Source organism: Neopelma chrysocephalum, unplaced genomic scaffold, assembly GCF_003984885.1.
Source record: "Neopelma chrysocephalum unplaced genomic scaffold, ASM398488v2 Primary Assembly neopelma1_22b, whole genome shotgun sequence".
Lineage (NCBI taxonomy): Eukaryota > Metazoa > Chordata > Aves > Passeriformes > Pipridae > Neopelma > Neopelma chrysocephalum.
Window position 1 is genome coordinate 20,586,673 of NW_020897690.1, and position 144,179 is coordinate 20,730,851.

The window sequence follows — 144,179 nt, forward strand, 5'->3', positions numbered from 1 at the left end:
GCTCCCACATAATGCTTGCCTTGAGAGCAAACATATAAACAAAGTCCCTAATTATCAACTTGGAGGAACACCAGTACTTGAGATTCACCATACGGATTTTGACCTACTGCATAGGTAAATATATTATAGCAAAACATACATATGAGTGTGTGTGCCATGTGTATATAAGTATATATACATATAGACACATATGATTATGTGTATCTCTATATAAAAAATTTCATTGAGCTATGTGTAGTAACGTGATATACCATGGTATCCTGCATATGTTATGTTTGTTTTTTTTTTAATATAGAGGCACCAGAAATAAGTATATAGAGCAAATCAACCTTTAAAAAATAAAGTTAGATCAGTGGACAAGAACTTTGGTAAAGCTTATCAATATTTATTTTTGTTTAATTTAAATACAGTTATAGTTTATCAGTTGCCATCACCCTCTTCAGAAGAGGATAGTGCATGTTTTTTTTGCCTAAAGAAAATTATATGTAAGGTGGGGCTTAATGATTCAAGAAAATTCTGAATTAAATGTTTACATTTTTCAAAAGATTACTATCTTTCTGCTGGAATGAAAGCTAAATAGAGTTCTTGTCCTGTGTGTATTTTATTTATCATACACATACATACATATATAAATATATATGTATGTACGTCTCTGTTTATGTACCTGTGTGTGTATATATACATCCACACACTTTTAATATGAGAGAGGAACCTGTTTTTCTCGACTTTGTATGTAGAGACTTACATGTTCCTCCCTGACTTTTACCCTGTGCAGTATAAGCTCTAGTGACGAGGCCAAACAAAAAGATATAGTTCACCATAGTATTAGTTTATGTAGCAAAGTCATTTTCAAGCAAGTAAAATAAAGCTCTGTATTCCAACTTCTTTTCCTTTACATTTCTCATGAAGAAAAGGAAGGAAAAGGAAAGAGGGGAGGGACAAGGATTATGGCAGTAGCATTGAGCCAGTGGCACGTGCCAGTGTGCACGTGTGAGCGTGCAAGTGCATGCCCACACACACGCACACACACACGTGCACAGAGAGCAGGGCTTTGGCTGACAAATGCAGATTGTCCAGAGAAGGTAGATGCATAAGTAAGGAAGACTCTACAGTGATGCAATTGTATCTTTTATGTTTGCATGGAGTGAGAAAACAAATTCAATTGGAAAAAAAAAAAAGAAGCAAAGACCTCTTTTTAGGTCCCTCATCAGTGAGAGCATACTCAGTATGCTAGAGAATTTATCTGAAACCTTTTAAATCAAGGCCTCTTTATTACAAAAATAAAAATGAACAAACAAAAAAGTATGAGAGACGACAAGATGCTGAAGTGTCACTCCAATCGTCCCTGCAGAGAACAATTGCATCCCATTTATTATTCATTCTCTTCTCTCATTTCCACGATGTCTGTCATTTCCTCCGTGTGAGGCATGTCGGTCATTGCAGAGTCTTCACCTTCTACAGCTGTCTCATTCTCATTCCTCTTCTTTTTCTAGATTGAAACAGGCATTCAGACACCTATCAGTAAGTTGTGCGTGAACACACTCCAATGAACTTCCTCCACCTGGGAGTAGTGAGGTGGGAACCTGGTTTGTTTAGAGTATTTTCGTAAAAACTAAAATATTTGTGTCATATTTGTGGCTTGTCACTAATAACTTGGATTAACTTAGAAGATTTTCATAACCTTTCTGGGGCTCAGCTTTCTTCTTTCTAACATAAATCTAATCATAGAAGCATTTCTTATGCTAAGCAACATCCAAGACAGGCTTCAGCCATGACTGGAGGGAAGAGAGCATCTGGAATCTTTTACATCACAGTCTTTTTATTTAAAAAAAACAAACAAACAAACAAAAAAAAACCCAAACCAACAAAATATGGGAGAACAAAAGCTGCTCTAGGGAATGAAACAGAGGTGGCAACCTAATTTCTCAAATGTCAAACTTCAGGCATTTTACAAGATGCGAACATTCTGGCTTTTCTTGGTACTGCGAGTCCACTGTGATCCCCCACCCAACCAAGGCCAAGCAATATTAGAGTATTTTTGGCTAGCAGGAGCAGGAGGTCATTCAAGAGTCCTATGATTCATCCAGGATGTCCTGGATTAGCAAAGCTAAGAAGTGTTCAACCCCCTACAAAACAAGTTGAAGCATCTGTTCCTTATTACCCATTTCTCAGCAGGCTGACTAGTTTTACAGAAAACAATTGGACAGCTGACAAAATATCCCCCCCACAGGTATTATTGATTCAGCTGAGCTGGGCATATCAGAGTTTCAAAATTTCAGAGGTGTCTACAAAACACTTGATTTGCAGCTCTCAAACTGTAGGTGAAAGCAACTTGGTGCATAGAGCTACTGCAACTTGGTGCATAGTGGCTCTGCCACTGCCACACTGAATAAAGAATAAATTAGGTTGGCACAGTTATTACTACTACGGTAGCAGTAGCACTCACCACTGCAAAAAATGAAGCACCTGGCCAGAAACACTCTATGAACTATGACTGTAACAAACAAGCAATGAGGACATTAGTCCAATTTTGTGAAACCACAGGCCAAGAACAGGCCTTTTCAGAGTCTACAGGTTTTACTCTTTGGTTTTCAAGAAAAACATGACAGACTAATCATGACAGAGATCATGATTCTTCTACTGTCTCATGAACCTTGCACATTTTGTGATCTGTTGCCATGGCCTGCACTGTTAATACATATCAAGATCAATTTTATGTTGTTCCAATATAAGGCTTTTAAATATTCCATCTTCTGTACTTTTTTTCAAAACCAGAAGTGGTGGATATCTCCATTTGGCACTTCATAAGATGTCTAATTAAAAAAGAAACAGTCACTGCATAGATTACATTTTCTGCTTCCACCCACAGAGGTGTACTATGCAATGATGTACACAACCATGCTGTTTCTGCCCAGAGTCAGACCTGGTGCCCTACATAGTGCCTTGAATACGTAACTGGAAGGACACAACATGCAGGCACCGTGATGTACCCAGTCACCCAGACAATACTTATCCTGTGTTTGAACGTAATTTAGTGGAATATTCTTTGAAATCCATGTATCACTACTACTCTGTACATGCAGGGTTGTAGTGTGTGAAAAATATAACAATATGCCAGGGAGAAAACCTCCCCTGTTTAATTATTTATAAGCTGTTATTATCAACTGCTGCAGGAGTATATCTTGTTCTAAGCTACTTCTCTAGATGGCAAAAATGCATAAGCAACTGTACTTTTTGTTCATTTTCAGCAGAGCTGTTTTTATAATGAAATAGAAGTATACATAGAGATATATTCTATGTATACACCACGTAACACGTCCCATGGCAGGGGAGTTAGAACCAGTTGGAACTTTAAGGTCCCTTCCAATCCAAAGCATTCTATCATTCTGTGATTCTGTGATTCTATGATTCTATATACATATATATACAAATATAATAAGAAGTTTGGATGAGTGGTTTCCATGTCTACATAAAAATGCTATGTTGTACTGTAGTAGTAGACATACAGTGCAAAACAGTGGTGGTAAGGACATGCTATCCATGGTACATGTGTTTTGAGGAACAAGAGGATCACATCAGACCAGCATGTCCCATGGCCTGAATGCTCACTAGCAGCTGGAGGGCACCTTTTCGTTTTATTTCAACCCAAAGAATTTCCAAGTTGCACACTCCTGAGACCACACAGGGAAGCAAACCAAATTCAGTAAGTAGGGACACCAGGGAGTTACATTTCAAAAGTGTACTTCTAATCTGAACTAAAATCCAATATATTCATCAACTGCTTTCACCAGATCCTGTAGAGCCAAATTCTTACCTGTTTCCGATAGACATAACAGGCTGCTATTGCAACCATGGTGGATTCTCCTACAAAACCAGCTAGAAGGGATCCTACTCCAAGAGTGGCTCCATGAACTCTGTAGGTGGCATAAAAAGAAAGCAGTCATGGTAGTGTTAGAATACATGATTTGTAATTATATTTTCACTGGCACATAGAACCAGTCTGTTGTTAGAAATATTTTCTTCAAAGACATAATACATTGGCAAAGAGAATAACTGGCATTTTAAAGGACTTGTTTGTTTCTTAATGGCTACACTGTTTAGTACTAGAAGCACGCTGAATCAAATTATGGACTAAGAATTTAAAGTCTTGTACGGAGCGCTGTAGAATAGATTATTTAACTTATAAACAAGATATTCTTCCATTAGTTTTCTTAACAATGCATTTAACAACATGGACATAAATTCCCCTTAGGATACATTTTTGCCTCTGATATTTACGTATTTTTTTCAAATGGGACATAAGTACTGTGCCTGCCCAGAGCAGTCACACTTGTAAATTTGTAAAGCTTCCTTTTTCAGATATTGACACTTTAGCCTTTATATCATGGTTAGTACTTGGGGAAAAAAGTCTGAGCTATGCAAATTCAGCTATAAAGTGACAGGGAACAGGAATGAAGAGGAAAACAAACCCATCAGTTTTGTGAAAAATAATGATTTACCCTAAGTAAGGCAGCACGATGAGACTAGTGATGAGGACGATAATCCGCAGCACTGAGCTGGGTGCCAACACAAATGTCTTCTTCAGAGTCATCAGCCAACCAGTCAAGTGCGCTCTGACAGTCACTGTTCAGAAACAGGGGAAGGGGAGGAGATGAGGAGAAAAGGAGGCAAGAGTAGTAAAAAAAAAATAAAGTCATCTCATATGCAACTCTTTCATGCAGAGAGCATGAAAATTCAAATCAGAAATAACCACTGTGAAACTTGTTGCTGGTAACTTTGCACACTGGGAAACCCTATTAGAAAGGAAGTAGATCTTGTATCCAAATTGCTTTAATATACTGATTTGGGGAAAACAAAGAAACAAACAAAAAAGCCACTTATGGACAGCAATCCTTCCTAAGAGCTGCTCTCTTACAATCAATTTAATAAATGGTCCATTCTGTTTTCTTCATTTAAAAAAAAACTATCCCCTTCCCTAAAGAGAAGTCACACCAAGGAAAATTTTCCATCTGTTGTGGTACATCGTGTAACAGTCAGGCACAAAAAAAGATATCTACATGTACCTATTCTTATATTTGTAGCTTACCTTTATTAAAAAACTGTCTTGTCATATAAGCAGAAAACAACACATGATGTCACACAATTACAGAGCTAGAAATTTTTTGAGGAGAAACATTTCAATTATTGCTGTCAAGCTTGTTTTGCTCTCTGATAAGAGTATTAACTTTTATTATATATTGTTTATGCTCTGTGTCTGAAAAAGCCACTGGGTCTGGCAGCAGAAGTGGAGACTAATGGAGATGATGTTAATGTGGAGGTGGTCCTAGGTGCTATTCAAAACAGCATCTCAGTCTTGGCTGTCATGTATCGCTACTGCCATTCACATGTTTGTTCCTGGTCAACTACAACAGAAAGAATTCAAGCTTTACTTTTGACAGTCAGAAATCTGCCAAATGATTGATGCTCTTACTGCAAGATTTGTATCTTGACTACTGATGTAAACAGCCTAGGTCTCCACCACCTTCAATACAAACAGCTTCAATACTTATGCTAGGCATGCATTTAGCCACACTTGTATGTGCAGCCATGACAGATTCTATAACCATACCTCACTGTTGGTTTGGTTTTGAGGTTACAAAATTTTTTTTTCTTTTTTTTTTTACCTGGAACTGGAAAGAAGGAGAAGATGCGCAAAGGAACGACACACAGCTCTGCAAAAGCGAAGTCTACTCCAATTATGTCAACTAAAATCTTCTCTGACACATTTGGCGTCCAAAACATCACAAAACAGAGCTAGGAAAAATAAAATTAAGAAATGTTTATGTTTCAGAAGGGAAGCATAGCAAAAGATTGTTCCTCCTGGACTAACTTACTGATGAGTAGATTACTCTACTAATCATAAATATACTTACTGTATATTTATATTTAGCTTGCATTCAAATACAGATATATGTAAGAGAGAGACATGTTAACTTCAGAAGCAATTCCTACCCTTCATGTCCCTCACATACCAAGACTGATGCATATAGAAAGAATTTTTATGATTCCTGCAAATAGTTGTACTTGAATGGTCTAACTATTATAAAAACAGTAAGGAACTTCATTTTTACAGCACTTGTTCTGGTTAAGACACTCATATTCCTAAACAGATTATCAAATGTTTTAGTAACTAAAGATTTGAAGTCCTGAAAGACCCAGAAATCTGATCTAAATCTAAGACTAGGGGTTTAGATGTGCTGCTGATGCCTGCACTCTCAATATGCAATATGCCTGATAGCAAGGCAAAGGTGTTAGCACAGTCCTGCAGACACAGTGCCCTCAGGCCACAAATCCACGAAGTCTTATTATTTTCGTTTAAGAGTGTGCTGTTTAGTCCACACACGAAAAGAAAACTTCCATGAAAAACTCATTACAAATGGTACAGCAGTAGTACATACTGTTTAATTTTTTTGTCAATACTGAGGCAGAACTTCTGAGCTGAGGGGGCTGTTGGCGGCTGGCAGGTCTGGCTTCAGTTCACTCACTGAAGAGCAGTGCTGATAGCCCTTACAGGACTTTCCCCATAAGAAGGGGTACCTGGCAACCCTTCAAGTATAACTACTTTGTTATTTAATTTGGTTTTCTGATTTTAAAATTATTTCTTCCTGTTATTCTTGTAGTAAAGTGGATGTTAAGGAAGCGAGCTGACTGAATGGTGCAAAACTTGGGACCTTAAATGCTCTGGCACTCCTCTTGTCAAGTTACAAACCAGTGTACCAGGTAAAATACACACATTGGCTGTACAACACAGTCTGTAAAACGCTGTAACCACTCTGTTATAATTTAGCCTACAACCTAGTATCCTAGTATCTAGCTCTTCTGTTTTTATCCAGTTGTCACACCCCTGTATGTTCAGATGGCTTTTAAACCTAGTCTTTGAAGTCCTACCATCTCCAAGACAGCAGGGATTTTACTCTCATTCTTTGGTTATGTGCCAGAAATTGTCCTTTCTGTTTAGCCTACAAGCACCCAGACCGCATTAGTTTCCCAAGGCCTGTCACCGAGTGGCCTGTGGGAGGTCTTGGATTCTGACCACTTGTGTGGTGAACAAAACATTTCACCTTCCTGCAAAGAGGCTCATCTTCAGTTTTTCCACTTCTTAGGGTATGAACCGCTATTTATTTTTCAAAATTGAATGTTTTACTTGACTAATCTGATGCTGTCTTGCAGTCTATCTTCATTATCTATACAGAGAACAGTAAGTGGAGGAAGGTAAGAGCAGAAGATGAACTGAGCGCTGCTCTCTCCCTACCAACCTACTTGTACAGGGTACAATTGAAGCAGAGGGGACAATCTAGAGCAGAGGAGGTCGTGTGCTTGAGAATTCAGTTATTAAAAAGTAACTGTACAACAACAGAGTGAATTCTTTCATTGTTGGAGGCACCATTAGGCAGAGTGCAGTGATTTGTACTCTTCCTGCAAATGACCTGTAAAGCAGTAGTACAGGGAATATTTTGTCAAATCTTTCTTCAAAGTCCAATAAACAAAATAAGATACAAAGATGTCCACTCTTCAACTATAATTTGCTCTTTTCATGAAAGCAAAGACCTTCATACTACTTAATCATACTGCGCAATGCCATTAGTGTCCTACTGAGCAATATAGTTACTCGTATTGCAAGATTCCATACATGTGTGCTAAGAGCAGTCTGCCCACTGCTAGCAAAAGGCAAATAAAGCAGCCTTTCCTTCTTCAACAGCTGTTTGAAAGAGTATTGAACATGGTTAGACAGGCAAGCAAATAAGTGACTAAAGCAATTGTCCTCAATCCTGCTCTCTGTGAAGTTAAGGTTTGCTTCTGGTCTTAATAAGAACAGAGTTAATCTCCACCCAGCTCCCCTGGGAGGAAGGTCAGTTAGCCAGTGAGAGGTAATGACTTATACCTAGGTGGTATGCGGTCATTCCTCCTCAGCTGTTGCTACAGTATTCTCCGCCCACCCCCCCAGTCAGCAGAGAGTTGCTGCTGATAAATGACTTCAAAGAGCACTTCTTACATAGCAGCTGGTAGGAAAAGACAGCAGTGACTGCTAAGCTCAAGCATAAGCAGTTTGAGGAGGTGAGGCATAGCAGCATAAGGACCTTCTATTTCTGTCTCAGCATGCTCCCACCTTTTAGTTGCAAAATTGATAACTGGTTTCATTTTGTTCAGAGATTCCTCCATGTCCTCTTATGAGCAGCTACTCACAGGACACACAGCCTCAGAAAAACAAATTAATGCTTTGCATTATGCAAGCCCTCTGCAATTTAAATTCTAGATGCTTGCAACTTGGGAAGCTTCCATACTATTTCAAAGACAAATTTAAAATGTAGTGGAAAAAAAAACAGGCTCTACTTCAGGAAAAGAGTAACACTAAACATGTAAAGGAGGGAAGGTATTTCATCTGCTGATTTTATTACAGATGAGATTTATTGAAAATGGGATGAAGTCAGTTTTTTTGTGATTCTGAGTGGTCTATATGATGTTTGGCATTACCTTGGTAAAAGGTGAAGCCTGATACGAGACCAGAGAAGATGGTAACAGATGAAATAATGCAAGCAGTCCAGGAAAACTGGGAGTGTGGCACAGACAATTAGAGATACGTTCTGCTAACTTCCTGCAACTCAGATCAGGAAAAATTTAAAGAAATAGATTTACCTATAGCATGCTTCCTATCTTTTAATTTAACACTGTTTTCTTCTCCCCCTTGTGTTTCTCTGCATGTCTGCAAGGTTAAAAATAGATGGCTTGGGTAGGGTTACAGCTGTACCTTCATTTAATATAATCAAGAGATGAAGCCTAAGCAGTGAAAGCTTCTGCAGAAGCCAGCAACGCGCATGCATAGTGGCACTGCAGCTCCAGGCTGCAACTGCAGTTGGCTGTTGAGTATTGTACCTGGCAACGCTGCTGAGGCTGAAGCATGTTGATGCTTTGAGAGTAAGAAATTTTCTTGTGGAGTTCTAGCAACAGAGTTGATTGAATTTCTGTTTTATGGTATGAGTGCAGCATGATATTAAGGGATAGTTTTGTTAAAGCCTTTGATCATTTAACCAGAACTTCAACTGAACTGTGATGAGTGCTTTAAAAATACAGGAAAAACTGAAGGTATAAACTGGAGAGCGGAATGCTACCAAGAATAAGCAGGCCTGTAAAAAGACAGTAGTATTTATTATAGTGATGTTATCTCTATATCAACACCAATAAGCTAAGAATTTCTGAAGGTGTTTTAATAATTCGAACTGATCTTAAGTATTATGATATTGGTAATTGTTCTACGCTAGTAAAATTTGAAAAAATTTACTAAATATGTCAATAACTCACAGCACCATAAGAAAACCAGTACAGCTGTACTAGAGTAGATCAAAGCTCCAGCTAGATTAGTACTGTCTCCCTGCTAAAGGTCATTGGGAATTGCTGAAGGGAAGGGCACAAAAAGCGTAGCAGGAGATGCCTTTTTCCTGTCTGCATGGAATGAGCTGCTGGCAGTTATGCCTTCAGGAGTTCAGTAATTGTGATGCACCTTCATCCCATGCAGCATTATGTTGTACATGCAACATATCTAATATTAGTGTTTTTTTCCATCCAGCTGTGCATTAAAGTAAGTAAAAAACCCTCTCACTTGTGCCTTAGATATTATCCTCAAGGAGCTGTGCTTACTTTTATGTGGAACCTGGCTATTCTCAGCTAACAAGTTCAGTGTCTAAGCGTATTAAAAAGCCAAAATTAAAAACTTCTCCTGTCGCCAAGCCTGAGAGAATGAACCAAACCTTTGTTTCAGTATGGAAAGTATGGAACTGCTAGTGCTCAGTTCAACTTCTCTTTAATCTCTTAAGTACACTTCAGGCATTTGACTTCCACAAATGATTGTGATGAAAGATTGTTCATGAGATTTTGTTTCAGAGGCTGCAGGTATGAGTTTGAATGCTTCTAGTTTTTGAAAACTAAGTCTTTTCATAGGCTCTGCATCTCCTGGAAGCTATTTCCATTTATTCTGGTTGCTGACAGGGATTACTAAACCTCAGAGACTCGCTATATAATGTATTATAACATATTATGCTAATAAAGGCTATTGTCATGTGTATAGTAACCTGGAGTGTGCTAGACTGATTTGCTTTTTGGCACTTTTGGAAAGCTGCTTGTCTTTTGGGACATTCATTGATAAATATAAGGCACGAAAGAGTATTCCAGTGAGCTATGAACAACAGTACAGATTTTCTAGACTTCAGTGCAGTCTTCAGTTAGAAGAAAAATTGTCAGACGACAGAGATACGGTATGGCTCTATGTTCCTCAGAAAGAAGCTATGGAATCCAAAATAGATGTTTTTAAAAACAGATTAGACATGGACTCATGGAATGAGTCTCAAATAATAGATTTTACCATGGAAAATGGTTAACCTGTTTAAGGTTATTCTGTGATGAAATGCAGTTCATATTTTGCTCCTGCGAAAAAACTCTCAGCAGACATTTCATATAATTTGTTGAATTTATTATATTTGCAGAAGTATGGCTATCCAAGAGAGGTGTTTTACCTTCAAAACATTGTTCTATGTATGTACTGAGGATTGTATTTTAACTAATTTAATGTACACCTTGTTCATGACCTCTCTATTCTCATTTATGCTACATCATGCCCAGTGAGGCCAGAGGAAATCTACTTTACATCTTATTACACATCTCAGGTTTGAATTGCACCTCAGATCTTTGGGATAGTATCAGTTAAATTTATCACTCCTATTAATATGAATATAAGTAATATGATTTTGCCTTTTGAACTGTGCAATAAACAAATCGAAAAGTAGCCTGAGCTTCATACGGTCAGATCTCCTGATTTGACAGATATCTCCGTGGCCCCCTTCTTTCTCACACAGACAGAACTTCCATAATTCTGTCTCCTTTCAGAGCTTGTATCATACAATATAAACTGATCTCAAAGATACGTTTTTGAAGTCAAGAGAACAGCTTGTTCTAACTTGCATCAGTGTAAAATGATGAATTTGCCTCCTCTGTACAACATCTTATTTTGCAAGATGCTGGAAAAAATTGTTTAATTAGTTAGTGCTGTTTTATGGCTATTTCAAATCCATACTTTCATAGACCTTGAAAATTTAGTTCTTGTAGTGGTTTGAGCCAGGTTTTCCCCCTGAAACTAGGAAAGTGGTAACCCCCAGGGGGTGGTGACCCTTGGGGCTTGACCCAATCAGTGCTCCTGCAAAATATAAACATATCTCTCTGGACCGGAAAAGAAGCAGTGGTACTTGTTGTAAGAAGAAGAGGTGGCCATGTTGCGGTGAGCCACGAGGAGCTGGGGCCCTTAGGGGGCTCTGCCCCCCCAGCCCCCGGTTGGGGGGCTGCAGGGACTCAGAACTGAACTAAATACCTGTGTCTGAGATGCCGAAGGAGTTTTCTCCACTGCGAGTGGGTGATGGAGCAGCAGGGACAGCAGCGTCCGAAGAGCAGTGGCAAAGAGCCAACTGATAAGGACCAGAAAGAGGAACATAAACCAGTATGCTGCATGGAAGACACAGAGATGTCTGAGGAGAAAGGAAAGCAGAAAAGCAGCACCTGAAAGAGGACTCAGCCAGCAGCAGGAACAGAGTTTCGGGGTAAGAACTGGATAACCCAAACCCCCAAACTCACTGGAGATTCCTCTGAGAGAGAGGAGGATGATTAGACTCACTTGGAAGAATCTTGGAGTGCAGTATGCACTACAGAGAGGAGCAAGAAGCTCAGACTGTCCTGAGAGCTAAAGCCAGGACGGCCAAAGGAATGTGTGTGGAGGGGGTGACCTTGGGCTTCCCCCCCCCCCCCTTGCTGCAGCTTCAGAGAAGCTGGCAGCCATCTTTGAGTCAGAGCATGGGAGCTCTGTGAAGGGGCTTGATTTCCCCTGAGGATACCAGACCGTCACGAAGACCCCCATGCTTCGTGATATGACCATGGTGTAGCGGCCGTGTCTGGGGTTACGCAGCCCATGGAAAGACCCCCGTTTTGAGGACGGAGGGCCGAGGGGCTTGGAGACCCCCTCGTGTGTGCTGGCAGAGAGCCAGCAACTACTACTGCTGCCTGGAAGAGAAGAAGAGAGCCTGCTGCCTAGAGAGAGCCTGCTGCTGAGAGACTGGAAGGGGTCTTTTCTTCTTCTTCTCTCCTGGACTTTTATTTGGAGGGAGAAGAGATTTGGCCCATTGTAAATATTATTGTCATGGTAGAAATAGATATAGAGTTAAGATTGTATGCAGTGTATCACAGTATTTATTTATGTGTATAGTCTTTGTAATATATTCCTTTCCCCCCATATTGAGTCTCGTGTTTTTGTCTGGAAAACCCATCTCACATGGGGTTGAGATGTGGGAGGGGGGCTAGGAATCAGAATTGGATTTTGGGCCTTTTCAAACCATGACAGTTCTTTAAATGACTATATAAGTTCTGGGGCTTGTCACTCCAAAACTTTCTCCAGTAACTTACTGTTGGAGGAAACTGCACTTTGTATGTTTATGAAGAATAGAAGTAACAATGATTTTTACCTGTTAACTACTTACTAGTACTGAAACAACAGAAATAGTTAATAGTTAAGCCCCTTTTCAGACTACGGTTGAGACGAGTTTCTGTGTTGAATTTAGGTGTGCAACAGAACACAAAGTCCTAATACCTCCTGAAGAAAGCATGCCACTATGGAGTCTCTCAGGTAGTTGAACAACATGTAAAGTGTTCAGCAGGGTTCTTATGAAGGAAGGCAATGCAGCTACTCATCAGTTTACACAAATAAAGGATTAGTGTGTTATTGTGGACCAAGAAATCAAAAAGTCTAGGTTGTATCATAAAGGCATTATTCCCTGTTGACAGGAAATCAGTTTACCATGAAAATAACCAATTAAAAAACTTCTTGCCTTTAAAGACTCAAGGAAGACTCATGCAGAATCATATGGTATCTTTGGTGTAAATCATGTCAGAGAGCAGTCTTTGCAAAGCCATCTCAGTTTTGGCACTTTTGAGGAATTTTTGATACACAGCAAAAAAACTAAATTCATCATCCCAAATTGTTTGAGGCTTTGAGGCGTTAAAGGTTGCTGCAGTGTGATGCTCTGTTGAGATACATTATGAGGTGTGCTCATGTTCCCTGTAACTCGGAAGAAGGTCCTTTTCTTGTGTGGGAAATATAAGGTTTTCAGGAACAGACTGTCCAAAGCCCCAGGGAACATGTCCTGACCTCACAACAAACAGTGCTTTGAGCCAAAGGCTGGACCTGATAAAACTCCTGAGGCCTTTCCAACCTGAACAATTCTGTGATCCCATGAAGCAAAAAGCCCTGGATCTGAGAGCAGATGTCAGACCGCAGACATATTTGAAAGCGATTTAGCATAATACTGATGACTTGAATCACAAGGACATTCTCTTATAATGATCATCCCTCAGGCACATGCAAGTCAGTATAGATTTCTGTGAACTTTGTGTTCTGCGAAAGGGGTGTAAAGCTGAAATAAGCCATCATAAAATTTATCAAGCAGAGAGGGAGCAAAAGGAACCAGAACCTGCCTGTGGAAACACTCCCTAACTTCTTATCTCCTCCTGAAACAATTGGTTTATACATATCTAAGTCTCCCCCGCCTTCCCTAACTTTTCTTACAGTTTGGAGTGATGGAGCACTATGTTTTCAGAAATAAAACTACAGCAAGCAGCTGCACAATTCACTGACACTCCAACAGCATTAACACGATGCCACATCTGCTTTCCCCCCAGCTGCTGCTTAAAGTAATTAGGTGGTATTTTTCAGGCTGGGTTGGGTCACTAAATTGTTTAAGGTAGTCATTATATCTCCCCACTGAATTTTGCTGCTTAAGTGTTTTACAGAAAGCAGGATATTTTACTGGGTAGAGCTTCACTTCTAAAAAGCTCAAATAAACCAAAGCTGGCAGATTCCTGAGCCCTCTCTGAAAATTGTTGATGTAACAACTTACTAATTTTCTTCTGTCCTGAGTTTTCTGCAGCCCTTGTTGCTTCTTATTGCAATTATGGAGTATGAGCAGAAACGTGCTGCAGTGACAATTTTTGATGCTTCCTTTTCTGCTTGCTCCAGCCACTCACACAGAATAGACCCTTTGTGTGAAACCTGAACAATCACGAAGGAGACATCAATCTCCACCTCACTGGAGCAAACAGAAAACCCTTGTTCCAGGGACAAAGGCTCAGTGCAGTACCATGGATGGGACAAGGTCCTGATGAGGATTTCATAAAGTCTGCCTCTGGTGGTCCAGCGTCTTCCTGAGCAGGCAGGAATGGTTCCAGTCGTGTCTGAAATAATTTTTACTGAAGTGGGAACTAAACCTGCCCTTGAAAAGGTAAAGAGCTGCTTGAGCTAATGTCTACCAATATGCTGTTTTCAAATTGTTATTTCTGTGCCAGCAGCCTGAAGATAAAAAAAAACAACCTGGGAGTTCAGAGATGGGCAAAATCAAAGCAGTGAAAACAAATTCAGCCGTTGGATGAGTGGTATTATTCTAAAAGCTGTCCTTGGCATCCATATAGTGTATGACAGTAAAATCAAAATAAAGTGGATTTAGTCTTAAAAGTTAACATTGCTTTTTTAAAATATGAATATCCAAGATATGACTTGTGAAATCTCTTTAATACAACGAGGCTGTAATGAAACCATTGGTGAAATAAGATTTGAGAGTGTGGAGAAAATCTGCACCTCTTTTTTATGTTCTCTCTTTGTATACTCACAAGAGATAAGGACACTGAACTCTGTCACACAGGGAATTTCAGATACCAGCATGGTCGGCAGCTGGGGTTGTGTCCTCTGAGAGGGACTAGTTTCCTGTTGTGGCATTTATTGCTGTGGATTTTACTGTCTTTAGTCAAGCCCAGTTGTAACCTTTGATAATAAAGCAACGCAGAGATGCAAAATAAAAACAGCCAATAAAAGACTGGAAAAAAATGAATGAACCTTGTACACAAATCTAGCAGCCTCTTCAAGGGTTTGAGCATTCAGTGACTTCTGACACTGAATGTCACAGGTATATACAGTGGCAGCAAAACATAGTTCCTGTACATATTTCCTTTCATTTATCTTTAAAATTGGGTGGAAAAACTACATAGAAGGCTAAATAATGCTATACAGTACTTCAGTTCTGAAGAAAATGCAGTTTGTACTGTTTCTTAAAGCCAATTGCTAGCCATGACTAAGCTCTTCTTTGTTATAAAAAGGTATTCCTGAAAGCAAGCAACAAATATCAGAAATGAAGATATGCTGCAGTAGCTACTCTCAGCCGGAAGATCTTCAGAGGGAATTAATTATTCTCACAAGCAGAAAAGGAGACATTCAGGAAAACTTCCTGTTGAGGAGAGCTGTAAGCATGAACTTGGACAGGGGAGGATCTACTACTGTTTTAACCTGGATGAACTGGACAATATACTATATGAAGTATGATTGCTTTAAATTATGTGGAAGGGGAATGAGGATAGGCAGTATTAATCTGCAGTTTGATATTGTGTGATGCCTTGAAAAAATTCAGTTATTATTCAAATTCTAAAGTTCCACAGTCAGACTAACTTCCTTAAAAAACTAATAACTTCCCCTCCCCAAAAAATCATATAACCTTGGTCAACTTTAGAAAACAGCAAAGGTTCAACACAGTTAATGCAGTAACACAAGCCACTTTAAGAAAGTTGGCTCTTCAGTAATCTTCCATTTATAAATTCCAGTGCAGTGGCTGGTAACTGATCTATTGGACCTACAATGCTGTGAAACTCTAGCTCATGTCCCAGACCATGTTTGTTAAAACACAAGTGTGTCAAAAACTGAAAAGCATTATTGCCATCAGAAGTCATGTTACCTTTCTGATCCAGAATTCAAATTTGTGATTTCTACAGAGTAACTCAGTCTGCTCAATGTTACAGTTTGAACACTGATAAACTCACAGGTTTCCTCATTTACACGAAAGAAATCATCATGAGGAATCCTGTTTTCCATAGTGTGGCACAGCTGTTTCTTCTAGTAAGGGAGAAATGATACAGTATCCAAAGCCTCACGACAGAACAGATTAATGAGGTTTATAACTGGATGTCATATTGCATTCCCCTTTTCAAGGAAAGATGTCGAGTACCTGAAACGCCAAGGAAGTTAAAGTATGGCTTGTCCTTTTCAGACCCTGATGCTATTCCCTCAACCATGAGTCAAAAATTCATGAAAAAATAAGGCTTTGTTAACTTCAGTCCATTTGTACCTACTTGTTCAGCTGCTGTGCTCTTCTGCACCATCTGTGTAAGAGTTGAGATGGGCAAGTGGGAAGGTTTCAGCATTGCATGCAGGTTAGATGTAAAGCACAGACAAGAATGCCTAAAAGGATCTCAGAAATCACCACTTTGTTCTGATTTCAGCTTGTGAACTAAGAACCAGCTTTAGCAGCCCAGAATGTATATAGCTATCAAAGCTATATAATTTGCAATAACTGGGTGATTTTCTTTGGTAGCAACCCTCTCAAATACACTGAGGAAAACTGTGGCATTAGTCACAAAGAAACAGAAACAGTTATTTTTTTATTTTTGATTGTTCCCCTTTCCAGCATCTGAATCACTTGAAAACATGGAGATAAGGGAGCAGGTATTTGGCTAAAAGCCTTGTAAGTGAGAGTGGAAGAGAAATAATGAAATAAAAGCCCCGGCAGTTTCTTGTAGTGATCAGAATTGCAAATCGCTTTGCTCCACTCTAGGCTGATCTTTGCCAAACTTAATCAAATGAACACACAGAACTCTTCTCTTCTGTTTGCTCAAATGCATTAAGGTGAAGGGATAAATTCTAGTATTTCTATGTTTTCTTGCTATCTGACAGTCTAATACTGATTTCACAGTAGTAGTGGTAACTGACCTTATTTTCTTTAGGAAACAAGAAAAACACTAACCATGTTTTTGTGAAACTATGTTCGTACTGCTTGCAGCAAACCCTGTTTTAAAATATTCCTTTGTACATCCTCTGGCTACAGCAAAGCTACCTAAGACATCTAAAAATTAATCTCAGGCCCTGAATGCAATTTACTGTCTCTTGGCCTTGAAATAAGACCCTTCAGGTATTTCATCTCTAAAGTTGGAAAGAAACTTAAGTGTATGATACTTCTGTAGCTATTGCAACTCAGTAAGTGCATTCATGGTGACTAAATGGCAGTCTGCATGGGACTCCTGACACCAATCAACTGACACCCAGGGATCTGCCATGCAGTTACTTCACACTGTGGACACTCCTTTTCTGCCTTCCAGAGGTTTCAGTGAAACCGGAACATGTTCCTTGGCATTTTTCAAGCCTAATTCAGTATTAGCCTGAATACAAGCTAAGGATACCTACCAAGCCAGCAGTCAGTCTTGCTGCAGAGATGCAAAGAATTCTTTAACTTCTCTCCTTTAACTTCTCTCAACAGTTGCTTTTTGTATCATTGTTTAGCAGACAGCGTAGTTGAAAACATCAAATACATCAGTGTCTTCTGTACATAAGAGCTTTACACTGGATAGTTTATCATGTGGAAAATGAACTTATTTGTAAGTGCAGAGAGGAATATGAAATGGTATATTTATTAGACTAGAGACTGAATATTTGAGAGGAAATGGGCCTGTGAAAACTGTACAGTCTTTGGTGTCCCTCATGGGAAAAATCAGCTGACAGACTGAAGGCTAGGAAATATGATTTGCTGAGTTCAACTGGAAATTAAACAACTATTGAGTATAAAATGTTTGCACAGCATGAGGGAGTAAGTCAATAAGGCAATGCTATTGCAATAATACACTGAGTTGATATGAATATTCTGTCTTCACTCATGCAGGCTCCAGTTTGATCTGCCAGTGCTACATTCATTTCACTGGCTGGTGGAGCCTTGCTGATCACCTGGACAGGAAGGTCAGCAGCTGGTATACGCTTGGCAGTTCCTACTTTGGCATAACCAAATCCAAAACAGAGAGCAAAAGCTTGGGCATCTGGAGCTGGCTTTAAACAGACAGGGCTTCTCAGCCTGAATGAAACACAGCTGCTTCTCTACCAGTGGCTGACTCTCTCTCTTACAGAATTAAGTAGGAAGCAGCAACTACTGAGTGCTGTCTTCTGTATTTCTAATTTTTTCATAAAGGGAATTTTCCCTGTTACACTGGCTACCTTGTTCTTGATCAGGGTTTTCTTCTTATCTCCTAGGTGCTTGATGATTAATTATAGAACATAACCAAGCAGTTGATGACTGAGAATTAGAAAAATGATGGGATGGCTTGCAGTAAACTGTGGAGAAATGGAATAAAGACTTTCCTCCTCCTCTCTTCATGCTGAAACTGATCCCATCACAGACACCTAGCAAGAGAAACCCTGTGACTCTGGAGCTCTCCCTGCTGTTTTCACACTGAGATGGGGTCCATCTGTTGAATCTTGCAAGTCTATGGTTCCCAGCATCTGTCCCTTCTTTGCCCATGGGTGGGGGAAATAAAAGATGCACAAATGAACACGATAAATGCTGCATCTTAATACTTCTGATTGTTATAATATAGTATAAAACCCCTCACTTGGAACGGCACTCTGAATATGATTATATGCTTATCAGATACATATATTATACATTAATATATGAGATGAATATAACTGCCAAGTGATGATAGTTTATGCTGCTGTGCTACAAGGTAAAATCACTGGAGAGCTGACAAAATGTCAGCTGACAAACTATCCCAGCTGCTCTTCCTAAAGGACTGATAACTTACAGCAAATGAAAGAAACAACACTTGCCAATAGTAATTCCTTAACCTGCAGATGCTCATCAGCAGGAGCCCTTAGAAATCAGCACTTTTTCCCCTCCATCAAAAGAGTAAGTTATGAATCTAAATATTACATTCTATTGACAAAAATATGTAGTATTTTATTTATAGCATGTAAGAGATTACCTAACAAATAATATAGAAAATAATACTGCAAGAATTAAAAACATTTTACAGTTATAATTAGACTTCTCAATTATAAGCAATATAATTGAGGAGTCAATAAACAAAACCTGACTGTAAGTAGGTGACATTTTGAAATGTATTGACATACATAAATTCAACTCTCAGGGTTAAGCACGTAAGCCAGTAAACTGACCAGCTGTCTGCTCCTAAGTAAGCTAAATTTAAACTTTCACTAAGATTTAAATCTAATGCAGATGACCTGGCATTTGAATTTGTTTACCACAACACAGTGCATATCAATCTGTTTACCTTAAGGGCCTGAACCTTACTTTAGTTGAAACTTCATGGCAATGTTGTTTTTTTTTTAAAGGGATTTAAAGCTTTTACTAGTTTGTTTGTAACAAGTATATCCGAAATTTGTAAATCTTGCATAAATCACATACACATATATGAGTGTAAATGTGAAAGCTTTCTCTCCATTCTATCTTTCAGTCTTTTGGAACAGAAAGGAATGAAAAATGACAGGGCATATCCGAACATCTGGATTTAGTTTCTTAAGCGGTGTCCACTAATTAAATAAAAGACTGCATTCTACACAATTCGCTTCTCCCCTTAATTGGTCTGTTCATTAGTGAAAACTACTACCTTCCCCATTTGTCCCTAACCATGTATTCATTAAAAAAAAAAACAAAGCAGCATTGAAATTCCTTTTAAATAGCACTTGTGCTGTTGTACTTAAAGCTGGAAACAGCTTTGAGCTGTTTCTAATAGAACATGTTAAAAGTGAGAAGTACTGTGGAGATCTCTTGCTGTACATTAACTTGGTGACAGACAGATGAACACAGTGTGGTGTGCTCAGCATGTCACCCTGGCACCTTGAGCCTGTCTTATTGGTAAGGGAAAACCTGTTGTAATACACAGAACACTCAAGAATATGAAGATATAACTGGCCATGTGTCTTGATGACATTTTAGCTAAGAGGAAAAATGCAGCTAACAGGACCTGGTGTTTGGAAACGCATTCCAAAACCATTGTGGTCTGTCCCAGCTGAGGCTGCTTGAAGAGAAAGCTGAACCAATTTGCATAGCTCTCTAACTACTGCTGTAAGGACTGATTGCTCCTTTCCTGGTATAAACAAACAAGTAAGTACAGATTATTCTGGTTCATTTTTAGCGAAGGTCAGCTAGGGAGCTTTCACAGTGCTCTCTCAGAAATCTGTGTTCTCTGATCAGCATCCTGTATGTTCCTCATGCAGTGGTCTCATGTCAGCTGCACTGAGCCAGCCATGCTTTTACCCCAGTGTTTGCGCCTCATGTTAAGGAAGACATGTCTTGCCTTCTAACAGGACTCTGAGACATAAACAGATGTATATACTGCCAGTCCCCTCAGAGAGTTAAATGTCCCACTTTCCCCACTTTCCCTAATGCTTCCTGTTGATGGCTGGCTTTCAACTCAGGGCACACAACTTCACCAACCTGCACAGGGTTTGCACACAGACGTGTGCATGAGGGGATGGCTGTGACCACAGAGAGTAGGCTGCAGCGGGTGCAGAGAAGAAGCTTGAGCCTTCAAAAAGGAGACCTCTATTACTTCCATATAGCAGGGACTAACAAGTGACATGAAATCAGCCTGAAAAGCCTTGCAGTTTAGAGGCAGGTGACCAAATACTAATCCTGTGGCTGCCAGCAGCTAACATTAGCGGAGGAAGAGGATCTGAACTGACTGCAACTTCTGTGTCATCACATAAGACTTAAATAAGAGCTCAGCTGGGAAATGGAGAGAGAAAGGTAATTTCGCAGTATCTGTGCTGCACCACAGGCTGCCTTGGAAAACCCCTGAATTCTGCACCATGGTGTCCGAGCTCAGAGACACTACCACTAATCTAAGAAAAACCCTTGCTAAGGCACAGCCTGTTTGCTATTACTCCTGCTGGGTATGGTAGGGTTCCTTCGAGTAGCTTGCTCCTTGCACAGCCTGACCATCTACACACAGTTCATGAGTAAGGGAGTGCTCCCCCTGACAGAGCAAACCTTTGCTGCAATGGAGAAATGCAGTAATTTAGCACCCAGACAAATTATTTTGGGATTTCTGCACTGGACTGAGGCTGACACATCCCACAGCCAAAGGGATGTGTGCTACAAATGCACCACTTTCCTCTCACGAGTCTGTGTCTTCACATAGTTTACAACTGTGCAACATTATCAGGGCTGATCTGTAGGGTCATCTAAACAGGTCTAGCATTGAACCAAAATCTTTAGTTCTTCAACTAAACATTCTTCAACAAGCCTGATCCACAATGGCAGCAACACTGGCATTTGGAGCAGTATCTCTACTTACACAAGGAAAGAAGCATTTTTCCCATAGTGCCAATATCAGTGAAGTAACATATAATGGCAAACAGCACTATGCACACTCTTTAAGCTGCAAGTAAATTACCAAGCATGCCTTATTTTCTAAAATCAGAACAGTCCATTAACTATAGAGGGCAAAATTCTACAGCTGACTCCCTTCTGTCTGCTATACAAATTTTACATTCAGTTACACAGTCACAAAACAGGGTTGTTGGAAGGAATCACTGCTTACCTACAACCAAAACCACATCAATATGAGTAATCACATCAGCTGTCTTAAATGTTGGGGGTCTAATGGCTTCTACTTATAGCCTTTAAATAAAACAGCTTGTCTACATAATTTTCACTCAGCAATACAACTAATTCCCATTTTTTGAAGAAGCAGCTTTAATACCCCCCTGATGCTTAAAATCCATGAGACAATACTTATGATCATACTTCACAGAACACATCTGCATGCTGCCCAGTTACCCTGGGAAGGCACAAGTGTAGCCTTTCAGATCCCATGGAGATTGAAACAAACCACAAAGTTATGTTTCTTAACAAAAATATGTATTTTTTTCTACTCTGACCCAACAGTGTCACCATCAACAACGGTGAAAAAGTGCTTTCTGTTGCAGCAGTAGGTTTGCAGGCATGACTGGTCTGTGGAAGGAGGTAGAACATTTTTTTTTTCTGCCAATTCTATGAAAAAAGTATGTCTTTAGTGATCGGAAGGTTTCTGAGGGTTTTACATTGGGAAGATACTTCCCTGCATGTTTGCTGCTTGTACATAAAGCTTCACTGTTATTTTTTTCCAGTGGTTAATGGACTTCCTTTACATCTTCTGGAATCCTTCTATAGATCATCCCCTGGAAAATGTATTCACATGACATGTCTAAGTACTTGATTTGGTTTGTGTTATCAGTCTGGGAGCTTGTTCCCCACTTTCTCTCTGATTTGAAAGAACAAGATGTCAAGCCACTAGTCTGACTGCCCTTGGTTGAAGTAGAGCCCCTGAATAAAAACACAGCTATCACCGATGGCCATGGGAGCTCACCTGGCAACAACAGAGGCAAATTTGAAGTCTAGTTCCTTAGAACCTGTGGCACATACTAACTTCAGTCATACCAACACCTACTGAGTTTGTGTGCTGAAGCATTTGCAGGCTCAGGCCTTTGAATCAAACTGAATCTTTAGAGCTCATGTGTCTATTTTTCCCTTCTGTCTGTTGACAAGCAATCCTAAGAATCTGTCACTAGCAGGTAAAAATAGAAACAGGACAGGAAAAGCTATGGACCTCAAAAGTGTTTCTGGAATTTCAGTGTGGATAAATCTCTCATGATGAGCTTATGAAAGAACTGCCCTTGAAAGTACTGTGGAGAACTTTCGGGAAAAAAAATCCCATAAAGACACAAACCAAAAGCTTACTGCAGTAATTAAAAATTACTCTGCAGAGGATGGTGATGGTAATGTGAAAAGCTTGTGATCTATCAGAACTCGAGCAAACTGATAAATACCATGAGGGATTAAGAATATTGTCAGTTCAGAGAAATCTCTGAGATTTAAATAGTATTCTCAGAACAATTTATAACAAGGAAAGCTTTGCCCTTTGTGGGTCTGTAACAGCACTGACAGACTTCAAGGAAGGCTCCAACTGTAGAGAACATAAACTTGGCTTGGCACAGGACACAAGAGAAAAACTTGTCTTCAGAGAATGGCCAATTCAGTGGCAACAAACATCTGTCATTGTTTCATGGCATAGGAAATACAAGTTAGAGCAAGAGCTGTTGGTCTCTAAGTCACATGAAGAGTTCAAGCTTAAGGAAATTAAAAGACAGAAGAGATGTCACACTGGCTCATGCAGTTCTGTCTTTAATGGTGGCCAGTTGTAGCTGTTTAGGGAAAAAGTATAGGAAACAAAGAGCAGAAGAAATATAATTCAGCTACAGATGAATTGAGTAACTTCATTTTCAACTGTGAAATAAGACACAGAGTACTATATTCCACATTCCCAGGTTGTGGCAAGGGAGTGGGTTGCAAATACTTCAGGCTTGTGTACTGTAAGGTTGCCTTTGACATAAATTAGTTTCTCTTCACACATAAGCCACGTGCAACTCAGTCAAAAAGGTTCTACACTAAAATGAAAAGGAGAGAGAAATTCTGCCATCACTCCGTTACTCAACAGTAAATATATGAATGTAGGGAGAAGGGAGTTACAAAGCAGCCAGCTACCCCATGGAAATATGGAACTCTGGGGATAAAGAGAAAACCTGTTTGGGATATGAACAAATTCAATCGTAGGACTCTGAGCATTGGATCCTAAAACAATTGCTGCATTTCCCAACTACTTTTCTAGTGTTACAAAGTACTTTTTCTGTGAAAAATCTGTTTTCTAGGTTCTCCTTTGTTTTTGTTCTGCTACTGCAGGTACTGAGGAGAGACGATGTCATGGCCCCAAGAGCTAATATAAATCCATCCTATCTAGAGAAATAGACATTGGATTTACCCTGGTCATCTGCTCCATTATTTGCTATGATCCCCACCAGCTCTAAGAGTTTTCTTCCAAAATTGTTTGTTTGTTGCTAAGAAGACTTGTCCAGAAACAGTGTTCTTGGAGAAGATGCACTGTATGTATGTGTGCAAGCTGGTAGTTTTGGAACACTGTAGGTTCAGCAAAATTTCTCCCTGAATGTCATCCCCATGCACTGCTTCCCAGTGTGAACAAGGCTTTAGATCCTTCCATCAGTGTCAGCACCATCTATGAGACTGCCCTTTTTACTTAATTTTGAGAGCAAACAGAATCAACACCCATGGAAGTACCACCACATGAAAAAACAGTGCCATGAGAGGCAGCATGGAAAAGCTCCTGCAGGTTCAACCTGTGCTGCCCTTCCTACCATTCACAGTAAATGAAGGACACCCAGGGATAGGCTGCCATCCCACTGCATGTGACACAAATGCATTCTTTTGTTTTCCTGACATGCTAGTTACCAGAACTTTTGTTCATTTAAAGAAATAAAACCAAAAGAGATGAAAAGAAAAGCAGATCTCTGATATCTTCTTGCACGTGGAGGTTGATTTGAAATGAAAAGTAGTGAAAATAAAGTAAGTCCAGCCTTTTAGATATCTGGCGTGAATTAATGACAGCTGATTTTCTCAGTACTCCAATACTATGACCACACTCACTTGTCCAGATAAAAGCAACAGATCCTCACAAGAAAAGACAACTCACCTTTCTTGAACTGCTAGTGCTTTTAGCATTAGGTAGAGGAGTCAGTTTTCTGGTTGAGATGAAAATCAGAGAGTTGAACAAAGGTTTCTTACCGTTAAGGACAAAGCCATGCAAACGAAAGTGAACTTCTTGATATGTGTTGCTGTGACGATGCTGTTCGTGTTCACCAATTTATTGCTGGGGTTATTCTAGGGTAAGAGAAAGAGATAGTGAGCATTAGCTTGGCTCCAGACTACCGGGAGGCTGACAGCACCAGGGTCATGTGCTGGACCTGACTGTCTGTGCCTGTCCGTGTCTGACTTTGCTTGTTTGCTTTATAACCTAGAGCTTTCTGAGTACTTTGTACTACTACAGAACATTTTCCGCTTAAACTGACACCAACTGCTGTTATAGTCACTGAAGGGCTGTAATCTCCCTATTTTTCTAAAGAATAAGTCCTATTTAATAAATTCAGCTTTAAAAAGGGATGATAGCTCTTTCTAAGGAAACTCCACATGCTTTTTTTTAACCTTAGTGTGAAGTTTGTAGCATGTTTTTTTAGGAAAAACAAGATTTCATTCCCTTTCACCACAAATTGGTACCAAATCACCAATGCAAGCATCCTTACTGATCCAATTAGACAAGTAGGTAATATAAACAAAGCTCCTGGAACAGTCAGCTCCGTTAATGCAGTTTAATGAACAGAACATAATTAGGACTATTAGATGTTCCACCTTGAACACGGGCTCTGTAATCACATGGCAGCGAAGTTTTATTTAAAACAACAACAGCCTTCTTCCAAATATCTAATGTAGCAAATGAAGCTGAAGATTTAAAATTGCCCTTGGGGAACACATAAAAACAATCTAAATGGTCTGTGAAAGAAGAGGATGGGATATCAAAGCGGGGCACTATTAGGAGCCCTGTAGCAAGAGGCTGTTGGGTCATCTATTGCATTTACCCTGGGGCTGTTTGAGATACACAAGTTTGTGCACCCGCTGATAAAACCTGTACCATGAGACATAGTACTACATTTATACATCCTTGATGCAACTCAGGTAGAACAGCAGCATCTGTCACATGGTCAGCCTCCTTTACTGAAGTTACTCATAAGAGAAATAGAATCGTTGCAAACACGTCTTGGGAGGTGACAAACCAAACGTAAGCTCTGTGATTTCACACACATTCAAGTTGTTGATGGAATTTTGCAATTTAAGGCTTTTGTTCTGATCAGTGCAGCAACTGCACCTAGACAGCCCCACACTCCTGCCTAAATACCTGCTTGGAAGTCTGGGCTAGGCAGCCCAGACCCTGAAGCAGGAAGCCGCTCCCAAAGGTGACCTTTTTTGAGAATAGGTTAGGAAAACTCTCTGTAAACACTTTTTCACTCATCTATTCCTATTAATTGTGTTTCTGAAGAAATACTTTGCTATGGTTAGTTTTTATATATGTGAAGATAGGCCTTGCTTACATCACTTACTAGGGTTTAAAGGAACTTTTTGCCGAATGGCTTAACTTTCTAACAAGGCTAAAATGACAAAGAGGGAGGAAAAAAAAAACAAATCAAACCATCCAAAAGGAATGGTAAGAAAAGTTGTCATTCATTCCTACCTCATCGCTGCTATCTCTGCCTTTGTCCTACTCCACCCTTTGCTCTAACTCTTGACCATATACTCTTTCTTCCTAACTCTTGTATCCTACTTAGTTCTCAGAACAAAACACTATGCAGATCCCAGAGCAAAAAGAATATCCATTCCCATCTAGTAATCAGATAAATAGCATTTGCAAGTCTTCTCACAGTTGCTCTGAGTCAGGTTGCATAGTCCATTAAGAGTAATGGCATTATCACCACATAAACCAGCATACAGAGTAGAGAACTAGTATATCAGTAGTAACCCTTAGTCTGAATCTAACTACTAGGCCATGAGGTTGCTCTGGACACAGTCTCATAAAAGACTGAACTAGGACTCTGCATCTCTCTTAAAAATGTGAAGAGAGGTAATCATTTCCCTGTGAAGACAATCATCTGGCTTCTCAAGTAGAGCCACTGAAGAGGGGCATACTATCAGGATCCAAATCCCATCAGTCAGTGTGCTTCTGATGGCAATCAGCATTGCCAACTTTCCGAGTAATTGACAAAAGAAAATGGGAGTTTGAATGCATACACACTCTTTTGGCATCTGAAAATCACAATGAAGGCTTTACAGGGTCCAGAAATAAAAAGTGTTTCTATCCAGACTCTTCTGAGAAAGCCTTAGCTTAAGGAAAAAAAGCTTTTGAAAAGCACGGTGACACACAGAATATGTGGGACTGAGGGAAAAGTAATTCTCACAGCAATCTAAAAAAACCCCAAACCACTGTGGGTTTCAGGTTTCATATTTATTATCTGAAATGTATGGTGGAGGTATTTACACACGCAGTTGCAAGGATATATACTGCTGCTACCTCACTTTGCACATTTTATTCCAAATTGCTCTTAAAACATGGAACTAAAATTCCCATTAGTTTTTCAGCAATTAGATGAACTATAGCCATCTGTACCCTACCCTAGCATTTTCTTCCTCACATTGTTCCCCAAGAGCCCTATGAGCAACCTTTAAACTGAAATAAATGAATTGACAAATCATAGTCTAATCCTGTCACCACTACAGTTGTCAGCACATCTTCCACCAGCTAAATGAGAACTGAATTTAGGAGTCTTAATTGCTGTTACTATAGCTTGGTAATAGTGCATTTGATTGTGGCTCGGATCAAATGAGGTTAGCAGCCCCTGAGTTTCCTGTCCCAAACTATTTTTATCTTGAAGTTTATTGGGTTTGCATCTGCAGTTCCTTTTCAGCAGCATGACCTCTGAGAAAGCGTGCATGCGGTATTTTATCTGACAGGTCAATTTAGCTGTATAGAGGCAGGTTAGGAGGTTATGACAGATTTGACTTTGTTTTGGTTTTGAATTTTCCTTGGAAATACAGTGGATGATATCAAACAGGGCTTGCTCCAGTTAAACACATCAGAGCAAGCAAGCATATTTTTCATGAGTATTTGGAACCAGAAAGTTCAATTACTAATTGGTAAATAAAGGAAAAAAGAGGATCTGGCATTCGAATTCTAGAGTCACAGGACAGGACTATTCTTCACGCAACATATGGACTAGTGAGTACCAGTCCTTAATCAGAGGAAAAAAAAAGAGACTAAACAAAATTAATTTTTGTTATATATTTACTCTGCGCTCAGTTCCAGAAGCAGTCCTTGCATTCTTACAAAATTACATCACATACCAACAAAAATCTTCATAGCCTTGGTCAGCTAAACCAGTGCAACTAAAAGAATGTATGTTATCTCTGTTACTGTCAGTCTATGAAACACCCTTTGCTAAACATTAACATAAGCAAATGAACCCAAACCCACTTAAGAGATACCACAAAATACGGGAGCAGCGATGTGAGCTTGCTCACTCACTGATGTCACTTTGGGAAAAATAACTTCATTACCTAAGTAGCTACATCATAGTGAGGACTTTTTTTAATCCTTAAAAATACAGCACCTATCTGTTCAAAAGGCAGCTTAATACCTTGTAACACAGAGCTAAGGTTAAAATCATAAATCAGACAACAGCTTGAAGCCACCCAAAGCCAATTAATTTTAACAAGGATTTTAAAAAAACCCATCAGTGGAACAGCAAACAGAGAGAACAAGGAGGACCACACATGCAAAACCACACAAAAGGTATTTATCACACCCCTAACAGGGACACTCACCTTGTCAAAAGCAGGGTACACTGCTCTGATCTCTGTCAGCCAGCCATATGGCATGTGTCCCACAGGATATGTAGCTGTCAGAATTGCCACTGCCTACAAATGGAGACAGAGAGACATGAACTTCAAATCTTCAAACACAACAGTTAAACTAACATACAATGACATTTTCCACCAATATCACCACATTGACCTTGACACAATGAGAAACCAGAGAAGCAACTGAAAGCTCTTTGTTTCAGGAAGGCCATCAGAATGGCCACCATTTGGCCTGGCACTTTAAGCTTATGAAATCTTTTGTGCCACAAAGCTATATAAGTTTTGTCATTTCACCATCACTCTGGTGCTTTGGGATAACAGTTAACTTGAGCTGTGGTGCACCCCTCAGCCAGACAAACAGCTCCTCACACATTGCTCCTGAGTGATTTTACTTACAGGTAGCTGAGTAGCAGAATGCCTTACAGCTCATGGTAGCTTTGGATCATATTGCATAATTTTAATTTATATACATTTTATTTGGTATTCTTATGTATAAAACAGCTTTAAGCAAAACAGAGAGATGACAAATCAGTGGGCCTCAGTGGCTGACTGACATCAATCTGACTACACTGGGGCAGGAGGCACTTACGAGACAAAAAACTCCACCTCTCCCAGTGAACAACAAATAAAAATAATTCCAGATGAATATTTTCATCTTGAGAAACAACTGTCTGCCTGAAATTTAAAACTACACCCTTTTACACTTTCACAAGTACAGTCCAAGAGGTGCATAAAAGACAAGCTCCCCTACATAGTAATGTATGAAAGATTTTGGTGATGTTTCTGATTGCTGAAGAAAAAGTCTAAATATATGTACTTCATGTCTTTGATGTAGAAAGGGTGCTTCAGAGCTCTTCGTGAGGCTGCTTGTAAATCTACTGTCACTCCAAGTTTTCTAGTACTCAGAGCTAAAGGATGCATCTGTACTGAGAACTGCATGACTATCTCAATTCTTAGAAATCAAAGTGCTTGACTGCCTTTTGACTGCAGGTTCAGATCTGCTACCATCCACCTAAATTCTTATTCATTTTACATCTGGTAATGGTAGCTTCAGGAAAGACCTTTTTAACTACTGCTGTCTCTGTTTCAGTGCTAAACTTTTGATGTACATTTTCTTGGTTATCTGAGCCCGATTTCCCATTATAAATGTAACTTCTGTCTTTGCTTGGTTAAAAGAACTATGCCAGCAAATGACCATGTAGCAAGCTAATTTGTTTCCTGTGCTGTTTAAAAAGAAGGGGAAACATAGTGATATCCACAGAGAGGAAGAAAGTGGGATAGATCCTTCCCTGCTAATAATAGCTTTAATAATGTTTAATGTACCTTGAAAAAGTAATTGGTTCAAATAAAACAAACTGGAATTTTAAGACAGTACCCTTTTTAATTGCACACCTTCCCATTATTGTATTTTTAGCAGAATTTCCATCTGAAATGAAACCTAACTAGGTTAAATCAAACAAGGAATATAAAAGATATTTTGCTTATTTTCATCATGAAGTCCTAAAAGACTGTAAAGACACAGTACCTGTAAAGAAAACAGTATTTCACTACCACATTTTGTATGCTAGATTCCACTTGGATTAAAATATTTAAGTTTTTAGCAGTGATTTTTTCCCAGTATTTTTCCTCAGTTGGTGTGATCTCAAAATATATGCATGTAAGCTTTTCTAAATGCCTAGAATCTGTATTTGACAGGTGAAAAAGACCTCCATCAAATCCAACACCAAAGAAGTAGCCCAATAACCATAACTGTGCTGGCAGTCCAAACAAAAGCAGTGGGAGTTGGACAATGCAAGAGGATTGCGGTCCTCATGAATGTGTTACAGCCTGGTCCTTCATGGGGACATCCTGCCCACACTGAAAGTTGCTGATATTATTGAACAGGGGACCTATAAAACCGTGGATACTGATGCTCCAGACACTGATGTTATCTGTATTTCCAGAACCTCCCTTTTCAGAGGCAATTATTCAGAGAAAGTTGAAATGTGACCATTACTGTTAATGTAAAACTGCCAGCAAACCACCAGCTATGACAAATAATTGGAGTCATCCTAATAGCAACAAAATGTAACTGGCTAGCCATGAAATGTGATGCACCTGAAATCAAAAGTCACCAAGAAATGCTAACCCACTTTGGCTCCCCTTGTACCAAAGCTGATATTAATGCATAGAATGATCCCTGATTTACATATGTAAAAGCGTGAAGTTTCCTAAGTTCTCTCCACAGCTGTTCATTTGCAGTCTCTGGCAACTCCTTAGAGTGAAATACACAGTATCACATATGACAAATTAGCAATAGCTCTCTGAATTTTCCTTTCCATTTAGTATCTTAGAGCTTTGCTTTTCCTGTAGAAAAAAAAACATGAGAGATTTGTTAATAACTACGTGCATCTAGACATCCTCCCACTGCAACTGGCAGCAAAGGTCCCCTAGACTTCTTAAGAGAATAGGTCAGCTCATGGTGAGTACTGGTGAAGGCTCTATGTTACAATCAGAAGTCTGGCTCCCAACAGGTTTATGAGACTTATTGGAGTAATCTGAAATTCCTCAAGAAAAAGAAAAATAGGGTGAATTTCACACCCCAACCAGGAGACAGATTTTTTTTAAATGCTTTCTTATGCCTCTACACTGCTCTGTGTGATGCACTGACTGCTAACAGTAGTTTCACATCAGTTTGCATAGCCATAAAATACACATGACAGGTAAGAGCAGAACATGGGACTACTGATGACTGTCCTAAAACCTCTGGGATACGAATGCTCCGGGGGATATATACCTTATATGTAGAGCATGAAAACTTGGGACACAGGCACTGTTCAGTGACAAAATTCTACAGGTCTTGTTGAGGGTGAGGTCCCACTAGACCTGGCAGAAAGACTCATGGTAAGAGTCCAAGCAGTTTTCTTTTCAAGCATAAAAAGAGCACTAAACAGAAATGTACTTAAGACAATCTTCTCTTGTCAGCATGGCTGAGAAGAGAAACACAGATCTAATACCATGTTAATGATCATTTGCAGTATGCAGAGCACTGACTTTCTTACCTCTGTGGCTGCAGAACTGCCACCTAGGTCGCGGGAGACAAAAAGGTTGACAATGGGCCTACTTATTCGCTGAGTTGCCAAAATTAATGCCAAAGGCCACCAGAAACTCAGCATCTTCCTTATCGTAGCTTCTCCCTGCAAGACAGAGTAAAAAAAATAAAGTGTGTTTGGAAAAAAACACATAGCACAGGACCAAAAGCACAGAAAAAGGTTTTTTGCTTTTCCCACCCATTGTCAGTTTGGTACATTCATTTCAGTAATTTTCAACATGAAGAGCCTAAAATATTATCACTCATGTTATTAATACTGATTCCAAAGAAGATGTGTCATGGATCCCAATAAATAATGCATAAGGTATCTATCTGCATAATTTGTTCTGACTGCCAGACAAAGCTACATGAAAATCAACAAGACATTTGAGGAAAAAGAGAAATTTTGAGATCTTCTTCCATGTGAACTAAGGTGATCACTTAGTTCATGCTGTGCTGTCTTACAACTCAGTACAGAGGTGGTCAGTAGACAGTACATCCATACCGTGGAAGGCACTGTCTCATGTGCACTGTTGCCAGAATAGTTTCTACCATGCCTCTTTAAGTGAGAATGCTTTTCCTGCAGGACAGAGAGAAGGCCCTTTGTGCACAGTAGTTTAATAGAGTATTATAACACAACCCCCCCCCCAAGGTCAAAATTATTGAGTTTGAAAAAGCACAAGTATTAAGACATACCCCCATTTCAGGCCCACTCCTGTCAGGAATAGCATCATGTATGTTCCTGTAGTATCCGAGGCATAACGTGGTACATCGCACAAGTGCTCCCATGTATAACGACAAGATTGGGATCAAGAGAGGCTCCCTGCACTCCAAGTGACTGTGAAGCAAAATGGCTACAAAAACAACCTGCAGAGCAAACAAATAAATTATTAATAATTTGTCTGTGTGTTTCTTTAGGGCCAACATATCTCCCGTCTTGATTCCTAGCTAGTCCACCTGAACCAACAACCATGCATGACTACAGTATCTATCTGATTTCGAGTTTATGGTATTAAAAGGGGGATGAGGATCCCCCAGCATTTGGTCATACACATGAGAAGAACAAGAGTTAACTTCATACTCTATTGAACAGTACTTGAAGGTTGGGCAGGTGTCAAACTACGAGCCATAAATAGCAGAAGGGTAGCATGAAAGTCTGGCAAGGTCTGACAGCAAGCATGTGGCTGAGTGTTACTCTTTCCAGGAGAATGTGCTATTCTGATAGACACTGAGGCTGAAGACATGCTTCTACAGTCAGTTTTTAAGCCCTACTATTTTATTTTTTTTTTGTTAGGGGGAGGCTACTGGCAATTAAAAAGTCAGATGTTTTAACGCATTCACTTCAGCATTTAGGAGAAGGAAGTCTTATGTCAACCTAATTTTCTACTTTTTTGAATTAAATTTCAGTATTTCATTATTTGCTCTTCAGCTGAGTGCCACATTGATGTAAATGCAATGGAAACTTTTGGGCTAATGAACACCTCATAAGACAGCCACTTAAGACTAAGTGTTCAATCCATAAAATGCAAAGGAATTGATTAATATGATATTATTCTCTTTGTTAAGTACAGAGTGCTTACATGCCTGCTAAATTCCAAATGATTTTGGATGGGGAGCACAACTGGAAAGCCAACTGTGTTTGGTGCTGTGAAGAGCAGAATACCTGCTAGGACATGCTGGCATTCGATTGAATCACAAGAAATACAACACACATTGTTCAGGCGCAGGTTCTCTCCTTCCTGGTTAGAGCTCAAGAAGTAGTTAAATAAAAACACACTCTGCAAATATTTCTGAGGCAGGCCACAGGGCTTATGAAGGTTTGCAAAACTGCTCTTTTGAAAACTACAAAAACATTGTTTTTCAGAAAACAGAAGCAAAGTCAGTCACGAAGAGTGTGCATATGAAGCTATCCAAGGAGAACTGGCTACTGCCTGCACACCTATTGCCTGTGTAGAGAACTGATGTAGCTGTAGAGAGTTCTGGGGTAGGGACAGTCTCAACTTTTTGTCTTCTGGACTTGCTCTTGCTCTGTGTAATATTTTGCTGAGAGAAGATGACAGGTGTCTTACACTTCACAACCCTGGGCACCCCACTCACCAATCGCTGTGGAAAGGGCATGGCCAAAATAAGAATTTGTTTCCATATTTAGCTGTGTATGACCTGACATGCACCTAAGGCCAACAAACTTTGTAGATCACATCAGAACAAGAGCAGACCATGAGGGTTAAAGTAATTTACAGTAATTGGTATTATCTTCAGGGATTTAGTGCAGTACTGTAGTGCGGCAGACCTGTCAAACATAAGTAGCCACTGACTGATGGAGAAACAGCCACAGAATAGTACAAAAGATTACTTCTTCTGGTATCTTGCTCACAGAGGAGAGAGAAGTCACAGAGAAACTATCTGTACAAGAGAGTTCCTGGTTAGGAAAGCATCTGGTCCATAATACAAGGGGAACAGTGACTTCTAGGAGGAGCCTTTACCTGAGCTATGACATCTGAGATGGAGGCACATCCCACCAGGAAACTGTACTTGTGTTTCAGCAGAATCCCAGCATGGGTCCATGCCTGAAAAAAGCCAGAGAAAAGTTTGGGAACTGAATATGATGTTGTGAATGATTTCAAGTCCCAGAATACTATTTTCTGGTTGTTACATTGTACACAAACAACCTGCAAAGCTCTTTTCCACCAGCAGTACCTGGTCTGAACCTGTGCAAACGTTAAGCCATTAATGCAGAGAAAGCACTGTTGCATTCAGTTCATCATTGCCAGGGCTGACAGGGAGAATGGGAAAAATTTTATAGACTGTATAGAAATTTCTGAGTGAACTAATAAGAAACCACCCCTTCATAAATGAGATGCTGCATAGGATGGATTATCATAATAAATAATCCAATGTATTCTCATTCACCAGCTGGATGCACCTCTTAACTGTAATATTCATTGGTCCACTGAGTTATACTGTGTCCTGCCTGGAAGAGAAAATTTAACGATCCAACTTATTTTTATTGTCAGCTACTGTTTCAAGCAGATAAAGTGGTAGAGAAAGTGGTGGAGGCATTGCCATGAGGTTCTCCTTTACCAGTTTTACACAGCAGAAGCATTAAAGGGAGGTGCCATGTTTTTATGTTGGCAGGCCATGAGCAGTAAGCCTAGTGATCTAGGAAGCAGCAGTGCACCCCATGTGGCTCTCTTGCACAATCATTTGAGATATACTGAACTTAGCTGTGCTTGCAAAAACGGATGGTAAGGAAATATCTTTCCAACAAATTTGTTTTGAGAAGATATTGACCTTATTCATTACAAGCTCTGCAAGGGATCTGGGAATGCATGGCAAATCTAAATCTTCCACTACTAATGGGAACGAGAAGTCTCATACAGAAAACCAGTGTAGCTCATCACAAGATAACCAGTGCTTTCCAACATGCACGTACAGTAGCTCTGACAAGGCAGCTGAGGTTTTTGACATCTGTCATGACCTCTGGATGTTTAAAGTCCACCCAAATGGTTTTTCCATGTTGCAGGAGATGATGAGTTCAGGTATATCCAGAGTTATGGCTTGAAAAGGACATATCTTGTTTCTGCACACCTTCAGTTTCCCATCAGGTAACAGACTTTGTGAACTAAGGCCATAAAAAATGTTACATTAATATTAAAATTCAGTTCTGAATCAGGCACTCACCATGGCATCCATAAAAGGGAAGGCAGCAAGATAAAGGAAGGCCCTCCGAGTTTTACTTCCCACTGATTCATCCACATGGTGCAGCTTATTAATAATATAATACCCCAAATCGCTATATGCTGTAGAGACACAAGAATACGAATGAAAAATAAAGATTACATATGAGCTCTGGGTGAGATATGCAGAAGTACCTGAAGGACTGTGATGCCTTGGAGCTCAGACACCCATCCACTTAGCAAACAGCTGCAAGGGCTTCAGCTTTCACCAGCTGCTGTTTATGACTAAGAAGTGCCCTCATGGTTCTTTTTAAAGTAACCTTTGGCAGAGGAGCAATAACAAATGACTGGTTTGGAAGATGGGTATAGTAAGTGCCACATCTGTTCGCTAAACGAACACACTGGTACTCCAGAAAATCTACTGCTCCTTCATTAAATCAAGGCTCTTTGTTAGAAAAGCTGTTTTCACCAGGCATTGTGTATTTCATGAGATATAGTGCCTTACAAACGCTGAAACCATCTATTATCACTGCATTCTCTTGACACTACCTGTAAACCTGCCCAAAGCTGTAAAAGGATACTATGATTTGTGAAAGCATGCAACAAATCACACTCATTATGCCTCTCCTTTACTCTGTCTAATGACCACCTCTGCTGGGACCTGTCAGGGCACTGTGTGCTTTGCTGTCCAGTCCCTAGGCAGCCTTGACCAGCCTTAGTTTCTTTCCTTATCGACAGCCAACACCTCAGGAGCCATGAGCCAGAAAAGGGCATCTCTGGAAATCAGGGAGTTCCCACTTCTGATTGCCAGTATATTATTTCGCTGTCCTATTTCAAACCAAGACAAAAACTTTTAGTGTTGGGCAACACACCTCTTTCAAGGTCTTTCTTTCCAAGGTATTGGGTTGAAGATAGCACAGATGAAGGGACTTGCCACACAGCTCTCTAAAGAACTGTTTACAGTTCCGTCAGCATCCATGTTATCCAGCTGTTTTAATAACCTCCAAGTCCTCCCCATAGCAAGGAATAATGAAGAGCTAGCTGTGACTGGAGTCTCTCAACTATACAGACATATATAATATGCAGATTAAATAATCCAAATAGTTTTTAACCTTTTATAGACTATGTTCTAGACCTGCATATCATTACTTAATTTCCCTATACACTTGTAATAGCTGTTAAAAGAATGATTTGGCTGTAAAGTCAACCTCCCAAGACAAGTAATGGCAGAATTACTTGTGCCTGAGGAACCTTACCTCAGTTCTCTCCCACTTGTGTCTTTTCTAAGACAACTATTTCTAATGTGAACACTATATGGTTTTTCATCTATAACAATTCTATTATCTTCGTACAGGTCTTCAAATAGGGTATTTCAGGAAAGTTACCCTTTTCATGCATCAGGTCTCATAACTGGATTGACAAATGCCAGCACTAGTCATTCAATTCAATCTTCTTAGACTGTCTCTCATAACTCATAAACAGTATTTGGAAGGAATTGAGGAGTTTCAGTCATCATTGTTTTGCAATGGCTTGGGGATACAGCAGTTAAATGATTAACAGAACTGAAAGGACTATTTAAGTCCAAACAAGACAGTGTAAACAACATAGTAGAATAGAAGGAGGTGGTATGATAGCATTGGGAGCTGGCACAAGCCTCATTCCAGACAACCAGGCCTATATGTCTTCCACCTGAACTATGACTGTTACACCCACAGGCTCCGAGTTCACACAGTAAATCCCAAGTTGCTTAGCCATCTTCCTGGGGTACTCCCAGCCTTGTTTCCTTTTGAAGGAGGTTGAGGAAGAACTTTAAACCAAAACTCCAACCTTTCCTCAGTTCAGGAAGGCCAGTTTAGCTCCTTAAAGTGTTCAGGTGCTTGTTGCACTTCAGTCAAACATAAAGCACAGTCTCTTTTTATTTTTGCATGAGTACCCATGCACCAATCTTTGCTCAGTGTTTGGAAAAAAAGTGTTTGGATTTTTGTGTGGTAAGTCCTTGTTGAAAGCTGCTTTTATGGCAGGGCAGTACGTGGACATTTCTGAATCGACTTATTTCAATGAAGGAGAGAAATCTGGAAGGTGTGTGAGACAAGCCATATGTGAGGGTCAGATTCATTGAGTTGTCTCTTAGGTTCCATTAAAGTTGCTTTACACTTCTGCACAAAACCTTAAAAACTGCTATAGGAAACACACCATCTTCTCCTCCACATAGGGACTGACAGAATGAGAGTCCAGGTGCTGAGAAACCTGCTTCTGTGGAGAAGCCTCCTCCAGCAGTGCCATGCTAGAAGCACAGTATGCTGCAGAAGTCATCCTCCATCCTCTCCATGAACTCTGCCTGTTTTACATGAGACTTGTAAAATGTTTAGAAAGTGAGCAATAAGTAACTTTTTTGGCTCTAAAAGCCATTGCGATGTTTAAATTTATTTTTTTTTAAGTTTACTATCACAGAAAACTACTCTCACTTCTAGGAACAAACAGTTCACCATAGGGTTGTAGTTTATTGACAAGGCACTCTCAATGGGACTTATACCATCACAGCCCACAGTACCACATTTTTAAAATTTCTAGGGATATCAGCGCTGAGCTCTGTAAGCTTTAGTATTTTTTTCTCCCTCCATCAAAAAAAAGTCTAACTGCACTTTTTAATGTGAATTTGGTTTCAAAACCGTAATGGTTAAGCTTAAAATGTTATTTTCAAAATGGCCAACTATTTCATATGTCAGTGAAAGCAAACAGTTACTTTTGCTGGTGTCCATGAATGTTTCCATCCTCAGAAAGAAGGACTCAGCAAGCTGAGTTTTACTAACAAATATACAGGCATGTGTAACTGAGCTGTGAATCAAGCAATTGCTGATGCAATTAGAACTTAACCTTGGCCAACCTTACAAACTTATTATATAGAACAGTGCGAAATTAAAAACATAGACCACAGAGCCAAGGAGTATTACATGAATCTGAAGCAGATGGTGCTTCCCATTTCTCACATAATTTCAACCAAAAGAGAGAAGTCCAACTCCAAGACAAGCTGCCTGTTTGTTGTCCTCTAATACCTAATTTATTTTGCTATGTGGATCAATTTTGCTGCAGAAGTTAAGCAGGAATTCTTGCTTTTGGTTTTTCCAGTTGAGTTTTAAGACCTAGAAACTTAAGAAATGACATTGAAAACTATATACCTAATTGGATCTCCTCTTTCCTACACCAATTTCTCTAACAAGCCAATCACTACCACATAAACTTCAGATATTCTTAAAACAACTGAACACACTCTTAATGATGCCAGCAGTCTCAGACAAATAGCTGTACTATAGTTATTTTGGAGCTGACTACTACTGAACATGTTATACTTCAATCATAAGGAAAAAAAAAAGAAACTCTCATAGGAAGTGATACCATTTTCTTCCAGGCATGGAGCTACATGTCAGTACTAGCTTTACCACAGGAAAAAAAAATTTAAGAAGTGTTTTTGGGTTAAAATGTGTTCTAGACACATTCCATTTTCATACTTTGCTGCCAGTTTTAAAAATTAAGTTGGAGACTTCAGAAGTAAAAAAATCTATTCTGCTGCTTGTCAGAAAGATGGCTCACATGTGCTGATCAGCAAAACTGGTGCTGATCAGGAGTTTCTCATTCATAATCACAGAATATTCTGAGTTGGAAGGGACCTACAGGCACCATCAAGTTCAGCTCTTAAGAGAATGGCCCATATGGGGATCAAGCCCATGACCTTGGTGGTATTAGCACCATGCTCTAACCTGAGCTAATTTGTTCAGCTAAGTGATTTGGGCAGATAGGAGAACATCAACACGAAAAAATAAAACTAAATAGCAAATCTTCATTTGGAGATGGCATAGGGTATATAGATTCCTTTATGTCTTTGATTACCCTGATCTAAAACAGAAGAAAAGCCTGTGTCCCCCTTGTGAAAGCCCAGATGATCAGAGCGTCTAAGGCTTTGTGTTTGGTTGGGGGTTTTTTTGCTTATTTTTACATGAATTAGAAAAAAACCAAAACAGTTTAGGAGCACCTCAATACAGACTGATTACTGCAATCACCTTTTTCCATGCTCAGCTCTAGTTCCAAAATTGCATTAGTTGATTTTCCCAAATCTATCAATGACAGTTGGTATCTGAAATATCTTCAGATAAGCCAACATCTCATGAGTGTCAAAATTTGGCTGTTTTAAATAAAACACAGTCATTGTTATCCAAAAGTGCTTCGGTTATAGGCTTTCTTCCTTTACCCTGAGTACCTTCCTGAGAAGAAACTGCCCCTGTTGTGGAAGAAGGGTTGGGGTGTGGCAGCAGCCAGGGAAGCATGTTACTGCTTTAACAATGGCCATGTGAAGATGCTGAAGCAGGACAAATTTTTAATGAATAACATTTTAATTTTATTTGGTGGGGGGGAAAGGCAAACCTGGATTATATTCTGATTTGTGTTCCTGTCATTTTTTTCCAGGGCAAAATGTTCAGTATGAGCAGTACAGTGGGCACATCTGAACAAGACTGACTGGAAAAAAACCCTCAGCTTGTCATAACCCACTCTGTAACTCCTAGCCTCTGGAAAATTCCAGTAGTCTTACACAGGAATTGGTGGGATTACACCTATGTCTCACTTTTTATGCAGATCTTTCATGTACATGCAGTGACTATGCATGTGGGAAGTTCAAAAGGATCAGTGGGATTACTAGAAACTGCTAAATTTTCCCCTATGCAATCTATGCTGGAGTGGCCGATGCCCACTAGTCTATTAGTAATAAATGGGCACAAAATAAATCACTCATATGTCTTGTCCATCCAATCTGCTATAGATTACTAAAGTTACCTTATACTAAAGTTTACTGGTTAGTGAATTTCCAACCATTTTCTCCTGGTGATGACCATGATCTCTCATGTAGTTTTCAGTCAGATGTAGTGGGCACCAATTAAGGATGTCTGCTTAAGCAAAGAGGATGTTTGCTCTAAATAACTTCTGCCTTGTCATTTCCAGAACCTCAGAGAGTTATTCAAGAGGAAATAAAATTTCTCAGTATACTATTTCTCAGTAAAATAGTGAAAAGTTGAACGATGCTGTTTTATTGCCAAAGAAAATGTGCATGTCCTTCATGACACTGGTATTAAAAGGACTCACTTATTTTGAAGGGCTTGCCAGCAACACTAAGAAATGCATTATGTTAGCATAATGTTATATAAATTACTTTTCTCCTCTGTCAAGCTGGCAATTTAGTAAGATATCAAAAATATGCAAAGACAGTCTTAGCATCTTGAATCCCTTCTCTTACAGCCACCAAAACACCAATCTCCGAAATAATGAGACACTTTAGACTCTGGCTACAGAGTTCTCACCAGGAAACACTAAATGGAGCAGTATCTACCCCCAAAATAGCTCAATGGAAGGAAGGCAGCATACTATCTTCTATTTCCAGACCGCACCTGAAACAGCAAATCCAGGAATACTGTACTGACCAAGGTTTGCAGCAGCATTATAAGTGGGACAAGAATATAGTTTCAAATCCCTTCAGTCAACTTGGTTCTCGGTTCTTACTGATACCTGTACAGGGAAGTGATAGGAACTGTTGGTGAGGACTTTGCAGATGTTCATAGGAATGTGGTGGGGACCCAGAGCTTGCAACTGTGAGTTCGAGTGGTTTAGCTCAGACAGTCACTCCCACAGAGGATTGTGTGAGGCCCAGTGGGGAAGCAGTAGTGGGGAGCTGGTGCTGAAGCAATGAAGCATGAGTCAGGTGGGTGAGACAGTCTGTTTTGATATTTTAAATGAGTAGAGGTTGCTGTTTGTGAGGAGCTGTGTGTGTAGACTGCAAATAGTCTCTATCGCAGTTGGAAATGTGGTGATTCATTGTGGTCAATGTGTTTCTACCACCACTTGTTTTCTTCCTTCTGACTTTTGGTACTCTGTATTTCATCAGGCTTTTTGTTTCCTGTTTCTTCCTGGGCTTTGACAGTCCACAGCAGATAGTCATGTTATCTTCCTTAGCCCTATATTCATGGCATGTAGAAGAAATTCAGTCCCCTGAGTGTTGTTTGTTTCTCTTTTTCATCCGCTGAGCATCAGTACCCTGTATTTGTGTCTCCTGTAGATTAGCCTGTGATAGGCTTGTAGCTGCTGGGGAGTAGTTGCAGGTCCTAGGAGGCTGCCTGTCACTGAACTCCTTCTCTTCCTCCTGCTAGGCAGGCTGTGCATCTGTGGGTCAGAGCAGAATAATCAGGATTTGAAACAGGTTCAAAGGAAACTTGGAACGTAAAACTTGGCAACGTCGCCCAGGCAATTGGTGCTAGAATCTGACTAACTCCATTCTCTCGGGCGCTCTGCCAGTCTCTGCTGTGGCCTTTGCATATTTTCAGGCATAGGCAAGTTAAAATACTAAAAAATATTTTGCAGTCTGTCACCATAAGCAGCTGAAAGATTGTGTGCAGCCCTTTAACTCAGGACTTTAAAGCATGGCAAGCACAGCCTCCTTTTTTTCCCCCAGTATCTGCAGAGGGCATTTCAGAAGTTCTGAACTTCCAGGCAAAGGCAAGAAACTTATCTGGTAGATTTTCCAACCGTTGTTCCAAACATCTCCTTTCAATAAGAAGTCCCACATGGAAAATCCAGTTATATCTTTCACCTGGAAATTTGACAGTTATACTTTAAATTTTGTTAAAATCTATCCTAGCTTAAAATAAAATACTGAATGACTAGAAAATAATTTTTTATCCAGCTGGCAAAGCCAAAAATTTTGACCAGCACTGGCAGGAAAGCAAGTGAGCAACTACAAGAGCAGCTCTGGGGGCTGAAGAAACATTCCAAGCAAAGAAACATGAGAGCCAAATGTACAAATGGCCCAAAGTTTATAATACTGACTCAATAAAGCAGTCTCAAATATCAACATATTGAGGAAGCGACCAATCGCTATCAGTGAATTAAATTAACTTGAATGCAGGTATTCAGCTTATAAAATTAGCATGAGCTTATCCCTGGTATAGAGTTGCCATGCCTAGTGAGCCATTACTGTAAGCATTTATTGTGACCATAACATGGAGCAAAGGCAAATAGCACAGGGCTGTTTTATCAGTGGTGGAATAAGAGATGTGATAGTCAACAAACTGTAGTGCTTGGGAGGCACATAAAGCTGGTGACTATAGCTGACAGCCTGTTAAAGGATAAGAGCAGGAGGCATGTGAATTTACCAGATTTACCTACTCAGGCAGGAACTGAAATAGTCCTATTCTATTCTATTCTAGTCTACTCTAGTCTAGTCTCTTTAACACTATAGGCTGAACAGCAACACATGTTGCTCTTGAGATACTAATAGACTGATAATGAATGCTGCCTGACTTCCAGGCCACTCTGTGATTTCATAGCAATTCAGGATATTGCCATTACACTTGCATTTCCCATTTTTCTGTGATGGAATGGCTCCCTACTGCTGGTCATCCAATTCAACACTACTGCTTGTCAAACAGCACGAGGCTCCATAGGCTGTCACATTACTTCCTCCCTCCCACCCCTTAGAACTCTCAGCTTTTGGGATTTTACCTGCTCAATGCAATGCCCTTTCTGCTTCTTCCTCCAGCATCTCCTGCTCCTCCTTGCTGAGGTCCAGAGATTTCGGCTCTGTAGACTGGGCCAGAAGGTGCAGAGAATCCAGTGCAGTTTTTGGAGAGGATGAAGTTAAAAGTCTTCCAAGTCACATGGCTTTTTATTGCTGCGGCTGATGCTTGAGCTGATATCCCATTTCTCCAGGCTCTCAGAAACTGGCAAATCCTGTGGCTGCCTTACTTTTTACGTTCCGTTCATGTCTGCTTGTGTATTTTCTTTGTTTCAGAGCTGGCCTCAGTTTGGTATAAAGTGCTCTTAGTAACTACTTCCTCCCTTACAGATTAATTATTCAACAGAAGTGGACGATGACTAGCAGTAGTAGAGAGTAATACCTGATATTTTAATGAGCATGCTGGCACTTATTTGCTTCGAGTTTTGTACTGTGAGGTAAGTAGCAAAGGGATAGGTACAGAGGGAGTACACTGACAATGCTACCAAGAACTGACAGACAGCCCTACCAAGCACACCTTAAAACCCTGCCAAACCCATTCCACTAGATATTGCTAGTTGATCATCATTACCTAACAGTAATACTGAGCTATCAGCTTCAGGCAACCTGTCAACCTAGCCAAAGATTTGCTCACACACCTGATTGAAAGAGATCAGCAGCATGTTTAGCTGGCCAGGCAGGAGAGCCCTGTGGGTGGAATCTGATCCTTAACAATTTGTTTAAAAGGTAATAAAAATCGTGTGGACGGGCATGATACCAGCCCAAGAGATTTCATCTCTTTTACATCTCCTGTTGCACTTACAAATGAAATATTAAGCCTACAGATTAATCAGTTTGAAGAACAGGCAAGGGAAGCAAATGAAATGGCACAACTACATGTGAAGTGACCTTACCTATTAAGGTATGAAATATAGCAGCTACAGCGCCAGCCACAACCATGCACAAAACTGCTTTGGTCCTGTCTCGCTTGCTGTTCACAAACACCAGACCTACATTTTTGAAGTCACTCATCGGACCCGTGAAGAACTTCATCAGAGAGTATGCCAGCCCATAGCTGGCCAACATTTCCACAGCATCTTCCTTGACAGCAGCGATGCCCCTATTCAAGGCCTGTGGAAACACAGAAAGAGCAAATAATGTAGCACATGTGGAAGTATACCAAACACAATTTTCTGCATCTGGTTTCTGAAGTAACAAGCAAGTACAGCTGTCATTGTTTTCACCCCAAGCAGGGGTGGATTCAGCTTGTGACCTGTTACACAGGCAAAATAATTTAATATAGACTAAATTCAAGTCAAGTAGACTTGAAGATAAGGTAAGTATCTGTCTCTAAAGTATACAACAGAACTCCTGCTATACCAGAAGTCAGTCTCTTCCCTTTTTAGAATAATTTTATGACCTACTAATAATCACGGATGATACAAGATCACTGAAATACCGCTTTGAGGCCTCAGCCCTGATTTGAACAAAGCACAGTCCTTGCAGATTATCTTTAAAGGTAAAAACTGACATTATTAACTGCTCAAAGTTCAGGAGCTCAAAAGTTGTTTTCAGTGTAAAAAGCTTTTCATAAGAGCACATGTAATTGTTCTTAATAGCTGATATTAGTTTATGATTTTTATTACGAAATGAGGCCAAATATGCCCATGATTAAACATTACTGATATCCTTTCATCTATTTTACAAGGTTCTGATACTATATTCATTTACATCTCCTTGTAGCATATTTAGAAAGAAATACAGCACATATCTTTTAAGACATTTTCAGGTACAACTAACATACTAATTTATTCTAGGTCTGTATTTAGGAAATGTCTGCCAATGAATCAGAGAGAATTAGATGGATTATTTTTATAACTAAGGTGAACCATATTAAAAATGTGTAACATTCCTTCAGATTCCATCTTGAACCAAAATGCTTCTCAAATATTGAATAAAAATGACAGAATGATAGATTTTATCTGCAGTGTGACAGCATCAATCATCTGGTACACCCAGCAAACTGTTAAAACAAGATTAGATTCAAAAAGCATGAAGGATGAAATATGACTTGTTTTAACAAGTATTTAGCTCCTATGGGTTACAGTTCATGTATGCTGACAGGGCCATGACAATGAGGCCAATCAGGAACATCTTGCCAACCCACCTCAGTCTATCCACTTACAGAGCCATCCTATTACCACTTTATCTGAATGAACAAACCAGGTAGAGTATCATCACATAACTGTGATAAAGTCCTTCCATTTCAAATGTAAGCATAGCCTTTTTATTGCAGTCTTTTGACTTCTTTTTCCCTTCCAAAGATCATACAAGCAAGCAACTCCTATTGACTTCAAAAGAAACTGCATCCCTGAAGCAGAAATGAGCATTTTTCCTACTGTTCTTTTCCACTCTTCCTGTGAGACATGATCAATATTTGAAACTAAAGCTGCACTGTCAAAATAGCAAAAAAGCCGTAGAAAATACCACCTTCTCTATCCTTGATGCCTGCCAAATCTCCCTCCTGTAATACACTCTGACCTGAATGCCTGAGGGTCCAAATGTTTTCATCTGTCTTGCTTCAGTTTGTTCCTTCCTGAAAACACCATGTGTTAGATATGGAATATCTGCAGCTCCTATATGTAACCTCTCCTGGGATATAGATAATTCCATCTACTGCACTGGTATCAATTCAAATTATATTTAATCTGCAGACGCCAAAACCACTAGTGGGTTCACAAAACTGCATTCAAACAATTTGTGGAAGACTGTGGCCTCTGAAGTGAATAGTCAAGTTTAGCTGGATGATGTCATAATTGGTATCAAGGTGTATACAGAGTTACAATTTTTTAATTTAAACTTCCTAGAGATGCTGAATCTCCCAGTTGTTGTTGCCAGTAACAGGCAAATAGCCTTAGATTATGACAAATAAAAGGTTCCTTCATCATGGTTCTTCCCTTCTCTTTTCTTCTGTCAAAAGCGAAATCTTTCTGGCAGCTTCAACTTAAAGAGAAACAGCTAACCAATTTCAGGCAGTCTAATTTAAAAACTTCTTGTCACATGTAAACAGCTGAATTATTTCCAGCACAGTTTCAAAAGCACAAGTGCTTCCTTCCTGCTTTGTACAACTACAGAATACCAGAGTCTGTGGAGGATGGTAATCTACTTCTGACAAGGCCATGGGATAAACATGGCTTTAAGAAATAACATTCTGTCAAGAGGCATGGCACTATGATGCCTGTGCAGAGAGACAAATCTTTGCCTAGCACAGACCTCATGCCAGTGAAAACAGTTCCATATGAATTTGGCCTGGGATAACTAAGTTTTTCCACATAAGCAGGACAGACAGGAGGACTTGAACATTCCTTTTTCTCTCCCTCTCTGGTTTTACGGATCTTTTTTGTATGAACAAACGACAGCCAAGTAGGTAACTTTCTGAGTAATCTTCCCTTGAGACACCCTGTGTACTAGGTAAGGTAAACTGGCAAAACACAAAAGGGACTACTCTAAGAGGAATGTTGCCATTAATTTATACTCCTGTGGAATGCCTGGCTGACATGACAAAATACTCTAGAGGCTAGCGCTGAAAAAGCAATCCTCCTAAGTGCTTCTATGGAAAGATCCTTAGGAAATGAACAGTCAATAGGCCTGTGTACAGATGGTTTAGCTTCAGTAGCCTTTTCCTTTTTCACTTTTAGATGACAACGTAAAAGGCTCTTCATCCTCAACTTTCAAACACTATAAGAAAACTTGTGTAGCTTTTCTACCCCATGTACCTTTGAATATTTTTGCTGCTGAAGCTGCTGATGTCATATTTAATATCCTTAAACCCACAAGAAATCCCAGATAATCGATAAAGCTGCTTTGGGGTGCAATATGAAAGATGCAGGCACTTGATCTTTCATGGCATGCCACCCATGCAGTTGGTAATCTTCCAGTCCAATTTCCTGTTAGATTTCCAATTAAATCTGTCATAAAGGAAGACAATATAAACTAGGGCAAGGTCTTCACTTTTTAATCTGACTCTATTTTGTATGCTTTTTGTATGAACAAAAAATCAATAACAAAGGCTCATCACTAGCATCTGTATTCACAAGAGAGCATAACTTTACAAAGATCTGTGTAGCTTGTCAATGAAATCACACAGAACTAGGTAGCAATAATACTAATGACAATATTTAATACAACCATGTAGCTTGATCATACATATTTCAGATGTCATCCTATTTTGAGATGGATTATTCATACCAAAATTGATGGGATAACTAGGAAATCCAGATGTTGGAAGACAGACTATTGTTGACATCACCTTCTCCTGAGTTCTTAATGAATTACTGAACATAATACAGTACTAGGTGAAAGTGTCACAGTAAAGTGTAATTCTTCAAATGTGATTAAAACAAAGCCACAGATATTGGTGACCCTTCTTTTAGAAATAAAAGAAAAAAAACATAGAACACTTTCAGGCAGAGCACAGTCTGGACAAGTTAGGCACATGGACAAGTTAGTTGAAATAAGTCATATTCCTAAAATACTTCTCAAAAAGGCAGACACCAAGATCTACAGCTACTTCTATACAATGTCTTTCTATAACACGTTACATTACCACTGGAAAGACGAAATCTTTACTAGAGGACATGGTAACAACCCTTTGAGCCTTTTTTTAATGAATAATTGTGTGCTGTCTTTAATGTTCACTAAAATCAGAGAGGACTAGCATTTTTAAATTCCTATCCAAAAGATTCAAGTCAGAGGAATACCGAATAATACACTTAACGACATTTGAAGTCATCTTAACAATTGAGTACTGCAGCTGGCTTTATCCTCTTACAAGGAACATATGAGACCTCTACCAAACTTCTAGGACATGCACAATGGATGAATCCAACAAACTTTTGCAGGCAAAGGCAGCAATTTAAAAAGCAACAGTTGTGAGAAAAATGTCAAAGGTCTAACTTGTCCTATTTTGCATGAGCTTTTAGCAGTATTCACTAATGTTGGTAGAAAAGGTTTGGTTTCAATCTACGGCTACACACCTCTGTTGCCAAAAATTCAAAGTCTGTCTCTTGAACTGGTTCTATAGAGTTTAACCATTACTCACGTGATCCTCTCCTCCCAGAGACTACTGGATGACTGATGTTTTACTTTGTATTGGTTTAGACATATAAAAATATTTTTAAAATACACTGAGAAAGCAATACGTATTGTATAGGTTTTCTTCTGATTTTAAAACTGTTTTACATACTGCAAAGAATTTCAATACTCTATATCTGACTAGAAGGGCACATTTTCTACTTCATTTGAAGTTAAGTATTAACTGTGCAGTTCGAAGCTGGGATCTTGGCTGAGATGTTTTCAAGTCCGCTCAGGCTATTTATCTACCCAAGAGTGACATCAAAAAATCTGCTCAATTTGGCAGTATCTTGGCCAAATGTATGTTCAGTTCAGCAAACGTTTTTAATGGTTACCCTTCTCCCTACATCTTCTTACCTGCTCTCTCCCAAGAAAATGGAAGAGTGCCAACACATCCAGGTAAAGAGCAGGCTGATGTAGAGAACAGTCTTTCCCCTGCGTCACATAATCTCTCCTGATGATTGTTGGCTGAGTTTTCATTTACTAAGTCCTGTCATGCTACAATCTTCAGCATCAAATGTACCAGCTGGCTCTGGTTGTTCTGCATCCTGCTGTCACCACTGCCAGAAGGACACCTGACACATCTGATGCTCTGTAAGCACGGCATAATCAGACCACTGTGTAGGTGACAACCTGAGCATTATCACATCTGCATCTCTGCTTCTGGTAAAAGCATAAAGGCAGAAACCCCTGATAGGCAATTTAACATAAACAGCTAGTGCTCTGACACAGGTTTCTGTAAGACTTCCACAGACATGGGCATAGAAGTGGGAGAAAACTGGGCAAAAATAACATGCACACATTTATTCTGGCTCAAGCAGATTGCCCAAACATACCATATGAAGAGAGAGCCCTGTAGGGGTAGAGGGACTCAGACCTTGTATCTTGAAAATTATGACTGAGGAGTGTTCATTGTTTTAGGTCTTTTGTTTGGGGGTTTGTTTTGTTTGGTTCTGCAAGGCTTTCACCCTAATTCAGTATATCTAAATTTGGGTCAGCATCTGTTGTAGCTCATGCATCAGATGACTGAAATGCCATCTGAGGTCAATTGCTATTAGCCCACTACTAAATAACTTTACTTCCCCCTGTTCTGTTACTAAAGCTGGCTGTGAGATAACAGCCAGTTACCCCTGCCCACAGCACTGCAAATGCTAACACTGGTTCAACCCACAGAAATAATCCCAGTCCACAGTAAGAGACCAGAGTTCTGAACCCCCATCTGAAGGAACCCAAGATGCTTGTCCTGAGAGAGGAACACCTAGACATCCCTAGGCTATGTGGCCTATCTATGGAGAGGCTGTCCTTGAGCATCAGGACTGCCCCAAAAATGAGAGCTGAAGTTCTTCTGCTACTTGCTTCTTTGTAATTCAAAGTGCAGGGCAACTGTCACATTTTATCTTTAAAAAAAGTTAGTCAACAAAAAATTTCAATCTAATTTACTCTGTCCGCTTAAGTAAAGAGAATATAGCCTAGAAGAAAGCCCATATAGAAAACAAAAAATAATAAAAAAAAAGACAAAAGCCATGAAATGCAATTAGTAGCAATTTTTTCCCCATTCACATTCCTGAGCAGCAATGAAAAGCAAGAATTAATATTTTGCAAGGTTCTTTAACAGAAATGCCTGTTACCCTGTGACCATGATCAGGATCTCAGTTTTACTTGTTGACACTATCCACTCACTATCCAATGTCCAGGCTGTATCAAAGTGTGTCTTGGGAGAAGTTTAAATAAATTCTCTAAATCCAAAATAACATAATTCTAGAGCACTTGCAGCTTTCACTTGACCTGGGATGCACTGGGGAACAGCACTTTCAAATAGGCATAGCCAGGAGGTGTAGGAATAACTAGGGCAGCAGTGGCAACAGTCACATCAGTGAAAATGGGAAATCCTTCCCATGGCAAGAACTAAGGCAGAGGAGGACATGACATGTCTTGGAGCTGGAGGAGCAGCTATGGCACACTGCCCCTAGGGCACCCACTGCCTTTGTGTAGATTCAAGGACAACAAACAGCACAAGGAGGCAGAGAATAATACAAAAGCCACAGGAGACTGCAGAAGATACTGGTGCAGATCTACAGGAAAGAAACCAGACTCAGTGAAGCCAAAACATGCTTCCTTTTCAAGCTAGATTTGACAAAGCTTCAGAATATTTATGACAGGGAGAAATCGTGGAGAGGTGAATCAGTTGCTGCAGATGATTGCCTCCCTGGGGGGATGTGGAGAACACAGATCTTGAAGCCAAGAGAGCTATTAGCCATGACTGTGGGAAGCCCTTCAGGACACATCCCCTGTGTAGTGTCTATGGAACAGGGATGCCCAACACTTGTATGAAGACAACTTAAACCACTGCCATTTCCACTGATGTCTGTGGAGAAACATGACCCCTGAGATGAGATCATAAGCATTAACTTTTCCTGGTCTTTTTTAGGCAAGCAGTGCTTCTAGGGGAACAGGACAAAAGCAAAATCAACGTGTATGAGATATTCCTCTGCACTATGACTTTTCTGGTATCCTCTGACTGGTGATAATCAACTGTCCAAAATGTACTTAGGATGAAACCTGCAAGGGAATGCTTTGCTCCCAAGGCAGTGTGCAAGTTTTTCATTCAGGTTTCCCTGGAGCTCATCTACAAAGGTGAGAAGCATTTGTGATTATGTTACATAAGCATGGCAAACTCTGGGCTGAGGTTGTCTTCAGAGCTTCTTCATGCAGAGGCCAACGACTCATTCTCCTCTCAAAAGCTATTTCTGTTTCTAAGTCTATGAGTATAGACAAAAAAAATCGAGACATAAGTTGAGATGCATAAAACTAGGAGAAGGTCGGTTCCCTGTCTCTGAAAAATGCCCAGTGGAATAGCCATCATTTCTTCATCACATTCCATTTTGATTACTTTAAGTGCTAGAAAACACTGGGGAGGATACAAATGCATATTATATGTATCTACCCACAAAGAATATTTGCCTTAATCACAAGTGATACAGTATCTACAGCAGTACTCCTTCTTTTGTTTTTAATTTCCCACAGAAATAGGCTTTGTTCTCTTCCTCACATTATACCCCCCGTGTAAAAAGTAAGTTGATTTACTATCAGTTGCACATTTCATAAAATCACATTTTCTCATGTTTATAAATTAAATCTCTGCAAGGATTGCTATAAGACTTGTTTGTATGCACACGGCAAATCTAATCTACACAGCTCCCACAGCTGTCAGTCTCTCACAACTCCGGCATATTGCCTTTTTATTAGCATTAACTCAGTCTTTGCTGAAATATTGCTCATGGCTCTCTCATCCTGAAATGGAGAGTGCCACTTTATCCATGATCACACCTCACTAGACTCCAAAGCACAAGGACAGGTTCAGGTTTGAAGGGGCCCTTGGGAGCTAGCTTAGAGTGCTGGCCCAGGCTGAACACCTGGGATATGCTGTCAAGGAGACTCCACACCTCTTCTAGACAACCACCCTGAGAGGCCACCCTCACGCTGAACCTTAACATGTCACCAGAACTGGCATCTGAAGATCCACATCTGCCTCCCTTGCACATTAAAGCAGACTTTCCTGCCAGGGAAGACTACACTGCTAGCATCAGCCTGACTCAACTTCCCACATTTTCCGTTCCTTTCCCAGAAGATCTTTTGTTTCATCGCTCAGTACCACTTCTCCTCACTTTGACCAAAGATCTTGTCCTTCACAATAACTCACCTATGTTTTTATCTCATAGCAAGAAATTATTTAGCTCCATTTGTCTTCCAATTTTCAACCTTCCTGTTCAGCATTTTTCAGATGTTGTGTTTGTTCCTTTTGTAAATCCAAGTTCATGCACTGCATATGAAGCTTCTGCTTTCTCATATTTTTGCATATTATAAGTAGTTCTCTTAAGTGGTATTTTTTCACATAAGGTCACCTGACACTCACAAGATCCTGTATGTAGTGTAAATTCATTTTTTCCCTTAAAAAAATAGGAAAATACTCAAATTGAAGAAAAAAAAATCCAAGCAAATACTTTAACATATCTGCAAAACTACTTTTGCCAGCTGCAGGAATACAGGAAATTAATGAGGTTTGTCCCTGGCTTTGTAGATTTTTTTAACCGTTCTCCTTAAATTTTTCAAGTTCAAAAAGATCTTAATGCATGCAGCATTTGGTGAGAATTTCTGAAATTTGGCAGAGGCTATCAAAAATCCATTTAAACCAGACCAAAATTTGGCCAAGCACCTGCAAAGTATGTGTTGCACAGGCTCAGTAAAACTTGTTGAACGACTTTAACTGCACACAAATCTTGCCTGTATTTCAGTTGTCCCAAGTGTGCTTCTGGGCATCAAGCTTAGAGAAGTGAAGGTCAAGCACCACACAGCAGAGACCATATAGGTACAAGTCCTTAAGGAACCAGGAGACAGGAACACTACTTGTATTTGCTCAAAGCAAAAGGGAAAGTATTTCTCTTTCCACAGACTGAAGTTGCAGTACTCTGCTAAGAATTCTTTCTCTCAGGAATTGTGAGGTCATTTATTCTCCAATTTTGGCTCTTGTGAAAGGACCCTGGAGGCCAGATCTGTAAAATTGAATTTTATTGCTTCAGTTCTCTTATTTCTATACACTTTGCACTCTTTGTTAGTGATTCAGAGCCCATATTCTCCTACTTGGAAGACAAATTGTTGACATTTCCTATCAATTCCCTTTCCAGGTGGATTTTAAGTGATATAATAATTACACCCACCAACTCTGTGAAAGCCAACAATCAAATTCAAGGCCATCAATACTGCAGCAAAATCTTTTAGTATCATCACATGTACTATCCTACCACTTTGTGGCTGCTCTAGAGATTGTCCTACTGCTGCTATTGCTAGAATTACTGATTTTGCTACAGCCAGCGCTGGTAGTCAGCTGGGAGAGACAGGTTACTTCACTGGAGTATGGGCATGCAAGCACGTATTTTGGGGTTTGGTGTAACAAAGAAGTAGAAGCCTCCAAGATGGATGTCCTATGAGGGAACTTTTTGTTATATCAGCAGCTGATCCTTTTGGAAAATAAATCCCTGAGACACATAGTTCAGTGGTAGATGTTCAGGCTGTCTTCATTGCAGAAGATGGCAAAGTTCACTGACATTGTGCAGGATGGGACCAAAATGGTTTCAGATAATGGGCTATAAGGCAAGACTGTGTAGAAATAGAATTCTTTCCTCAAATCACTCTCAGACATGACTAAAGCACAAATTTGTTCCTCAAAAGTTGAATATGTGAGAATTAGACTACTCTTTGTCATCTGGTCCTTGCTCATTCTCTCCACCAGTATAGTTCAAATTCATCAGCAGCCAGCAGGAGACCAAAGTAAGTGTAGCTCACAAACTGCAATCCCTCTGTTTTCAGTGGAGCTTCCCTAGTCATTCAGAGCTCCCTCAAAGTGTCATCATGGATGTCTGCTAGGCAAAAAAATATGTAAAGTGACCGAGTCTGCCATTTAATGAACATTTCTTGTATATGATGAAATACTAAAGCAAACCAAGGCAAGTGTCAGCAGGTTTTGTTCGTTCAGCTTCAGTAAATGTTCTATCTCTCACTGCAGACTGGAGAAGTAAGGAACCTGCTGAGTAAATGCAAAGAATTCTTGACTTGTCCAATAATTGTGCTTAGGAAGAAAAAGGCAAACAATTGTAGGTTGGTCTTTCATCCTCCTCAGTACTGCACTATGTCAAAAAACCCCTGAACAATCTAAAAAATACATGTCAAAGCAACTATGATTACAAAAAATACACATAACCATCAAAAAAGGCTTCTGTGCCTGACTTTAGAAGTGGGAGCTTGACCAGCTGTCCATGAACATGTAGTACAGCCCTACCTTTATGTGTACTTAGTGCACTATGCAATTATCTGCTGTCCATTAGCTTACTCTTAAAGCATTTATCTCCCCATGTGGCCCAGCACAGACTTGTTACTTAAGTTCCAGGGCTTTGCACAGCTTCAGCGGAGCAGAACATATTTGAGGTCTGATATTTTCATCAGCTGTTGTGTCGGGAGCAGGGAGCACGGCTGGTTAAGGTCTGTCATTAAGCAGCTGTTCCCTCCAGCATGCTGCCGGCTAGGCAAAGCACAGTTTGGGCTACACAAAGCTGAGTTTGTTAGGTGTGAGTGCCTGCGACTGTAAGTGTAGAGCTGCCAGAATAGCTCATGTCTTAGTTGCTTAGAAGTGACAAATAGAGGGCACCCAGATCACCAGCCTAAATACAAACTTGATGTTTCCGCTGCTGGAAACACCCATGAAAACAAAGTCCTTAACAAGAGTAAGAAAACTTTCCATTTGTATCTGCTTTTCTTTCTTTTCCATTCTCATTCTTTGTACCAACTTTATTGGGATGAGATTAAACTTACTTAGTGGACCTGAAAACAAACTGTGGAGAGTGGCAGTGGTTTCATTTCTCTGAAGCTGGTGTAAAAGACACTTTGAAGTATTTCCAGTTATTACAGAACTTTCCAATACTTCAATATCTGCAGAAAGAGACAGTCTCACTAAACCAGTAATGCTGCCTCTAGAATCTGACCTAATGCATCTGTTTAAAATAAATGAGAAGTGGGTGGTAAAGACGTGGATGCGGAGGAAGATAAAAAGGAGAAAAGGTAGTCTTTTTCCAAAGTAAATTATTGTCTCAGAAAATCTAACCTTCTATGTCTTCAGCCTAAGTTTTGAGAACCTTGAACTTCTCTTCTAGTTTTTGCAGGTGTTGTTGACAGGATTGGCTAACACTTCCTTTTAAAAATAGCTCAACTGGTTCTTTCAGTATCCAATGACATGAAGTCAACAAGCCAACTCACAATGAAATTATTGCACAAGGGTTTTTTCCAGACATTGGGTATATGGAACACAGGTAATCAAGAAGTTTCTTTTGAAACCGTGCACTCTTTTTTAAACGCCGTCTTTCACAAGGGGAAGCACAGTAATATTTCCACACAAGCAAGGCTGAAAATACCCTTCTGACCTAGAAGAGTGGGATGCCATGGGAGAACCTGATTACTGCTGCTTATGTTATCATCTCATGGCAGCTGGGAGCCCATTATAATAAATGGCTTTCTGTGACAATGGAAACACAGGTGAAATATTAGTTAATTTGAAATGCAATCAGGATAGATATGCCCTATCCTTATTGGATTCAATAAAAAAGGGGAGAACTGGAAAATGCATCAATGTTGCCAGCTTTTCCTCTGTACCTCTTGGTAACACATAAATTAGAGGAAGACAAAAAAGCATACTTTCTGAATATACTGGGACAAACAAACCCTAGAGCCAGGGGTTCACTGTAGTAATCTTTAAACGCCTGACAATAACTAATTTTGTTACATCTTCAGCAAATCAGTAGGTAGTGCTTCTACTCAGAATTCCTTAGGTAGTACCTAGGCAGCCTTCCCCTAAGGGAAGGAGAGACTTGGAAGCACCTATGGGCTTGTAGAAAGCCTTGTAACTTTTATTTCTATGTGTCTGGCGGGTGTGAGTCTTCACCAGAAGCACAGTCATGAGTGCATTTTTGAGTGTTCTTGATTATGCCAAATATGTGGTATAATTTGATGCTTAATCTGATTTCAAAAGTGTCTAGCCCCAAGTTCACAAAAAAAAAAAAAATTAAATATCTTCCAGCTAAAGAGGTGATCAGACACACCATGGATGGGTTCCACCACTAACTGAGGAACTGTAAATAATGTCCCAGTAATTCTTAAATGGGTTTTGCTGAATAACAGCATTTCTACAGAGGTCTTCAGCAACAGAGCATCTGTCACCCATGAGACATCCGATAAACTTAATGCTCTCTTAGTCTTGTGACTACATCAAACCCAACTCCAAGCTTAAAGCTATCTTACTGCATCCTTTCTCATTCTTCTATTCCTGATGCAATGATCCCTTCTAATTAAAAGTGATTCTTGCAATAGCATTGAACATTTTTCTACCATTCTACTTCCTCTAACTACTTGACCTTTTCATAAACTTTCAAAACTTACTAACTCATTTTCATTTGTTTATACAAACATAAGGATGACTTTTTAAGTTCAGGAAAAACACTGAGGGATTCTCAGAAGCTTAAGCAAAACTGAAGCTGAAACACCATAGTGCAACAGGCAATTCTGCCTAGTAGGTTCTCTGTCTGAGTCACTGGTTTTAAATAATGGGTCTCCTTACTCATGGATTTCAAAAGTGGTATGAAATGCAGTGAAGATAGACTATCTACCACACTTTTATAGCAGTAGTCCACATTGTGCTGGGGTTTCATTGGGAGAACAGCCTTCCATTACAGACCCCCTTACCCCTACACCAGTCTTGTTCTGCCTTCTGAGTCATTTACTACCCTATTTCCACAAAGTCAGAGGAGATGCAATCTCCTATCTTCTCTATACATATAGGTTTTTTGTCCTCTTGCTGATGAGCAGGGAAGTACAGAGGATGTAAAACATTAATTCAGAACAGCTATAATTTATCTCTTTAATATGAAAGACAAAATTGGCTTCGGATGGGCATCCTGCCAAGATTCTTATGAAGGGAGAGAGAGTCGAGTTGAGTGTCACACTACTGCTGCTGTGGGGATTGAAAAATTTAGCTGGCTTGCTTCAATAGCGTAGCATGGCCTATAAGCTATTCTTACCCAGTGAACTCTTCACAACATTTTTCTGTCTGTAAGAACAATAAATTACAATTTATCCTTTGCTGAATCTTCGATGCCAAAGGACAAAATAAAATACAAGGTACAAAAACCAACCAACCAACCAAAAAACCACCAAAAATACCCAACAAACCATCACCCAAAAAGAAAAACAACTCTCATTTGCAAAATCCTGAATGCACAGGTAATAAAAGGATTAACATTACTATGGACAAGTTGATGGTCTCTGTCACTAAGTGTAATTTGCCTTAACAAAACTTCAAAACTTGCAGGAGGCACACAAACCCAAACATACTATTTTTCTATGATAATCTACCCGAATTGCCTGCACTTTGTCTGACTGTACTGAAAACTCCAGTAGGGCTTAGCAATAAAGAAGGAAACAAAGGACATGTTTCAGCTTCGGTTTCTGAACCTGTAAACAGACAATGTTGTGTTTGCAGGTTCTCAAAAAGCGTGGCACAAGAAACTTCAATGCCATCATCCTTGGGGCTAAACAACAGGATTGAAACCCCTTCTTGCACACATATTCTGTCCTCTATCCTGTTTATCTAGAAGCACAGTTTTTCTACCAATAATAATATGCACAGTGGATGCTTTCTTCTTCAAACATAATAAGATGGACTTAGAGAAAGCAGTGAATGCTCTGCTCATCATCATGGACTCCAGATTCTGTGCTTGTGATACTCTAGCCCTTAGAGGCTATTGGGCTTGCTTTGTCAAGGCTTGCAGGGCAGTCAGGCAAAAGCATTAAGTGCTCCCAAAACAGTTTCTGAAATGTGATGATGCTAAGGCCACCAACTTGGACTGCAATGGCATACTACCTTGGGGTAAATATAATGCTGAAGCTCTTGTAGGGTGGTGTGGAATACCAGAATACAAGGACTGCAGACACATGCATGAAGCCAACAGCACACAGGGATCCTGACAGAACTATTTTTCTACTGGCATGGCAGAAATGCAATGAAATGAGAATGTACACAGCCACTGGTAGAACATTTCTGGGAAGTAAGTGCCAGGAAGGCACCAAGACTACTGAGTTTCCAGGTGCAGGTCAGGAACAAACTAGTCTATGCAGGTCTTGACAGACAAATTGTTTCTGACATCAGGGAAATGAGGTCCTGGAACAGACCTTGTAGAGTAGCAGTGGGAGGAAACATCTGAAATATTTTGAAGCAGTCAATGCTGGTTGATGTCTTGCAACAAAAGCTGGAAGGTATGCTTGCAAAGGAAATGAAGATTTCTTTGAGATAATGCCACATGATGGTTTTAATTGCTACTCCCTCTTGTCATGTTCCTGCTGATAATCTATTACATTTGTTCTAAGCAGCCTAGAAGAAACTTGTTCTTACTAATCACAGCTCTCTAAGTAAAATTTATAACTGAAGCTAAATTCAGAGTATATTCTGATAGAATTCAAGTAATGATCTAGCTTAGGAACTGCAGTTTAAGAGCTATAGAAGTATTGTGGGATGGTCCTCCAAAGCACTGTCATTTGGCAATTGTGATCCTGAAGGGGCAGATGTTCAAAACCAGCTTACTACAACTGTAAAAGCATAGTTTTCTACTCCATGCATTTATAGACTTGATGCTGCACAGCATATATCTTTTCTAAACTCTCTATTTGAAACTGTTTTTTCCAAAGAGTTAAAAATATTACTGTGATAGGAGTAAAGTGAATGCAGGTGTCATGACACCTCTCTTAAAAAGTCTAACTTCAAGGTTGGATGATCCAAAAAGATCCTTTCTCTCGGGTCACCCCATATTTACTGCAGGCAGTGAATTTTCTGAAATTGGTTATGCTACTGTGATGACAGCATAGGGCAGGACTCAACCCCCAGTGAGCTCTGGAGCCCAATCCCAAGGAACATACACCTCAATGCCTGTTGCTGGTGGGTAACTTGCAAACCCCAATGGGTTTGTCCCTTGCAGTTTGATCTAACAGCAACAGATTCAACCTTCTTTAAGTCATCGTGCACTTTATCAAAGAGCAGTAGATGGCATCACAGAAAACAGCTTCTCACTGCTGCCCACTCTCAGGTGATTTAGACCTTCACACTTTTCTTTGCTCACCCTCTCCATCCTCAGATGCATCCCTGGCATCTCTTGCTCAAGCATGGGGCAGGTATGTACACACTCCCCATCTGCCATCTGCACCAGAACCTGGTGGGCTCCAATCGTCCTTATGTCTTGGGTCTCATCATATCTTCTTTCTGGAAGACCTGACTTTATGTTTCAACTTCATTTTAGTATTTGATACTGGAGAAAATCTTTTGTTGAGATTACACTGGAGCAGAATTGTTGCCGTCACTGCAAATTTAAGCTAACGGTGTGACTGATTTGTCAACTCCAGGCAACAGTGCCAAAACCTTATTTTATAGCAGGAACTGAGATGCAATAATTCTCTAACTCAATTAACAATATCTCGAACAAATACAGCTCAAATCTGGGGGAAGAATTTAATTTCTTTTGTTAGCTATATGAGTTATTTCACTCTGAACAAAAGACAGGCCCACTCAAATACATATTCAGCTACATATTCAAATAATGTAATTTTTTTTTTTTGCAGTCAGAAATACATCTGCTGCTGTTGATCAAAAGACTTTAAGGTACTTCTTTTTATAACAGAGCTTTTATGATGTCTTTCCCCCAGGAGACTATCTTGATTCATTTTAATAAAGATGCCTTTGAGGAAGCAGATGCTTGTCACAGTGGTATCTAGTGGATTAAGTCTTTTCTCCTTGGAACTGGGAGGATTTATAACTGAAGAGCCTTGAATTATAGGCATTGTAAAATTAAAGACAATTCTGATCTGAAGCTCTGTTGCAAGCTTATCTTGAAACCCAAATAGCGTAGGACAAAGAATAGTTTGAACCTCTTTCAGTCATGGTATTTATTTCACCCCTAATTTGGGGATCAACTCTTGAGTTCCGGTTCAGGCACGTACAACTGTGTTCCCCCTCTGCTTTCACACTCTGGAGAAAGACCTACAGCACTAATGGATGTACCATCAACAGCGGCTAAAAACAAAGTTTTCTGCTAAACCCCAGACGGCTGTGGCAGGATGAAGTGGCACACTCCTCATGCTTGTGTCACGAGACTCACAATGCAACCCTCAGCCTAGACCATGTCTCAGCCCTGCACAAGACACTCCAGTAACAGAGGACTCCTCCTAACAGACCACATGGAGCAGCAGCCTTTAATTCAAACTAGCAGTGAAGCTGAGGGTGCAGGAAGGTGCACCCCCATCTGCTGATTTACTGCAGCTGTCAGAATTAGTTTCTCCAGAAAGGGAAGCAATAGAGTAGTTACTCAGCCAGGACCATCCTTGCTGCCTGCAGTGGGAAAGCACCCACCCTTGCAGCTATCACCGGAACAGGTACCAGTGCCTTTGGGAAAGAAAGAAGGGCTATAAAGTACAAAATGAAGTGAAAAACTTAAAGGCCTCTGAAAAAGGACATTGTATTGTTTTTGTCAGAATTTCAAAAAAACATGGACCTTTTTAAGATGGGACTTCAACCAGTACTATGATAATAGCCTGAAATATAAGCCTTTTTTCAAAATCATGTTTCATGAATGGCAAGTAAATGTACTTAAAAAGCTATTTTATGCAAGTGGTAGGACCTGATCCAGTAGCCTCTAAAATCAGTGCAAATCAAAAAGTGTTTTTTCCTTGGGGAATAACTTTCTTTAAGTGCTTCTGCTTTCCCAGATATATTACCAGGAGGCATTGAAGGATGCAGTAGTGTCAAGACCTCCCCCACTCATCCAGCCGCACAAACTTAAGCAGATGAAATCATATTAGCAATGGAAAGAAGGAATGGTACAGTTCTACATGCAGTGGCAAAACTAAGCTTGGCTTTGTTGAATTTAATATTGCTTTTAATATTCCAAAGGTAATATCTGTTAAAAGGTGCTATCAACTTTCAACTCTGCTACCTGTGGTCATGAAAAAAGTCACGTCTTGTTTAGTACAATTTGAACATGTTTCTCTTACAGCTGTTAGGTGAAACAGTCTTGAAGTTTCAGTCAAGTAACACTCTTTGCTTTCTGTCCTAAATTCCTATGTTGGATATTGGAGGGCACAAAAGTGCTGTAATTTTCCAGGCAAGTTTACATTTCAGAGCAATATTTATTTACTGTACTGCACAATTTACACTGTGCTATGATGAAAGAATTGTATACATTACATTTATTTATTTGCTAGTTTATTTCATTTTGAAAATATTGGTTCAGATTAGGATTACTGTTCTTCTCTAGAGATTGGAAGAACTAAAGTATCTTAAAGCACCCATACAAAAAGGTTTTGTACCATATGACTGTGCAACATATGAAGCAAGCCAAAGTGCCACAGTTACAGTGAGGGGCTGCACAGAGGCTGGCGAGCAACCCACTGCCCCTGTGACTCTGGAAGCCCTTGCCAAGGGCCTTTCTAGCTTTCTGATTCCAGGTTGGGTTGTCTGCCTACAGCAAACTAATAAACTGCAAAGCAAGCCTACAGTGGATCTTGACCAAAATACCAAAACCTTATTGATACTAGAGGGCATTTCAATAATCTACTTTTAAGCAGAAGGCTTTTCTTTTTCCTGTTCCTAAAGAACCTGATGTTAACATTATACATTTGTTAGTTGCTTCAGTGCCAGCATTCTGTCATGCCATAGATTATGGTTTTCCATCCAGACAAGTAGTTTGGAATAAATAGATTTTGAGAGAGGAAAGTGAAATCCAGGTCAGTGCCAGAACAGATATTCTGTTTTGAAGCCTTTACATACATTCTAAATTCTTATGCTTCACAACAATGAAAACATTTTTGGACTCTAAGGCGTATTGATTTGGTAACAGGTCAGTGAATTCTTTAGGATACTCAGCAGTGTGAATTTGGCGTGCTTACTGAACTTGCCTGTACTAGAGAAAAGCAATTTGTTGCTAGCAGGAAGGCAGTAATCCATATAGAAACATACAGGCAGTCGTGCCTGCAGTGGAAGATGCAGAACGGAGGGAGAGGCCAGGTTTGGAAGATGCCGTGAGAAAAGGCTTATTAGGCTTAGAGAGGAAGAGACTTGAAGACCTCGGACCAAAAGATAGTTGCAAGGTACGGCTCAGAGGGTCATTATCTTTCCCTTTTCCACTGTGGCACACATCTCCACTTATGCATCTCCATCAACAGCAGTAATGACAGAGGAGACCATGAAGTCAGTTGGTGGAAACAAAGCTGCACGCCTATTCCAAGTGCTCTTTTGAAAAGGCTGTTTGGCTGTACACACACATTTTATTTTCAAAGCAATGGTGGATCTTATGGTGGAATGCTACCAAGTCAGTGGGAAGCAGGACTGCTGGTTTCAGCTCACAAAAAAATCCCAGTCTGCTGCAGATGCCTTTGCACAGGTCTGTGGGAGTACTGCTGGCGCTGGTACTTCAGTGCATTCTGACCACGTTACATACTTTGCCCACATCAAGTAAACAACCAAGCCTGCATACTGCAGCAGTAAAAACAAAACAAAACAAAACAAAAAAAAGAATGGAGGAAATCCTCAAGCAATGCTTACATGGGAGAAAAAGTAACGATGAAAACTTCAGAAAATGGCCAATGAATTAGAATATTCTCCTTGTGATTATTTGAAATGGTTCAAACTAGAGTAAACATCATCCCCAAATCCCACCGTATTTTCAGCAAATACAATGTTGTTGTACACAGGCAAAACTGAGGACTGAAGCCATACTCAGCAAGCTTTACGCAGGGTCCAGACAGCAACAGCTAGACTATCCACACTGCAAACCTTTCAAAGAAGCAGTGCATGAAATTGCAGGGGCTTTAATTAATTTGTCATGCTTGTGTTTGTACAGTCTGATTAGGTAACAGCATCTGATATGGTAGCACATAGGAGAGGATTCATCAGACTGAATAATTACATGGATTAGAAGAGGACCTCTGAAATGCTTACGGGGCTGGCTCAAAGAGAAATACAATCAGCAATGCTGAAAGGAGATGCACAGGCCTCAAAGGAATTTACTGGTGGGGCTCCTGAAGATCAAGCTGATATTCTTTAGCATTTTCATTAATTTTTATTCACCACATCACAAACACTGTGAATATGCAGATTACACATGCTAGGGATGCAAATCTACTAAACACCACAGGCACAGATCACTTTGAGACTTGTGCAATAAAACTGGGATGAAAAAAGTTGAAAATGCCAAGCCAAATACTGGAGACTAACAATAAGAATTTTTGGCACAAGCCAGGAACTTCAGTTAGACTGAGTGTACTAATACATTGCCAAATGACTGACCGGCAGGGTGATGCAGCCATGAAAAAAGGCAAATGCAATTGGAGAACTGGTCTGGTGAGGCACTTCTGGTAGACACTGAGAAATATTTTTCCCTTTTTTTCTGCAATGGATCAAGGAGGCTTTCAGAGCATCCCCAATTCAGTGGAAGGTTACTAAGCTGATCCAGGGGTACAGAGAAACCTGATCAAGTGAGTGGAAACCAAAGAGGTTGTTTTCCATACCAAAGAGAAGGCTAAGAAGCTTCTCTGTTTCAACACAACCATGACGGAAAAAACAGGGAAGAGGAGTAATTTCATTCAGAAGACGGTGCTGGCACTAGAACAAATGGGTATAAACAGGACTTGTATACAATTTGGCTCGAGTTTATAAGACAGCTCTCTAACCCCTGAAACAGAAAACTGTTTTTCTTCCACAGGTAATACGGGCAAAAAGATGTGTGGCATAATCCTTCTCAGCAATATATTCCTTGTGCACTTGAAGGTAGGGAAATATAACCTGGAAAACCAAAGGAGTGCCTACATCTTACTTTTACATTACTATCACAGGCACTAATGTCACTTGGACCTCTTGTCCCATTTCACCCCTTCTTTCAGGACAAGATGCAGCATGAGCATGAGAAAACAGCCCCAAAAGCCAGATTTCAAACAAGGAGGCCTCATCTCCTTTTGCAGAAGATGCTCTGAAGGACAACTTCAGCAGAGGGCTCTGGCTTAAGTCCTCAAGGTCACATCTCAGAGGTGTTTCCCCCTGGTTTTCCAGCTGTTTTCTAACACCAGACAGCTCACCCAACCTCTGAGGCAGCATGTTTCAGTGCTGCTGAGATCCTGTTATGTGTGTGCAACAGCTCTGTTACATAGTAGGAGGTTCTGGTTTTGGTTGTTGGGGGTTTTTTTATAGTCTTGCTTTTTTCACCCCACTCTACGGTTACAGCTATGTCTTTGCCTCCCCATTTCCTCTTTTTCTTTAACAAGTAACAGGGCAAATGTATAGCCTTTCAAAAAAAGCCTGTAAGGGAGGTATGGGTCACAACCACATCACCCCTAATTTCCTGTGCTCTCAACCACTACAGCACCCAGCTTCTCTTTCTCTGTACACTGTGTTTGCATTGCAACCTGCCAGAACCATTCAATATTGTTATACTTACAGATATTGCCTCCTTTTTTTTTCTTTTAATCATGCAGGCGTCAGCTTTTATTAGCCATGCCCCAAGTTATCTCCTTTAGCATCAGTTAAACCAATATTTTATCAGTCAGTGTCACTGTTTTTACTTGACTACATGTGCAAAGAGAACAGATAAATATATATTAAAAGATACAATGGAGATAACTGCAGGTGCACAGCAAGCCAAGATAATGAGAAATTTGTTTAAGGACTTTTTGTTGTATTTTTTAAAGTGAAATATTTTGCAGACTCTGCATTCAATGAGGTGCTCAGGCTTGGAAGGGTGCAGGGTCTGAAGTTTACTGTAGTAAGAGTGTGTGCCAGGATCTGTGTTCTTCTTCACCTGCTTAAACCTCAGAAATATTTTAATTGTGTCCAAGACAGGGAAAGTCATGAGACCTCCTACATCAGCTAGGTACAGGAGCCAGCTGCTATGCCTTCAAATGGTTTGAGGCTTTCTCAAAATCTACGCTAGGAACGACCCTGGTTAGTTTGGCACCTCAGTCCACTAAAATGAAAGACTTCTTTTCCTTAACACAACCCCTTTGATTTTTCATTACTCAGTTTTGCTTGACTTTCTTTTGTTTGCATTACACTTTTTGATCTTCAAGGGCTACAGAGCCTTCCCACATTAAACCACAGTCCTTTCCAATACATTTACCTGCTATAAAGTATTACTTTTGGAAAATGTATGTACTAGGACAAACTTAGCCAAAATGCTCGATCATAAAAGAGGCTGCATTTGTTTTCCACAGCAGCTGCAGATGCTTCAGAGGTGATTCCCAAGCATCCTCTCTGACTTTAGAAATCCCTTCCAAGAAGCTTCTGTTTGAAGAATACAGCAGGAAGAAGCTTCAGGGAGGATTCTTCATGTCCTTCTACTTTCTATAGGTATTTGCGTCTGGATAAACTGAAAATAAGGAAGCTTTCCTCCTGAGGTTATAAGATGGAGGAGAACTGAAATGGAAAATGGAATAAATCTTTCTGTTTTGACTTGTGAGTAATAACTGCTGAAGCCAACATTTCCACACAAAATGCTCCATTGGTTTATGTGGCCAGGATGTTTTGCCACCAAAATCTAGGTGGAGTCAATTGAAATCTGTCCTGTGGGTTTTGTGGTACGTTAATATGTTTTCTAAATTTAATATACTGTAGGGAAGAAGGTTTGAATTCCTGAAGATAGCAACTCATGTATTTTTTTCCTCTTTCTCTTACCAAATAGACCTAGATAGAAAGGTTTCTTACAGTTGTCTCTTCTTCCTACCACAGGCCAGTCAATGAACCAAAGTTTATTCACTTTGCCTCTTTGGGAGTGGTGTTCATCTGCAAGTCTGAGAGTGAATGACTGCTAAAGCGAGGATAAACATCCTGTAAAATATCTGGAGGAAGGAGAAGCGAATTGGACCTCTTCTGAGTAATTAAAATCTGAGTGTATCTCCTCCATTTTTTCAGTCATTTGAAGAAGTATATGATATATAGTGAGCAGTTCACTGAGGAATCATGAACTTTATTCCCCTGCATTCGTTGCTGAAAAACTCATCAGCACATGAATAGTTCAAAGAATGATACTAAAAAGTGACAACAGGAAAGGCAGAGCTATGATTTGTCTGGCGGTGAACTTCCTGATGACTAAGTACTCACAGCACATGAGTGGAAAAATCTGATATTACACTTGGAGGCCAGAGGCCATAGTCCAAAAAAACAATCTCCTCTAACAAGGAAAAGGTCATCAAGACTAAGCTTTCATTTAACCTATGAAAGTATCTTCAGTTTTTCATGGGCACAAGGGCAGTCATGACTTCAAATGCCAGACCTGAAATCCTGATACAGCCAATCTGGCAGAGGATGAATGAAAACCAACCATTCTTCTCCCCAGAGATGGAAAGCATAAACAACTTTAGAAGATATCTGATAGAGAGAAAAGAGTATTCACTTCTTCTAAGTGAAGACAATATAATGTTCTAAGCAGTCACATGGATTCTATAGAAAGAAATAGCTTTCCCCTTTGGCTAGAGACCTTCAGTGTTTCTTGTCTTCTGTTCAGAGGTGGCACTGTAGTGTACTAATGGCCAAGAGACAAAGGATGACATTAATTAAAAAAAAAATAAAATCCATCCACATGTAAGTAAAAACTCACAATTCTGTTATGGATTTTAACAACACTATCAAAGTCCTAAATCTGGGAGTCAAATCAGACAGTGGGGATTAAAATCACTAGTCTGAAGTTTTGTTTGCTAAGGCTGAAACTCAACTGAACAATTTGAGCCAATCTGAAATGGAAAATGAGGTGGTTTGCCTCCTTCTGCAGTGAACAAGTCCTACCTTTACAGATTTTTCTGCTAGAGGTTAACATCTCAAACCTCTCTTCCTTATTTGCCAAAGAAGAGGGAGGACACAAGCAATTCCTTAGAAAGCTAGTAACTTTTTTCCAGATAGTGAACAGAAAATAATGCACATACACCATGTAACTCTAAGGAACTGGAAGCCAGACCACCGCCTTATTTGCAAATACTGCAGCAGCATTTTCTTCTAATCTCCTTGCTCCTCAAGGACCAGACCTCTCAGGATAGAGAGTGCCTCCTCTATATTTGCTTAGCACTGCCGCACATATTTAGTTTCAATTAAGACATTATGGTAACTGAAAATACTATTCCCAGTCTTTTCTGATGATGGAAAGGAGTGAAAATAAACTAAGGGCCATAATTCACTGTCTGAAATTTGGATGCATGCCAGTGATGATCCTACAACCAGAGATATATCTGAATAATTTTGTGTGCATCAGAAGTCCTTTTCAAGTGCTAGATTTAAAGTAAAAAAAAAAAAAACCTCAATCATGACTTTTTCAGCCTTTATTATTTCCCTTACCTTGAAATAGGAACAAAAAGCCCTCGTGTAAAAAAAAAAAAACTGGGACACTATAGCTTTGAAAGGTATTACCATGAGCTTTTTCAAAAGAGCTTATCTGTCACTTGTCTATTATTCTCCTCTACAGTCTGTAACAGATAACCTGATGGTTCCTTAAGACAGCAGCGAACGATTGAGGTCACTTTATTTCTCCACTACTGCATGGTTAAAACAAAGAACAAATAGTTACTGTGTTTAAAGTTTAGCACACTGTGATGAAGCAGTGCCTGTGGTTTGACCTCAGCCATCAGCTAAGCCCCACACAGCTGCTCGCTCACTCCCCCTCTTCACTGTGATGGGGGAGAGAATCAGAAGGGTAAAAGTGAGAAAACTCGTGGGCTGAGATAAAGACAGTTTAACAGGGAAAGCAAAAGACACACACACTAGCAAAGCAGAACAAGTAATTCATTCACCACTTCCCATGGGCAGGGGGTTGTTCAGTCATTCCCAGGAAAGCAGGGCTCTGTCATGCATAAAGGTGACTTGGAAAGACAGATGCCACCACTTCAAACGTCCCCCTTTCCTTCCTCTTTCTTCAGAGTTTTGCACACTGAGCATGATGCCATATCGTCTAGAACATCCTTTGGGTCAGCTAGGGTCAGCTGTTCCAGATGAGTCCCCTCCCAACTTCTTGTACACCCCCAGCCCCCTGACTGGTGGGGTAAGGAGCAGAAAAGCCCCTGACTCTGTGTAAGCGCTGCTCAGCAATAACTAAAAACTCCCCTGAATTATCAACACTGTTTTCAGCACAAATCCAAAAAGTGGCCCCATTGTAGTTACTATAAAGTAATAACTCTATCCCAACCAAAACCAGCAGATACAGATATTAAGACCTGCCATGCAAAGTACCTTAACTGAATTATCAGACACTCTGTGCCCAATGAAGAAGAGAAGGTACTTGTCAGTGAAACTACCATTTATTCACTCATCATTGTTCTCTGGCACAGCTCTGGTAAGAAAACTGGAGGCAGAGAAAAGGGAAATGAGGATTTCTTTATTGACCAGCTCAGCCACCCATAGAAGAAATGGTTTTCTCAAGTTTTCTTTCACTTTATCCTTCAAATCCTTCAATAAGCATTACTGAAAAACTTGCCATACCCAAGTTAAAGTAAACAAGACTTTAACTCAGCAGCCCTAGTGCTTTAGAAGTACCGAAGCAAAAAGCAAAAAGTCTACATCTGATATAAAAATATGTTTATTAATTTAAAAAATTAAAGTTTGTATTTTTTAACCCTTCAAAGTGTATGTTTTCAATTTCGCATCCAGAGGTTTGTCAACTTTGAAAAACTTGAATCAAAATTCAGGAATTAGCATGACAAATGTAATAAAATTTGATTAGACTGAATGCCCAAGCAATTTTTTATTATTTACTTGCTTGTCAATGAGCCTAAGTAAGACATATGCCTGTTTTTATTAATTTAATCAAATTACTTCACTATATTACTTCTCTGAAGGGCTGAACTCCAGAGCTAGAATAACTGTATACCTTCTTACTGTGCAAAGACATTTCACTTCAGTATTTAATTGAACTGGCTTACTTGTTCTAAGCCAAGTCTTCTCTTTCAATCTGCACATCAAAGGAAAAAGAAAGCGTGTGCTCGGATGCTGTCATTAAGTTCAGCAACTGGACACAGACCTGGAAAGGCACTTTCCTTTTCCCCAGCCTTCTCATTCAGATGGCTTCTTACAGTCGTTCTTAGATGTCTAATTGATATCAAAGGTGTCTAGCAGTGTTTAGGAAATCTGATTTAGTGTGTTTCAAGCTGACTCTTTTGACATGTTTCTTAGCAATGTGTTAATCTGGGATTTCTTAGCAAGAAAATAATTACTTTTTTTTTCTTCCTGCTTATAGCTTAGATGCTTGTTAGAGGCAGATTATTAATAACTAATTTGGTAGTATCAATACTTTCAGCTGCTAGCTTGCTAAGTGATTCACCTATCTTACTAGAACAAGCTAAACCAAAGGCTATAATGATGTGATGTCAATTCCCTTCAGCAAGACAGGTAAAATGCAGAGGTTGAAGGGAAGCAGCTTTGAGAAGTGGCAGCTACCCAAACAGCTACCACTGCTGCCTTTTTCAGACTTCTTTAAAACTACTGTCTTGGCAGAAGGCAGTGCCCTGAGCAATGCCTCCAAAGCTATTGTACATGCTCCACGAGGTATTGTGCAGCCTACGTCTGTATGGCGGATATAAATTTTCCTCCTGAAAGGAATAAACCTTTCACAAGTAAGGGAAAGAGAAGATATGGTTTCTAAATGAATGATTCATTGTTTGAGGGTGCAGTCTTGATTTGTTGGAGTTGCTACGATACCGCAGCCGCAATGCCAACTTATCATAGCCCTTAACGTTCTCTGGAAGCTCAGCAAGCAGAAAAGGCATTGCTGAGATAAATTATTTATTTTTAAACAGAATGGTTGTATTTACCACAGAACTACTTTTAATCTCCCACCTTTCTCCATAGGCTGGCCTCAAACTAGGCATAATTTCCCCGCCTCCCCCCCCCCACTGGTTCTGGGGGAGCGAAGGGCATAAACAGGAAGGCACTGTACACTGAAAAGGATGGCAGGATGCCTCAAAATGGTGATTTAAAAAACTGTCCTGCTAAGCCTGCCAAAACTTGGGGTTTGGCCTTTTTTTGATTACAAAAAAGAATATAGTCAACAACTTTCTCTTGTATTGAAAGCATGTGTGGCTTTGCTGACTCACGTTTACCTAGAAAATGTATGAAAGCATATAGCATATGTGAAAAAGCACAGCAGGGCTTTATTAGAATAAAGTCATAATTTCTTGGGAATGCTTGTGTTTAAAACAATAACTGTAGTAACACCAAATCGGTCTTTCACCAGCATAAAAAACTGCATGTTATGCAAGCTGATACCCTAAACTGGGCTCCTACAGCAAGTTAACAGTACAAAATGGGGAACTGGCACTAACTAAACACCAAAGCCTCCTAGACGCTAACAAAAAGGGCTAGCGGAGATGGCAGTGAGAAAGAAACTAAGTATCAGCATGCAAATCTCTGATGCAGCAAACTGTAAGGAAAATGTGGAACCAAATTGCTACTGTTACTGAAGGAAACTTGGCTCCTGTTGCAGAAGAGCCCGTGACTGTCTTAGGAAGATGAAAGCTCTGGAAGAGGAAAGACGTATGTCATGTCCTTCCCATGGGTTGCAGACTTTCAGAGAATGTGAAACAGCAAAATTAATTTAATAAATAATAATTCCAGCAATTTAATAAGGATTATGATGATAAAAACATGACAGCCCCTAGGTAAAGATTACCTAAGTACGCACTACTCTTCTGTGGCAAAATCAACTCAATTTTCTCCAAAGAGTTGTAGCACATGCTGCCACTTCCTTTCTTTTGACATTCTCATTAGTCCTCCTAAATTCAGAAAACAGAATACTACAAAAATGGGAAGTCAGAGAGGACTGCTGTTAAAAAGTCTTCTGCTCCTATACCTTGCCCCTGCCAAGTCACAAAGTACAAATAAAGCATGCAGGACGGAAACCAAAATAGGAAAATTGCTTGTAAAGAAGAGACTAGATAAGGAAATGGACACCCAGCCTTTACTACTGAAAGGAACCAAAATGATTCTTAGCTTTTTTGGTTTTTTAAATTCGAAAACTTAAAGTTTTTACTTTCATTTTAAAGAACGGACAGATTTCTTTCTGAATTAATGACTGAACTGGCATGAGAGCCATGTCTGTGTGGTTCTTGAACAAACTGAGTACTTCTTGATTGGACACTTAGGAACATCAGTCTTTCCTGATGAAGTCTGGTAAGTGGTGTCTGCTTTCAAAGAAGTTGTGCTCCTTGACTGAAGGTCCATCATTTTTTGCTTCCAGTGCATGCTGAGAAATAACCCAGATTGGTTTTGTAGGAGGACAAAGCTGTATTTTATTAATGCTTTTCTTAAAATATTTTTCGAAATTGTCATTAAATCTCTCTTTTTTGTATCACAATTAAAAAGTCTCACCAAGTTACTACACTGGGATGAGAATGACTTACATGAGCTTATATATCAGAGGATATTTATTGATAATCTGAAATATGACTTGAGATGAGTCCTACACACAAAATACGTGCACAAAATAACGCCGTTAGCCATTCCTGAGCCCTAACCATACTGTATTTTGTTCAAATAAGAGTTTTCTCCCTTTATTGCTGTTGTCTACCAGTGTGTGGCTGTTCAAAAATATCTGAAGTCATACAAAATGATCTAATTACAACATACCACCAGCATTACACTGAACATATATGCTTCAAAAGATATAGCTTAAATCTAAATATATGGAACCTGACGGTGACTTGGTTTGTCATTTTGCAGTGTGGTCAAAAGGCAGAATAATCAGATGTTTCATCTTTGGGCTGAAGAAGGATATTCTTGCTAAGTCCTGTTGGTTCTCAGTTTTTGCCCCTTGGTACTGTGATATCTGAAGAAACTGCTGAGACTTACTATTCCTTTGCTGCTTGATAGTAGCAGGAAAACAGGGAGGTTAAAAGAGCAATAAGGGAATTAAAAGGATTCTTAAAAGGACTTGAAAGGAAGTACAAGCACTGTCGGGAGGAAAGCATGCTCTCTGAATGAACGCCCTGCTTCCTGACAGCATCTCCAGCCTTTGATTAGGCTCAGCCCCTGGAGACTCCTGCAAGAATCCGAAGGGCTAATTAGAAAAATGACATGAAGTGATGCTAGTATTCCCAACTGGTCTTTATTCTTTGCTTTCCTTCTGAGGGGGGGAAAAAAGCAAAAGGAGCGAATACTGTACACACCAGTAATATCAGAAATTGAGCTACATTAATTATGGTGGTTATTCTATCAGATTTGTGTTGTAGTTGAAGGGATTGAGCTCCATGAAAAGAGGTCAGAGGATTAAAAAAAGGTCTTTCCTAAGAAGCCACCCCTTGGAGTGTGCATGAAAAGCTATGGGAAGAAAATGACTCTCAGGCAAGACTGTGTTGTTGCTGCACCTTTTTTTAATACAGCCAGGGCTGGAAACAGCATGAATAATTCACCCAAGAGATTTGCTAGATTGATGTGGGAGAAAAAGTGAATTTCCTTAATTTATTACCAGTATTTACAAACTGTACCTTATTTTAGTGTTCCTTGTTGGTAATTCTTACTGCTTTCCTGACTTATGTCTGAAAAACAGAGAGCAGTGCAGTGACACAGCAAAACAAAAAAGAAAAAAAAAAAAAGAAAATCAGGAGCCAAAATTGATCTGCCTCTACCAGCAGCTCAAATAGAAATTATAATGGAAAAAACCAACAGCACCTTCCATGCAAGCTTCTCAGACTGTAGAGTTTATATGTAAAGGTAGCTCCAGCTATAAATAGTGACTGATGCAACTTATTATGTTACAGCTTAGTTTAGCAGGAACAACCTTTGATGAGTGTGGAGGTAAGAATCAATTTTCCTTGGTCCGGCACTTCTGTGCAGACAGATCATGGCTGTTGACCATCTAAGCCTCATTACTGGGTACATGGCAAAGAAGAGAAAATAAATGACAACAGCCATGACACAGATGTCTTGGAGGAAAGAGGTGCACCTTTCAGCCAAGCTGAACCACTTCTGTGTACACTGTAATGGCTTAGAAACATAATGTTATATGAAAGGTAATAAGATGCTAGTGGTGGCTGTCACAACTAAAAGCTTTATCATGATGTGGCCCCAGGTTAATGATCTAAATCCCAAATACCCCAAGGGGAAGCATCATATAAACCAATTAGTCCCCATGTGCAGAAGAAGAGCTCCGTATGGAAGGACTGATTTCCACCCAAAAGAGACATCTGCTTCTCTTTAATTTAAATACTATTTTTGATAAGTAAAGGACTCTCTAGCTCTTTCACTGCTGAGAAAAACCCAAGTCTCAATTAGAGGCCACAGCTAATATAGGTGTAATAGACAGAGATGTGCCTATTTGTAGGGATGTACACATTCAGTTGTCAGTGGGAAGAAGCAGACTATTAAAAAGAAACTGAAATTACCTTTCTGAAGGATGAGCTGTTTAACAGAGAGAAACCATGGCCTGGAGTTTTTAAGTTTGTGGTCTGAAGTGAAGAAAGTAGGTCCTGTTTCTTGTCTGGCTGTCGACTTACATGACCTTCATTATAATAGTGTCTTTGCAATGTGCATTGAGAATTTAAGTTTGTAGAAGCCACATAGTGGAAAACCCAGTAGTAGTATAGGAATAAAGAACAACCCATGCTGACCTTCACTGTGTAGATTTAGATATCTGATTTCTATATATATTTTCAGAGAATGATTTGAGGTTTTTCACCCTGGCAGGAGGAATATGGCACCATCATAAGAAAAGACAATTGAGAGTAGTCTACAAAAAAAGAGGTCTGTGCATGCCTCTGTATAATAAAAGTTTAGCAAAATTGGAGTTCATCAAATATAATTTTTTTTTTAAATTTTACTGAATAAAAGGAAACTTATGCTAAGCAGTATGAGAGCTTTTAAACAAATAGGATGATCTCTCTGCTACTATGGGAGCATGTGATCCCCCATGTCCACTGCAGTTTCACTTCTGAAGACAAACAAAACATCCCCAGTGGCCAAGTCATTCCACAACAGTCCCTCAGCAACAGCTTCTAGCAAATGTTAGCAACTGTCAGAAGGAGTTGCTAGATTAGATGGACATCTGAGTTGACACTGATGGACAACTAGAGGGGCACTGGCTGATCTGGTGTTAATAACATAAATTTACTTCTTATTCATATAATTTGAAATATTACTAACCTACTTCAGAGGGTACGTACTGATATCTGAGGTGTGCTTTGAGATAAGAGCCTATGCACAAAATATGCACCTAAATTTATGGGAAGCAATCTGTCTTCTGGGAAGGTATTTAAAAGAAAACTTCTGGTCTGCTTGAAAACAATGCTGACAAGAAAAATGGCAAGTCCATATCATTCAGCATTTGCAGGGTAAATTTTTTTGCTAAAAATGACATTAAGTCACGCCTTACATCTGTAAGTCTTCATATACTTTCTGAAGTGGCAAACGATTTCTGCTATATGCATATAGAAATTAATAAACTGACATTGAACTAATTGATGTGTTTTTTTAATGTATACTGAAGCTGACACTCTGGCTGATGGTTTTCCCCAGTGCAATTAGGAGAGAGGTTTTTTTCCAAAAACTCTCCCACAAATGATGCACCCAGCTGCTATTAGCTCACAGCAGGCGACAGCAGGCAGCTGGCACTGGATCAGGGTATTTATTACCTTCCCAACCTTCTCCTTATCGCCACACTGCTGAACCCAGGCATGATGGGTTGTTCTGCATCAGCAGGCAGGAGCATCAAGCTTATTTTGGTCCTTTCTACAGCGTTAGCTTCTCACCTCAGGTGCGTTTTGTCATTCAAGAGCAGGAACCATCCCACCAAGTTGTTCTCAACTACCTTTCTCATCTCCTCCTTGAGCTCCCAGTGTGAATCCTAAGCAATTTCCCGTGAGAGGAAGAGAAGGCACATATGCTAAAAATACTGTATGGACAAGCAGTCCTCAAAGTTCAGGGCAAGAACCTACCTGATAGGAGTAAGCTTAAAAATAAGCCAGGTCCTAAGAGAAGAAGAGACATTGCACAGTCCCTGTATCCCAACAGTGAGGCTTTTACTATGTTTTGCTGTGTACCCTATCAGGACAGTGTGTAACAAGAAATCTCAGTGAAATAAATGTCATGTCTTACACATTAGCTTTTTCTGCAAAATGCAATATCGTACATGAACAACCACTGCTCTTTTCTTAAAAACAGAGATGAAAAATACCAATGCTGGTTGCGGAGATGCTGGAAGCTGTCCGCCAGAAGGCTGGCCTCACTGGTCACATGGCCAAAGGCACAGCAGCTGCCTGACACAGCCTCCGCCATGTCAGCCCTCCTGGCACTCCTCCTTCTCCTCCTCCTCCTCCTCCTCCTCCCCGCACCCAGCCTCCACTTAAGCCAATGGAAACATTTTTTTGGCTTCAATCAATACTGGATCAGGTCCTCTATCACTGAGTGAACTTGTTTGGTTTCTTCTGGAGTGGCTTCCACATTTGCAGAAAAAGTTATCCCATAAACCTAAATTCAGGTGGAAAAAAATAAGAAGCAGCATGCAGGGCACTCATGCCCTGTGATGTTGTGGCTACAGGGAGCTGAGCTGCCTCCCCCAGCACCACAGGCACGGACCTGGGGGGAAACACTGGCCCTCTGCACCTCTCAAGCCCCTGCAAGAGGCAGCCAAGCACAACATCCCTGCCGGTGCAGAGGAGGGAAGGAAGCAGTCTGGGACGAAACACCATAATGTGGACATCGTAATTGGTTTTCGTTCAAACTGAGCCACGTGTAGGGGGGTTAAAGAGCAAGATTGGAAAAACACATTGCAGAGCAATGCTGTAAAGAATTCGTACTAAATCAAGCACCAAACTTAAGCACTCCTTAAAAATATTAACTCAAGAGGACTGATTTTGGCTTGAAAGGCCGGCATAAACACATACATATCTGAAAGAAGAAATGAAAAATGCTCTCAAAGGCATCCCAACAAGCTTTCTTTATTTTAAATTTGCTAATCTTTTCCTAAATTGAGCGGACATGTAGTTGGCCTATTAACATGGTTGCATATTCCTATGGCACTTCATGAAAACTTTTTTTAAAAAAAACCTTTTTGAATCATTTTCATTAATAGAAATGACAGAATGTTTCAGGGGAAATTTATGACTTGTTATTATATGCAGTTTTAATAATTTAAACGGCGGTGTAACAATCCAGGAATGGAAACAGTGTGTTCCAGGAATGTTGCAGTGAATTAGTAATCGTGATCTGCTTGTAATTGCTGATTATCCCCATGAATTCTACCCAGGCTAGTAAAGTGAATGTTTTTTTACTGACAAAAAGAAACTTGGGAATAGTATTAACTTACAAAAATTCAAATCAACAGTGGCCTACTCTGTTTCCAACAAGGTTTTTGACTCTCTGTATCATTCATATAAATAATTGCAGAGGTTCAGCGTATTGAGCAAGAGACTCTACTCCAAGAGCAGGGCCAGGGCAGGAGTCGTGTCCTTCAGTACATGTAAATAGGGTATCCTGTTACCAGGCACTGCCATTGCAATGTCAACAGAAATACTGTCGCTAGGGGAAGGAGAACAGCCAGCGGGCTATGGAGGCAGGCAGCTGGACAGAAGACAAGGTAGCAGAGCCATGTATCCTGGGCAGTTTTTGCATATGCCAAGAAGTATTTGAGTGATATATGGGATACACTGCAAAATAACATATGTTCATTTGGATGTGTTGTTTTTACTGACTGTCCCACTTAGCCTTGTTTCTCTTTTGACAGTATTTGTTTCGAGGAAAAATTTTGTGGTTTGGAGGGAGTAATAAATACAGCATCGGCACAGATTTGCATGAGCAGATGCTGGGTTTCTTGTGTAGCAGGCTGAGAGGTCAGATGCCCAGTCACCAGGCAGTACCAATAAGAAAGCTTGTGAAAACAGGTATGATTACAAAGGAAAATGTTAAAAGAGGAGTCCAAGACAACAGATGGTTCTGATAAAGTAGGAAATGAATAAAAAGAAGATGTGATGGAGACTAACAAGAGACAGGGTATGCAGTAAGGAGCGGTGAAGTGCGACATACACTTAAGGAAAAAGAAGGCAAGAGGAAAGCCAAGGCTTTAAGCTTTGCCAGGGAGTATTTACTGTATATGATGAAATTAATTGCACTTAAAGCAAACTGATATCCATAGTGAACTCAAGAGATTATTCATGAACTGAAGACATTAGACAAGTCAGCTCTTGCAAATGAACAGTTCAGAGCACTGACAGGCCAGCAGCTCATTGATATACAACAGTCATCGGGAAAACAGAAGAGAAACAGATGAAGGTGCTGAAGGAAGGAGAACAGAAGCACATATGAGTAGGAAATACTGTGAAAAGGGTTGCACACTAAAAAAAAAAGATGACTTCAGTAAAAAATCATTCCAGATCATGTTGGACAAAACATGCATTTTGGTATACCAGGCTGTGACACAAGAAAGCGCTCAGCTGAGACAGGATCCCTAAACCAAGCTCAGTGATTTTTCCTATTGCATCTCTGAGCCACATTTAACACTTGATAGGTACCAAGTTTCTTCAACCCTCACCATGAAATAATTTCTTGAGGCATGCACAAAGTTCTTTTGAAGTCAGTAGAGCACTACAAGCATCTGCTCATATGCATTGTACCAGGATCAGACTGATACTGACCATGGAATACTCTGCAGACTACTTGTAAAACACTGCTCAACACATGATGCATTTTTGCTTTCTGTTTTTAAATTAACATATGACAAATCTAAACTATTTCTGAAGGTTATGGTTATTGCATTTTGTGGAAAAAATCATGAACTTGATGGACTTGATTCTCCCTTTGGAAGTATTTATGATACTTGGGAGTTAAAGGCAGAAATTCCACATAATTTATTGTATTAGACTTTATTGGCAAAGGTTCTAGCTTAATATTGTTATATTCCTACAATTTCAAGTGGTTTTCCTCACTTGAATGGAGATGCCCAATGGTATCAAATATGCTGTTGGCTTTGAGGCAGGAATCAAAATACCTCAAAAATGACAAAGCTTCCAGATTCTTGGAGCTGAAACTCTTAGGTTTATACTGAATGACTGAGTTTTCAGAGTCCTAAGGCAATATGTAAGATTGCATAACCTTGCCTGACAGACACTAATTTAGCTGTAGGTTGTCCAAAGAGACAAACCAGGGTCTTATGAAAATCAACTTAAGCCAAGATGGAATAAGAACTTAGGTAAAATGAAAGAAATACTGTAGATAATGTCTCTATCTCCTGAAACAAAATTTCACAAGACAAAGCAGAGTAGATCATCCTTAAGTGATGTTAACATTGCATAAATTATGCCATGCTAATAATTAGTTTGTTAAGTGTTGAGAATGCCTTCTTATACAAACATGTAGGTTTACATATTAATAAATACTAACCTGAAATCTGACTCTGAAGTATCAATCATCACTGATAACATCAACATGTGAAAGAGAAAAAAAAAATTAATAAACATGGTCCAAGTGTCCAGTCAGAGCCATTCCTATCCCTGTCCTATCCTACATGCCTGCTTTACATACACACACATACACAACCATCCTCGTTTGTTGAACCACTATACTTTCCATTTTCTGTACGTTTGGTGGTTTGTAAGTGCAGCAGCAGATATGGCTGATATATAGCACAGAGATTTTGCAAGTGTTTCTATTACAGTTGCACAAGAAATAAACAGAATTCAATAAAACAAAAAATGCTGTTTGCCTTTCCCAGCTTTGGAAATTTTTCCCTTTGATCACTGTTTGCCAGAGAATCTGGGCTCTTTAAAGTATTCAGGGACCTTCACTGACATAACTTCACCTTCTGCATCTCTTCTCTTGAAAACTGCTGGCAAGATAAGTTCTTCCCGATAACCAAGGGTCATTAAGGTTTAGTGACCTTCTATGGACACTCTTGCAACATCACTGCTTGCAAATGCAGCCAAATGTTGACTGTGGAGGCAATTAAGATAGCAGAAGGAGAGACTGGGCTTACAAACAAAACGGGAGCTTGGTGTACAATAAAGGTGCTTACACAGAGCTCATAATCTCTTCAATGCAGTTCACAAGTTGCACTGTCCCCAAACAGCCACAAGTGGGACATGCTTTCTCCAGCCTGCAGCAGCCAGCACTCACATTTGCCGTGAGGAGAGCACAGAAACAGCAATGGTGCAACACCATGCTCACCAGCCACAGTCAGTGCAAAAGCTGATCTCTCCTTTGGGTGTGGTGAGAAACAGAGGTATTTTAATTTCACATATCAATTTATGAGTTTTCTCTTTAGTCTGAATGAGCCCTTCAAACAGTATCTGCAGGTGCAGGGTGACAGCTTCAGAGCTACCTCGCTGTACCCGGTTTAGTGTAACAGATCTGTAGGGATCTCCACAGCTCAGATGTGCAGATCCCAGGCTCCACAGGAGACTCCACTACTCCTGACACTGTAGGACAGTCAGGACCAAGTCCCTGCTGCATTCACAGGAGGAAATCTGTTTTCAAGGTGGCACATTTTCTCATTTGCTTTGTTTCTTGAGTTCAAAAACAACTTGAATTTTGGAAAATTTTCAGTAAAGAGCAGGAGGCTGTCACAAACTAAAAAGTGAAACTTGAGGGGAAAAAAGGAAGAAGCAAGACTGGTCTCCTTGGGCATATTCCAAATATTTATATTCTGCCTTTTAAAGCCCACTTCTGTTGTCAGATACAGTCTCATTCTGCTAGCAGCAGTCAGAAATACAAAATGGCCTAGAGTTCAAAGCAGGAAAAATCAATGCACAAATTTTATTTTACCATAAATACACAATGGTTCACTGAATTTGCTTCTAACAGTCTGCAGCCCAAGCATAGTATTTACAAACTACTTTGCATTTATTTTTGGATTGGGTAAGTATAGGGGGAGGAAACTGAGCAAAGTAGCAAGCAACTTGCATCACACAACTCCACCTATTAGATAGGACAAGCAAAATGGTGACGGTCACTAACAGTGAAAAAAAATCTGAATGCAGCATTCTTAATTGTGACAAGTGTTCAGTAGTGAATTATAATTATCATATTATTTGTTTACAGCACTCCTGTCCCTAATTTTTATTTCTTCAGCTGATGACCTCGAAAGTAAATCAATTATTTAAGCAAAAATAATGAGGGGTTTTTTTTCTAAAAGGAAGCAGCTGCAAGAGACTGTGGTGTCACTAAGTCCTCATTTGTCACTGCTCCCCAGTCCACCAGTGCAGTTCTGCTGGGCTTAGCTGAACACTTATACTGAAGTTGCCAGACATTGCTTTGGGACCCAGGTGAGAGCAAGACTGTCAGCACTGTAAGCAATCCCCATTGGTTCCTGGTGATGGTTGTAGAAGGGAAGAAACCAGGTGCTCTTTGAATAAGAAGTGTTGAGATCTGGCAAGGCAAGGAGGTTTTTTTGTGGAACAAAGGAAACTTCCTTAGGATTGTGAGGTTCTCTGAAGAGTGTATTTTTATCACGTTGCATCTTATAGGATATTGCCCACTGGGCTATGAATTATCCCACTGCTGACATCTAAGCTGTGAACACAGCAGCATTACTGCTATCGGAGATATCCCAGCACAGGAAGCAGCAAATAAGTGGCCATTCAGTACAACATCAGGTCAGCTTGATATTTAGAGAATTCATTGCCTATGCTTCCAGAAGAAACATGACTCAGATACATGTGATCAAGAACATTTGCATAGAAATTGGAGGCAGATGTTTGCTGACAGGCAAAGTGCAAACTTCAGAAGCAATGAGCTCCATTGAAAAGGTGGGTCTTTGGGTTTCTGGAGGAAACAATCTTTTTTGGCTACCGCTGTAACAGTAAATAAGTTGCAGTGTCATGCAAACTAGAAAGAACATTCGAAGAAAACAGAACTTTCTGTGTTGTTTTTTTTTTTTAAGGGAACATGCTGGGTGTTCAGAATACTAAGAAACTACAGTGCTGGTGAACTAGAATGAAACATGGCATTAAAATACAGAGTGCTGTAACTGAACTATAGCATGGAATTAACATTATGAGGGATCAGGTTTATCTGAGCTGTATTCCCAGAAAACATCTCACACTTCTGTATAGTGAAAATCAGCTTTTTGCTTGTTCAGATCTGAGCTTATTCTTCTCAGCAGTAGCCCTCCAGCTCTGCCAATGGGCAAAAATTATGTCCAATGGAGTCATCGAAGACAGCACTCTTTGGGTATCCAGTGAAGGAAGACACGGTGGTTTCCTTATCTCTCCTGGGAGCTCTGCATCTTACTATAACAATGCTAGTGAATTCTTCACAGAAGTACTCTTCAGTTACAAATAAATACCAGGCTATTGGAGCATTAAAAGAAAAGAAAATTCCTTGCCTCATTTTGTTAGTTTCATGAAAATCTGTGAGATTTGACTACCGCTTTCAAAAATTGAGATCCTGCAGCCTCATTAGGATTATCTGGTATTAGTTCATAAGTAAAGATGCTTTTTCACACATTGTTCCTGTCTCTTTTTCTGTCAACAATGAGTGCCAGCTACCTTCTCCTTTATTGCTGACTTCTCAGTCTATGGCAAACAAGTCCTGGTGATACAGAATAGAGGCATTGTTGAGGCAGTAATACAATAACATCGTCTTTTCTTCTTTCTCTTTTGAAACATCACTACTATGCAGTAAGGACTCAGCAGTGATTTCATCATTATTGGAAACAGAAGAAGAAGAGTCATATTATATGAACAAACAGATGCCCCTCACTTTTACAACAGCACTAACTTCTGACAGAAGCTGGGGGCTCTTTAGAGTCATGGGCTTTGATGTTACAAGGGAAACTCCAAGGGCACAGACAGTGTGATTCCCTGTAGGTGAAAAACTGGTGGACCTTCATCTCAAATCCACATTGGTCTGGTGGGTTAACAGGCTGCTGCTTGAAGCCTTGCATTTGGTCCTCTCTCCTGATCTGTTCTTTAACTGTCTGAATAAAGGGAGGTTGGCTTATTGGCATATCCAAGGGCCTTGACTTTTATTCTGCTTTTTACATAATAAGTTCTTTGTCCAGAAAGCAAAGAAATGTGATGACTATAGCTTTTGTTTAAACGTCTGGGCTGAGTTTTGGGCCATTAAGACTCTTTCCAATTGTAAGATCTTGTTCCCTCAGGCTTTTTTATGTAATGGGTGATAAAGGAGTTGGAAAGCAAATTTATTGCCTCTTTTTCTTAAAGGCTTTCCTTTTTCTCCTTGACAGTGCTAACGGGACCTCTACCGCTGATGCTATTGGATTTCTCCTGAGTGTCTTATTCCTCAGTGTCATTGACGAGGTAAGTTATCCTTTCCTAAATCTCCTCCTCCTACTCACTTTCAAGGGTTGTGTTTTTGCATGGCTTCAATGTTAATGTGGAGAACGTTCCCACTGAGCATAGGGAAACTCTACAGACTATCTTGGATTAGGAGTGCATTTATGGGTCATGGGTCTTCAGGTATCTTTTCTGTGGGTATCAGATATTACAGACAGCCAAAAACTTCCAGCGAGCCAAAAAGAATTGGAGCCACTTTTATGTCATGTGATATTAGTCTTCTTCTGTCTCTCTATTTTCAATTTGGAAACCCAGCATTGTGCCCGATATTCACGTTCCCTGTGAGGACTATTTCTGATGACTCCACAGTTTCATAATGACATTGAGCAACAGCTGATTTCTATCTGCACAGGCTGCAGCAATTTCTATTTCCAGACTGTCTTTATTCTACTTAGTTAACAATGATACAGCAAATTTCTAACTCACTACCAAGAGTGAATGAAAAAGACCAGTCTTTTAAAAAGACTGGGGCAGAAAAAAAATCAGTTTTCTACTTTCTAAGGGCATTGCTACCTATCTATGGCTGCAGGGATCATAACGACTATTCAAGGAGTGAAGATATTGAGGGAAATACCAAATCTGCACCCATTTTCCCATGCATTAGTCTAGCAACGAGGAGTGATCATTAGCAATGAAAAGGTAATAGCTATGCTGCAGAGAGACTTCAACCTTTCCAACTCTAGGATGCAAGTATAAAGTAAACAGATCAGCCACTTTATTTGTGGAGGAATGAACACTGCCCTGATTAAAGAAAAACAAAAAATCGTCAACAGCGTTCATAAAGGTCAGAGGATTCACCTCTTTCCACATACAACAGTGACAGGGTGAGACAAACCTTTTGCCTACCCCTCTCCCTGGCCACCCTTCTTCAGCAGGGCAGAAGAAGGAGTGGGGCCAGATGATGGCCACAGGGCAGAGCAGGTAGCACACACCTCATGGTCTGGCCCTTTGCTTCCATCTGCTGTCAGCAGAGTAATTGGACTGTGCTTCATCAGCGCTCAAACACTTGCATGTATGTGGTGTAACTAAAAAGAATCCAGAAGCCCCCGAGTCAAATAAAAGTCCCTCTTCCCTCAACCACAACTCACCTAAAGGAAAATGCTTAACCTCTCAGACACAGAAGTAAGACTCTCATGTTTCAGCATTTGCTCTCCTTAGAGGATGCATTGTTCTAGTCACATCATGAAAACATTTTAAAATCATATTTTTAATTTACTAGAACAACACCAATATGGCTTCTTAGTAGCCACAGTTATGCAGAGGCCAACAAATTTAATGCCTGTGCTTCTAAAATGCCACATTTCTGAAAGCACTGTGTCTTGTAAAACTCGTAATAGATTTTTTTCTCTTTATGGTAATAATGGTTGCTTTGCTTTCAGAAGGACAAAAGCAGCATAATTCAAACAGATGGAAATATACACACTGAGATTTTCGAAGTGGCAAGGGAAGATGTCTCTTCCAGTGTTCTCAGTACAGTCTGGATGCTTCCCTCTTTAAAAGGATTTTCATATCAAAACAGCAGCCTGCTATTTGGAATGCTAGGAGAAGACATAAGCAGTCAGAAAATGGGAAAGTATTTTATGTTTTGAGATTGTTCTAAATCAGGGTCAATGGCAACAAGAAGATGATCAGATTTGATTTATCATTAGCATTCAAAACAGAAAAAAATAGAAGATAAGCTCTCCTGTGAACAGGGATAAAAGGGAATTACCAAACCCTTCCAGATTTTGTTTAACGTGTTATCATTGAAAGAACTTCTTTATGAAACTGAATATACATTGTCTTCTCTCATTATATTTTTCTCATTTGATTGAGCAACCTCCATCCCCAGGCTCATCCTTCTTCTGTCCTGTTCCCCACCCCCTGCTCATTCTGCTGGAGCCGAAAATGAACAGAGCTTCGTTTGTTCGCTGGTGCCAGCAGCAGCAGCAGCAGCAGCAATGTCAGCCTTGCAGAGGCAGCCCTCTGCCTAAGTGTCCCCATGGGAGGATACACCTTGCATTTTTGGGGATTGCTCCTCTGACAGAACAGGGTTTGTGGAGGTCTCAAGTAAGCAAGGAAGAAAGATTCAAAAACGTATTTTAGAACCACGGCATATTCAGAGAGATTGAGAAGTTTGCTACCTTCCTTTCACACAGGGAACGTAAACAACTTGCAGGGGTGTACGCTTAAGTCCTTTGTGGTTCTCCAGGCGCACATGCAATAGCATGACATTCATTAATGCAATCTTAAAAACAAGTAGTACAGCTTTGCTGACCCTGCTCTTTCCAGAGTCTCATTGTTCTGGTAGCTGGGAGCCTTCCTCATTTCCAGCTTAAAAGCACTCACTGTCTTTTCACAGTCATGTTGCTACTGAATTTCCTCTTGTTTACAGGTAGGCTAACATCTTCTCATCAGAGAATATGATCCCATCTCCCTCACACAGAACCACCTTAATCATGCTCTACCTATCTTTGCTGGACTACAGAAACCAAAACCTTTCAGTTTTGCCTCCTCAGATAGGATGATGAAAAAAAATTGAGAAATTAAGAGCTGAGTTTTCTTTTTCCTAATCTTTTGAACAAGCTCGAACTGAGCTGCTTTGAGTATGTATGGCCACAACTTTGCAAAGTATCCCAGGCGAAATCTCACTTAAACCATTATTATCTCTACTGGAGGACAGGTCATTAGATAAACCCTCCAAAATCTCCTATCTTCTGATCTTTGTTATCCTCACACATTTCATGGTGTTCTTTTTTCCTCCCAGAAAACAGAAGCCCTTTGCAATGATACTTCAGGCAGCTTGCAGTGCCTAGGTAGGGAAACAGCCATTGATTAGGAGATAGCCTTGCTTCTGCAAAGTTAGAGGTTTGCAATTTGAACTCTTAAGAATGCTAGGCAAGCCAAAACCTATGGGCTACTGAAGCTGTTAATTCACTGATCTGTTTATTTAGAATACTTTCTCCTAGTTGCATGTTTTGATTTCTCCCAGCTGGCTTGTTGCTTCCTTACTGTCCTCCATGCTTCTGCTTTATTTTTTTCTTCATTATCAACTTCTGCAGAAACACTATCAGCAATTTCTGTAAGGTGGGGGGATTTTCAAAAGAGTCTGAGGATCAATGTTGGCTCAGCACAAGTTTAATTTAGAACATGTGATGGGGCTGACTCACACTGTGCTATTCATGCCATCCATCTCTAATCTGGAAACCTAGTAGTTTAGTTATGACCTGGAAATGTCTGAAGACAAACTATATATAGCATTTAAAAATATTTATAATGTTAAAAAATGTTATGAACATCTCCAAAGTCCCTCAAGCAATGCACAGGTTCACAATGGACACGTTTGTCTGAGGCCTACAGTGAACACTTTCACAGCACCTGGACCTCTCTGCACAATATATTCATGCCCACGTACAATTGACTGAGTTTGACGTGCTTCTCCCAGGTTTCCTCCAAGGACTGTCTTTGAAAAAACACACCAAGGAGCAAGTACTCTCTAATCCAAAAGGGGCTTTGTTGAGATTAGATTCTCTCAGCACTCCAACATCTTTATCTCTGGTCACGAAGGTAAGAAAACCTTCCTGCTCAGCTACAGCAATGAGACATAATGGCAGGATGAACAGGCATGTGGGGAATGCAGGCAATGTTATTCTCGTCTGTGATCCAGAAATTGGCTTTAAGACTTAGTGAGAATAATCACTAACTGACATCACTGACTTTTGTTTGCAACTTCTTTAAAAAAAGCCACCAATGAGGACAGCAGGCATTTACCACGTGCCATCAGACATCAGCATGCAGGGACAAAAATTTCACTGCTTCTCCTACACAGCATTGCGCTGAGCAGGAATTCAAAGCAAGCCACCTGGGTGAGGATGAGAGGGAGCCACAGGTCATTGGCAGTGGCAAAGCAACCACAGCCGTGCCTTGCCAGTACTGTGACTTGCCTGATCCTAGAGAACAAGAATCTAAACCAGACCAACCCAACCTGGCTCTGACATGGTGGGAAGCAAAAGGAGGAATACAGATAGCTGGGTAGCACATTGCCTGGTACTGCAACTGCATGTCTGAAGGAAGAAGAGGCAAGCACAGACCCTTTGCTAGATAAGGTCTTCCAGCTTTACAAAGCTCACATTCTTCATTTGAAGCCTTGTTATCTCATACAAGATAAATACCCGTACATGAGCTTAACTCAGGCTTACATTTAAGGGCCACAAACATAAGAAAGATTTTTAATTAATCATTTGTTTTGCTGAACCAGGCCTCTCATTTGCAAGGAAGAAATCTGTTGGGAGCAGGGAGCAAGCACCTTGCTGCCATACTTACAGTGGACTGCTTGTCTGTAAACAGCAATGGGATGTGCTTTTGGAGGCAGCCTGCGGGACAGGCACAGAAAAGGAGAAGTAGAAAGGACAGAAGGAAAGAAGATGTTTGAAGATTACAGACTACTGTGGACAAAAAAAGGGTAGCAAATGAGAGGCAGGATGACAAGGAGGAGGGACAGGAGCTGTCCAGGGCCACCAAACATGGCAGCATGTGGGAAGCCCCAGCACAGGGCTGAAAAAAAATCCCTGGTTTTAAATAAACAAAGACCAAAAACAGACAATAAAATATGAGACTGATGATGCTCGATCCAAGCTTTTCAGCTTGTCAGGCTGCAGACGCCAGTCTGTTGGTTATGGTCCTGTGTCAGTGCGCTGCCATGCAGGGATTCAGTGGAAGAGAAAAAAAAGGGCTGAATTGTGCACAGCTCCTTATTTTTATATCCTGTTTCTCTCTTTCTTAATGGTTGTTTTCTTTCTTTCACAAAGGAATCACAAAACAAAGGGATATACACAGAAGATTTGAGGTTATAGAATCTTATCTGGTCAAAACAGAAAGAAGGAAAGGGTAGAGGTATTTGATTCTAAATGTCATGAGACTATAGAGGCATTATTCTTTATGCAGAGCAAGTGAGAGACACTCATGCTTGTAGTTGCCTTTGAAACCAACTCCCAGAAGTTGCAATAGTAACCTCTTGCAAAACAGCTACTAATCCTTTCTTGTAATCGTTCCAAGCTTGTCTGTGCATCCCTCACCCCCACAGTGTGTCAACAGCAAAGTGAAACAGTGCTTAGGGTCCCTAATGCTATAAGCGTGTTCAGAGTGAAAAAAACCAAAACAAGAAACTCAAATATCCTTTGTTCTTCTGGCTGCAGACAGAACCACTTCCCTGTCAGCCAATTATCTTATTTCTTGTCATGGTGCTCCCTACGCAGAGTTCTCAAAAGACAGAGCAAACTCATCTAGAAATCGCTGTATTCATATCTGATTGTTTCAGGTGCTGATACTATTCTTACCTGTTCTTGGAAAAAGTTCAAGGATATTAGTGAGTCATATTTTTTCCTCCATTTATTTCTATAGTTATGCACAGGTTATCCCTTATCAACAACTGGACGAGTATTGCTTTAACATTCTTAATGATGCTGGGCATAGAGAACCTGATGGCCTTCTCGTTAAGCTAAATTTGCACTGCCATGCCTCCTTTGTCTACTTTAGACTTCCAGCAGGATGAGAGTGGAAAAAGTATCTAGTTCATTATTCAGAAAGATATTAGTGATGAAATTATAACCCTGCAGTTACTTTGCCTGTAAGCATTTCAGCCCTTCTAGTATGGTGAAAAGCTTACATGACCCAAGACAGGCATTTGCTGGACACTGGGACTTCTGGGATATGCTGATATTTTTGAAGCCAAAGATGTAGGCTTTTCCCTTTCAGACAGCTTCCCTCTTCATCTAAACCCCTCTCTCTTACCACTCATTTCCCCTTTCAAATCAGTGGATACACACAGAATACAACAGACCCCACATCTGCAGATTACTGCAAAGCATGACCAAACCCTTGGAGCTCAAGTCACAAATATGTAACTTCACATGAGATTTCCTTGATGAAGTCCTGAGGCAGTGATTGTGCCTTCACTAGCTATTTTCTCCTCAGTGATGCAACCACCCACGATGCGGTAGGAGCTTGCAGCTGACAAAAAAGGCATGCTCCGATTTGAAAAAGCTAGCCCACAACGATACTAGCCTCTTCTGGACAGCAATTCAAAGCTCACCAACAGGTCAAGCCTAGAATAAGAAAATGTCAAGCAGGCTACCTGCTGCGATTTCTCATAAATTTATTAAAGAGAGAAACGCTGGCCTTTGCACAGTATTAGCTGAAGGGAAATACACTACTTACATATCAGAGTCAGAAGGCACTGCTGACAAAAGCTCTTCCCAAGACTATTACAATGCTGGAACATGTCCTAACCAGTAGACTGTTGACTGCATCTCAGAAAGCTCATATAAGAACAAGACTGTGAATGCTGAAAGGTCGTCATGCTTTCATGCTTTGAAATAAAACACTCTGAAGCAAAATGACTGCCCACAAGTATATAAAGAACAGTGGTGCAGTGATCAGGAGTGCTCTCAAGGTCACATTTTTGAAAAGATGAAATCCATGTAGAAAACCATAGATTCAGAAAAAAACCCCAGCATTTGCACATACAACATGTAACAGAGGTGGCTCAAGCTATAAACACCACATCAGGTACATGTGCAATTACAGCCCCTCTCATTTCCTTAGCCATTTTGCCTTGCATATAAGTCAGTAAGTAATCAAGACAGTACTTTAGCACCAATCAGTGTATAATTCTCCTATAAAGTCAGTCTCCTGCTCACAACAAACTATGTATATATGCATGTGGGTATTAAAGAAGGGTGTGAAAAATGTATTTACCTGTGACAAAGACAAAGCTTTCAGTGGATGACTACCTTTGGTGTTTTAAGGAGCTGAAAAATGTTGTGGGGTTTGGACTTTCTTTCTCTTTTCAAGGAAATGCTTAAGACTGCAAAATCATTACACCCCAACACAACCATAGGGGAAGTTGACAGTGCTGTCACGCTGAGTCTGGAGCCCCACATTACCAGTTTTTATGTGCTACTGAAGTGCAGAGGAAAATGACCAGAGACGTTCCCATGACTGTACAAAACCAAGGACAACTAGTTATTTTGATGGGCTTCAAAAGCCTATGAGCAAGAGAGGGCAAAAATTAAAATTTAATGAAGAGGATGATCCAAACACTCAGATCAGAAGATTTATTCAACACCACCACAGGCCACGTAAATGGAGAAAACCAGCTCCTTTCCAAGTACATCACCCAGTATTTTCACTTCTGCCAGGCAGAGTTGGTGTCTGGTTTGAACTCATCTCCTTAGCTGGCCTCTTGGGCTCAGTGGGTTGCAAATAATTCTAACACTCAAAGTCATCTCCAAAATGCCACAGAGGGGGAGGAAGGGTGATGGACTGATGGAGTAAGCTACCAAAGGGTGAGGGCAAAAGGCATGGGCTCCCTGGTAGCAACCAGGAAAAGGAGCTGCACTGCAGCTCCAGCTGGGTGACAAAGCTGCATGGGTGTCTGTGTAACCAACACACTCCAGCACTCACAGGAGAACCAAGCAAAGGACCCTCAGAACTGAAGTGGAAAGACTGTAAAGGTCAAGAAAGGGTGCAGGGCTGGGCAGGCACCATATGAGACCACAAGACCTGAAATGTCCTTGATGCTTGCCTTGATACTAGCCAAGTTTTGTCTCACGGTAGCTATGCCTTTAAGCCCTTTAAAAAACTCAGCAAGCTTCCAGCTAAGAAGCAGAGTTAAGATTTCCCTTACTTCTGCGCTGGGGAAATCTCAACACTTCAATTCTCTCACACTGGAAAGGTTCCCCTATTTTGATAAGCTCATTTTGTTTGGATTTTTTCCACTCAGCTCTGCCAGGGAGACCCCAACACTGTGTATTGCTCACCTGGGTAGCAAAGGGCACACAGTTTCCAGTACACGCTCCTAAAAGGAACAAGACAGGGACTCACAGTCAATACTTCTACTAGCTAGGTAGCTCTGGTTTCTCTCCCTAGCAAGTGCTCTCTGTATCTGTATCCCAGAATCTTGAAGGCAGCATGGGAAAAACAGAGTGCTGTAAGAAAACTGTATCGTGACTGCTAATCATTAATAATAGAAATTCCACACCTCTGAATTGCAGTTTTTGTTTATTTTACATTAGTAAAAGCCCCAAACCACATCGCCCTTGTAGAGTGCACTGAACACTTTGAAGAGGATGTGGTTCTCAAGCTGCTTGTCTCCCTCACCAGGAAATGTGGTCTTCAGACTTGACCCATCACGTACAGCACTTTACAGTGATCACAGCAGTCTTTGCTTTTGGTGACTCACTGAATTTGAACCTACATAAAACAATCACCACCACTACTCTATCACTGTTTAAAGCACAGCACTCTTTGTGTCATGTTTTAGATGGAAGTAATGTATGAGAGGGAATAACTTCTGCTTTTTAACTGGAAAATCATCTGGAAACCTTTTCAGTCTAAATTGTGTTTAACTGCCCCAATCTTTCTCACTGCTCCTGGCCACATTCTCCTCCTCAGCAGTGACCTAGCTAACCTCGTTTCCCCATTTCCTCTCCTTTATGACCACACCACAGTTCATACAACTGCAGATGGTTATCAAATTCCCTTTTCCGTCTGAGCTATAAATGCTTCATTTCTATAGACTTTTCTCTTACCTAACTGACATTTTTTCCCCTCTCACCAGTACCAAAAATGTGTCTTCCCACCCTGTGATGCTGCTAACAATTTGTTTTCTTTTCAAATGGGCTAGAGGCTTTTTAATTGGTAAGATGCTGACAGAGGAAATGGCAATGATGGACTTGTGCAAGAATCAGCCTTTCATCTGCAGGACAGCATATTTGAGATCAAAGGTTGTCAAGTTCTTGGAGCACATTAGTATGCTGTGGTAAGGAAAGCCTTTGCCATGAAGAGGGAAGCTACCTCAGAGCTAGAGGTAGATCAGAGCTACCTCACCTTAGCTGCCCATGGCTACAGGAACAGCAGCTATGATACACTAACACAGAGGTTACAAAAATAAGATACTGGTCACTGATATGCAGCAGAATGAAGGATGGGTGAGCAAGAAGTGAACAAGAAAATGAGCCCAATGAAATCTAGACATAAAGCCCATATTTTCAGGGGCATAGACGTCAAACACCATGATTAGAAAAACAGAGGAAGAACAGTGGGTGCCATGTGGTTCCACCCTTTATACCTACTCATGTTGCACATCTGACTTGATGAAGGAAAACAATCAGTCCCAGCTGGCAGGCACCAGTGCATTCTTCAGCCAGCAGAGGTGAAAAACATGCCAGTCATGAAAGCTCACGTACAGCCTACATCTGACTTAATTCACTAATTTAGGTACAAAACACAGGTAAGAAGGCCAGAAGACAGACCATCTCCCAGCCAAAAGCCTTTCAAATGTATTTGTTGGCAAATGTACTAGCACATGCTTTGGTGCATTGAGCTTTCAGTCCCACGGAACCCTGTACTTTAGGGAATGTTTACAAGGAGTTGGAAACAGGTTACTAAAAAATAAAAATAAAAACAAATATGCTCTCAGGCTTCTATGGATGTGAATTTCCTCTGCACCTCCACTTAAGTTTTTCAGGCCTCTGAAAATTGAGAAAGGTTGGAAAAAATTGCCTCAGCAATTAAAAATGCTATGTGAAGCAAACACTTGAAAATAAGTAGTGTCTTGCAGTTTATTCACTTCCCACGCTAAAAGCTGAACTCTTGCTGAACCACTACATAAGTAAAGCAAACTGGGCATGCTGGGCAACAGTGACCACCCTTTCTGCAACTGTAACACTCCTGCCAAATCAAGAACACTGAATTTTTTGCATCATCTTAGGGAAAATAATTAAATTGGCACTTGATTTTCATCCCCTTGTGGCACTTATTTTTCAATAAACTGCTCTTTACTCTTCAGTATTTTTCCTTTGTCCTTTTCTAGAATGCTCTTGAAAGGGCCATGGAAATCAACTGTGGCTTTGCAAATAACAGTGCTGTACTTCATGCCTCTTTGGAAACAAATGTATATTTACACCTGGAGTCATTCTTAGTTAATGTTTCATGCAGACTCTTTTATTCTGCATTGCATCAAGAAAAACATATGTAGGAAAACCCTAAAGCAAGGTAGTGAAGTTCCATGGACAATCTGAAAGAGGTGATACCACAGAGGACACAGAAGATGGGAGAACTGCAGAGCTTTGCTGCTTCAGACACTAAAGTTCACGAGTCATTTAGGTCTCTTATTCTTACAGCAGCTCTTTTTTTGATTCCCCAGCTAATGGTTATCTGAAAAGGTAGTGGTGGTGCCTAAAACTGTAGCTACAGCAACATCGTGTCAGTAGAAAATCAAGCAGGCAGAAAGAAGTGCAATCTGATGATCTAATTGCATAGTAACACTCCTGTTTCCCTCACCCCAAAATCCACAGGTTCCCAAGTACAGAAAGGATAAGGTACCAACAGCTGATCAGATTAGCTTGTTAAAATCTAAGGCACTTACAAATTTTCCATAATTTTTTTTAAGAAACACGTGTTCCGATATACCATTTAAACTGGAATTGAGCTCAGCAGTAATATATAAAAACATCACAGATTTCTGAAAGTATCTGCAATGCAAAATCTGTTTGGAATTGCTCAGTTTTATGCACAGTTTTCTGCATGAGCTGGCAGACATATTTAAATTTTCTATTTATATAGCAACTTATATCCATGTTTTACAAACATGAAGAAGTAAACTTTGTAGCTGCCTTGTGAAACAAATCACAATTTTAGAACTGACAAAATTCACACAAAGAGAGATAAATGTCTTGTCTAGGATCAAGACAGGAACAGATAGAATCTGCACTTCTGAAACTGTATCCTTGAGTATATACCTCCTTTGCATATAAAAAGACACTTATCTTCAGTCATAAGATTGGTCATGTCATATAAGACTTTGTATACAATCAAGTTCTTCAGACAGCAGCAAAATGAGCAAAGATTACAAATAAATCAGTTCAGACCAAAACAAATGTGAAGAGAAATCAACTTTCTTGGTTTTGGGAACAGGCAACCAAAAGAACTGAACAAGAAAACCCCCAAAACAGTTCACCTCAAAGCCAAAAGCTGTATTTCAGGATTTCTCTCTATGATGCAGAATATAGTGGTTCTAAGACATTTCAAAATTTCAGTTTTGAAGCCGTGTTTTAAAATAAGCCTTGGGGTATTTTCATCTCTCCTTCCTGATGCTGTCTTAGTGTTCTAGATTTTCACTGGCAAAGGGAGGAGAAACAAATCTCCCTACCTCTGAAATAAGCATCAGAAGTATTTGCTTACCCCCTGAACCTTTTTCAGTGAAAATCCAGTGATATGACTGTAGTACCTCCACAGAGAGCCATCCAGCCTAGAGACTGGGAATTGGGACTGCTCAGCAAAACTGTAAGTGCTCCTTGTCTCCCACTGTATTGGTTAGTCTTCTGGCAGGGAGAATCGCTTCCGCTCCACAGACCTCAAAGTTTCATTTTCCAGCAACCTGGTGGGCAAATATCATCTGAACTTACAGTTTTGAGATTAATTAAATTTCTTCATAAAGAAGTGGCTAGTTGGAGAAGTCCTTAGAGCAGAGGTGACACAGCCATGGGAAGTGGGAGGCAGGAAACTGGAAGGTTTTGGGAAGGAAGGAGAGAATATGATGAAAAAAGGGAAGATACTGACAAGAAAGGCATAACACAAGTCCTAGCTTTAGATTATGTATTTTACACTATGGCAACATGGAGCACTGCAGGGAATGGACACCTCATTAGCAGGTTCATTCTCACAATTTCTAGTATCATCTGAAATCTCCAGTGGTGATAGCTCCACTGCTCTTTGTAACCTGTTTATTTTGCACCTTAAGTGCTATAAAATACAAATATATGTTGGTTTAGCTGACGGGAGTATGTGTCTTTGTCACCTTTAAGAACACTAGCACTTTGCAGAAATTTTATCTGCAAATGTTTTATGAGATCTCTGACTTCTTCCCAGATCTCAGCATGCATTGCTTGCTGTGAAACACCAGCAAATGCTCTGCATGAGGGGTGAATGCAATGCCTGGTATCTAACACTCAGCACAACTAACATAGACATAGAAGCCTAATTAATCACTTGTGTAGTTTCAAGAATTGTCTGAGTGGTCTAGAGCCCACTTAGCACTGGTGTGAAAACCCCCAGTGCTTGTTAGATGACCATTTAGGAACTAAGGCTGTAGGATTCACGCTGGCGTGCAAAAGGACATAAAGCTGCTTTGCTTAGAAGAAAGTCTCTGGAGCCAGCACTAAGGTATAAATTCTGAAAATTACTACTTTGGGGGTGTGTGGTTTCTTTTTCAATCCTTCATAGAAGGACTCACTTGGATTTGCTAATTTTAAACTGGAAAGTTAGATGTATTTCAGTGATCATTTCTAGCTATTTCCCTGACTATTTGTCTTGTGAATTCTGAAGGAAAAATTAACTACTTCAAAATATTACCATGGAAAATAATAACTACAAAAAAATTTCCGTTGATAATATACTCTGTATATGTTTGCTTCTTCACCACAATTTCATCTAAATTTAATTTAAAAGGCTGTGTAGTTCACATTCATTTAAAACAAACAGGGCATTTTCATCAGCATACTCTATTAGTAATGTGGTTGTGGTAATAACATACAGTCATGTTCTATACAAATTACAAGACTTCGTTAGCTTTCTTATTTATATGGTACTAAAGTCCTACACAATTTAAGCAAGTCCCTGACCTCTCACAACATCAATAACAGGAGTACTTTGCACTCATACAGCACCTTTCATCTTAGAGCTCTTCTGACATGAATTTTCATTACATCTACATACAGGTAGGTGTCTAGGCACACTTCAAAGGCAGGGAAACTGTGCCACAGAAAGGTTACACAACTTGGCCCAAATCCCTGGTGAACAGCTGGGAATGTGAACTCTCCCTTACTTGTTTTGAACGTCCAGACAATAATACTTACCCCCAAAACAAGCTTCATAAGGCATTAATCAAAATGTTTAACCCCCTACCAAGTTTGCAAATGGCATGGGCAGACAATAAGCTCACTAATTCTTTTTGATACATTATTCATGACTTGTTCTCTTTTTCTGGCAACACTTTCTTTTTTTAAGTAAAAAAAAAAAAACTAACCAAAAAAACCCAATCAAATACAAGAAAATAACAGTTTGTTTCAAAGCAATTACTGCAAAAGAATTTGGAAACCAAAACATTTAGCATTTCCTTTATGGCTCGCCTGTTTGATACCAATCACTACACCACGCACAAGGTATGGCAACTTCTCTGCAGAACCAAAGCACCCGAATGACATCAGGAGAAAGCAGCAGCAAGGCTCTCCTTACTCAGTTTTAGTTTCCAAGGACGTGCAAGCCACTGAGCAACGTTATGTCTGCATACGTAACAGTTATGTTGGCAAGTTAAACTGCCCAACCAACAGCTAGTGACAGCAACTGCAACTAATGATCCAGGGGCTAGCTAGAAAGTTAAAAAAGAAACCCAAACAAAAATACCCTCCTAGTGTTTCCCACTGATAATTAAGGGACTACTGCAGACAGGCCTTGAGATCAAAATATTGCTCTCTGCCTGGCCTTTGCCACCCCGTGAGCATCCTCTGATGTGAGCATCCTCAGTTACCAGCCACACTCGCTAATTGCTGCCTAAGGTCGATTCTGTGCTTCCAGGAACGTTAGTGAACTAATGCACACCTCAGCTTTCCCCCCTATAATAATGCTGATGCAAATGCACACAGACATTACAAGTCAGGCCACCACTATGTATGTGAGCAGCTCTGAAACTGTGTGGGTGGTGACAGATTTTGGAGCCCACAGGGTAGCAGTGCTATCATTTGCTGGGTGAGTTGTTTGAGGTTGCGTTTTGCCTCATCACATTGGAGCCATTTATTTATTTATTTCCAAGCAAGTGCATCCAACAACATTTTTCAAGGGAGCCAGAATTTTTAATGCAAACTCTGCTTTCCAACAACTGAGCTTTAAATACAACAGTAATTATTGTGAATCTCAGGGTAACATACTGAGAGTTAAACGCTCTCAACAGCAGAATAAAAGTGAGCATCTCTCTTCTGATGGTGTTAAGTTCAAGACACATATTTGTGTGGAGACACATATTTGTGTGGAGAAAGAACATTTAGCCAAAATACTTAGGACTATTTTCCTGAAGGCCTTTCTCTAAGAAGAGAGCCATGTAGCAGTTCATTTCATAAAAGCCATGTAGCACTGTAAATAAATTGGAAATGGGCTGCAGAAGGAAATAATGAAAATAGGTTAGAAATGGTTTATCTCTCTAATATGCTGGTAATTTACCTGCTCATGCATCAGGATGACCTTTTTTAGTAGGGGGAAAAATCAGGTATTTGTCTAAGAGATTTTATGAGATGAACAAATGAGGTCACCTCACTAGATTGCAGTAATATAGCCTTGTCCTAAGGCATTATTGGGTTAGGGTCCAGAGGTCAACAGGAGGCTCTTCACTGGCTATAGCAGTTCTGGAAGTGGTTGCAGGAGCCGAGCTTATTAGTTCTTAAGCATTCTGCCAGTATTTTTTACTTCCTGTAAACTAAACACACTTGCCATTGCAAACATCTTATATGGACCAATGATGACAGCCTCAATCTATGTTCTGCAAATATTCTTTAGCCTTACTGTAAATTTCTCTTAAAGTAGCAAGAAGTCTATAGAGACAGTTGCAAACCAAGGCTCTGGTAATTTCCCAGTGTTGTTTGCTATTGATTACAACTACCAACATCCAGAAAAGCCTCTAAAGGTAATTTAAAAAAAAAAAAAGGTGAGATTATGTTTGTTTCTCACTTTTCAAACTCAGGTATCTAAGCATAAGGGTTTGTTAAAAAGGCTCTGCTTTGAACACTTTGCTTCCAAATATCATCCCCACTTGAGGAAGCAATGTATGAATACCACACATCAAAAGGGTTTATGACTTATAGCATTTCTTACACAACTCTTCCCTGGTCAGGCAAGGTCTATTCTCTCCCTAATTTTTGACGGTGATCTCTTACTTCTGACCTATAGTTCTTCTGTCTCCTTCACAGTACTGTCCAGAGCAGGTAATATTACTTCATGCAAACTTTTCTTCCCTTATCATTCTTAGAAATCTTTGTTATCTGCAGCACACATTCACAGGAGGAGGTACAGTAGCCTTTTCAGAGCTATCTATTGGCACACACGTTCTTCTATATTGCTTCCATTCAGACCTGGCATTAAAATTATTACAAATTTGTAAAGCAGAAAGGGGACTGGCTCAGCAAGTTAACGTATTTTCAACCTCACAAGTCCAACAGTAATGTCCTACAAGTGTAAAAAACAACTTCATGTCTTATATACCAGAAAATAAAATCACTATGCTTTTGTCTGTAAGAGGAACCCTTCAGACCTGGAGTAACTTTGTCCCTGCTTCGGTTTCCTGATTTCCATGTAAGTAATGCCGGTACAAAAATTATCTTTCCAGTTTCTGCTCCTGAAAGGAGCTAGATGTCTAGCAGCCTAGATTTCTCCCTTTTCAATTAATCACCTCCTGGAGGGCCAATTCTATTACTTGGCTATGAAATAAAACACATTTTCTAAGATATTCTTGTTCCTAATGCTGTCAAAGTTGCTTAAGTACGTGTTTACACGTATCATCCACATGTTAACATGCCTCCCATGTCACCACTACCCAAGCAGACAGAAAGCTCCTCACTTGTAAGATTTTTTAAATCCTGGTCCAGAGCACACTGAAGCCAAGGGGATGTTTTTTATAGACTGACATGGATCTTGAATCACACTGACCTTGTATGAAGCAAACTGTAGCTATGCACCTGTCATACTCAGTTTGCTGAGTGAACTGCTTTCAATTTAACTTCTGCTGTATGTTATTAACGTGGCACAGTTATTAGCATTTAAATCACCTTTTCTCTTGTCACTCCTATCTTTACATTTCTGTTTCTCCCCACTGAGTATGATTTATAGAAGACTGACTTAGTAGGAAAGCATGTAGTTCTCAGACAAGGATGAAATTGTATTTTTTAGTATCACAGTTTATTTAAGGGACTAGGAATCAAAATGCAACTGACACAGCCATAACAAACATATGATTAATGTTAGTTATTTTTTTCCCCACTGTAATATTTTTCTTTTCACTTCCTCTTTACAAATGCCTGAAAGTACCCACTAATTTTCTGATATCTTTGCTCAAGGAGCACAGGAGCAAGTGCCTATTCTTCTTAGAAAACAAGAGCTTCTTAGTAAAACCGAGTGACTTAGGATAAGAATAAATCTATTTGAGATGCAATATCTAGTGTGGCTGCCCAGCTTAACGCTTGTAAGTGGTAGTGTATACCATCCTACTAAAAATGTAATTAGTGATAATGCCCTATATAGTGCAGCCTAACACAAGACCGGGGCCTGGACTGTCATAAATACCGAAACATGAGAGCAGAGATTTCCCACACCACAGCGCAGTGGCAAACGAGCACCCTGCGGGGAAAGCTCGGGCAGAGGAGGACTGGGTACGTCAAGCATTGAACATGTTTTCAGTGCAAACGCTGCAAGCGGCGACTGGGAGGACGAAGCGGGAAGGCTGCACGTCAGGGAGATAGGTTTGGGTATCTTCTCGGTGCCTATAACAGGGTACAGCCTTAGGTCACCAACACCGCTACGGAACTGCAGCACGGCTGAGGCGCACCGAACACCGGCGGAGGCAGGGGCGCAGCCGGAGCTTCACCTGCTCGGAGACTCGCCGGGAAGTCGCCCCCTCACCGAGGGGGTGCGGAGCGGCTCCCTGCGGGAAGCCGCCCTCCTCCCGCGATGCCACAGCGGAGGCTGCCGGCGCCGGGGGCCGAACCGCTGCGGCAGCGGCAGCGCGGCGGGGCGGGGGGGTCTGCGGCGCCCTTCGGCAGCGGGCGGCGGCAGCCGGGCAGCCCTCCCCGCGCCCTGCTCCAGCCGCCGCCGCCACCGGGCTGCACTGCGCTAGGGGCTGCTGCACCTGAGCGGCTGTGTCAGCGGGGGCATAAAACAAAACCAGCCCCTGGCGAATGCATTATGTAATCTGAGATTATATAATCCTAAAATACGAGGGAAAAAAAAATCCGCAAAACAAACCAAAACCCGCCGTCCTTTCCCGTGCATCTCGCGGGGGTGCGGGGCAGCCCATGCTCTCGGGCCGCCGCCGGGGCAGGCACGGCGGCACCGGCCGCCCGCTGCCCCCACCGGCGATGGGGCCGCAGTCCCCGCCCGCCGCGATGAGCCGGGGCAGGACGGCGGCAGGACGGCGGGGCACGGCTCGGCTCTGCCCGGTTCGGCTCCCCTTCCCTTCCCGGCGGAGGCGCCGAGCCCCGCCGGACCGGCGCTGCGGGAAGGCGGGCGGGAGAGGGTCGCTCCCGGGGGAGGCGCTGCCTTACCTGCTCCCCGAAATCGATGGCGATGTTGGTGATGCCGAGAGGGACCAGGAACCGGATCAGGGGCCAGTAGTTAGTGAGCGCTGGAAATTTCACCATAGTCCCAGCTGCGCGGTGACCCGCGGCGCATCTGCCGCGGCAGCAGCCGGCGCGGGAGGACGGCGGGGGGGAAGGATGAAAGGGCACCGGAGGAGGGTGCGAGCGTGTCCCTGTGCGTGTGTGCGGGCGGGGAGAAGGGGGGGGCAAAGATAAGGGCGAGGGAAAGGAGCAGCAGAGCCCCCTAAAAATAAAGAGCCGGGGAGCGGGCGGGGGGCCGGGCCGGTCCCTCCCTGCCCGGCGCGGCGCTGGCTGGGCGGCGGGGCGCGCTGTGCTGCCGCCTCAGCAGGAGACCCGAGAGATCAAGTCCATCCCCGCCACCCTCCTCCCACACAACAATGATCCGCCGCCGCTGCCGCCGCCGCCGCCGCTGCCGGAAAAAAAAAGAGGAGGGACACCGCCGCCAGCCACTCGTGCGGGCAGCGCTGCCATCCTCGGGGCGCGGGGGCCAGGGGAAGGGCCGGGCCGGGCCCCCCCCTCGCCTGACGCTCGCCGGCGGCGGGGCGACGGCCGCGGCGCCGCGCAGGAAAACACCGCCCTCCTCCTACTTCTCCTCCTCCTTCTCCTCCCTGCCGCCGTCGCCGCGGGGACGGCGCAGGCCGCGGTGCGGTGCGGACGCTGCCGGAGGTGCCCGTGCGGGCCGGCGCGGTGCGGTGCGGTGCGGGGCCGGCGGAGGAGCGGGGCCGGCGGTGCGGTGGGGCTCGGCCGCGGGGCGCCGCTCCCCGTATGCGCGGGCTGCCGGAGCACGTGGGTTTGACACACGCTCGGCAGACGGGCCGGCGGGGGAAAGAGCGGCACCGAGCGGCCCCTCCTGACGCCAGAGCGGCCGCGCTGCGCCCTCCGCGCTGGGCCGGGCACGGCACCTGTCCCGCACCCTTTCCCCCCTGGGTACCGCTGGTCGCCATGGGGTCTCACCCATCTGCGCGCCCTTCGCAGCCGGAGGCAGGGGAAGGCGTTTCCTGGCCATGGGCTTCGGGCCTCGGGCAGGGGCACTCGTGGGGCTGCAGGAAAGGTGGGTTTCCTGAACGTGGCGTTAACGAGGATGTCTGACCCATAGCTCTTCTTCTGGTCAAACACCTGAAATAAATAAATAAATGAATGGTGAACGTTTGCTAGTGCAACAACATCATCTTCCAAGGTCTCTGGGCAAGAGGATGCACTTGTGGGCCAGGGGAGCTGGCCAGGGCACTGGCTGCCTTCAGAATCAAGGCCTTTGACAAACCTTAGCCCTTACACCCACTCATAAGGGTGGGGGAAAGATGAGAAAGCAAGCTCCCTTCTGAATGCTTTGCAGAAGTTTCTCAGCATTTTCAAACTTGCAGGGGGGTTTCAAGGTTTCATTGTGATTTAGTTTCTCTGGGGCATTTAGTTTTGTGTTGTTACCTTCCCTTGCCCCTTTTGAGGTCGGTTGGCAAATATTTTGGAAAGGTGGGAACTCTGTGAGGAATCAGATACCTGATCTTCAGGGGATCAGATCTTCAGGGGAACAGTGGCCAGCAGAAGAGTGCTGCAAAGCCTCCCTCTCCCAAAGACTCTTGTACTAAAATGTTCCTGTGACCAAGCACCATTCCACACATTTGGAGAGTCAGTAGGAGGTGAGCTCTGAAAATCCCTGGCAGGCAGATGACAGGCTGTGGGGTGGGGCTGGAGTGGAAAAGCCCCTGAGTCCTGAGGTGACTTGGCAAAGTCAGCCCCAGTTGGTGTTGGACGTTTTTTCCCTCCTACAGCTGGAGTTTGCTTCACCTAGCAGTCCTTGAGCTGGTGCAGCCATTGTTGTGAGCACACAAGAGCAAACTCAAACACTTATATGAGAGCAGACCTTTATTCATCCCATTGGTCACTTAAAATGCCACAGGCATGATGTCCTGGAGCAGGGCAGGGCAAAGCAGGAGAGGACAATAAACTGAGAAGAAGGAAGCAGAAGTGGTTTGTGATTGCCTAAACCTGTCTTTGGATTAACAGTACCAAATCTTCATCATCCTAAGGGAGAGCTAATCATCTCCAGATGAACCAGTGGTTGGTCCATTGGACAGCTTCTAACCATATCCACGATGGGGAACATTCAAGCTCCAGTCACCCAGACTAAACTTGGACTGAAGCAGAAACTCTTGTAGTTGCAGGGGCCTTACGCCAGCTGCCTTGTTTTATTTGTTTGCTTGTGCTGAGCTGAATTACCTGCCAAATTAGACATAACCTGTGTGCACACTTAGGTGTAAGTTGCAGATCTGCGTAGCAGGTCTTTTTCTTTGAAGCAAGTCTTGTGACTTTTGAAGTCAAGGCTGGATATATTTTGAAGCATTAATTCAATATTAAATTCTGTCTTCCTGAGAATATGTTTGGTTTCAGATAACTGTATTGCCAGTAAGTAATTTCTTCCTGTTAGGACTAGTTTTTACTGGGAGTGAGGTCATTCTTCCTTGCCATGCCGTAATTTCACTTGTACATGAAATTATGGAAGAATATTTTTTATAGGTCCATATTTTTAAATATTTTCTTGGCAAAGTGTTCTTATTTTGTTTCAGTTTAAAGGGATTTTTTTTTAAGGGAAAGAAACATTTAGCACTGTTCTCGAGTCAGAGAAAAGTAAAGGGGAATCCCCAAAGCCACTTGTAAAGATATGATTTTAACTTGCCATTTGAAAATTCCAGATGAGCTGATATCCAAGGAGTACCTCCTCTTGTTCCTGGCAAAAGCAAGCCACCCCAAAATTAAAGCTTCCTGAATCAAAATGTTTGAACACCGAATGTGTGTCTCACAGTGCTAACTATAAAGCACACATAGTGATTATTTGTCCAAAAATTATGTTCAGTCCTGGAAATACTGAGACACCCAAGTAGTTTAACGGGGTTTAATGGGGGTTTGTTATGTGTTCATAAGGTAGTTGTTACTTTTTAACTCCAGCAGATAATGAATCATGTCCCTTACATCTGTAATTAATTTCCATCTGATTGGTCACTTGAGAGCTCGGGCTAGCTTTTTATCTTCCTGCTGCCCAAAGCAATAGTACAGTTTTATTTTAAGAGTAATTTTACATTTTAATTCCTAACATGTACTGGTATGTCCTAGGCAAATGTTAACCTAGCTGATGGTTTCTTGAGTTCCATATATTAAAATCATTAAGTTTATTTAATAAACTGTTAGACAATGTTTTAGGCTTGTCTGTCTACCTCCCATTCATGTCTTTGTGGGATGACTCTAGTTCTTGTGTGCTTCTCTTTCAGCCCAGGTCATATTTGTTCCTTGAATTCATTACCAAAACAAAATTGCATTTGGAACCAAAAAACAAGGATGGTTTCACACATCATGAAGTCAGTAGTTTGCTCAGCTGATGAGCTGAATAAATAGGTCATTTTAGCTGTATTGGGCAAAAAACAGTGATTAGTAATCATTTCCTTTCTAGCATATTTTCTGTTACACTACATTTCTTACTCATATACCAAACACTGTCTGTTTGTTTAATGGAGTAATAAAGACACAGAGAGGACAGCAGGAAATAATTACCCATAATCTCTCTGCTTTTTATAGAAAAATTATCTGGTCCAGGAGTATCTCAAATGTAGCCATCTCACTGGAGAAGTCATATGAATAGAGTACAGTGCTGTAACGTGTTACAGTGTATAAATGATGAAACATATTAGAAAACTCCCATGTGCCTGGTAAGGAAACATGTTAGTAATTGCTACTTAAGCAACAGGGACAAAGTCTAGAGGTGTTCCCAGTAGCAGATCAAATCAGGGTAGTGCATGTTACTTTTACTCACATAGTTGGAAATCCAACATGCAGATCAGCACATGAGCTTTAACACGTTAGAGTCCCAGTCCTTCCCTGAGCTTAAAGGGGGCCCCTCATCACAACTCCCTAATGGGAATCTTGAGAGAACCCTGCTGTGGTACTGCCTTGCTTCAGAAACATGCCTCTTTTTACCTTGTCGAGGCTACTGCTAATTACTTGCTAGAGAAAATGGGTCTTGGGTTTGTTTTCTTAAATTACTAAGCTTGGGCTTTCCATCACTAGTTAGCTATTTAGCTGTCACCCCTGTTTTTTGCAGCTACTGGGTCTCTTCCAAACCTTTTCTTCTACAAAGGATTTTTTTTTCTTATAGTCTAGTGATTGAGAATCATTCATTGTATAAGAAATTCAAACTAGCAGATAACAAAATTTGTGACCCAGTTGTTCCATAAGAGGACAGATGAACTGGATTTCCCAGCCTAAAGAATGGCCAATCATTCTGGTCTCTGAATGGCCCTGGGCTGGGAAAGAGCAAATGATGACTGTCTTTTTCTACCTATTCCTATCAGATAAAGTGGAAGGACATCTCCACAGTAATGTTCTGCTTCTGTCTTGAGTTATTCCTCCCCTAGCAACAGCTGCCTCTTGCAGACTTAACTTTTAAGCTGGAACTGAATCTGATGCATATTTCCATCTTTTTACACAACAGTAATAAAATCAATAAGATTGTCATTTAAAAATGTTCTCAAATTACGACTGAATGTTACTGAAGGAATGCTCAGAATGTGAGTCTTGTGTACAAAGTGGAAAAATACTCTCCTATTTAGTGTTGAGGAATAAAAATAAAAAAATCTTCTACGCACTAATTTTTTTAGGAGACTGGCCAGACACAAAGCTCAGTTTTAAGGAATTTTCATGACCCAACAACTGAAGATTCCCTTCTTCCCTGGGACCCAAGTTCTGCAAAAAGCCTGTTTCTAGGTAAAATGTACACTCAGCCTGGTCTTTTCCTGCAAAGGAGAGGGCAAAGAAGAGCTGGATGCACAACACTTTCTCTTACCATGTGTAAACTAAGCCTGAATCACTGCAATCACTGTGAGTTGTGCAGAAAGCCTTCATCTCAGAGGGTTAGTGGAACTCTCTTTATCTCACTCCTCATGCATCGACCATAGGATCAAGGGGCACTATGTTCTTGGGCTGTGTGCCTGGCCGTGACTTCTAGGCTCTTGCAGTTCATGACTGGAAGGACTACAGAAATGCTGCAGGAGAAGTCTGAGTATTTATATAACATTTTATTCTGTGAATGGGTAGAGTTGAATTGAAAGATCAGAAAACAGCCAACGGAATCAGGTTGTCAGTCAGACAAGTGTCCAGCTAATATAGTTCTGATTTAGCTGCAGCTCTGTGTGAAGAATAAAAATGGTCTTTACAACCTATGTCCCCTCCCTAAGGCCAGTCTGCTCCGTACGCAGCTGGCTTGTCAAGTTAGATGATAAGGATGGTGCCCCTGCAGTAAACCCATGTCTTTCTTTCTTTGGCTGGCACAAGTGCACTGGCACCTTCAGGCAAAATTGTTTCCCAGCTGATGAAGCAGAAGAAGCCTTCTTTTAATGCTTAATAGACCAAGATAAAAATCATGTTGGGTTTCAGTGGCACAAGGAGACCTGTGTTGCTCAGAAGTACCCGACATTTTTCAAGTGAGAATCAAAGGGCTGTCTCTGGTCTCCTGCAGCAGAGGACTTGTTCAGAACATGCCTTCTTCTACAGGTCACCCAGGAGTGTTGGCTCTGTATTCCCCATCTTCACAATGCTGTCTGCTCCATGGCTAACTAGGGCTCACAGCCTGGGGTAATCCCAGCTGTATGCATGACTTTTGGCGCTGGTCTTAATAGTGTTAATTTGTTCTTTGGGCTTGTGTTCTGAGTCCAAAACTGTATCTTCTTCTGAGGCAACCTGAGGCACATGACTCTGCAGGAGCTCCAAAATGAGAGAGCTGGCGTGAGCAGCTGGTCTCAAGCTATTGGTGGGGGATACACAGGGATGCCCAGTTGCAGCCCTACTCACTGAGGCGACGCTGTGCCATTTCTTAGCAGGTTAATCCAAACAGCTCCTTCCTCAGTGTTGCAGTGATGTTAATGTAAATATTGCATTGCAGAAGGCTAACTGGACCAGGCGCTTCCTGGTTTAAAGATTTTTCTCTCAAGTGCTTGTAGCATGGCATCTGGGATCCTGAGGGACCAAAGTGCTGATGAACCTTGCATGCTACAGAGGGAATTGCATTGTCCTAGCACTAGACCTGAGGCTTCAGCAATGTTTCAGAGGAAGAGAAACTTTCTCATCATCAAAGCAAACATATACAAATATTGCATTTTCTCAGCACGGGAGAAATTAAGTTTTTAAACACAGGGCAGTTTTATGTGTTTTGTGTAGGTTTTTACCTTGCGTAATTTCTAAATTACAGTTTATTTAATGATTATAACTTAGGCGGTCAAACATCTTGAAAAAAATGCAACTAATAATTTAAAATATTTTCCAGAATTTATTTCTATAAAAAAAATTATAATCTAGATATGTGGATTTGCCTGGAATTCAGAACTCGTTTTTAAATTTACATTTTACATATTTGTTTCAGGCATTAGGATATACCAGGACTTTCTACAGTCTGTTTGATTCTCACTAAAACATCTACATGTAATATCACTTGCTGTGCTGTATATGAAATTTAATAGCACACAAAGTCACCAATGATTGTAAAGGTCAATCTTCATGGCTTTGTGTATCATTAAAACAATCAATACTGGACTTCAGTTGTCTGTGGAGATTATTGATGTAGTTGAACGCCATTTAACTAAAACTTGTAGGAGGTGGTGGTGAATTTGCATTCTAAACTCATATTCTACGTTCTTTTGTGAAGAGCTCAGTAGTTAGATTAATTGTTTAAATGTTTCAGGAATATGCATTTATAAGCTTGCAATACTTCACCCTCTCCAGTTTTATTTAGAAGGGGCTCACTCCATCCTAAATATGTGTCTTGCCATATGTGGCTTCTGTGTTGTCACAGAAAATAACAAAATAGCCTCTGTATAGAACCTACAGTAAACTAATGAGTAATCAATGTATTTGTGAAAATACTGTAATATGCAAATGCATAAGCACTATTTATTAGTGCTTGTATGGCTGAAAATGCTATAGTATATGCATGCCTAAATCCAGTATTTCTCAAGTATAAATTTTAGCAGAAGATCTCTCAGTGATAAATTTTGTGTTTACCAAGTGCAATAGGATAAGGGGTAAGAGTTTTAAACTAAAAGAGAGTCAATTTGAATTAGATATAAGAAAGAAATTTTTTTACAATGAGGACGATGAAACACTGGAGCAGGTTGCCCAGAGAGGCGGTGGATGCTCCACCTTCCTCCTGGAAACACTCCTGGTCAGGCTGGATGGGGCTCTGAGCAACCTAATCTAGTTGGAGATGTCCCTGCTCATTGCAGGGGGACTGGACTAGATGATCTTTAAACGTTTCTTCCAACCCAAGCTATTCTGAGATTCTATGAATCTATGATTTAAAGATGAGCTTGAGATTTAGATAATATTCAAGTACTTTCTGGCACTTACTTTCAAGTCTGCTATGAGAGCACCAATAAACTTGCTAAAGGAGTGTAGAAATCTTCTTTTTCATGAAGGATGATGAATGACATAACTATTGGCATTTTTCCTTCTCCCAGCGTTTTTTCTGTCAATTTTTTCTCTAGTTTCAAACCAGTATTATGAAGAGGCAAAAGAAACAAGGCACAGTACTGGCTGTCATTTCCATGTGAACATGAAATATCTGAGGCAGGATTCTCTCGAAAGCCCCCTGCCTTCCCTTCTGGATATTTCATTAACAGAATTCCCATTCTTCCTAGGACATGGAAAACTAAATGTTTTGAATTATGTTATCAAACTTTTTCATTGTGTTCTTATTTCTTTGGGTGCATTGCAATAAGTTTGTTAATTCCGTCAGACTCCAGATCTATACTTATCGTCTAAACAAGGTGCATTTGTATCTGAATATAGTCAAAGAACTATTTCTTGCATGTGGATGGAACAAGGTTCTTATTAGCTGAACCACACATAGTGCTAAGATAAGCCTAAAAAAAGAGCACTGTGATATACTATTTTCTGCCTATGAGAATTCAGATTAACATGTTATTATCTTAAATTGCAAAAAAGATCTGTCATATACAATGGAATAAACCAGAACTGATTTACTCAGTTACTACTGAAAGTAAAAATTGTGTGCTGAATGGATTTCTTACTAAAACTATCTAACAAATGTGTTGTCTCAGTTGATCATAAACCACAAGGAATTTGGTGTAGACAAGCCCCAGACCCACCAATGTATTCAGCAGTTGATGACTACATTTTCCTTTCCTTTCTAGAAAAAAAGCTTTCTGGAATTAAATAAATACTTTGAGAAGAACTACATTAAACCTGGGTCAGTCTGGAACAAAAACTGATTTGATGAGTAAAATCCCATGGCAATAATCAGTCTCCCTCACATCTAAAACATGTTGCAGTCACTGTTTAAAGTACAACAATAAGACATAAACTCTGTGAGTCAGATCTCCTCCCATCAGAATTAACAAGTTTGGGCTGCCAAGGCCTAGACTGGAAGAGGGTGGTTCAAGTTTCCCTAAAGCCATAGGTATGAGGAAGAATGAGGGGGAGACCTGTTGTCCCATTTTGGTCATTCTCTGTTCTTTCTAATATCTCAGCATCTTTTAGCAGACTGGACAGGGCTGTAACCTGTGGAAGTGAAACATAGATTTTTCTCCATCCTCCATCCAGCAGCTATGCTATGAATTGGTGGAAAAAGAAGGTGAGAGGAGGTAATAGAGAAACCACATATGACAGGGTGGGCTTGGTGTGTTTGAGAAACCCTTGTAGTTATAGAAGGAGCTGCGAGTGCTCCTCCCTTACAGCTTGGCAGCTGGATCAAGCTGGCCAGATGCATCCCACCTTGAATGCCAAAGAGCTGTACAGAGAGCAATTGCTGTGCTCTGGGGAAGGAGAATGAGGATTTGCTGGAAGCGGTAGTGGGAGAGCACAAGGGAGTCTAAGCGAGTCTTGCACTTGGAGCAGGGCTTGTTGGGTCAGTGGCAATGACAACAATAACCTCACCTTTGGCCTCTGCAGGTGGAGTTCAGTGGTGAAAACAGCCTGTGCTGTGCTTTGTTGCTTCTGCTGTGAATTTATAGCATGGCATCAGGGTAAATATTTGATTTTTACCAAAGGCTCTTTCCTTTACTGAATATAATGGCATTACCTCTCAGAGTCTGGAATCAGAACCTGAGTAGGTGATGAGGCCAAAGGTCTGAAACTTGGCAAGGCAGGGGAGTGGCAGCAGCTCATGGGGATGTAGGGGAAAACAGCAATTTGTGGGCATCTGTCCAAGAATATGTGAAAGCATCTGCAGGGGGTCAGGATTGCTTTGATGGTGGGTAATGCCTTGGTACCTTCCTGTTTAAGATCAGCCCTGCTGAGAAGAACAGATGTAAATTTGCTGAAGGATGCTGTGGTGCTCACTGTAGTCTGCAGTTTAAAATGTTAGAGTTTTGGTGGTGGTGAGAAGGTTTTTTCCTTGTTTGTTAAAGGACAGAAGAGACTCCATGTAAAAGGTTACCTGTTTTGAAATACAGATTCTCTGAGGAGGGTATCTGCCCTCAGTCTCTTGATGAAGGAGCTGTAGGACACTGAAGCCATTGCTGTAACAAACAGCCAGCAGTTAGCAAGGATTGCTGCTGATCCATACAGGTAGCAGATGTCCCAGACACTTAGGTTTAGTGCCTGAATTGTATGGAGGCCTCTCTTCCCAGATGGATTAGACAGTGCAATCCTCAAAACCAAATATCCATCTAAGGAAACAGATTTATTTCCCATTCACCTGAAATCTGCTGAGTCTGATGTTCATCAGCATGGTCCCACCAGAAAAAGAAATCCCTTTCTATCTACTCAGTGTGAACAGCGGCAGACTAAGCCAGGACTTTTGCCGGTATACTCTGAAGGATGTCAATCTCATCTGCTGTTATTTTTTCAGGTTTTGCCAAGTTTGTGTTTCTCAGTAAAGTCTGGTTTTCTTTCAAGCAAGAAGCTATTTGTCATTTTTGAATGTCCGGACAATAAAATTTGGTTTACAATTCTCAAATGCCTAACTGCTAATCCCTGGAGAATTTGGAAGATTTTCTGAGACTTTTTCTCGTCTGGCAAAAATTAGTTGAAGCTGGTTGAGTAGCCTAAAGAATGTCAGGCAAGGACAAATAGATGGACTGTCAAACAGCAGAGTCTCAGGCTGCCTCATGTGCCTAGGAAACAATCATGTAAATATGACCTGTAACAAGTGTGCCTTCAGCCTGAAAATTTTATTGGCCAATAAAATGGAAAAAAAAAAGTGTCTTTTCCCCCCATTTTTATCAGGTATTTTATGTCTGATTATTAACTTATGCAAAATCCATGGAAAAATTCAAGTTAGGTTTTTACAAATGTGTAATGGATCTCTATGAGCTTTTAGTGCAGATAAAAGGCTTATAAAAAACCCCCCATGAACACTGTTTAGCTGACATGAGGCCCTGGGAATACAAAGTTAGAATCAGTGCTATGTGCCTAAAGATTAATCTCTCTGTTAAGTTTAAGCATTCTTTGATTCACAGCATGTAAACTGCCTAAACAATTTCTTTTAATTCAGGGCTTTGTAGTGGAAGATGTTACAAGTACCATGAGGAAATTTTACAGGCTCAGGTTCCTGCCATTTGATCTTCCAGCTCTGAGTTGAGCTCCTGGGGGTTCAGACATCCTTTGGACAAAGTGATGAGGTTCCAATATGTGCCCTGAGGTGAAACTTTTTGCATAGTGCCCAGTCTTTAATGTTGTAGAGTGTTGTACTTATATATTTTGACAAATTTAGTTGAATCTTAATTATTTATATAGCTTCAGAATGTAAAGTGATTAATTTCTGCAAAAAATAATTGCTTCTGTAGCGTGAGAGCAAACACATCATAGTGCTGCCTTCAAGTCTGTGACAAATTATGACATGTCACCAATGAGCCAGCAATTGCTGCTTGTTCCCACTGGGGGGTATCTTAGTTTTTATACTTACAAATTTTAGTATAGAAAAATAATGCTTTTTATCTTATCATGTAATGCATGCAACATTTCAATTATTCTCTTAATAGTCATCATACTACAGTCATCTCTGCATGTGAGAATTTGCATGAGTGGAGGAAAGGAATTCAGTGCTGTGGGATTTCTCTGTCACTGTGTGTTCATGTTCCACTGCTGGTGGGTTCTGTGGCATCAGTGGGAATCAGGATGAGCAGAGTGATTGTTCCTTCTGGTGCTTTTTTTGTATAGTTTTGCTGGGCTTTGAGTTTTTCTCCTGGGCATGAAAATAAGGGCTAAACTGGGCTAGGAGTGTTCACCACTATGGAACAGCAGTTCCTTACTATGCTTGATAACTGAAGTGACAGAAAAATCCCTCTGGTAGCTTTGTGCTGAGCTTGTAGGCTGATGAGAAGTAGTTATATGCAACATTAAGTTTGGGGCTGATCACTTGCTAATAGTGATCAGGTTCCCAAAATCTGCTTTCAGATTCTGGCTGATGATATTGTTCTATGGAGGCTAATTTAGCTATTGTGAGGGAAATCCATAATTATGAATTTTTGGTATTTGTGTGTGTGTATGTAATTTTCAGAGAGACTTGCTGCTTGATTGCAGAATTTGACTTTAACTTTTATTATTTAATTTAGTTCTTTAAATGATTGACCCTGAACTCTCTATATACAGAACACATTATCACTGAGGTACCCTGGAGATGCAGGTGTGCCTGTGCCTGAAGGAGACCGAGTTGATATATATTTCCTAGTTTTTTTGCTTCTTACAGTCCCCCTTACCACATTAAATAACTTGTGCTTCAGAAATGGATCTTTATTTTGCTATTCTATCAAGCAGTACTTTTGTAAAAAAATAACGTATTTAAGATTTCCTTTTCAACAGCAAATCAGTTGTAGCCAATAACCAGTTCTTTATTAACTAACTGCAAAATCTTTGTTTTGTTTTGAGTTCAGAAATATTCACTAACATATACCAAACACCTCCATCTGATTCCCACATCTTCCATGTGTGGATACAGAACTGGTTAGGTCATTCAGGGGTGCTAGACTTCATGAAAGAGTCTTTACTGATGTGCCTGACTGATGACACCTGACTAAACTTTTTTTGTATATTTTTCAGTAGATCTGGCACTTCCAGTCCTATCAAAATTCATTGAACAAATCTTGATATTTCTTTCTAACATCTCATTATCCCTCATGCACATCTGGACATCTCTAGAATGCAGACATAAACACACAAACCCCACAATATTTTATTTTTATTTGTACATATGTATTGAACTGAATTCCTTTGGGTACTTCTGGTATTTAAGCAATAGCACACATAAACTGTAGTTTCTGTTTAATTTTTAAATGACAAAATATAAATGAAGATGTTTGCAAGCTTGCCCCCAAGGGATGCTTTTGCTTTGTCAACATAAAGGTTTTATTCTGCTGTGATCAGCAGTTACCTTGACTGTGTTTGTTTTTACAGCATAACCAGGTACAATGTATCTTAAAATGAACTTCTCTTTTCATTATCAAATTTGTCTTATGTCTAGGAAAAACTTCATTTGTTGAAGGATAGGTGCCTTTTTAGTTCAGTTTGCTAATGTAGCATATGGGAAATTTTGAAATTTTGTGATAGCCGTTCTTGGTTGTAATCTTCCAATTTTGGTTGCAGTTATGGCTATGACTGGAGGCTTGACCTCTTGTGGCTGTCTGGACCAGAGATGGTAATCTTCCCAGGATATGGGTGAAAACAAGAGGTTTGGTGTCTCTAGTCCATGAAATTGTTTGCTTGTGCAGGAAACACCATGGGCTGTTAAAACTGCCATGAGGACATTTGACCTAGAGTTGTCCTTCAAATGCTGAAGCTGTTCCAAACTTTTCTTCCATCTAGTTGTTTCTGGCAAAACGTCAGAAAGCACTGCATTTTTTGGCTACTTTTGCAGTAAAGCAGGCGATACCTTTTGTTTAAAGGTAGTGGAGTCCAGGGGATAAAACACAGAGGTGCTCCCCCAAGGTGGGGTTCTCTCCAGTTTCTGAAAACGCAGGTTCTTCTTCACAGTCACAAAAGTGATCCCCAAAACTTATGAGTTAGTGGAAACTTGTTCCCAGTGAGGTCTGTAAATGTTTTGTGCTGTACAGAAAGGGTCCACTGGTTCTGTTACTCACCATTTCCTAGAGCAAGCCTGTCTTCCTTCCAGAGAGAACAGAGATGGGATTTGGGGAAGAATATACAATACCCATCTGGGGTTTAATGCAGATATGAGCAATGCAACCTCAGAAACACAGCAAAGGGACTGAAGCAGCTAAATTCAAGGTAGGTGGGTGAAACCAACTGTGTACTGAATTGCTGGTTTTATTTCAGCCCAAGGCTATCCTGCATGCAGGGAACTTCAGCCAGTCAGTCATAGTGTTCATCCACTGGTTGCACTTCGTGCAGCAAGCACTTTAGGTTTCTTATTTTTTTTCAGAGGATATTAGGCTGCCTGTGCCCTCTTCCAGCACCTGATTCTAGTTTGGCAGATCCCTTGTTGCAAGGTAGCATTTGCCAAGAATAACTTATTTATTTCACATCTCAGAATAAGTGAAAAGACTAGTTTTTCCAGATGCAATGTGAAATGTAAATACACTCATTAGTGATGGACTGCCAGAATGGCCCTCAGCCTGTGGAGCCAAACCTCTGGGAGGGGCCCCAGCACAGGGCTCTCCTCTTGATACCACGTTATCAAAGGTAAATAAGCTGAGATTTGCTAGCTGCTGAACATGCTTTGTGACTATTAATTAATTGAATAGAGATTTAAATGTGAAAGATTTTTAATCTTTTACAAATCACTATTAATCCATCCTGTTTACACTTCCACGCTCTAAGCAGGAACAATTCTTATTAATCAATACACCCATTTGCTGTTTTACTATGGCAGGAAGCAAGGATTTGCTGCCTGCATGCTTTATGTATAGGGATACCACTGCTGGGATCCCATGAGTCTGCATCAGAGGGAGACTGGGAGCTAAAGGAGCCTTGCCGTTAAGCAGATTAACAGTGATTTCTTCAGTCTGGCAGCAATTGCATGTAACTGATTCTGTGCTTTGCAAGATGATACTTCATCAAATAAATGCACTGTCAAAGTTAATTAGTTACATTTTTGTTTTGCAATTTACCTCCATGATGACATCCTGCTGCTAATGAAAAGTGCTCCAAAAGAAGATCATTCGTGCTCTAGCTGGTGGATTTTATGAAAACATGAAAAGGAATATGAAGGCTATATGTTTGATTTTACTTCATCGGTTGGTGCTGACAATATAAATGCTATTTAAACTTTTTGGAGATTTTGACCAAGCTGGCAACTTTCAGGAGTCTGTCAGCTGTCTTCACTTGATAATGTCTCCTGCTCTAGTAGTGAAGACATGAATGCATGGAAATCTCTGAACTGTGATCATTACAAGAATGAACATTGTGTCATGTATTGCTTGTGATATTCTTTTATGTTCTATTCTTCAGAGTGCTTATCTCTTATTCTGTGAAATTATATAAAAAATTTGGGCTGAAGCAATGTCAGCAAATGAAGTTAAGGTGCTCATCTGTCTGTCAGATACCATTTCTATCAAAAAAAACCACGCTGAGCATTTATTTCATAGCTGCCAAAATGCTTGGCAAGGGCTTCAGTAGAAACATCTGCATATTCACAACACTTTGGGCCATCTTTCTAGAGATGGAGACATTATCAGATCAAGGAATGAGATAGATAATGTCTAGAGGAAAATTCTCACCACTGAAACATGGTGACTTTTTGCCTGAAATACTACAGACTGCATTCATTGAAACACTTAACAACAATGCAAATATATGGCAGCAATTATAAAAAGAATTATAGCATTATAAGGATTGCACTTATATTGCTTATCTTTCAGCAAAATAAAAGTGTAGAAAGGCCTTCTTTTTAGATGGAGGATGTAGTACAAATTTACTGAGACAGTATAATTGCTTCATTTTCTTCAGAAGTCTGAAAAGTAGCTTATACTAATAATCATCCTCAGCTGAATTGTTGAAGAATTGTGTTGTGCTTTTATCTGCAGCTAAAATCAGATGTGCTATTTTACAGTTGCAAAATCCGTATTTTATGCGTGCTGCCAACAAAGGCTCTGATAGTGCAAGCCTGAGAGGTTATTCCTTCGCAAAACATCACCACATTGATGCAGGTTATGTCAAATGATAATAGCTTTTATGGTGTCTTGCAGTCTTGTATATTTTAGTTTCTTTTCCTTTATTCTGGTGACAGGAAACATCTAGGCTAATAAATGCCTTACTAACAGAATAAGAGGAATCATTGAAAGTTGGATCCTGAGTTCTCTCAGGATTATTTAAATATTCTAGGCAAAAAACTTCAGCATTATTGAGGCTTTTGTTGTTTTTTTTTTGAAACAGCACTGTTCTGAGAGGCATCTCTGTCAAAGTATCTCATGTATCCCTGGCACTCACATGCAAAAGCAATTGGGACAAGAATCTAGGCAGGGCCTGGCTGTGGTGTCAATATGGTAGATCAATTTCCATTCTCCAAACTGAGAGGCATGTGTTCAGATGAAAATTGTTCTACCCTTCTCCTCAGACGGTGGAAGGAGATAGGCAATTCAGGTAGGGACTGGATCACCTTTTTGAGGTTCATGCTTCACCCTGATTATTATCTAGAGATAAGGGAGTCTTGCCATCATAATTATCAAGGGTGCAGTCACACCTTTCTGTTTGTAGTGGGTTATTACACTTACATTCAAAATCTGGAGTTTCTTTTTATTTCTGTTCTTGATCAGCAAGTTCTTACTGTACCATGGGAAAAAAATTAGTTGTGGAGAGGGTGAGGATGACACTGAATACCTAGAAGTTCCATGAGGGAAATAAACTGGGCTCTATGGTGAATCTCAGCAGCTTGTTGTTTGTTCTGGGAAGTATCCTCAGTCAAGTGGACAGTTTTCCACTGTTTTGTTTTTTAATGGGGTGGCCACATCCTCCCCATTTACCCCCTGCTGCATTCACCCCTTGCAAAACTGCTTTGACAGGGTAACCCACAATTACCAGAAGCAAAGACCCATCATTATGTTTCCATCAGACTGTGCAAATACTCATTTTAAAACACAGGAAGTCCTTGTGTTGTTGCCTAACTACATTCCTTAGGGAGGAAACAAACAGGCAGGGGTTAAAATCTAGGTGACTGATGATACCATCTTGACAAGCTTGGTTTCTATGCCAGTAAATTTTAAAATGTGGTACAACTGCATCCTCTTGCTTTTCCTGAGACAGCGAGGTAACTGTCATGAAGATCAACATTCAGCTCTCCCAAAACAAGGTGCAAATTTTTTTTTGTAGTTTCAGTATTCAAAAGAAATAAAAAGCATTTCTCTGTCAATTTCATTGATTATGATTGCTATCTACACATACCGTTGATGTTCAGCACCAAAATACTGAGTCAATAGCTTCCAGCTAAAGTGAATGATTTCTCAATGGAGTGTTTATTTCTTCACTATTTTTTTTTTTTACAAAAGCCTTCCTTTACAGATCTGTCACTCATCAACATATGGCTATAATTAGCGTTTATGTAGTTGGAATTGATGGGTGGCTTTAATCAAGCTTCAGGACTCTTCAACCTTGTAACTAGGGACAGAATCTGGATTGATATGTGACTATTACAAGATGCTTACATTTGTAGAAATCTTATGGTGGATTAAACATACAAGCACAAAACACACATGCTTCACTTTCTGTCCCACAGTGGTTGGAAACAGGAATTCTCAAAGACACTGACCTTCAAGTATTGGACTATTTAAGCTGAAAAAGCAAAGCATATGTTTTAAATGGATTCTTTTCTAACAGAGGAAGTGATTTTTTTTTCTTGTTGTACATTCAATAGGAGTTATTTTAAATTAAAAATACTTAGGAATGCTATCCATCCTATCAATTCTGTGTGATATTCACCTACTGTAGTGGATGCATGCTCCATACCAAATTGCTCCACAACTTGCAATAGTAATAAAAGAAAAATTATATAAGGAGACTAACCAGGGGACCAGGTGGGACAGAATAGTCTTTCCTGACCTTGGCATCTGAGAAGGTTTTTTTAAAAATCATAATCATGGGGCTAAACTTATTATTGGCCTAAGCATATATGTTCTCTGAACATCAGTTAAAAAGAATTTTTTCATGTTGGTTTTTTTTTTCAGTGATGAATTTTCTCCAAGACTAAAACCAGCAAGGAAAGCAATCCAGACTAGAACAATAGAAAGTCTGGAGCAGCTGGCAGAGTTCTGTGATCAGTAGGTACAATATTATTTTCCTTAGGGGTGTAGGTGTGGAAGAAGGGTAAACTACTTTGTTTTTCCATTGTGATAAATTTTCGGGAAGACCTGGGCTACTGGAACTTCTTTTTTCACAGTCGCTTTTTGGGATTTATGGTAAATTTAGCAATCGGGAAGTAGAGTCATCCTTCCTGACTTATGATGATGAAGTGCAAATATCAGCTTTTTATTCTCCTGAAGGTCATACGACTTGAGAATTGCTATGAATGTTGCCTTCTCAGACCAAAAAGAACAAACAGAGTGTTTTCCACTGAAAGGCCACTGGGTTCACAAGATAGTTAAGCTCAATAGAGTAAAAACTGCTGCAGTCATGTCATGTCTCTTTGCACAACTTTATGCCTCACATGGTCTCTTAATACTTTGAATGCAGATAGATTTTATCAGCTTTGAGTAGCATGATGATATTTAACTTTCTCTTACTATTTAGACATTGTAATGATTTAGTCCTTCTACTTATGTTCTGGTTAATTTTTTAGGTTCAAACAAAGTTTCTGTCTTGAAATAAAATGGAGGAAGCCTGAAGCAATTATTTGGTATCCACACACTGTATGAGAGTCACGGTCAACACTGGTATACCAGTATGAAACAGCCATCAAGAAGTCTTCATATATGATTACTTCAGTAGCTCCCAACATTTGGAATAAGAAATAAAGGCAGCATATCTGATAAGATCTGCTAGATAAATGTGGAATTCCTAATGGTTACTAGCATAAAGTCTACTTCAAAACCTGTGACATGTTTGACAGCCAAACCTCTTCTAGAAGAGAATGAAATATACAGCTCTCTTTAGTAGAGGCAGGGAAGTTCAGTGGTAACTTGATCACTGTGTAAATGTCTGGTATTTCCTTCTATTCAAGGAAAATTGCATGGTACACATTTACTCTCAAGACAATCCATCAAGAGGCCTACATAAGCCAAGAGAGTATGTTCATGTCAAATATTTCACCCACAATTCTTATTTTTCATTCTGAAGCTTGCTTAAGAGTAGCATAAAGTGGATATGTGTGGGTGTGTAGGGGACGGGAAGGCTTTCCTAGCTGAGAGCCACACATCTGGAATTCTCTCTCCATAGTCATAAACTGGCCGAGTAAATATCCTGTGTGGGATCCTTCAGAGAAAAACTCAAAGATCTCTTCCTTTTCTCTTTATCATGGTTTCCCTATAATTGTTGTTTGATGTGGTTTGAGGTAAGAGAAAAAGGGGACAGTACTTCGTTTTTAGAGTGCCTTTCAGGTGCCACTCTGACATAATTATTTTTATGTTACACAGGTTGATTAGTTGATGAAATTCTAGCTAGTAGTTACTGAGGAAAGAGAAGTTTTACAAGAAAAGTTGCTGTTAACTTTGAAGGAAACTACAATAGTCTGAACTTTCACTACTTTTGCATGGCCATCTCAGCAATGTCTCTCACATTCTGGCTCCCAGAGGATGTCTGGAGAGTGTCAGCTGGTCATATGTCATTCTCCCCTTCTGCTGACATAAACCTGGAGTCTAGTCACTGAAGTCACTGCATGTTTGTGCAATCTGTGCTGTTTAGAGTCTTTATCTAAACCCTACATTCCATGTGTATGTGTTGAATAGGAAGATAATAGGAATAACATCTTATTCTCCTAACGTTTTCCAGTCTGTTGGGTGAACGACTTAGTTCAATTACTGACCTGAAGGTGTCTAGGTTGTTTTTCCTCTTGTGATTAAGTGGCAAGGTGAGTTTGTATTGCCAGAAGCATAGCTGCAACACAAGGAATGGACAGACTAAGAGTTTTGTTTTGCAGACAGGCCAGACTTATTTTTGGTGGCTTTGGCTTGGTCATGTTTCAGAAACCTCACTCGTAAGAGTTTTTCCTGCCTTCAAAACCTCACTTGTTTTAACAATAACAAGAACAAATTATAAATGTCTCCATCTGTAAGAGAACTAACTCGATCAAATTGAAAGGCTCATGTTACCCAAGACATAGGGAACAGTGTGCTTGAGTGCTCTGCAAACATTGACCAGAGACATTGCTCTTAGGCCCTGTGAAGATTTCTAGACAGCAGAGTACCTGTGGGTGCAGAATTTTATGAAATAGCCATCTTTACGAGTAACGTTAGAAGTAGGATTGATTCTAGGCTGGTTTTTAGGCTGATGTTCTTGGTTTCCTTGCAGGTGGATAGGTGGCTTAAATGTAAACCTAACATTTCACCTGGCACAGCAGAAAGGCTGAACAGTAGACAGTACTACCATTTATAATTTGCTTCCAAAACTGGTCTATAATTCTACAGTTCTATAGTTTCTTTCTTCTGTAATGTTATCTGTCTAGTTCCTAACAGAACCCAAGTTATATGGTATGAAATGACTTAAGCCCTCAACAGCATAATCTCCCTGCTTTATATTAGGCTGCACTGAAACCCTATTTGTGTATGGAGCAGGAAGAGAGTTACAGACACACCCCCACACTGCTGATTTGAGGCATGTGACTAATATACCTTAATGAACAGAACCCTTGTAGTGGCTTAAAACCTGTCAATCTGATATTCCTTTATAATGAAAAAAAATTATTTGATTTTGCCTATGTTTGTTGTAGAAACGATAAATATAAAAAAGTATTTGGTAGGGAAGGAAGACAGACAAGTTATATCTCATCATAGAATAATAATTTTAAAAATACAGCAAAAAGTACTTAAATCTGAAGCTCTGTTTTCATTGTATTTTACTGTCTAATGAATCAGAAATTAGATGTGTTATTTTATTGAAAATATAAAGTAAATCTACAAGGAGCAATGTTATCCTGTTAGATTTATTCCTCTGAACACAACCAAACAGCTCATGCTGAGTAAGACTGGGGCTTCCGTTCAAACAGCAGTGGTAAGACTGTGGGACTGGAATCTCCTGTATGAAGGGAAAATTTTAACACTAATACACATAAAGTCTGTGAAAACATAATACAATGGGCTCTTTGTGCTTTAGAAACATGCAATGATTTATTTTTTTTTACTCCGAGAATTTTGGTGTGTTGCATTTGCAATTGCACTGAAGAATTTATATTAACTCTGTCTGAAAGGGCAGCAAAATATTCACTAGAGAAAGTTGTTCACTGTCTGGGAAAAGTTTTTGCTTGTGATTCCACCTGAATGGGGTTTATGTTTGGCTTTTAACTCGATGAGAGCCCTCAAAGCTGGAGACATCTGTCAAAAGAAAAATGATTCCTTACTTGAAGGGGAGACTGAGATGATTGAATCTGAAGCTTCACTACATAAATTCCCCCCCATTATCTTTTACAGGCCAGACTTTCATTCTGTGAGAAGATATTCACCCAGAGCCTGTTTGCAGTGACTGAGCTCTTTCTGTGGCATACCCTGGCCATAGACCTGATACTGAGGAGTGGCTGTCTGGTTAGTCTTAATGGCACACCAGTTCTGAAAAGGAGAAATGACAAGGTCCTGCTTCTTCTAGAGTTCCCATCTGGCGAAACGACTGGCAGGGCAAGTTAAGGCAGCCTACCATGAGTTTAAATCTTTTTGAAAATGCAATATTTTATATAAAAACAAGTTAAGCCCCATGGATTAAAGGAGGAATTTATCCATAAAAAAAGCTTCATAGTCCTAAGCCTCTGCGAGGACCAAGTGAAAACATCTAGCGTAATCCATTATTTGTAACCTTTGCTTCCTTTGACTCCTGTGATGATAACTTTTTTGTGTGTGTGTAAAAGTGTATGGCAGTCAAACTGTTTGAAACATTACAGTAAATGAAGTCATTGGGGTAGGAATAGAGATGTGGGGCAGTCTTTTTCCATTCCTGTCAACAGTTTTAGTTTGGTTCCTTGATTGTGTGCATCAATGCAATCTTTATTTAGATCACCACATTCTATTTTTTATTCTGAGGCAAAATCAGCCCTCCCAAGACTGCTATAATCCCAAAGTGGCTAAATACTGTTGTGTCTGACACAGTAATGAAAACTGCATTTATTTATCTTGTATTATTGACCAAATAATCTATTTTGTTCATATACACTGACACATAATGTCCACAGTAAAACACTTTTCACACAGAAAAACGCCAGTAAGTCACAAAAAAAAAAAAAAAGAAGAAAAAAAGAAAAGAAAAGAAAAAAATCCCTCTTTGAGAAAAGAAGCTCCAATAGTCAGATGTATGGCCAGTCTTCACGAATGAAGATTTTGGGAAAGGTCTTTTACCTTTCGAGCCTGCACAATGGATTTTTTAGGTGAGACACAGCATGCACTGAACTGAGCCCACCCTTTAATCCTAAGGTTCATCTGCCGGGGCCAAGCAAGCTTGGACAATGGCAGTGAGGTCCTCAGAATGTAGGTTTGTTTAGAGTGACCTTCTCATAGATGGATGGCCTCACAGGGCTAACGAGCTCCATCTGCCCAGGGGAGTCCCGGGGGAGTATCCCTGACCGGGAATCGAACCCGGGCCGCGGCGGTGAGAGTGCCACATCCTAACCACTAGACCACCAGGGGTCCCAATAGTCAGATAAATTATGGGAAATAACACTATAATGTATCTAAGTGTCTTGACAGACTTTGCAAGCTCTTCTCCTCATGCTCCTGTGAGGCCTGAGTGAGGAGCTGGCATGGTGGGTCAAGGGGAGACAGCTCTGTCTCCCAGTAGCCACGAGCAGATAGGAGAGTCTTGGGCATACAGCAAGATGTTGAGGTGTGTTTGGGAAATTCAGGACTCATATGAAGATGTTGCATAGCTGCCAGAGGTTCTCTTATTCCCATTCCCTTCATAATGCTAGACCCCATTTACAGCCTAGTGTGCAACATCTGCTGGCAGGATCTTTGTGAACATTTCTTACATGTACTTTGAACAGTGTTCCATGAAAATTAATTCTTATAGATACTTGTATGAGCTGTGCAAAGAGCATTGCTGTAACTTTAAAGGTGATAATCCAAACACAGAGAAATTATAGTCAAAGGTCTTTGGTAACTTGAACTAAGATCTTTGATACTTGGAATATCTGATCTGAGATGCCTTTAAAATCTGAATGTTAAAGAGCCTATATATACTATGTGATATGTTCAAAGCATGGCTCTTTCTCTACAAATTCATTTGTAGATCTGTATGTTGAGAATTTTTAAGCCAGAGTGAAGGGTGTCCTGTGAGTGTCTGGAATTAATGCTTTTGAAATTTCTATCTTACATGAATGTCCTACTTCCCATGGGGGCTGTGTCAGAGATGGGCACATCAATTCCTTTTCCAGCACCAGTATTCAGCTGCCTGAAGCAAGATCACTCAACCTCAGCGTGATTTTCCCTGAAACTGCATCTTCTGACTGCTCGTCATTCTTATTTCCAGGGAACAAGTAGAATCACTAGATATGTCTATGAAAGGTTCACTGTACATAGTGCAGATAAAATCTTTGGGGAGATACGAGATTTACAGTTAAGTAGTCTGCTCTGAATGCATGGATTATGACTAGTACAAAGGTATTCTGCCTGGATTTCACAGTGATTGTGCATTCCTTTTACCCCTGTGACTGTACTCCCATTGCAGTAGACCTCAAATCTTGCTGGAAAGCACCCACTATGATTTAAAAAAATAGGGATTTTTTTCTGTTAAATCAGGAAGAAAGACTCCTCTTGCTTTTTAGAAATTATAGAATTGATTTTGAGTCAATCTAAACTGCAAAAGTATGCAAGTCAAGGAAGAACTCAATATTGAAGATGTAGCTTAATTCTTTTGGCAACTGAGAAAACAGTGTTAAAAAAGAGAGGTGCTGGCTATATGACTAGCTACATAGCATGGCTATTTGCTTTACAGTACAAGATGAAACTTGTCTCTGTTTAGAATCTAGAAAATGGTGGAGTAAAGTCAAGAACATCAAAGGATATTTCTCATACTGTACCAGCAGTAGTATGATAAAACAGAATTAAGTGATAGCAGACAGAAGGAGGCAGAAAACTTACAGGGATCAAAATAGAATTTGAACAAGAGCTCCAGGTTTATAGTAGAGATAAGGTGGACTAAGAAGTGTGTCCTAAAGATATGCTTCTTGCAGTTTAATTACTCTAAGTTCCTTTGGTAGTATGATGAACATCAGTGTTTTGATGTTTAGAGACATATGGTCCTTTGTTTTTAAATTTACAAGAAGTCTCATTCTAAGCTTACTCTAGGTCTACAAGGTGATTTGACACTGATCAGTAGCACTAGTTCTTCTACTGCTGATTCTTGCCCAAATCAAACATTTCTTACTTGACAGATTACACAAGAAACAAAAGATCACTCTCTCCTTCATTGGCGAACAGAAGCCTTGTTTCTAACACTTAACTTCTCTTACCCTGTTTTGACTCTTCACTACGCCTGTTTTTTCTCTTCACTACCTCTGTTTTTCTTGCAGTATTTAAGTGATTGGTAATTATGTTGCCCCTGTGTGCCTTACATCCCAAGATTCTTTCTGCTGTAGTCAGGTCTTTCCTGCCTTCTTTTGGAAAACAAGAGTGTGACTTCATCATATTGTGTAATCAAGTTTAAATTAGTGCAGGAAAAGATTGTACAAAATAATATTTTTTATTTCTGCAATAACCTTCATAACCTGAGGGTAAAAAGAAATAGAGGTCATTGATCTAAAAAGCAGTCTATTTGCAAAACAATCTACATAAAAAGTTTTTAGAAATTTTGTATTTTTACCTTAAAATTAATAGTTTGGTATGTAGATTTGCTGCATATAGCTTTTTTTGTTGTAAATTAATGTTTTTTTATCTTGTACTGTAGTTCAAAGTATGTTGTGAAAATATCTATGTTTACATGTTTCATCTGGGTAGAAAAAGTTTTTGTTTGGTTTTGTTGTTGTTTCTCATAAAAAGAGGGCCTTTGTTTTAAAGTTGTAGTGAACAGTAAATTGCATTTGTCCAACTCTCATGCAAGTATTGGTAATACTTTCTTAAACTGTCTAACAAGGCCCACTACAAAGTCCCTAAGCAGTTAGACATTACAATCTCCCCTTAGGAAAGGGTAAACTGATTAAAAAAATTCTTTTGAGTTACTTTTACATGATTGCACTGCAAGTTGGCTTCCTTCTTGAATGTCTACCTGAAATGTACTTCCAAAAATGATAATTGTTTTCTTTATCCAGAATCCATTGTAGTTCTAACTGTACAAATAAGTTTTCCTTATTTTAGGAAAATAATATAGTTTTCAGATTTATGTCCCTTATATAAAACTCCCATATGGTCATTTTGTACAAGTTAAGGTCTTTTGGCAGTTGTACTAGTAAGAGAGTGACTTATGATCTGACATATTATGAAAATCTTATTTCTGGTTATAACAAATGATCCTTGTGAAATGGTGTAGAAGTAACTCTCCTTTTTTAGTGTTTCGAAAGAAGTTGTTCACTAGTTCTCCTTTAGAGTGATAAAGTTGTTAACTGCATATGAGTTCTATTTATTTCCATTCTCATGATTCTCTCTTCTTCACTTACAGGTGAGATGTCTATCCCCAGTTTTTTGCACACTTTTTCAACAACTGAAGTGAAAAGCAGCTAGTACCACAGCTTCATCTAAAATCAGCTTCACACTTATTACTTTTCTTTGGCTTCTCCAAATAAGGTTAAATTCTAGGTAATTCTCATCCACTGACTTTCTGTTCCAGTGGAGTGGTTGGTAAAATAATTTGTTTTAATTCTGGTGCAGAGCAGGAAGGTCTAATCCCAGGAATGGGTCAGCCAAAATTATGCTACGTAAATTACAGCAAGTTACCTTTATTGCACTATAGATAATATGGTCTTGGACTAAACCAGGGTTTGGGCATTGAACTCAACATGAATGAGTGTGATTTTTGGTGTCATGAGCTTCATTTTTATTTAGTATTTCAGATGGTTACTGTCTTCAAAAAATTAAGCCAAACCTGCATAATACACACAAAGATTAGACATGTGATGAACCAGGGGAATGCTGAATTTGAAGAAACAGCAGAAACGTGCAGGCAAAGGACTCTCAGTCTCCGTTTTGTTTTTTTTGCTCTCCCAAAAGAGAGTATTCTGGCAGGAAATCATCTTTTGCTTGCCTTTCTAAAAGTAGGCTTTGCATCTATTGATCATCTTGTGTTGTGCACACAGACTATGCACAGATCAGGGTTGCTCCCTAAAGGGGAGATGGAAGTCAGGTGTGATCCCTGGACTATCAGGACAGGGCCTCTCTAGTCCTGACCCATCCCTCAGTTCCCATAACAGCCAAAAGCAGGACAGATCTGTAGATGGTTACAAAGTCCTACCAAGAGTTCAGATCACAAGACAATATCAAGCAATAGGCAGACTGAAGGTCAAACCAGGAAGTTAGTCCATAGGTCAGGATTAAGATTAGGTCCAGTGATCAGCCAGCAGGTCTGTAGCAATAAGGCTAGGCTCAGGTCAAGCCAGGAAGCCAGCCTGTAGGTCAGGGCCTAAGTCAAGGGTCTTTCATGGCCAGCCATGGCTGTGGAGAATAGCACTCATCTGTCATAGCCCAGGCAAGGAGTGGAGGCCCAGGGCTGAGCTTGAATAGACTTCTGGGCTCAGAAGTGTGGGAGCAGCCTCATCTGAGGCTATTTAGGATGTATTAGTGCATTGGGCCCTGACAGACTGGGGCTATCCTGTAATGTGCTCCAGAATGTTTAAAGGTAATGGATTCTTGTTGTTCCTTTGTTATCCTGGTTGTCCCTTCCTCCATAATGGAACCACCAGTATATGAGAACAGCACAGGTAAGACATGCTTCTTATTTTAATATACTGAATTCTTAACAAAGCCTCTTCTCCCCATAGTCAAGTAATTGCTAAATTTCAGAGATCTTTGTGATGTCTTTTCATTAAAGTCTCCTTTCATCATGCTGCTAACATTCTCCTTAAACATCACAAGTAGAAAAAAATGCAGGGTGTTTCATTATAAGTTGAAGATGACTTATGAAAGCAAATTTCTACAATTTGCAGAGCCCTTGCTGAGCAAAGATCAAACTTTTTGTTTAGTTTGGATATTTCTTATTTCTTAAGAACCTTTTAAAATTCATGAGGGAGGTGTGTGTGCAGAGGAAAAAGAAGAATTGCTGTCATCTTACAGTAGGCTGGTGGAAGGAAGGAAAGGAAGAGCCTGGACTCCTATATCTGAAGATATGCTGGCATGACTGAAGGGGAGAGTGTTTTATCCTATAAAGCTAAGACACTAAATGTGACCCTGAGCTGCTGCTGCAATGTGTCTCAGAGGGGATGGGAGAAACTCCTATTTCCCTTGGTAAGAAGCTGTAAGTTGCGTTGCAAGCAGCTGAAGTGGAAAAACCTGGCCTCACTGGTGGATAAATGCTCTCCATGAGTCAGGTCAAAGTCTTCTGTAAATGGGTTCACATTTCTGTAGATGTGAGCCAAGCAGTTTTGTGGATTTTTTTGTTCTTAAAATTGCAGCTTTATAAGAAAGCCCATGTGACATTTTCTTATCTTTTTGCTGGCTGGCCTCCTTATCCTTGTGTGGTAACAGCCGGACAATGAGTTTAAAATAACATTGGTATTTGACTGATGCACACATACTTCAATTTACATGCTACATTTAGGATGCTGTACAGTTATTAACCTGATAGAAACTTGTGAGTAATCAGAGAACTGGTGGAGTTGGAAAAAGATGGTGGCAAGAAGCACTGAACAGCTCTCAGGGAAGAGAAGCGAATCTTACCAACTTGTCAGGAGCTGGGTATCCAATTCAATGAGGTATTTCACTGCATATCTTGCATGATAGTTTATGTCCTTTAAATTAAAGGAGAAACTACACAAATGTCTGGATTCTTTAACCAAATGAAAGTCAAATGGCCTCTTTTCCATGCTGCCAAGTGTTAAGATACAATGATTCATTTTTTCATCTGTGAAGTTTTACTGGTTTGTTACTTTTATCAAGTTGACTCTACAGTTGGATCAGTACCTGATTGACAATGAGTCGTGTAGCATATCATGTTCATTTTTATTCCAACTTGTCATTTTTTTTCCCTTATATTGTGAAATTCTCAAATCATGATTGTCAAAAGCAGAGATTCATTCTGAGAACACGTATTGTCAATCAAGAAACTCTCTTTAAAATGTTATAAGATTGCCATTTATCCTCTGAACAGGAAACTTTATGGAACTTTACTCTGTTCCTGCTTAATCACCATTTTTAAGGCCCCTGTGATATTTGTTGTGCTTGTAGGGACAGCACATAACTGCTATCTCCTTGCACCTTGGGTACCTAAAAAATAATGCCAGCTGTCTCATTACAGGGTTCTGTAAGGAGATGGAAAATTGCTGTCCGGAAATAGTGTGGTAATTAGCCTGTTACCCTGCACTATCGGCAATGACTAACTGTCTGAAACTCCTTCCCTGGAAAATACTGTTTTGCTGATATGAAAAGACTCACACTATATGGATAGTACTCATGGTGATTTCAGTCCTCCTGACTCGACTCTAGAAGTTTCCACAACTCCCTCAATTTAATGGAAAAGTAATGGAAAAAACCTGCAGTGTAAACACTTGATGGGCAGGGCAGCCTCCCTGATTCTGTGAATCCTGTGCAATGTGATGAATGTGCAGTGCCATTGACAGTGCATAGTTTAATGGTAGCTTATGTCTTTATGTTTTACTGGCTTGGAATGATCTGACTGGGTGCTTCTCCAGAACTAAGCCTTGCTTGCAGTGATGTCCTGTTTCTCATGATACCCTCTTTCGCCGTTTTGTGTTTTAATCTGTACCACGCCCATTGTTCTTGTTGGCTCTGGGTGTCTGGCCCTGCAGGTCAGGTGGCCTTACCAGAGAGATAAAGTAACTTTTGTGTGTTGTTTGGAGCAAACAGTTTAGGAGAGTGAAGTTTCAGCTTGATGAATAGTTTCTGTAAAGGAAAGTCAAGTACTTAATATTCTCGCATCTGTTCTCCTGAAAAGCAATAATAGTTTTTGTTTGAAGTGTGACAATAAAAGTCTTGGAACTAGAGAAACTGCTTCATTCTGAAAAACACATACAAAGGATGAGAAGTCAAAAAAATTGGTAATCTTTACTCTGGCCTGCTTTTAATCTCTATTTCTTGCATTACAAATACTGCCTAGAATAATTCTCATTGGGATTTTGAAAGCATAGTCACATTTTCTAAGTCTCCCATCTCATTTTATACTACAGAGTTGTCCACTTCATTTCAAATAGCATAATTGTACCAGAAAATGACAGAGGAACTCTCTTCAAATGGCCTTTGGTTTTTCTTCCTTATTCAACATTGAAAGTTGAGTGACTGCTATTTTTTAAGGTTCTTGAACAGCTTTGCATGTTTAAAAAGTTATTTGTAGGCAAATGCTGTTTTCTGCTAAGTTCTTTCTCCTTCCCTCCTAACTATTAGTTCAACTTAATTTAAAATAAGCTGTCTGCATTCCAGTCACACTTGCTAGACTGTGAAGTGGGTACATGTAGAAGTATTCTAGCCAGAAGCCACAGAACACACAAGTATGTTTTGTTTTATACAAGTTCAATGCATGTTGTTTGCATTTGTATGAAGGACTAGAACCTTATAAATGTGTTAGTTAAAGCCTTCATTTTGACTCCATATTGATAGTTTGGAAATATTGGTCAACCGTTGCTTACTATTGCAGAGTTAAATAACTCACTCTGGGGTTTTCTGTTTGTAAAAACTCTTTCCATGTTAGGAAGCAATCCATTTTGTATCTCTCTAGCTTTTTCATAATAGTGTTTTTCCGTGTGAGTGAAACCTTTTAAACTGTTGTTCACGAAAGTTGAATGGGAATCATGAAATATAGTAAATCCCAGATGTACACATTGCTAGCTGCTTTGTGTTGAAGCACTGCCCTCCAGATTTGAACTATCACTGTTACGTGCAAGAATGAAAACTCTGAAAACCCTGTTCTTGGTGCATGTGATCAGTAGACACAATAGACTTAGACAGGATATAACCCCTGCGCATGTGCCAATGCATGGCCTTATACATGAGCCTGTCAGGGAGTAAAGAACATCAGTTATAAATCTTTTTTTTTACTGTGCTGTTAAGAGAAAATTGACATTTGGAACGGGAAACATAATTTTCTGTTGTATGATTTCTGTGTAAATATATATAAAAACTTCTTTTTTCTTTAAGAAAGTACGTCTCTGTACATTATGAAAGGAGGTAACCTGTAAATTGTATGTTTTTTAAAGAATTTATTTTCCTTGAAAAACTGAAGGATGACTTCCCAGTGTAGCATTTATTCTAGGTGAATAAGTGATGATCCCTTCAGTTGCTTTAGCTTGTGAGGAAATTGGAATCTGCACAAACAGTCCTTAGCACATTCACAAATTATATTTATCAACAGTATAGCCTAAAGGAAAGCCGTTTTAATTGCAGTAGATGCCTAGTTCAAAATTATAAACTGCAGAAGTTTGGCTCAAAATGGTAGGTAGCTTCTTGCAGAACAAAACTCTGATTCATTTTAGATATTTCATTTTTTTTTATCTTTGGGCATAAACAGGTTTTTGCTGTGTCAAACTTTATTGCACTGAACAAGACATGGGTTTCTATGGTAGCTGACTCACAGATGATGAAGTATGGGACTGTGATTTCAAGTGTGGTAACCTGATTTTTCTTCACTTGGTACTTGAATCCAGCCATCATCCTTTAAATGAGAGTACAGAATAATCCGCTTAATACTACCTGCTTGACAGTATAACTGTTTTATTTTACTTTCTTATCAACCTGTTTACACTAAAAAAAATGCTACTTCAGTATCAGAGGCTGATACTATTGTTTAGGCTGTAAACTAGTAGCAGCTGTTTTGAAAAGAAAATCACACCTTTGATAAATTGATTTCAATATAAGTGTAGGAACCATGAAGCAGTGTTCTGCAGTCTCAGCACAGGGTGAGGAGCACTTAACTGCTTGAATAGCTGCTTTGTAATTGCAGCTGTTAAATCTGTGTAACCTTTACCTAAGCTATGCATCAATGCCTTTCCTACACATCTGTGCTCTGCATATTGCTTGCAAGTACTTAAGCGTGTGTCCTCTCAGCACAAGCACAGGTGACCAGTAATTCAGTTCTATTTTGAAATTTCTCTAATTGAGCATTCATGGGGCAAATTGATACAACTCATCCTCCTCCATCTGTTAACTTGGTGCCTCTGACATGACAGAAATGACTGATTGTGGGACTGTGCTCTGGTCAGGTGAGTGGCAATTGAGCTGACAAAGCAGTGGTTTACCCCTGCTGACAGGGAGGCTTATTAGTCAGAATCATAATGAGCTCCACTGATAGAAGAGGATGGCAGTAAATCACAATTTCTTGTGCTGTGCTTTTCTGTTTAGAGACATCTGAATACTCAGTTCACAAATAAAATAGATTCTTTGTATTAAAGCTACATTTCAGACTACCTTGACTGTTAGGGTGCTTTTCAGCATCACTAGGAGGATAATGTTGTTGATCGCCTTTGCTTTTTTTTCCAGGGGATTGCAAAATACTTGCATAAAACCGTTTTATTTTTGTGGAATTAGTGCATGCCAGGTCCCTATTTTTTTAATGTGATGGCCCTATTTTTGTTTATGACGGTGATGTATAGTCTGTCAGTTCAGAGTAAAGTTGGGACGCTGGTGTAGCAATCAGCACTTGAATGATGAAAAAGGGAAATATCAATATTTGTGTCCAATTCTCTTTACTTATTTCCAGACTAAAAATTAATAGCGGGGGCTAATGAAATCCCTGTAAATTAACTTTTGCAAGATTTGAACATGTACAGGCCATCTGTTTGCCTAGGAAGACCAGCCAAGGCCTTAGCTGAGACTTTAACTGCATTTGGAAATGCAAAACATGAGTTTTATAGTGCAATTGTTCTTATTTCACTCTCAGGCTAGCTGCAACAGCTGAACTGAGGGGAATCCCTAGGCAAGATAAGTGTTGGATATTTTCATGGAGTGTTCCCTCTATGCAAAACAAAATCAGAAAGGATCAAAACATTCAAATGAACAGACTGAACCTGCATGTTTTTCAGAGCTTTTTTTGCTATCTGGAATGAAACAGCAATATTCAATACAATTTGCTATGGTTTTATTCTAATTTGTGAGAAATTAGGAAAAATGAGGGGTCAAATGCAATCCTATTACAGTTCCTGAAGTTAACTATGCAGGAGATTAGTTTCCTTTCAGGCAGGTAGGAACCAACCCACTCTCCCTGAGAGTTCTAATTAGAACAGCCAGTAACAGAATCAGTGCTGGATCTTTAATAAGACAGTCAAGTTGTGCTGTTGGTAAAGGCAGCAGAGTAACTTGGTCAGCTGACAAAGTGCAGGCAGGTGCCATTCAGAGAGGATTTTCTCACCTGCCTAGCAGGTTTGAGGATGTGTGTTGAGAAATGAGGTTGCTGGTGTTTTAAGCCTAGTGATTTACAGACTGGTAAGGAGTTGTACTTCAAAATATGACCAAGCATCTCCTTGCTTTGCGCTTCTTCAGGAGCCAGTCATGAATCTAATATTTTTTGAACTCAAAGGAGGAAAAAAAACCACCTTGAAAAACCCAGAAAAGCAGCTTTGTAAATGCCATTTCTGAAGAGGGAAGGAGAGAAAACAGACAGATGCACTTCGTTGACCCTTCATTTTCTTCCCCCACGCTCTCCTCCCACAACAGCTTAGATCATTAAGCTCCTGTATAATTAAAACTTGGTCCAAGTCACACTAATTCTGTTTACTGGCCACAGTGAAGGATATAAATACCTAATCACTTCCTTACACAGAGGCTGCTTCCTGCCGGTGGTTTGCAGTTGTGAAGGACTCTGTCCCTCAGCAAGCTCCCTGTACAGCTGCTCGTCCTGTGTGAAGGAGTCTTACTCCAAAGTGGTCCCCTGCCATGGCACATTTATTTCCACAGATTCCTCCTCCTGTTTTTTCAAAGGCAGTAATATCACTTTCTATAAACAAACAGCATAGAAAGGCTATTGTCAATGCACATAATAACTTGAATTAAATGAAAAAGGGAAGAAAAAGCTGTCTTTTGAGGTTTTCTGAAGGGACTGCTATTCTAATGGGCAGCTGAAACCACAGCACCAAAGTCCTCACAGATGAATAGGTCCTGAACTTAAATCCGCTGAAGTCATAGCGATGGTTAATTGACAGCAACATCATTAATACAGAGTGTTCTCTCCTCAAAGTGGAATGCAAAATGTCCATCGGTAATCTTCAGAGCATGCAAAAGTTAAACAAAGTGCTGCCTGCGGTAATATTTCTTGGGCATTTTCAATCCATCCCTCTCTGTAGGAAGAAATAACTGTCAGCAGGAAAGCAGAGGAGGGAGAACCTTCCTAATTCACATCACCATGGTCTTGTGAAGTTGTCATAAGTGGCAGCTTGAAATAAGTAGCTACTCTTGAGCTCCAGTAGGATAGACACAGCTCTGACTCTTTGGGAAGGGGGAGATGTACTAACAGTCGTATAACAAGTTTTGACACTGCCAGTGGAGGAATTCTCAAAATTAAATGGAGCATTTCCTCGAGACACTGAAAACCCAGAGCTGTTATTCTTGCTGGTCTTGGGCTTGGCAACTCCAAGAAATTAGTCTATGAGCTTCTGCTTCCTCTGTGCAAGAAGAAAGTGCAGACTCGCAAACCAAGTGAACCTAAATAGATGCACTGCAGTCGCAGCCCTTCGCCTTTGCTGGAAGTTCCAGGAATACCCACTGTTCTACTGAGGGTTGAAGAGAATTATTTCTGTCTTTTCTCTCTCCTTATTTCTTAAAGCTGAATGCTGCTATAACCAAATAAGGTTGGACTCTATTTTGCTGATGTTTTACCTATGCTACTGGGTAAAGTCCCGATGAAAGATACTAGTTACATGATCATGATTAAAGCTCTTTAATAAAATAATTTCCAAGTGATAGTGACTAATTCAGTGTTTAAGGTGTAATCGAAGAGTGACAAGTCAAGATGTACAGTGCTTGTACTTTGGTGTTTGAAGTGAGTCTGCTTTTGTTTGGAGTTCTTTTAATACTTCTCTAAGTTATATGGGGGTGAAGGCTAATAGTTGTACACTTAGTCTGTGGTATTTGATATGTACAGATGCTTCAGCTGAATCTTTTAGAGAAGCACAGGCCTTTTCTAGTTTTAGTTACATGGGATATTAATAATAAAAGTAACTTTAAAGTAGTAGCCATATTAACACCTTGAAATTTATAAAAAACTCTCTGGGATACAAGCTAAAGACAGATCTATTTGAATCAATATAAAAAAATCACTGGGATATAAGCTAAAGACAGATCTATTTGGACCAAAGCTGTGTGAAGTAAAAGCAATTTAACAGATACGAATTTAAAATACATTGTTTTGGCTTTACTTATTCTCTGCAACAGATTGATACTTCGCTAAAAGTCCTTCTGTGTTTAATTTCTGCCTAATGTTTTGTAGTAGAATTAATGATTGAAATAATTTTATTTGAATGTGGACCACTTAGTGAGCATTCCAATTTATTTGTCTTCTTCTATATTCCTTTCCTTTGCATGTTGCCCTGCATATCTGTTCATTACCTTCTATCAGGCCACCTAATATCTGCCATGATTTTTTTTTCTCCCCCCTTGTGGAGGCAGAAATGCAATGGATTGCCTTGCGTGTGTTTTTTTTCATTTATTTTTAAGTATTATATGCAGTTTTCTAGAAGAGAGAGAGCAAAGAACTGGGGATGAGGTTTGTGTCGGATATTTATTTAACGGACTGAATGTGAGACTTTGTCTACTATACAGCCAGAACTTCCTCCTCCCTGGCCCCCTCCTTCCTTCTCCCTGAGAGATACTCATGCAGTGAGAAAGGAAGAGTGATCTACTCCAGCTGTAAGCCAGAAACTGCAGATGGCCTTTTAAAATATAGCTGCTGTGGTGCTATTACTTCTCCTACCTCAGCTTCAGTTTCAACCGGCCTTCCCTCATCTTGTAATTGGTCTTCTGCAAATACTAAATCATTGGGTGTAGTAGTAATGCTCTGTCAACAAAAAGCTGTGTGTCATCTGAGTGTTTCTAGTAAATATGTGTTATCTGGCCAATTTATCTAAGTGTTTAGCATTGGAAAATGCATGTTTGTAGGATGCAGTGGATCTAAGGCAGAGATAAAATTCATCTCTGGTATGCTCCCATGTTGCCTGTTTGATAGGAAAACAACTTCTGCCTAGTAGAGTATAATGATGCAGAGTGGACCAGAAGACAGAAAAAATGTGCTTTTTCCACTGTCCAACATGGAGAGAAGTTACCGCTAAAAAAATCTCTAAGATGGTGAGACTTTCACACAGATCCTTTTGGTTTATCATGAAAGCAAGGCTTGCTTGTATATTACAGAAATATTAAAATTTCAGGAACTTCATGTAAAAAACCCCACTTTTGAAGCCAAATACTTGATTCAGTCTTAGGCATGGTGCCATCACTGTTATCTCCATAATTAACCACTGCACAACAGCTGTCTGTGTAATGAGAGCAATTAGCCTTCTTGGTGTTTTCCCTCTCATTTCAGAACTTTCAGGTTCTAAATTTAGTTGTCTTAATGTCTTATTTAGTGGGAAAAGGAGATAAAATGGTCCTATATGATTAGCAAAATTTTTCAAGCTGTAAAGAATGGGAAAGGAAGAGTGAGAAATTATTTCCTAATATTTTTTAAAAATATTATGCTTTCACTATATTAAAGACAGCCTGCAAAACCTCTAAAAATATGGGCAAATGATGTTTCTGAGGCTTTAACAGCATAACAGGTTCAGTATAAAATTCAGAGACTCAAAGAGAGAGATTTCCAGAGATGTGGGTATTATTAAAATGAATCTAAAATACCTCTTCCTCCTTTTCTCCTTTTCTTTGCTTCTGAGGTAATTTAGAAAATCTTGCATAAGTAACTCAGGTTGGAAATGAGGCCATACTTGTAGAAATAGTTTTAAAAAACTGATTTTTTAAATTATATTTCTTAGGAAAATAAGAAATTTCTTCTGAAGATGAAAGAGCAAACTCAAGCTAAATGTATCGCCTGGATTCTTAGCACTGGGAGCTGACTGGCACTTTTCTTTTTAACTTATGAATCTGCAAACTGCACAGGTAATTCTGTTGTGCTAGTTATCTAATTGTGAGTGTCACTATTCACATGGATCAGGCTAGCATGTTTATGATGTGATGCAAAGCCAATGGCAGTCATTGCAATATTCTTTACTCCATCTTCCTTGCCAAGTCTGAATGATTTACTTCTCAGGTCAACCTATGGCTCTTGGCTAACTTTCAAGCTCAGTATTATCTAATCTACAAATTGCTGCTGTTCCAACAGTTCAAGCCAAAAAAAAAAAAAAAAAAAAGAAAAGAAAAAAAAGAGAGGAATTTAAATGAGCAAAGGAAAAAAAATTGCCCAATTGAATGAATAATTGAAGATGAATTTTGGTCCAGAGAGAGAGGTATTTCAATCTAGGGAATAAAGAGCAGAAGTAATGGCAGCTGCATAAATAATTGATAAAGTCTTTTGTTGCTGAGACTGAGGCAAATAAGGAAGCAGTGATTTTCCCCTCCTTCCTTGCATGGACTGCAGTGATTTATCCTTTAAGCAACTGCCCACATAACTGTGACATGAGAGGAGAAATCTCTGAAGGTGACTGCAATGGGAAAGGCAGCACTTCACTTATCTGTCTTTTGATTTGGAGGATAAATGATGTGGACAAGTTCTGTTGCAGAGAGGAGAGTGCATATTTACACAATATTTCCTTAGGCAAATTGATCTCTGACCTGTATATTAGAAGTAATGTGTGTTGTGGAATCAAATTCTAAGTTTTGTCTCTGCTGCTGTTTCTTGGGAAGACAGAGATGATTCATCTTGTGAGGCTGGCAGTCATCCCTATACAGCAGTTACTACTGTCAGTATTTCTATTGCAAGATCTTCCCTAAGTTGGCCAAAATAATGATGCTAAAAAATTGCTTCAGTTCAATGTATCTGAGACTGTCAGGGCAGCTACATTCTAATAAACACAGGTTTCTGAGCTGCCACTTAACTTATGCAGTTATGCATTTAAAAGCTTTTGCTTTCAATTTGATTATGGGTTATTGCCTTATGCCTGACAAAGGGACTAACTTTGACTCCCTTATGTCTGGTCTCTTAAAAAAGAGGTATGAAGATGAGGTAAATTTTTTCCCATGCTCCTTGGTGTTTCCTAATGGTGTCCACATGCATTGAGATAGTCTTTTGTTTCCTTAGGGTGAAAAATTTGCTGTTTGAACCCCCCAGGACACAACATGAATTTATTTAGCAGTCATTTGTAGACATCTCTAGTGAGTGCCACAAGGCAATAACATCACCTAAGTCACCTATAGCTACAATTGTCTTGATTCAGGTAGATAGCACCGTTTTCTCCTGTTTCCTGCATACAAGGAACAGTTTTATTTGTTCAGCAAGATCTTCTGCACGGAACTCTGCTGGAGCCTTGTTTCTGCAATGATGCGATGAAACAAGACCAAACCTAACAGTAGACTGAAAAAACACCAGGAGAGTAAGAACTGCAGGGTACTGGCTAATAAGTGATGCAACAACAATGTTATTGTTGAGTTTCCAATGGATTATGCCCCATTTTTACGAACACCTTTTAATATGGACCGGAGCATTAATATTGGGCTCAACTTCAATTTCACTCTTGCTGGAGTCAAAAGTAGAGTCAGAGTATGCATGAAGATGCCTTTGATACTCTATGATACTCTGCTTTTCAGAAAATACATAAGAAGACATCATCATTGTTGTAATATTTGTTGTTATTTAGCTGCAACAGATTAGGTAAAGAAGTGGTCATTCCCTGTAGTGTATATGTAGAGATGTTCATACACATCTGTCTTACACCTGAAGAAGTGTCCATGGGACAACTGCTATTAAGTTGCTTAAGAAAACCTTTTCAAAGCAATCAGTGTGTGAAAATTAAACCATTTGTCATTGGGGTAGCACTGTCTAGCGGTCAAAAAACTGCCTGCAGATTTTAGGCTTACCACATAACAGTGAAGGCTAGCCATACTGGACTGAGATACAAGAACTGAATGTTTCCTATGTGAGCATTAGATAGCTTAAATCAGTTCACTAATTCACAGTGTATGTCTAAAGAAGATTTTTAAGTTATCACAGCACATGTTTCAAGTGCTTTCCAAGGCTGGTTTTGACCCAGAAGGACTCCACTGTATAGGATGGTAGCTTTGCATTTGCAGGGGGGCCATACATTCACTAGGATCTTAAACTAATCATCTGCTTTATTATTGGTTAAAAACACATATTTAAAAACCCAGTTTTCTTGTCTCTGCCGCTTTCTAAGGCAAGTTAATGTGCAGTGATCTGATAACCATAAACTAGTGAGCTTAGAAATTAATCTCCGAGTAGTTAATGTATTAACAATCACTGTTTTTATGGCTCTATTTATACCTCAGTGATATATACAAGAGGGGGTGTTTTGATTGGAAAAAAAAATTAGTCAACATCCAAAATGCTGTCTATGTTACATCAAAAGAAAGGGGAACAAACCCTTTGAGCCTCTTTGTTGCTCTATTTATGTAGAAACTCCCAACTTGCAGCATGAACAGAAGTGGGCACAGCATTTCTTATCCTTCAGTACAGTTAAATATTTAGAAGTGGTCAAGAGACCAGAGCTGTTTAATTAGACTTCTTGTATATGTCTAGGAGTGAGCATACTTGAAAGTAAGTAGTTTGACACCCAGACTGTTGACCAGTACCAGTATTATAAAAAGCTACCCTTTTAGTTGTTTTGGTGCAGATACTATGGTATTCAGAGTGTAATAACTGAAACAGGCTGTAAATAGTTGTTGAAGAACTTTGTGGTACTGAACAGTTGTTGAAATTCTTTGTTGACAGATATGAAATGATGTTCAAGGGGTAGGCAAAGGGAACAAGTCCCACTTTGCACATACAGCATTGCTTGTCCTCCCATATCTCTGAGGAATGGTATATAGACAAGGACAGGTTGAACAGGGCTTTGAGCAACCTAGTCTAGTGAAAGGTGTCCTTGCCTGTGGCAGGGATGTTGGAACTATATCAGCTTTAAAGTCCCTTCCAACCCAAGCCATTCCATGATTCTATGATTTTGTTGTAGTCACCTGTCTTACTATCAGCTCAATACACTGTAGTGGTCAGAGTCCAGAACAGACAGCACTGGACTACTGCATAAATTCATAGTACACCTATATCTGACACATGCATCTGACACATACTGTTATGATATTGTACTCCTCTTTTCCACTTAATCCTCCCCCAAGCCTACCTCCAAAAGAGATAATAAAACTGAAGAAAAAAAGGTTGGAGTTATGCAATGACTTTTGTACGAGAAATCATCTCAATAGACTTCAACTCTTCAGGCTGGAAGGGAGAGAAGCAGATCTCACATGTAATACTTCAAATGTCACAGGCAATGTGAGTGACTTTTGATTGCTTAGTGACCCTTCTGATGCAGAAATAGGGAACAATCAATGAAACTGGCAGTTCTCAAATTCAAAACTACTTGTTAAGCAGCAGAAGACCCTACCACAGGATGTTATTGATCCCCTACATTCAAGGGGAAACTGGACAAATTTGTGGAAGAGAACAGTATCCTCTGTTATTAAATATTGTTCAGGAAGTGTGTCTGAGCTGCGAGTCATTGGAGACTGCATGCATGACAGGTAAGGATTGCTCCCCACTCACTTTGGTTGTACACTGTTCCCTAGGTGTGTGCCTTTTGGCCATTGTCGGTGGTAAGTACTGGGACAGGTCCAGGTTTAGCCAGGGTGACTGCCCCTGTCTTCTGAGAGGCCTCTGCACCTTAACCTTGTGTTATCAGGTGGTCTTTCCAAAAGCAGGTAGCATGTATTAGAGAGCCCAGGTAAGACAAACCTCTAATAACCCTAACTGATGATTTGACACATCTGCTATTGAGTTGGCAGATGTGCGTAGTATTGTGAGTTGGTTCCTGCTGGAGAAGTAACAACTTATATAATCTACTGTTCTTTGTCCCTGCCAGTTCCCCTTTTAGCTAGAATGCAGCCTTCAAAACAAATCATTACAGCAGGTGTACAAATCGTTGTTTTGTTCTTTCAGTAATCCAAGCAATACCCACTGATTTGCAGTAGACAAGGTATGCAAGTGTGTCCCTAGGATAGGCTGTTTCTACTTTTTCTGTCTACCCCTTTATGTGTATGAGTGTGTGTGCATATACATGCGTACATATATATACACACAACTTATTTATCAGAAGGCCATAGAACTGCATAGTCAAAGAATCTCAAGAAGTCCTTCCTAAACCTCACAGTTTCTCATATGCCAAGAAAATACCTTCAAATATTTTAATTCAGCCTATTTGTCTTGCAAACGTAGTCAGGCTCACCAAGACATAAAAGCTTTTGGTGAGGTTCTAAGTTAAATTTATGCAGCCTGCTATACATGGGCATCCCTATGTCAGGATTGGTCCTCTACCCAGTACCTTATGTATATTCTATATATATAGGTATATTCTATATATATAGGTGGGTGTGTGTATATATATATATATATATATATAGGTATATACTATATTATTAGTAATAGCTGTGATTTTCAATGTCAGACTGTCCATTGCCTGAATGATGGGTATTTAGCTTCAAAGCTGAGCTCACTGCTGTAAACACTCTTCCCAAGAGGCTGCAGCAGTAGTTGTAGTCTACAGTCCACTGGCTCGGCCACACAGGGGCAAACTACTCTTTTTAGCTTGGCATTAAGTTAAAAACAATGCACATAAAAAGTGCCTCAGGATTCATCAGATGGTAAGGAATCTGACAGATTATTTTTGTTTCCAGAGAAATCTGTTATATTTATAAAGGAGTTTCGCATTCTCAGTAGGGAATGAGATATTAGACAGTTCAGCCCTGTCATAGAGAGGACGCACTGCACTTAAGTAACATGTGGGATGAGAGAGTTCAAATTAAATAAATTGTTGTTGAAATTAATTTGGGTCTCACACCTAAGTACCTAAATGTATAGCTAATATTTTATTATTTTTCCTCTTAAAAATGCTTAACTCATTTTTCATTGTGATTTTGAGCAAGTGGAGAGACCTTTTGTCGTATAAACAAATGCTCTTTTTCATGAGTTCTGAGTGTGAAGGAGGACTTTTAATTTGCAAAGCCAAGTTTTGCATTATTATGCAAAAGTACCTAAATTCCAGTACAGGTAAACCAGTCATGGGCCATTTTTCTTTAAGTTTATAGTGCTTTTGGATTGTCATTTTCAAACCCAGTAAGTAATATCTTTTTACCTCCTGCAGTCAATAAATGAAGTAATCGGTGTAGAGGTTTCATTTTTTTGCTAATGGGCTTCACAAACAGTGCTGTTCAGAAGCCTTGAAGGGTAAGTTCTTCATTGGTCTCAGTAAGAGTTACCACAGGACAAAGAGAAGGTTAAAGAATCATTGAGTTAATACAACTAGGGTGGTGGCACCATCCTTCAAGGAGAGAGGTGTATGGTGGGAATTACCTTCTAGTTAACCTGCCAGAGGTTTCTCTTGCTTCCCCACTTTATAGGCAGTTTAAGTAAACACACATCATTACCTTTCTTCCACTCTTATTTCCACATTTTCCTGCTCCAAATAGAGCATTGGAACCCCCATCACTTACCAAGTACCTAACTTTCAATAAGAAAGTTGGTTTCAAGTGCTTTCACAGTTATCTTCATACCTTTGTTTTCTTCGTAATAGTGTAGTCTTTTACAACCCAGGGAAGATTTCTTTACTGCCCTTCCCATCCTCCCTAGCAGGCAGGAAAAGAAAAATTACCTTTTAAGTATTTTTCCTTTACCCTTCTACCACATGGCTGCAGCTTTTTATAGCCTCAGCCATCGCATGACCTGGGCCTTTTAGTGCACTGTGTTTAGGCTGGGTCAGTGCTCTTTAACCCTTTCTTATGGAAAATCTGCCCCACTACTTTCTTTTTAAAATGTCAGACTCTGTAAGAGTACTCTCCAGCTTCTGGTGTACAAACCCAGAGTCCTTTGAAGTTTAAAGGAAGTAGTATCTTTCTGCAGAACATCACAGATAACTCTCTTGCTGCTTCTAAATCTCTGTGTTACAGGGTTTCGCACTGGGAAGAGAAAGTAAATGCTTTCCTGGGGATCCTTTTTTTACAGCTGGTTCCTGGGGCTGGTAAGGCCAAGCATCTGCAGTCCTGAAATAGCCATGTGGTAGCAAGAGCTGTGGCTGCTGCCTTTCCATCTCGTCTGTATAAAATAGCCATAATGATTCTCTTTTCCTTACAGCTAATGTGGCATAATACTTAGAAGCTATGATTTCTGTCTTCCTCTGGCGTATCATAAACTTCCAGATTTTGAGCTGCCTGGAGGACGTTTTTCTTTGGAAAGATAAGTATAGGCTAGTCAACTTCATACAGCTGAAAAAAAATAGTGCTAAATATATATTTGATAGACAAAAAGGAGAACCAGTAATTTGGTTTAGTATCTTGATGAAAGGTAACTACTATGTACACTTAGACTGCTGAAATTGGGGTGAGGCTCCTGTAATCTCTGTGGTAAAGCCCCAAAACTCATCATGAAGATATTAATTCTAAGGGCCAGATAGTTTGCTAATGAGCACTGCAAGCAGAGCAGGTGCTTGTCCAGTCTTCATGCCATTCAGTGGAAAACCAGGTGTTTGAAATTGATCCATCCAGAGACCTATTTAATTACATACTTCTCCTACAGAAACTTCAGTGTTAGTTTGATGTTACCTCTTTGGCCTTTTTGTGAAATAAGGACATTTGAGGAGGGGGAAGAAAAGGCTCTTACTAACTTTTTGTCCAGAATCTCAAAAGGAGCTTTGAAAATGGCACTTATGTCAGGTGCCTTTATGTGCCTTTAACCTCTGAAAGAGGCTGCAGGAGGATGGTTCCTTTATTCACGAGACTTGTTTTGACTCTACAAACAGTTCTTACTGGGACCTTGGGGGTACTAATAGTCCCCAGTGGCCTTAAGCAACCTCATCTGGGGCCACCATTTGCCTATGGCCCATGAGCTCCATTTCAGTTCAACTCCAGGTCCTTACTCCTGCCTGAGCTGCTCTACAAGACTCTGTTACGCCCCTGCCAGGTCATGGACAGTTCCTGACCTGTGGACTGGTGGCCTAGCCTAGCCTTAGCCCACCCCCAGGGAGACGCCTGAAGCCTAGAGCTAGGGCCGCCCACCAGCCTGCCCTGCTGCCTGGCTGGAGCTATGGGCTGGCTCTGGTGTTCTGGTCCCAAGGCAGCAGCCAGTCCTCAATGTGCTCCAAAATGCTTCTTTGTGGGTAAGGAACAAAAATGTTTGTTTGAGCCAATTAGCACTCTGATAACAGGGATGTTTGTTGGTAGCGAATCACAACCCACTTCCTCTTGCACAGGTCTAGTTGTTGCTTCATTTGTATTGATGTCTGCGTGGTGAATAATGAGCAGTAAAATTAAAAAAAAATAAAGCTGCACAGAATACAAGTTAATTACATACTTCAGATTCACTGTGTTTGCTTACGTATGTGTGCATGAAGATAGAAAAGCTGGAGAGAAGGTTATCATGCTCTAATAGGTGATCATAGCTATTTGGGGCTTAGGCTTCTTTAAATTGTTGGTTTGATATCTGATCTGTAAAGATCACAGAAATATTCAGAGTGCAGGTCATGGGGAACACTGAAGTGAGGGTTATGCTTGCCTTTCTCTGGAGTTTCAGCATGGGAGGTTAAAGCATCTGTCATGGAATCTAGGGTCATCTTTGATTTTCAGGGCCTGCCTTCCAAAAGGATTTGAGAAGTTTGAGTCTAATTTTTTCATATTCCAGAAATTGTCCCTGCAGATCAGAATCTAGTGTTGCATTGCCACTGCTTTGTATGTTGGTGCCTGGGATTCTTCATCTTGGAGGAGAGTCTAATGTTGCACTGTGGTCCAGTCTACATCTAGAAGGCAGTCTTCAGCTTTACAACCTCTCTCCCAATACTGGATCATAAACTGAATAATCATAATCATAATAAAAACAACAACAATAATAATAATTTGAAAGACCATGTGTCAGTTCATGACTTAAGGTAGAGTTTGGGGCTGAATGTTAGAAGGATCACCTCAAGATGTGAGCCGATGCCCTGAGGCAGAAGCTCTGTGTTCCGATGCATGGTTCAAATCTCTGCCTATGTGAATCTACAGCTCTTGCATTGAGAATGGTTCCCTTACAGCAGCAGAGGTTAGTATCTGTGCTCGCTTGCAAGCTAGCATAGGCTTGCTTGGGCTCTGTGATTGACTTTTCCCTTAGTAGTGTTTTGCCTTGGCATGACTCTCCTGTAGGCAAAGTTAGGGTTAATTTTCTTACTGTATACTTTAAATATTTCAGCTATCTTGTTCAACTGAAGTGTCCTAGCACACCCTTCCCAAATAAAAATGAAACAAAACACTTGAGTGCCACTGAGTTTCATGTAAGGGGGCAATTGGTGCCTGTCTGCTCACTGGAGGTGCTTGTGGCACATGGCGGGGAGCCAGGCAGGGCATAATCTCCTGTCTCCGGGCAGGGGCAGAGACTCCCGCTTCATCTGTTTACACTTGCTGGAACCAGCATGTGAGTGTCACCAAGGCCCAGGGTTTGTAAGAGCTGGGCACTTCAGCAGTTGGTCCTGGGAATCCTGATCTGTAGGTCATAGGCCAAGGAGGTGGCAGTAGACTCTGCTCCAGCCAGCCCTGTGTGACCTTGGCCTGAGGGTGCTCAGAGCTTGGCTATGCTGCTGTCTTCAGAGGAGAGGGGAGGGGAGGGGATGGTCACCCAGAGGTGTCCTGCACAAGTCTCTTAACTCTCAGCATTAGCCAAGGTGTGGTAGGAAAAAAAACATTACTCTTTGTAATGATCTCTGTTTAGGGACAGGGAAAAAGAGCCTAAATTCTCATTGTCTTGCATTTGTGATTTTTTAAATTATTTTTTTTAGTATTTTACTAATCCTCTTATGAAACTTAACTAGTTTATCTTTAATTCCAGCTTTTTTTTCATACCTTTTTTTTAGTCTTCTGCCTTTTTTCCAGTTTGTTGAAAAAGAGTTGTTTCAATTTAGGGTTACTTCACCAATTGTTAGTTTATTCTGTATGCCTGATACTGGCATTTCTATGAGTTGTTATCTCTGACTGTCGCTGGAGTAGCTTAAAACTAAAATGCCTGATGGGCTGGTATAGCAGGTTATATTGTAATTTTAGTGTGCAAGTAGTTTCTCTCATCCCTCAGTCTTGCTGTATAAGATCTTCTTGCTTGGAAGATAATCAAGAGGTGCTTGTTGGTTTTGTTGTTAGGGGTTTTTTAAAATTTTTAATCATCTATCTTTCATACAACTTAAGAAACAAGTTATTCATCTCTGCTACTTTCCAGCAGCACTGACTTGTCCTAAAATAAGCTGTAACAGTAAAACATCATCTGCCCACTGAATGGGCTGCTTCCCTGGATTTGTTTTCCTCTTAAATATTGGTTTGCTTTTTTTTTTTCCCCTTTGAGTAACTGACTTCCAGAAAAAAAGGTTGACTTTTGCTTTTCTCTTCCTGTTATCATCTTTTTTGGTGCTTTTTTTTTTTTTTGAACCTACATAAAGCACTAATTGAGCAAAAAACATTTTGAATCATAAACAACCAGAGTGACCACTGCTACTCATTTCTTGTTTTTTTCCAGAATTTTATTTGGCAAGCAGGATGGGTGTCTGTGGGAGGAAAGAAACTGACTTAAATTTGGGGGAATACAGGATGGAGCTTGAAAGGGTGTGTCTTCAAAGATGTGTGCACATATGTCACACTTGCAAATTGGGTAATTACATATTTAGTTTCCTGTCTGTATACATGTGTGGGAGCAAATGTACGGTTCATCTGCCATAAGGGAGATCCATGCACTGAAGGCATCATCATTTTCAGACAGTTTTGAACCCAGTGCACTGGAAGAACTTAGACGATGGTGTGAGCCACCACGGTGACTCAGAAATTCAGTCTCAGTCTGTCTACCAAATCCTGGTAATAATTGTGATGTTAAATATGTTTTGGATTATGCTAGTGTCAATCCTCATGCCTCAGGAGAGCTTGGCTAAAAACAGCC

General features: G+C 40.2%; 2 protein-coding genes across 3 annotated transcripts in view; one reads left to right on the top strand and one right to left on the bottom strand.

Annotated features, from left to right (window-relative positions):
• Window positions 1-369: 369 nt before the first annotated feature.
• ANKH (ANKH inorganic pyrophosphate transport regulator) lies at window positions 370-99,200 on the bottom strand. The gene is made up of 12 exons (XM_027681697.1): window positions 98,883-99,200; window positions 43,437-43,653; window positions 34,996-35,114; window positions 33,798-33,881; window positions 32,011-32,181; window positions 31,286-31,420; window positions 28,209-28,301; window positions 24,567-24,662; window positions 5,664-5,793; window positions 4,500-4,623; window positions 3,815-3,914; window positions 370-1,489 (listed from the first exon to the last, which is right to left on the bottom strand). Exons 1-12 carry the CDS (start codon window positions 98,976-98,978, stop codon window positions 1,373-1,375), a joined length of 1,482 nt encoding a protein of 493 aa, XP_027537498.1. The 5' UTR covers window positions 98,979-99,200; the 3' UTR covers window positions 370-1,372.
• A 25,062-nt stretch (window positions 99,201-124,262) lies between these two features.
• The window catches only part of FBXL7 (F-box and leucine rich repeat protein 7), a 305,177-nt gene continuing 285,260 nt past the window's right edge, over window positions 124,263-144,179 (top strand). Inside the window, exon 1 of one of the 2 annotated variants that reach the window (XM_027681710.1) lies at window positions 124,263-124,860. In XM_027681710.1, coding sequence (XP_027537511.1) covers window positions 124,782-124,860 — 79 coding nt within the window. In that variant the 5' untranslated portion in view covers window positions 124,263-124,781. The remainder of the gene's footprint in view (window positions 124,861-144,179) is intronic. The other variant, XM_027681728.1, reaches the window with a different exon arrangement.

Coding starts and splice junctions, on each gene's coding strand:
- ANKH (XM_027681697.1), bottom strand. CDS start 98,978: ATGGTGAAATTTCCAGCGCTCACTAACTACTGGCCCCTGATCCGGTTC. Junction 43,654..98,882: donor CCATCGATTTCGGGGAGCAG/GTAAGGCAGCGC, acceptor GTGTTTCCACAG/GCCTTGAATAGGGGCATCGC. Junction 5,794..24,566: donor GCATGGCTTTGTCCTTAACG/GTAAGAAACCTT, acceptor TATTTTTCCTAG/CTCTGTTTTGTGATGTTTTG.